Source organism: Anabrus simplex, chromosome 3 (genome assembly GCF_040414725.1).
Source record: "Anabrus simplex isolate iqAnaSimp1 chromosome 3, ASM4041472v1, whole genome shotgun sequence".
Taxonomy (NCBI): Eukaryota; Metazoa; Arthropoda; class Insecta; order Orthoptera; family Tettigoniidae; genus Anabrus; species Anabrus simplex.
In genome coordinates this window covers 493,921,473-494,064,851 of record NC_090267.1, presented here as the reverse complement: position 1 = coordinate 494,064,851, position 143,379 = coordinate 493,921,473, and the positions used below count along the sequence as shown (strand labels likewise).

The following is a 143,379-nucleotide window of genomic DNA, read 5'->3' as shown; positions in this document are numbered from 1 at the left end:
AGTCGCTGTTTGGGTTGGTTTCCTGTAGATATTGTATTCTAAAGAAGGAAGTCTCTTAATTGTAAGGCCTAAAAAGTTAATTGAGTTATTGGACTCGGATTCCAATGTGAATTTTATATTAGAATCTACCTTGTTTAAGTTGTTAAGGGTGGTAGCTGCATTAACCATTCTGTCATCTAGAATAACCCGAGTGTCATCGACATATCTAGACCAGAAGAGAATATTTCAGAAAATGTTATTGGTATTAATTGCAGTGTCTTCTAAGAAATCTATGCAAATCTCAGCCAAAATTCCTGAGGCCGGCGACCCCATAGCCAGTCCATCTTGTTGGTAAATACATTTGTCAAATGTGAAATAGTTATGTATCACGAGTTTTAGGACCTGCATGAAGTCTTGGGTCTCTAGTTTACTTAGCCCACTATATGTTTTTAGGTTATTTTGGATTATGGGAAGGAGTTTTTTGGTGTTGATGCTGGGATACATGTTATTGATATCGAATGAGTGAGGGGTGTGAAATGGTTGTATTTCAAATTTATTCAGTTTTTCGATTAGTTCAGTGGTGTTTTTTACGGATTTTTTCAACTGAAATTTATAGTTTTTACTAAGGAATTTTTGTATGAATTGGGCCAATTTGTATAATCGGCTAGGTCTATAGTTAACGATGGGGCGTATGGGGACGCCGGTCTTATGGATTTTGGGGAGAGCTTTAGCGGTAGGCAGGCCAGGTTTCATATCAATCTCGTTTTTTTCTTGTTCTGTAAAGAGGAATGTGTTTTTTAAAGTTTGTTTCAGGAGACGTTGAATTTGCTGAGTCGTGTCATTTTTGACTATGGAGAAAGAACCGTTATTGAAAAAACTTTGTTTTTTCGATATAATCATTTTTATCCATGATAACCGTTGTAGTGCCCTTATCGGCTTTTGTTATGGTAATGTTGTGATCTTTAATTTTCTTCGCGAGTTTAGTGATGTGTTCTAGTTCTGCGAAGGTTTTTTATGTGAACTACTATTAGTGGGTGTTTTGTTTTTTAGGTTATTGATTTTGTTTAATGTTCGTTTGACGTCCAATCTAACCTCATCTTGTACGTCTAAAGGCATTTTATTTATGGCTGTATCAGATTCTATGACTAGTGTGGTAGCGATATTAACTTTATTTGGATTAGGCCAATTGTGTTTTGGTCCTTTTTTGAGGATCTCGTTTTCCTTATCTGAAAGTGTTATTTTTGTTAAGTTAGCTACTGGGGAATGGAAATGTTCTATTAAAGACTCTAGGTTACGGGTACTTGAAATTTTTGTAGTTTGACTATTTAACCTTGCATTATTTTTAAGGTTATTAAGTTTCTTCTCATGTGTTGCTTGTTTTTGCTCAAGTATAAAGAATAGTTTATCCGCAAGTTTAGTTTGGAATATGTTCCATTGAGCTATGGAAAGTAAATGTGCTGTCTCAAGGTGCGTCTCATATAGTTTGTTATTCAAGAAAGATTTTTTCTTGTATAAGAATCTTATTTCATTCTTAAGCCAGATTTTATTTACTTTGACTTGGGTTTTCGAGTGTTGAGGAGATTTTTGTTGTATTTTTTTCGAGTTGGTTTTAAGAAAGTTCGGGGTTAAATTGTATAATAAAAATTGTTTTAAGAAGCGAATGTCCTTGCCCAGTTTTGCAATCTTTATTCTTAGGCCCATATATTGATGGGCTTTAAATTTTGCTTGGTTAGCTTTGTCATTTATAAGTTAAAAACTTCGTTTTTTGGTGACTAAGGAAATCCTTACAATGTTATAGAGTATGACATAGATATTGATTCCCATAGGGAATCTGAAATATTTGTCCTGAATGAGTAAATTTATAATACCAATATAAATGGTCCGTTATTGGACATTATAAATTTTCCAGCTAACTCATTCTTGGTTGCCAGCGTTTCGCCCTCGTGTGCTAGCGTGGGCTCATCAGTTGGTACCTAGCACACCTACCAATACGCGAAACGCTGGCAACCAAGAATGAGTTAGCTGGAAAATTTATAATGTCCAATAACGGACCATTTATATTGGTATTATGTTATAGAGTTTATATGACGGTGCCATGTGAAATTGTCTGTAGTTGTACGTGACAACTTGAAGATTATGTCCGAAACGCAACGTAAGTCATGGATGTCTGTTATTTTAAAGAGATGTCACATAGCACAGCCCACTGTGTTGCTTATTCAAAAGAAGTTAATTACATCGGCGGAAATACTTCTGGGATGATCCGTCACAAATGCATATCAGTGATGAGGAATCATCGCAGAACACCTCCGGCCCGATCTGAATTACAATAAGCTACCCTGTCGACAACGATTGTAAGGCATCCAGGTAGGTTTACATCCTAATAACAATTAAAAAATTATACAGTTCATTCAGCTAAGAAGTCCACCTGACATAACTCGTGAACAGTTTAAGATACTGGCATTCTGTATTCACTTTCGTTAATGGTATTAAGGAGCTCATAGGTCAACATGCAGTGCTTTCCTAGGCTTTTGACAAAATTTATCGTCACACACGTTTCCATATGAGAACTGCTGATGATAACTTTCAAGTTTACACTTGTAGTTACTAGGACGTCACACAGCTCGCAGCACATGAGAATCGGTCTCGAGAGCGTTGGGCATCACCCCTGCTGAAAGAATTGGAGCAATGTCGGGCGTTTTAGATTACACGTTCCACTCATGTGTAATGGGGGTTGCAAATGTAGCAAAGCACATCTTCCCAGTCTCAGGTTCGAATAATGCACACCTCTAGTATTCAAGTAGGTGTACATCCTATCTACAGTTATTCAGCTAAGATGTCCACCCCAAATAAGTCGTGAACAGTTTAAGATACTGGCATTCTGTATTCACTTTCGTTTATGGTATTAAGAGGTTCATAGTTGAACATGCAGTACTTTTCCTGGCTTTTGACAAAATGTATGGGCTCACACGTTTTCATATGAGAACGTTATTTCATGCAATAGCTGCCAATGATATACTATCAAGTTTACAGTCATAGTCACTGGTGCTTCGCACAGCTTGCACCACAGGAGGATCGGTCTCGAGATTCTCGCAAGAGTCTCAAGATTTGCGACGTCAGTCTCGAGTGAGAGCGTTGCCCATCCCTAGTAGCAGCTGATGGCAGAAAGCTTGCACCTAACATTGTTCTCAAACGAAAAACAGTGCCTAAAGTAAAGTTTCCACGAGTGATCCACGTTCATATTCAAGAAAAAGGGTGGATGGACAAGTCACTCATACAAGATTGGATGCGAACGGTTTGGGGTAATGTAGCAGGGTCCCTCCTTCGATGCCCGGCCCTTCTCGTGTTGGACAGTTTTCTTTTTTTTCCGTATGTCATTCAGGTTGTATTATCAGCTCGTAATGAGAAGAATATTTTCTAGTGGCGGTACTTCAAATCCATGTGTCTAAGCTGATGTACCCTATTTGACTTTTCAGAAAAAATCTCACGCCGGAATTTTACGCCAAATGACAGTAACCGCAAATGAGTTGGACCAATTGTGTTTATATTATATTTGATATATCTTTTAAATGTAAATGAATTGTAAATAATTTGTAAAGATCTGAATTCCTTGAATAATTTACGCATCTGAAGTTTTCGCCTGTATTCTTAATCAAAAAGTGCGTTAATTACGCGAGAAAATACAGTATTACGCATTTTGTTGTTTGTACGTGTGACATAAATATTATTATGTAAGTGTCATAAATGAGAGTGATGAGGTACATTTTCTTGTAACCATTTTTATGTTTTGTTAGTTGAAGGTTTTAATTTTAATGGTCAATTCGCATTGTAACTGTAGATATGTTTGCCTTTTATCCTGACCTTTTTTTTAGGTAGACTGTGGTGAAGTGTATGTGTTCAAATCCAAGAATTTAAAAAAATCTTCCTACTTTTGGTTTCTAATAGTTGGCAGATATGGTCTAATAGTAGTGAAACAAAATATCCAATGCTGAAGTGAGATTGTTTTCTACTCTTTCAAAGCATTCACTCTGAGTAGCCAAGGCCAGATCAGGGTACCGGAATCTTTTAGTATGAAGTAGATGTGGCTGGTCGTTCGTATATATATATTGAAAAATAAGGGAGCTAGCACACTTCCTTGAGGAAGACCATTCTTTTGCATTCTTCATAGACTTCGCTGACCCTGAAAGTCAACAAAGAATCGTTAATTCTTTAAAAGGGCAGCAACAATTCTGGTAAGTTTGAAATCCTTTTTAAGGCTGTAGAGTTTTTGTAACATTTGATGTTGTACGGTGTCGGAGGCACAAGAGAGGTCTACAAATGCTACTCCTGTGATTTTTTTTGGGGTTTGAAAACCATTTTCTATATACTGCGTTAGGTTTACTACTTGTGCAGTGCAGTTCATGCCTGGCCTAAAACCAGCATGCTCTGGGATTAACAAAGGCTCCACAGATGGTGCAAGGCGGTTAAGAAGCATCCTTCCAAAGATCTTGTAGAGGTGACACAAAAAGGAGATCGATCAAATGTTCTTTGGGTTATTAGGGTCCTTGACAGGTTCAAGAATAGCAACTATTCGGGTCTTCCTGGAGATTTTTGGCATGTGACAGCACTCCAAGCAGTGATTGAAGAATTGGAGTATCCATTCTTTGGTAGTATTTTCAAAATGTAGTTAATGGCATCGAGGGATTTAATGCTAGTATTGACTTAGAATTATTAGAAGCTGGAGATGAAGTGTGCACCTTCCGTTGTTAATTTATAAGTAGGCGTTTTTGTATTCCACCGTCAATTTTTCTGCAAGTATGTTTATGTAATGTATAAAATATTAATATATATCAGCTATACTGCATATGTAAAAATGAATAACAGAATTAACAGCCAGTAAATAATCAATGCATAAAGGAACCAAGTGCCAGTTTTTAGTGTATTAAAGTAATTAGTAATCCCACGTGCAAAATATGTATGTAATAAAGTAAAATACATCCCACCATATGTGATAACATTAAATGAAATGGTCTAGAATGTAACAGGAATTTAATATTTAAGGTTAACTTTGATCTTCAATATCTGTTCCACCATGATGGCGTTTGGTTCATTTATGAACTAATTTATAAAATCGTGCTCACAGATGTGTTATTATAAGCATAGAAAATAGAATTAATCTTAAAGACAGAAGGGAAGAGTATGAGATCACACTACTCAATAGTTGTAAACAGATTTATGGAGGAAATTGGTTCATTCATGAATAAAAGAAAGGTACTGCTGACAGGGAAAGAATAGCTTTCGGTGAAGGTTATTTGAGACGCAATCTGCTGGTTTCAATGCTTCTAAATCATGATCATACATTTGTACCTTTGGATCAGAATTATATTTTCACTCCAAAGCTCTCCACTAAACTAAATTCTTAAAAGATTTTAAAATGACTTTGGACAGGATTACACCATGATTTAAAAACATGCTCCTTGGAATCTTTGAGGACTAGGGGAAAGCCCCTTTAACAACCACCTGTGGAAAGACAGGAAAAGTCAATAGATTCGGGTACCTTGGTAAATGGGTCCTCCCCATAACAACTCCTAACATTCTTATTAAAATCTCCGTTAACAATACTACCTGTAATACTCTTACATTTTTGAATTATAAATTCAATACACTTCCACTATGTTTTATCTATAGGAGCAGTATTTGCAATTATGGCTGGATTTATTCAATGATATCCATTATTTACAGGTTTAAATATGAGAGACCATACCAAATCCTGGGAGAATTAAAATATAGACTTCGGGATGACCAAAAAATCAAAATAGGTCTTGATAGAGAATAGGATCGCGGCGGTGAGCGCAGAAGGGTCTAGGCGTGAGCCTGCCTGGAGCCGCCGTCGGTGCAGATCTTGGTGGTAGTAGCAAATACTCCAGCGAGGCCCTGGAGGACTGACGTGGAGAAGGGTTTCGTGTGAATCTCCCCGGTTGAGGTATTTTCGGGTTTCTCACGTTTACCCCCGAACGGTAAGAATTTTTCTTTCCTCTGAGTTTTAGAAGAAAAAAAAAATCTTAATATTGGTTTACAAGACCAGTGTTTTTATTAAAATTAAGTGATAAAGGTAAATAAGCCTTCCATGCTAAATATATTAATTTATCATACCGAAATCGTGGGAGAGTTCCTCGAACGGCTGTTCACACGAAACCCTTCTCCACGTCAGTCCTAATTAAAAGTGAGAGTTTTGTCATGGTGATGATTATTTTATTATTGTTATTATTATTTTATATTATATGCATGAATTACTCGGATTCAATATAGGTATTGAACCCCTGCCGTAACCAATGTTGATGAATGTACCAAGGCTGATACAGGTGTCGGGGCTGCCATAGCCGCTGGTAATCAAGAAGAAAATGGAATTTGAGCTCTCATAGTTATAGCAGCCAATACCACTATAGTACTAATTAGTATTATAATAAAAAAATCCTCACAATACCATTGCAACAAGAAGTGCATTTTGAAGATCTCCAAAAATTTGCCATTACAAAACTGTTGTCAGACCCCAGTTCTTACATGCTGCAGGGACCTTACTGATGAACAGTAAAGGCACCATGGATGACATGGAAAAAACTGAGACGTATCCTCCGGAAAATTCATGGGCCAAGAGTGCTCCTGGATGAAACCTATCTACTGAAAGCAAACTCTGAACTGTACCAACGGTTGGAAATGGTTGACACTAGAATGCAATGTAGGCAGCTGAAGTTTTACGGGCACCTTCTGAGAATGGGCAACAGCAGGCTTACGAAGATCTTCACTCACCAAAAGCTAAAAAACTGGAAACATGTGGCTCAATGAAGTAAAAAAAATAATTTAGCTTCTGCTGGGATTTCTGATACTGATGACTCAGGCCATCCTAAATTTTGTAAATTGGTAAATTCATGGTCTCCTCTACCAAAAGTTGTTCAATCTTGCAAACCTCATTCACAGGAAAGATAGGAACAGTGATTAGTACGACTCGAGGTATGGGAACGTAAGCGAACATTCAAAAAGAACTAGTCATAAACGCTCCCTAGTGGACTTATCATTTCAAGCGGTAATGACTGAATAAATTGTCATAGCCGCATGGCTTCCTAAGTGGCCATGATAGAATATTCCGTTCGTCACACTGTAAATGTTTTTCGGCGATGGGTATGACTACTTATTCCGTCGTAGGATCAGAGATCGCTTTCCTTTGTGCATGGAGGCTTCGAGCTTTGCCTACAGCAGCACTCTCCTAAAACCACGTGACCGGGCAAAATGCTTTCCAACTGGTAGTCAGCCAGTAACAGCCACCAGGCTGCTGAGAGTGGTAGATAGTGCACAATGCCAGGTGCAAGCAGAGTTCGGAAACGTCTGCAAGAAGGACTGTTTGATTTATTACACTGCAACATTTTGGAGAGTGATGTCATCTGACAGTGAGACTAATGTTGAAATGTTAGGAGGTAGCGAGTGCAATGGTGAAAGAGACTCAAGTGAACATGACAGTAGCGCTAGCACTGATATTCAGCTCGGTATATGGACAAAGGTAGGATCTGAACGGCCGGGATTTACCTTTACGGCGCAACGTCAATGTCAATCAATACTGATCTGCATTTAGGGCAGATTCCCTATCTGTTGCTTTCCTAGCCTTTTCCGAAATGATTTCAAAGAATCGAAAGCGACTTTCAACATATTAGGTCATGTTACGTACATTTAGTACGTGATGAAGAGATGTTAATTACAGAACAACAATGGCCAACCAGACACCAGTGGGATCCGAACCCACAACCTCCCGATTTCGCGTCGGTTGCTCTACCAGTTGAGCTATGGTGGCCTAGGCCATCTTTGTTCTGTTGGAAAGGATCTAAGCTACAGGTCTGGTACTACTACCATCACACTGTAGAGTGCGTTCAAGTTGCCCGTTGAGGGCCAAGTCAATGAATATTGAATTTTCACGACCACATTGTAATCGAAAGCGACTTTCAACCTATTAGGTCGTGTTACGTACATTTAGTACGTGATGAAGAGATGTTAAGTACAGAACAAAAATGGCCAACCGGACAACAGTGGGATCCGAACCCACAACCTCCCGATTTCGCGTCGGTTGCTCTACCAATTGAGGTATGGTGGCCTAGGCCATCTTTGTTCTGTTGGAAAGGATCTAAGCTACAGGTCTGGTATTACTACCATCACACTGTAGAGTGCGTTCAAGTTGCCCGTTGAGGGCCAAGTCAATGACTATTGAATTTTCACGACCTAATAGGTTGAAAGTCGCTTTCGATTACAATGTGGTCGTGAAAATTCAATATTCATTGATTTCAAAGAAATTGGAAATTGGTAAGTTATTCCAATCCCTAACTCCCCTTCCTATAAATGAATATTTGCCCCAGTTTGTCCTCTTGAATTCCAACTTTATCTTCATATTGTGATCTTTCCTATTTTTAAAAACACCATTCAAACTTATTCGTCTACTAATGTCATTCCACGCCATCTCTCCGCTGACAGCTCGGAACATACCACTTAGTCGAGCAGCTCGTCTTCTTTCTCCCAATTCTTCCCAGCCCAAACTTCGCAACATTTTTGTAACGCTACTCTTTTGTCGGAAATCACCCAGAACAAATCGAGCTGCTTTTCTTTGGATTTTTTCCAGTTCTTGAATCAGGTAATCCTGGTGATACTGGTGAGGGTCCCATACACTGGAACCATACTCTAGTTGGGGTCTTACCAGAGACTTATATGCCCTCTCCTTTACATCCGTACTACAACCCCTAAACACCCTCATAACCATGTGCAGAGATCGGTACCCTTTATTTACAATCCCATTTATGTGATTACCCCAATGAAGATCTTTCCTTATATTAACACCTAGATACTTACAATGATCCCCAAAAGGAACTTTCACCCCATCAATGCAGTAATTAAAACTGAGAGGACTTTTCCTATTTGTGAAACTCACAACCTGACTTTTAATCCCGTTTATCAACATACCATTGCCTGCTGTCCATCTCACAATATTTTCGAGGTCACGTTGCAGTTGCTCACAATCTTGTAACTTATTTATCACTCTATAGAGAATAACATCATCCGCAAAAAGCCTTACCTTCGATTCCACTCCTTTACTTATAATTTATATATATAAGAAAACATAAAGGTCCGATAATACTGCCCTGAGGAATTCCCCTCTTAATTATTACAGGGTCAGATAAAGCTTCACCTACTCTAATTCTCTGAGATCTATTTTCTAGAAATATAGCAACCCATTCAGTCACTCTTTTGTCTAGTCCAATTGCACTCATTTTTGCCAGTAGTCTCCCATGATCCACCCTATCAAATGCTTTAGACAGGTCAATCGCGATACAGTCCATTTGACCTCCAGAATCCAAGATATCTGGTATATCTTGCTGGAATCCTACAAGTTGAGCTTCAGTGGAATAATCTTTCCTAAAACCGAATTGCCTTCTATCGAACAAGTTATTAATTTCACAAACATGTCTAATATAATCTATCTATTACTTCAGTTTCCCTATAGAGCTCATCTGGTTTTATCAGCACCACATCCAGGATATTTTTCCCTCTGGTTGGTGGTTGGTGGACTAAATGTACAAACTGAAGACGTAAATAATCCACTAGAATATTTTCAATTGTTTATCACTTCTGAATTAGCAGAACTAATAAGTAGGGAAAACAACTGGTATGCTCAACAGCTTTTAGAAAGCACACCAACCTTGAAACTATATAGGAGAGTGAATCAGTGGACTGACACGAATAAAGATGAAATTATGACTTTACTTGCATTCTTTTGCAAGGCATTCATCAGCTATCTGACAACAAGAGCTACTTTTCTTGTAGACAGATATTAGAGATCCCAATATTTTTGGAGCTGTTCTCTGAAAGATGAATTCATCTCCTCAAATTCTTACACTTTGTCGATAACGAAGCATACGATGAAGCCACATGTGGTCCAAAGAAACTCTACAAATTGAAACCTATTCTGGACTACCTGAATAGCAGATTCCGAAGTGTGTACACACCCGAAAGTGACGTCTGTAGATGAGTCTTATGTTATTGTAGGTTTCCTGTTTCTTTCCTCACTGAGTCATTCTTTCCTTGCCCTTGGCACTGTAATCATGTTAGTAGCTTGAAAGTGAGACTTTGTTTTCTTAAACCTGATGAAAGTATCTCGCTGTAAGTTTCCATTGCTTTCCTCACCGAGCCAGACACCTTGCCCTTCGTACTATGATCATTTTTGACAGCTTGATACATATTCGGTACTTTTTGAACCTGATAACAGTGCTATACTACACAGGAATATCTCACTCTGTTACTTCCCAGTACCTTACGGAAAATGTGCCACCGTGTTAGTAGCTACTCAAAAAAATGTACCACGTGAAAGGTAAAATCACTAATAACGAAATGCAAATGCAAGACTCTCATCCAGAATTTTGACATCTTGACAGTTTGCTTCAGATCAGCAACAAACATCTTTCCCACGATAGAAAGTCCATAATTTTTATGTTCGTCAGACTGAAAAGATTAATCAACTTGAAATGGACAATCAATGGCTTCTGCTATGACATAATAGAAAGTTTTGTTATCTTCTGAGAGTCAATGTAATCCTCCACATACAGGCAAACGAACAGAAATGTACAAAGACGATACCAACGCCAGTGCTGTGGTGCAGAGCAGTTGATCCTACGAGTGAACTGGTGGTATAACTGATATGCCACTATCTGCATTAAACTGGTCTCTCGCACTAGAAGTTCAGAAGCATTTGAACACTTGATGTGATTTACTTGAAATTAGATCTGAACTAGTTCATCTTCATTGATTTTATTTTCATTTTTCTGCATTTATTTTATTGATGGAATGCTGCAATCCATACTGGAAAATCCTGGGACACCAGGCAATTTTTTTTAAGTTGTTGAGCGAAGTTGCCATAAACCACCAAATATAGCAGTTAACAGAGACAGGAATGTAATTGAGCAATACATCAGTTGACTTATAAAATGAATTTCTTGTGATACTGTGTAAATGTTCATGATTCATAGATTTCTCGAGACTAGCGCAGCTACTATTTCTCGCGAGAAATTTCGAGAGATCTCGAGGGCATTGTCCCCGCATTGTGCGGCGAGCAGCATGTCGTAGGCCTACAGGTAGTTGGAGCTGAATATTGTTTGTGCCGAGTATGCGAATAGCCAACCACGGGCCTTCTCAATTTCTTAAATACGTGTCAACAAGCGACTAGGGCGTTCATGTCTACAGAGGTCTATTTTGACGCAGTATAACATAATTTTAAAGGATACCGTACACAATCTGGCATTGTAAGCACTGGTAGGTTCACGAATGAGTGATTTACGTACAGAACCTGACGGCTACTGTAGGTACACGTACCTGGATACTAGAGGCGTGCATTATTCGAACGCGGGATGAGGCAAGATGCGCCTTGCTGCATATGCAACCACCGCTACGCACGAGTGGAATGTGTAATCTAAAATGCTCCAGTTTGCTCCAATTCTTTGGACAGTTAGATGTACATCGTCATCAGACCCCACATTCAATAACATATGACCACTGCTTGTGTTTACTGATATTTTGGCGACGAAGAAAATAATTACTTACAATGTCATAGAATATTCGCGTCATAATTAGGTAGGTACTTCGATGTATGACGGTGCAATGTGAAATTGTGTCTAGTTGTACGCGACAACTTGAAGACTATGTCCGAAACCCAACATAAGTCGTGGATGTCGGTTATTTTGAAGGGATGTCACATAGCACAGCTCGCTGTGTTGCTTATTCAAAAGAAGTAAACTACTTCGGCGGAAATACTTTTGAGATGATCCGACACATAAAAACACATAATATAAAGAAGAATGGTCACAGAACACCTCCGGCCCGGTCTGAATCACAAAAAACTACCCGGCCGACAACGATTGTGGAGCATCCAAGTAAGTTTACATCCTAATAATAATTATTAACAAATTATACGGATTATTCAACTAAGAAGTCCACCTGACATAACTCGTGAACAGTTAAAGTTACTGGCATTCTGTATTCACTTTCGTTAATGGTATTTAGGAGCTCATAGTTCAACACGCTGTGCTTTCCTAGGCTTTTGACAAAATTTATCGTCACACACGTTTCCATATGAGAACTGATTATGATAACTATCAAGTTTACACTCGTAGTTAATGGGACGTCGCACAGCTCGCAGCACACGAGAATCGGTCTCGAGAGCGTTGCCCATCACCCATGCTCAAAGAATTGGAGTAAAGTCGGGCATTTTAGATTACACGTTCCACTCATGTGTAATGGGGGTTGCATATGTGGCAATGTAAATCTTCCCCGTCTCAGGTTTGAAGAATGCACGCCTCTAGTATCGAAGTAGGTGTACATCCTATCTACAGTTATTCACAAATTAAGCATGATTATTCAGCTAATATGTCCACCCCAAATAAGTCGTGAACAGTTTACGATACTGACATTCTGTTTTCACTTCCGTTAATGGTATTAAGGGGTTCATTGTTGAACATGCAGTACTTTTCCAGGCTTTTGAAAAAGTGTATTGGCCAATGATATACTATCAAGTTTACAGTGGTAGTTACTGGTACGTCGCCCAGCTTGCACTACAGGAGGATCGGTCTCGAGATCTGCGACGTCAGTCTCGAGCGAGAGCGTTGCCCATCACTAACAAAAACACTTCTATGGAAACCTCTATTGAGCACACTGTACAGTTAATATGATCTTTAATATGAGTTTCTGAAACTTTACTATACTCCTTTTCATATATATTGATTTAAAGTTTTAATTATCACCTTTTAAAAAATTTATAGAAATTTTGCTTTTTGTAGTTCTTCTCTACATAGTGATCATCCAGATTTACATTTTACTGAGAGTTTCTTGAACCTCCGAATACAGTTATTGTAGGAAGTCAGGAGATTGAGTCTTAAAGTACTCTTCCACTTAAAGAATGACATCGTCTATGTTGTCAAATCGGCGACCCTGCATTGGTTTTTTAATTTCTGGGGATAAGAAAAAAAAGTCTCATGTTACAGGAGTGGGAGAATTTTTTTTTCACCAACATGGTGAAGATAATCAATACTGGAAGAATAAGGCGGATTCTGCAAGATTACAAAATCAATTGAAATATTCTATATTGCTTTTGTATACCCCTTGGACTTTGGCTCTGAATGCTTCTTGAGAGTTCCTTATACTGTCGCAAATAAAGAACACTCCACCCTGTTCAGGGTTTCTTTTGTACTGGAGCATATACTTGAGATGGGAGTAGCAACTTTAAACTGGATAGTTTGTGAAGACTGTGTTTAATTTCTTATCATACCTTGATACACATTCTGCGTATTAAATATTTAGCACTCAACTGAAAACTGTGTTCAACATTTTAATGTAAATTTATATGCCTACAATGCCAACAAGGAGATACACTGCTGAGCTACAAAATCCTGCGGTCTTAATTCTCGCAGAACACAGAAAATCAGTGTAACACAACTGATTATAGAAGGCAAGACAGAAAGAAAACAAGGACACGAGCATAGAAGAATATCCTGGGCATGGCATCTCCGTCAGTGGTTCCACATACACAATATGGCAAGCACAAAAAGGGAAAGAAAAAAATTACTTCAAAAGGGTCACCAACCTTCAGTGAAATGACAGCACTATAAGAAGACAATGAAAAACCTAGTTCCTTACAAAGGTGATAGATAGATACATTTGAGGCAATCCTATTTAAATCACTGCTTACCCTAACCAAATCTCATCAATGGCACCACATACAAAGTCTCTTGCAAATTTTATCTGGAAGAAAGGAGTCTTAGAGTGCACCCACCAATCCTTACCAGAAACAAGAATAACTTTTAGACTTGATATGGGCTTTGTCGTGTCAAGAAAGCAAGGTGAAACTCTACGTTTTGCAGAGAACTTTGCTCTGCATCTTCAGAAGAAAATCTTGATTGTTCACGAGGAAGTCTTCTACAATAGTGAGGTTTTGAATTCTAGAATGTTTTACTGTTGGAGCTGTAGTGGTATGCTTGTTCGCCACCAGGTGGCTCACTGCATGCTGATACAGCGCTCCAAGCGAGAGTTGAGGACAACATCAAGCTCCATTTAAGATGTTCTATCACACCATGTGTGCGTAAGGACTAACAGAGAGGACATCAGACGAATGTGCTAGAAGAAATAAATAGAAACTAATAAAATGAAATGCAACGAAAGATACCAGGATACAGTAGAATAGAACAGAGCTGAAGAATGGAAAGAAAGTGTGTGGAGAAAACCAGAGGATGATAATGATGTGAGACGGTGGAGGGCCATAACTGGTGTACACACATAACACATAGCTTGGAAAGAACCAACTGGTGATGACGAACGTATGAATTTGGAAAACACAAAAATGAAATAATATAGAAAGGACAGGGAAAGATCTGCCTACGTAAATCCTTAATGGCTGGCAACCATGTATCACTTAATTGATAGCCGGTGTCTCTGTCAAAATTTTTGCATATTTTAACAGCTTCCCGTATAATCTTAGAGCTGTAGTGTTTAATGTGGGTAAGAGCTCAAACATCTTGGAACAACACATAACCTGAGGATACAACTTGTCTGGCTAATTGAGACTGTATTTCTTTGGTGTTCCTTGATGCGACTCCCAATGGACCGGCATATTTCGTCAATTAATCCCTTGCTGCAAGTACCACCACAGCTCCAACGGTTAAACATTCTTAAATTCAAACCCTCATTATTGTAGAAGTCTTTCCTTGTGAACAGTCGAGATTTTCTTCTGAAGATGCGGAGCAAAGTTCTCTGCGAAACATAAAGGTTTTCACCTCGTTTTCTTGACTCTGCATAAGCCCATATCACGTCTACAAGTACGAGCCGTGAAAGCATCACTTTGCAGTCTAAGGGAGCTGCATTAACTTCTCTAACTCATTTGAACACATGCAGTACTATTATAGAAAGTCTCGGCTACATTACATGGATACACAAATTTATTGCAGGAGGCTGACTAAATCAAGATCAAGACTTTAAAGGTGAATTGAAAAGTATAATTACCAGGGACAAGACATCCGTGGAAAATAAGCACCTTCATGTTATTGCAAAACAAAACAATAGCTCGAATAGCAAAATCTGTAACCCAGGCAGTTATCAAGATGAAGCTCAGTTAGGGTATTCCCACAGGTTCCTCAAACTAGAGACAAAATTCCCTCATCACTGACCTGATAAAAGCAAAAAATAAAATATAAGCAACTTCTTATGTAACATAAAAAAATGAAAAAGCAATTATCACAGTTAAGGTCAATACACTACCACTTAGTTCTCATTTCATAAAACTTGATGTGAAATAATTCAGACGAGACCAGTTTGCTCTACTACTTTTCAGTTTGTAAGATGGAAAAAAATGCGACAAATTCATAGTAAATTAATTGGAGAATGAAGATACAAGGGCAAGGATAAAAACACAAATGGATAAGAAAAATCTCCCCATCTTGATACACTGTCATCTCTCCACATTAGTCCCAAATCTTCAGCATCCATTACTTCTCAGCTCATTTCATCACGGCTAAGAAAACTGTGACATATCTACTTCAAGACGGCAGTGTATGAAGATATGGAGATTGTCCTTGTCTCCTCATTTTATTGTTCCCTCTTTCCACACTGACCTTTCTTTTCATGTCCTTATCCGACCTGATTTGACACTTACTTGTATCCCGTTAGGGTTTTATGTTTGTTCAGTTTTCACCTGCATTTAACTGCAACGCAGTAACTGAGCAAGTGGCTGCATAGCTATCCGCTTGCATTTGAGAGATTGTGTTCGAATCCCACTGTTAGCAACCCTGAAGATGCTTTTCGGTAGTTTCCCATTTTCAAACTAGGCAAATGCTGGGGCTGTATCTTAATGAAGGCCACGGTTGCTACTTTCCCACTCCTAATCCTTTGCTATTCCATCGTCATCATAAGACCTACAATCTGCATCTGGCGAGGAATCGCTGCAGCTTGTTGGTACGGTATGCTCATAGCTACATACATCAGACGTGACAGACAATGCGAGCTCTCTGAATCAGTGCATATTCGTTATGCGGTACAGACAGTAAATGTGTAACTAAAGCATAATTGCTCACCAATTTGAAACCTCACGATAGCACCTCAATTCGCAAGACGCATAGCAGACGGAACAGGTGCTTATTGTCAGGCCTTGAGACTTGAGATGGATGCGTGTGTGGCAAACGTGCTTACACTTTGCACCTGTTACCCCGCATTCACACGACTTCTCGTCAGATGACCATAGTATGTGTGTCGGTGCAACGTAAAGCAAATTGTAAAAAAAAGTAACATATTCAGAGGTGCCAACTATTATGGATTGTCCGTAATTATTACGAATTTTCACTGCACTATGACGGCATTACAGTCAAAGGGGATGTCACAAAAAAATCTCTACTAAAAATATCCAATTCTTTCGAGCAATACTGCTCAACCCTCCTCCTATCATTGCTTGTGAGTTGGTTATTTGGTTGTTACATCCTCCTGCTACCCGTGAGTCTTGTGAAATTCATTGTGAATGAAAGGAATGCTACTTTTCTCTTTTCCAGGTAATGTTGTATTTGCAGTATTGTGTACTTGACAGTAACTCTCCCACATGAAGAATTTTGAGTGTCGACAGAAAAAATCGGACAATTCAAGCCTACATTAGGATGCGTCATGAAAATCAGTTGCTGGTTGCAAAACAAGCTACAAAGAATGTTTTATCACAGAACTAACAAGTAATGATATGCTTTAGAATAGATTGCTGCCACGAAGGACAAAGGTGTCATTGTTGAGAAGGCAGGATGCTATGGATTTGACTCAAAAATTTTCTGAGAGAGTTGGGGGAGATTACTGATAATAACCCACTTATGCATGTTTCTTCCATTTTTCTGTAATTATCCAGCTTTCTTCTTATCCTACACTTCCCGCACCAAGACTGAAGACCCGTCAAGGTGGCCCTTCAATGAGTGTCGATTAAGATGGGAAGCAGACACAAGCTCGTTGGAGGCTGAGAAGAACTGGGTTTGACAAGACAGCCTAGTTATTAGAAAGATGGTGATGCATGTAGTTAAGAAATAGGAAATTATCTAGGAACTGGATATTGAGAATGTGAGGAACTTCATGTAAAAAGGAATACAAAGAAAGTCTATACAGGTTATGCATAAGATGTATTAATGCCCCCTACTGACATATGGAGGAGAGACCTGGACATTGATGAAAATCAGGACAGTAAAATAGACGGGCTGAGTGGCTCAGATTGTTGGGGTGCTGGTCTTCTGACCCCAACTTGGCAGATTCGATACTGTCTCAGTCCGGTGGTATTTGAATGTGCTCAAATACGTCAGCCTCATGTCAGTAGATTTACTGGCGCGTAAAGAACTCCTGTGGGACTAAATGCCGGCACCTCGGCATCTTCGAAAACCGCACAAGTAGTTACCGAGACGTTAAGTCATTATTAATGAAAGCGAGATAAACATTTTCAAGATGTATGCAAGGAAAGACACAAAAGGACAGAGTAAGAAATGAGGATGTCAGAAAGGAAATTGGTAGAAGAGGCTTTTCAACAGAATGGAGAGAAACTGGGATGAATTCGACATATTAATGAGGATGGAAAAGGCACCAAACTGTCTGAAAGTGACTGAAGGAAAGAAGAACATGAGGTAGACCCTGGTAGGACTTGATCAAGAAGGAACTTGAATTGAAGCACAGTTTAGGATCAGCAATGGTGGTTGGATTGTGGAAGATGGAAAGATGTCATTGTCCCAACCTGGCTAGAGATAGAAAAGGCAAATTCTTGAAAAGAAAAGAAAACGGTTGTAGATAATCTACACGACTACTAAACTAAAATGTTTTCATTCTCCCCTGAAGAGGAAGGCAGGCCTCTTAGACAGTATTGACATCCCTCAGGCTGGGAGATTTGTTATGGTGAAGTAGATGCTTAGTTATTCGCTTTAGTGCAGGAGAATGGAAAAATACGGAAAACCATTCTCAGGACAACCGACGGTTGGTGCCAGCCCTGTCCCATCTCCCACCCCTCCTCTGCGGGTTGGCTGGTTAGAGTGCAGAGCTATTGGAGCATGGAGCAGCCGTGGTCACTTGTGGGCCGAGATCCACTCTGCATCCACCGACACAAATCTACAACCAATTTTTAGAGGAAATGATGTCAAGGTTGCTTATCACAATGATAAATTTGGGTCATCCATAAGATTGCCCTTAGCAACTTGGATGGGTTTCTCACCTCATTCACTCCATACAAATATGAATGAAAACCTACAACCTGTTTCCTTGTCAATGACCGGGTCAGGGATGAAATGAAAGAAGCCCCTATCTTGCGGCGAGGATAGGAACTGTGCTGGCTGCCGAAGCCTGTCGCACTCCCCTGGGGCAATGATTAATGACTGACAGATGAAATGAAATGATGGTGGAGAGTGTTGTGGAATTAAAGAGGACAGGGAAAACCGGAGTACGCGGAGAAAAACCTGTCCCACCTCCGCTTTGTCGAGCACAAATCTCACATGGAGTGACCGGAATTTGAACCACGGAACCCAGCGGTGAGAGGCCAACGTGCTGCTGTCTGAGCCACAGAGGCACCCCACTCCATACAAGTACCTAGTAACAATGTTATACAGCTTCATTTATCATGTTGATAGATCTTAGACGAGGAGACCAGCCTCAGTGCTGATGTTCAGTTCATTACTGGAGAATCTGCCTGTCCTCTGTCACATACTGTAGTGCTCCTTAGATTGAGAAGGTGCAGGTGTTTCGTATCCATGGCGATTCAGCTGATTTCCAGAGATTACAGTGTGCCAACTGAGTGCTTCTGTAAGAGTTCACAAGAACAGCAACTTTTATTTAATACCGAACACTCTCCCCAAAGCATTTTGATCTATCACAGACAACCTGGGTTTCCTAAACAGAATCCAAATCAATCATGGACGCTGCAGCACTTTACTTCATAAATGGGATTTTCCCTATGTGTGATCGTGGCAACATGAATCAGAGAATCCAGCATATTGTTCGGGATTGTCTGAACAGGGCTTTTTCTGAATCTACAGAGGATTATACTGAATTCAATTTCCTAGTAAGCTCCTTTAATCTCTCCTTACTCCTGCAACAATTCCTAACTCTATTTCTTCCTAATCTTCCTTCCCACTCCTAGCCCTTTCATATCTCACCGTCACCATAACAGGCTAAACAGGAGCTGTACAATGTAGATGTTATATAACAACTCCCCCAGTTCTTTGCTGACTGTCAGTTTATGACATATCTGTACATTTAGACATATATAAATGCCATCATCATCATATACTAAAGGGAAAGCCTTATTGCTGCAGCCATTCTCCTCTGTTCACTTCCTTAAGGTCCCTGAACTTCATTATGTTCTTCAAGTCTTCGAAGCATGATTTTCTGGGTCTTCCTCTGCCTCTTTTTTCACAGTACTTTTTCTTCAAAAGTGTTTTTTACACCATACCACACAGATAAGTATTATGGCAACGAAGGGATATCAAATGGTTAGGAGTAGGAAGGACGATTAGGAAGAAATCCAGTTGGGAATTGTGGGGGAGTATGGAGAGACTGAAGGAGCTTACAAGGAAATAGAATTCAGTGAAAAAATCAGCTAAGGATAACATGACGGCAAACATACTTGAGAACCCCATGAATTTTAGGGAGCAATGAAAGGACATTCCTGGCATCATTAATGAACAAGGGGTGTGTATACGCAAGGACTTACAAAAGAATTCAGTCAGCAATATGTAAAGGTAGTTGGATATAACGATAATGTCCTGATAGAGGCGGCGACTAATAATAACAGTAATGTAATGGCGTGTGGCCTCCGGAGAGGCCTGGTGCAGGTCTTTGGATTTGACGCCCGTAGGCGACCTGCACGTCGTGATGAGGATGAAATGATGATCAAGACGGCATATAAACCCAGTCCCCGTGCCAGGGGAATTAACCAATTATGGTTAAATTCCCGACCATGCCGGGAATCGAACCCGGGACCCCTGTGACCAAAGGACAGCATGCTAACCATTTAGCCATGGAACTGGACATAATAATGGTGAAATACTGACATTTACGTATGATAATGAACATTTATAAACAGATACAAAAGTTGAAAGCTAGAAAGGCAGCTGGGGTTGACAAGAATTCAGGGGATATATGGGTTAGGTTGGGATATAGTGTCATATCTGAAATCGAATACTTATTCGATTACTGTTTGCATGAAGGAGCTATACCAAATGAATGGAGATTTGCAATAGTAACCACAGTGTATAAGGGAAAGGATGACAAACATAAAGCAGAAAATTATACACGCTTGCAAAATCACAAACTGGTTTGATAGAAGACAATTCGAGTTTAATTTAGTTTAGTTTATTGCCTTTCTTATATGGCAGGGCTCAGGCTATGAAGCCTGCTATTATGCCAAACCATATTATACAACAGCTTTATACAATTTACAGAATAATGTACATAAAATCATTTTTTACACATATTTCTAAAAATAACTAAAATTAATTTACTTAAACTCTATAATTTTGTATCCTTATTGATCATTAAGAGCTAATTATTAAATTTTTATGTTAGTGAAATCTACTTTTTACATATATGAGTGCCACATTAAACATTTCCTTTTAAATAGCCTCAGATTGCCAATGCCTCTAATTTCAGCTGGGATTGAGTTCCCGGAACGTATGGTAGCAGGTATGAATGAGTTGTTGTAAGAGTTACTGTGGTGAATGGTAATGGACAAGAGGGAACATGTGGATGACCTTGAGGGAGCTCTATCGGAAGGGGAGAGGTATTTAAAGTCTGTTCTAAGATAGTCTGGTTTGCTTGTTTGCAGAAAACTGTAGAGAAGGGAAACAGCGTGGTATTTACGTCGTTCAGTCAATCTTAGCCATGACAGCTGAGAGAGGAAAGGGCTAATATGAGTTTGGATTGGGATATTTAATACGAATTGAGCACAAGCATTGTAGGCTCGCTGTCGTCGACATGAAAGTGTTTTGCTCATACTATTATAAACTACATCTCCGTAATCAAATATTGGAAATATTAGACTCTGTACTAATAATTTTCTTGTGTTTCTTGGAAGGAAGTCCCTCATCCTTTTTGCAGAATGTAATGAGTAGAATACTCTTTGACAAATTTTTGTGACATGTTCCGACCAACTTAAATATTTATCAAATACTACTCCAAGGTTCTTTACATGATTGCTAAATGTTACTGGTATTCAACTGAGCATAACACTGGGTATAGATGTATTTTGTATTTTAGCATGAGATTTATACGTGCCAATTATGATGGCCTGTGATTTTGATGGGTTCACTTTCAGGCATTGTCTGCTACTCCAGTCATTAACATTTGCTACGTCTTCGTTTAACTTAGTGATTGAATTGTTTAAGTCATTAGTTTTTGTGTGAATATATAATTGAATATCATCTGCATACAGATGATATTTACAATTGGTCAGCGTCTCAGATAAGTCGTTCATGTACAATGAGAACAGAAGTGGTGACAATACTCCTCCCTGAGCCACGCCCATCTTAGTGGTTTGCCACGAAGATGTATCGTTTCCCACTGATACACGCTGCTAACGATCACTAAGATAGGATTGTACCCAGGTTAAAGTGCTGTAAGAAAATTTCAGCGCCTTAAGTTTAGCGAGTAATATGTCTCTATCTACACAGTCGAAGGCTTTGCTTAAGTCCAAGAGAACAAGTAAGTTATAGTCATTTGTCCTTTATGTATCGCTAGTTTCATGTCATTTGTCACTTTAACTAATGCAGTGGCAGTACTGTGGTTTTGTCTGAATCCCGATTGATATTTGTCAAGTAAGTTGTACTGTATAAGATATTCAGTCATTTGCTTATGTACTATTTTCTCCAACAATTTTCCTAATATAGGAAGGATACTTACAGGACGATAATCTTCGGGACTGTTGAGGTGGTTGTTTTTAGGGAAAGGTCGGATGATTGCATGTTTCCAATTCAAAGGAAAGACTCCAGTCATGAGAGAGTTATTAATGATATGCGTGACCGTTGAAAGTATGATGTCTATGATTCTTTTTAAAAGAGACAGGTTGATTCCATCATGGCCAGTCGATCCTGACTTTATTTCACTGAAGACTTCCCTAACGTCACTGGGGGTCACATGAGAAAAGTAGAACTGCTCGCCATTATGTCTTGTTTTTGAGGATATTCTGTTAATTACTGCTGCTTTGGTCTGTTCGTCAATCTGAGAGGATTGTGAGCTAAAATATGAGTTTAGGTCAGCTAGTGATACATCACAGTTGTCATTTGTCTTGTTTTTGCATAATCCCATTTCGCAAAGAGATTTCCAAATCTGACTAGAACTTTGAGTGTTAAAAATATCATAAGAATGACATATTTTAGCATTTCTAATTAACTGTGTTGTTCTGTTTCAGAGTTTTTTTATACTTTCCGAAATTGTCAGATGTAGGATATTTCACGTAATAATTATAGGCTGTGTCTTTTATTTTCATCTGGTCGTGTATTTCTTGGGACAGCCATGGGTTTGAAGGTCTCTTTATCCTAACAGTGCATGTCTGTCTGTTAGGTCATCAGCCCAGAGGCTGGTTGGATCCTCAAATAGCACCACCAAAGGCTATGCAGTTATATGAAAACCGCAAAAACCAATGGCAGTACCAAAATGAGGCGTACTAGGCAAGACAAGGAGTGAGGTAGTTTGCCATTGCTTTCCTCACTGGGCCAGGCAGTGCTATTGCAGCACGACTGTGCCTATGAGCAACACCTTTCATAACACTCAGACGCACCGTTTGTACTCTGAATGCCATTACTCAGCACCACCCATACCCCAACAGCTTCCATATTGTCACAGCCATTGATGAGACCGGGACTTCAGTGGAAGCTATACTTTGCTCTGGCCTGTGCCAAGAGATGGATGCAAAAGTACTGCATCCATCAAGAAATGACAGCAGGCAGCTAACAGTGCATAGTGGTGCATATCTGTCATACAGAGTCAGAAGTAGTTCGTTAAAATGATTTACTTTTCCGTCAGTGTCATTTATGAAGTGAATGTTTTGCCATGGTGTAATAAGAGCATCTTCAAAAAATGCATCTTCATTAAAGTGTTTTAAATCTCTATATGTAATTAATTTTGGCTTGAATTTAGGGCACTTCAAGGAATATGCAGCATAAACCATGTCATGTCGGGAGAGACCGGGAACGGGCATTTGTCCATGAGTTAGGATTCGGTTGGTTTTATTAGTAATCATTACTGTAGATCGAGGAGCGTACATGAGTTGGCAACATGTCGTGTAGGGTTTAGGGATAGTATTGTCAAATTAATGGATGAAAACATCTCAGTCAATCGTTTTGTTTCAGTAGATTTGTTTGTCAAGTCTGTATTAAAGTCTCCCATTAAAATCAAATGCTCATACCTGGGTGTTAGATCATGTAGGGCTTCCTCTAGATTTGTGATGTTACCAGTCTTCGGTGGACGATACACCACACCAAGCAAGCACTTCGTACCGTGAACTATGAGCTCAACGAACAAGAATTCAGGGCTATTGGAGAACTCACTGGGGGATTTTAATATCACCTTATACTTCACATCATTCCGTATATACATACTGACTCCTCCACCGAGCTTACCGCACCTGTCATTCCTAACTAATGAATAACCATTCATACTAACAAGAGATGAAGGGATAGATTGACGCAACCACGACTCGGAGAATAGTATGGCATGCAGGTTGCAGATTGAGAATATTACAGAGAATTCTGGGAAATGTGGGAGAATGCTCTGAGCGTTTACATGAGCCATTTGTAAGGAGGTAGGGTAAGGCAAAAGAATGTCTTGAAGGTGATTAGCGGTATTTAGGGCGGGGGCTGGGGGATACAGGCAGTGACCTGCTTGGGACTGTGGGTTGGAGAGGCTGAAACAAGAGGCATTTGTTTCCTGGTTGCTTGTTGCTGCCAACTTAAAATTTAACTGTAGATATAAAAGGAAAAACTACACTAGACAAAATTAAGAAAATAAAAATTGAAATTTGAAAAGTTGAAATTCTGATTAAAGTTCTATACAGCGGTATTTAGTTTACAGAATGTCGGCTCATGGTTAGCGAATACGATCAAGATCTTCGCGGTTTGACACAGGTATTTTACGAGTTCCCTGCTTAACATAAATTATGCCATCCTTCGAACACACGTTCCGCACACTGAACTTACTTACAGCGTCCTGCAGAAGCCGCAGTCTCTCTGGCGTTAGGTCCTCTCTAATTATTTTATTTGTCCCCTTGAGTTTCTTTTTGTTTATAAACATCGCATTTCTTTTCCAGCACGAAACAAACTTCACAATTATGGGTCTTGGACAGCCAGTTTGACTTTTCCCAACCCTATGCGATCTGTCTATTTTGTCCACTGAAAGTTCCACCCCAATTTCACGAGCAATATCAATGACAATATTGTCCGTGTTTTCTCCTGCAGTTTCTTCCACACCAAAACACGCAAGCACTGTCTTCTTTGGTACTGCTCTAAACCGTCTGTTTTAATTTGCAGCTCCCTTTTTAATTCCCTTATGGTCGTGTGTCTTTCTTCCAGCGTACGCTTTAGTTCCTCGATCACACTCGTATCGAAATTTATGGTTTCTTTCAGTTGTTCTACAACTGTCTTTGTCACCTGATCTTGGATGAGGTTGGGAAGCATGTTGAGAGTTTCCTTACTGCTCAGCGCTTCCTGCACTGCTTGCTTCACAATGCCTTCCATTGGCACCTCTTTAACTTTGGGGGGCATGGTTGTTTTTGTAGATATTTCGCTTCAGGTTTCACTGAACACTTCACGAACACTCTGATGTGAATAACTGTAAAGTTAGAGTAATGTATCACACTTACGACTGTCAAACTGCTAAAATTCACCTCCTAACGCCGCACAAACCACGAGCCTCATATTTCGTGACTATACACTATCCGCCATTAGGGGAAAGGATATTACAGTGAAGCTCAACTTGTAGGATTCCAGTGAGTTATAGCAGGTATTTTAGATTCAGGAGGTCAGATGGACTGTATTGCTATTGTCCTGAGAGATTACTGACAAAAATGAGGGCAATTGGACTAGACAAAAGAGTGACCGAATGAATGGCTAAATTTTTAGAAAATAGAACTCAGAGAATTACAGTAGCGTTATCTGATCCTGTAATGATTAAGAGGGGAGTCCCGCAATGCAGGATTATTGGACCTTTATGTTTTCTTATATATATAAATGATATGAGTAAAGAAGTAGAATCGGAGATAAGGATATTTGCGGATGGTGTTATACTGTATAGAGTAGTAAATGAGTTGCAGGTTTGTAAGCGACTGCAGGGGGACTTAAACAACGCAGTGAGATGGACAGCAGACAATGGTATGAATGTAAATGGGATGAAAAGTCAAGTTGTAAGTTACACCAAGAGGAAAAGTCCTCTCAGTTTTAATTATTGTGCTGATGGGGTGACAGCACCTCATGGGGAACAATGTAAGTACCTCCGTGTTAAAATAAGGAATGATCTTCACTGAGGTAATCATATTAACGAGGTAGTTAAGAAAGGTACAGATCTCTTCACATGGTTATGAGGGTATTTAGGGGTTGGAGTAAGGATGTAAAGGATGTACAGTCCAAATGAAGGCCTATGCAAAAGCCTCCCTCATGTGCCTACTATTTAAAATGTCTTTCTTAGTTTGGAAAGTTTGTTTAGCCAGTACTATCCCTTTCTTTCTTTCTTTCTTTCTTTCTTTCAGAAGCATATAATTTATCTTCAGTAAAAATGCTTCCCATCTATTTTAGATGTTCCTAACTTTATATTTGCAGTAATTCTCTGATTATAATTGATCTCTATTAAAATGTTTTTCAACAATGATCAATATACAATACAATCAATACAATCAATACTAATCTGCATTTAGGGCAGTTGCCCAGGTGGCAGATTCCCTATCTGTTGCTTTCCTAGCCTTTTCCTAAATGATTTCAAAGAAATTGGAAATTTATTGAACATCTCCCTTGGTAAGTTATTGCAGTCCCTAACTCCCCTTCCTATAAATGAATATTTGCCCCAGTTTGTCCTCTTGAATTCCAACTTTATCTTCATATTGTGATCTTTCCTACTTTTATAAACGCCATTCAAACTTATTCGTCTACTAATGTCATTCCACGCCATCTCTCCGCTGACAGCTCGGAACATACCACTGAGTCGAGCAACTCTTCTTCTTTCTCTCAATTCTTCCCAACCCAAACATTGCAACATTTTTGTAACGCTACTCTTTTGTCGGAAATCACCCAGAACAAATCGAGCTGCTTTTCTTTGGATTTTTTCCAGTTCTTGAATCAGGTAATCCTGGTGATACTGGTGAGGGTCCCATACACTGGAACCATACTCTAGTTGGGGTCTTACCAGAGACTTATATGCCCTCTCCTTTACATCCGTACTACAACCCCTAAACACCCTCATAACCATGTGCAGAGATCTGTACCCTTTATTTACAATCCCATTTATGTGATTACCCCAATGAAGATCTTTCCTTATATTAACACCTAGATACTTACAATGATCCCCAAAAGGAACTTTCACACCATCAACGCAGTAATTAAAACTGAGAGGACTTTTCCTATTTGTGAAACTCACAACCTGACTTTTAATCCCGTTTATCAACATACCATTGCCTGCTGTCCATCTCACAACATTTTCGAGGTCACGTTGCAGTTGCTCACAATCTTGTAACTTATTTATCACTCTATAGAGAATAATATCATCCGCAAAAAGCCTTACCTTCGATTCCACTCCTTTACTTATAATTTATATATATAAGAAAACATAAAGGTCCGATAATACTGCCTTGAGGAATTCCCCTCTTAATTATTACAGGGTCAGATAAAGCTTCACCTACTCTAATTCTCTGAGATCTATTTTCTAGAAATATAGCAACCCATTCAGTCACTCTTTTGTCTAGTCCAATTGCACTCATTTTTGCCAGTAGTCTCCCATGATCCACCCTATCAAATGCTTTAGACAGGTCAATCGCGATACAGTCCATTTGACCTCCAGAATCCAAGATATCTGCTATATCTTGCTGGAATCCTACAAGTTGAGCTTCAGTGGAATAACCTTTCCTAAAACCAAATTGCCTTCTATCGAACCAGTTATTAATTTCACAAACATGTCTAATATAATCAGAAAGAATGCCTTCCCAAAGCTTACATACAATGCATGTCAAACTTACTGGCTTGTAATTTTCAGCTTTATGTCTATCACCCTTTCCTTTATACACAGGGGCTACTATAACAACTCTCCATTCATCTGGTATAGCTCCTCCGACCAAACAATAATCAAATAAGTACTTCAGATATGGCACTATATCCCAACCCATTGTCTTTAGTATATCCCCAGAAATCTGATCAATTCCAGCCGCTTTTCTAGTTTTCAACTTTTGTATCTTATTGTAAATGTCATTATCATCATATGTAAATTTTATTACTTCTTTGGCCTTAGTCTCCTCCTCTATCTGGACATTATCCTTGTAACCAACAATCTTTACATACTGCTGACTGAATACTTCTGCCTTTTGAAGATCCTCACATACACACTCCCCTTGTTCATTAATTATTCCTGGAATGTCCTTCTTGGAACCTGTTTCTGCCTTAAAATACCTATACATACCCTTCCATTTTTCACTAAAATTCGTATGACTGCCAATTATGCTTGCCATCATGTAGCTGCCTTCTTTGCTAGATTCAATTTTCTAGTAAGTTCCTTCAATTTCTCCTTACTTCCATAGCCATTTCTAACTCTATTTCTTTCCAGTCTGCACCTCCTTCTTAGTCTCTTTATTTCTCTATTATAATAAGGTGGGTCTTTACCATTCCTTACCACCCTTAAAGGTACAAACCTGTTTTCGCACTCCTCAACAATTTCTTTAAACCCATCCCAGAGTCTGTTTACATTTTTATTTACCGTTTTCCACCGATCATAGTTACTTTTTAGAAACTGCCTCATGCCTGCTTTATCAGCCATATGGTACTGCCCAACAGTCCTACTTTTAAGACCTTCCTTTCTATCACATCTATTTTTAACCACCACAAAAACAGCTTCATGATCACTAATACCATCTATTACTTCAGTTTCCCTATAGAGCTCATCTGGTTTTACCAGCACGACATCCAGGATATTTTTCCCTCTGGTTGGTTCCATCACTTTCGAATCAGCTGTCCTTCCCATATTAACTTATTTGCCATTTGTTGGTCATGCTTCCTGTTGTTCGCATTTCCTTCCCAATTGACATCTGGCAAATTCAGATCTCCCGCTACAATCACATTTCTTTCCATGTCGTTTCCCACATAGCTGACTATCCTATCAAATAATTCCGAATCCGCATCAGTGCTACCCTTTCCCGATCTGTACACTCCAAATATATCAAGTTTCCTATTATCTTTAGAAATGAGCCTTACACCTAGAATTTCATGTGTCTCATCTTTAACTTTTTCGTAGCTTACAAATTCTTCTTTCACCAGAATGAACACTTCCCCTCCCACCCTTCCTATCCTGTCTCTACGATACACACTCCAGTGCCGTGAGAAAATTTCTGCATCCATTATATCATTTCTCAGCCATGATTCAACTCCTATTACAATATCTGGTAAATATATATCTATTAAATTACTTAATTCTATTCCTTTCCTTACAATACTTCTACAGTTCAACACTAACAATTTTATGTCATCCCTACTTGATTTCCAGTTCCCTGTTTCCTTATCACTGCTCCCTAGGCCATCCCATTTCCCTGAATGTACCTCCCTATTACCCTTCCAAACAAATTTCCTAACTTATACGTACCACTTTGGTTTAAATGAAGGCCATCCGAGCGCAGATCGCTATCTCCTACCCACCCATTAGGATCTAGAAATTTCACTCCCAGTTTCCCACATACCCACTCCATAGTCTCATTTAAATCCCCAATCACCCTCCAGTCAGTATCCCTTCTACACAGTATTCCACTAATAACAATCTCCGCTTTCTTAAACTCCACCCGTGCTGCATTTACCAGATCCCACACATCTCCAACTATGTTGGTACTTATATCAGCTTGCCTTACGTTGTTGGTACCAACGTGAAACACTACTACCTTCTCCTTCCCCTCCTCCCTCTCTTCTACTTTCCTCAACATCTGCCTCAACCTAATTCCTGGATAACACTCTACCCTGGTACCCTTTCCTCCACACACTTTCCCCACGTGTCTAATGATGGAATCTCCCATGACCAGAGCCTCAACCCTACCCACATCGTTTGATCCCCTCCCCTCCTGGTCAGCCCTATCTTTCCTAATAGCTGCAGAAGCTACTTCCTCCTCCCTTTTGTCCTTCCCATGACCCTGTTCCACCTGTCTTTTCCTATCCTCTACTCTACATTTTCCTTTCCTACTTTTTCCCTTCCTCCTACTTCCACACATCTCAGCAACAGTGCCCTGTCCCTCATCTTCCCTCTGTTGTTCTACCTGGAGTGACTCGTACCGATTTCGCACAGACACCTGTCCTGATCTTTAGTTGTACTGTCTGAATGCAGCTGCTAACACTTCCAATGTATGTCCTTTACTGAATCTGTGATCAGTGCAATGTCAATGTTGTAAATGTATAACTGTACAGCTTCTGGATCCACAGAGGATTTTGTGAGAGCTTCTGAGGAGGCTAAATAGGTCTTGCTAGTGTCGCACTAACACATCAAAGGTTTCTAGTGACACAGGGATGGGACGTACCAGACATGGCCTTAATTAAGGTACAGCGCCACCATTTGCTTGGTGTGAAAATGGGAAAAACCATGGAAAATCATCTTCAGGGCAGCCGAAGGCAGGATTTGAACCCATCCACTGGTGCGCGACCTTAACCCCACAGGCAACTCACTCCGTAAGCTAAAGAGTGGCTGGACTATATAAATGTTATACTATTTACTCACCCCCAGTGCCCTTGAGGGGGTAAGTTCTCTAACAGCTTGGTAGGATCTGCAGTCTCGGGTTAAAAAAAGGTGGGGTTTCTTCGTATTTCGATCAGAATAGTTTGAATGTAGTATATATACACCTTATTGGCTGGATCCTTGTACATACTGTACAAAAGTTCTGCAATAAAGCAATGCGCCTTGTAGTAGGTCACTTCAAAATTTAATGTTAGTTCTGGATACTGTTCAATGGAAATCCAGTCAGTAATACATAGTTCTGGAATGTTTTGTGGACCACGTTCACCTTCCTCAGAATGAACTGTGTTGTATATATGCCTATATTCAAAGTAGCATAGAGAAGAACACGAAAATCATTTATGTCAATATTTCTGAATAGTTTCCTCTGTAGCATGAGAAAATGCAAGCTGTAGTGAATGACAGATGCAATGGATCAGAGCAACTGAATTGTTTTCAAATTCTTCTTTCATCAGAATATATACTCCATTGTTTACACCTCACATCACACTGGCATTGTCTGTTGTTCTGGGCCTCTGTATGTATGTTTTTTTTTTGGATCAAGCTTCAAATCAAGGAAAAGATGTTTTATTCCTAAAGGTATAGAAGCAGCATCACACATCTCTCTTTGGATCATCGAACAGACTGGACAGCTTTGGTTTTGTTCATTGGAACGCTGCCGTAAAACAAGACTAAGCCCATACAAAGTGCTGATCCCTGGTAACTGGGAAAAGGCAGAAAGAAGAGGAGAGAGTAGTTGTTAAGCATTCCTCCCGGAGGCTGTGTGGATCCTCAAACGAACACTGCTTTTAATTTTTTAGAACATAGCGAGAGGCTAGTATGATGCTTGTTAGGGCGTTTCCATATTTTAAAATTTCATTCTTAATTATCGTGATTGTTTACCACTACTACTACTACTACTCAATGTATTCATTTCGTCCATGAAGGGGGTGGCGGGCCTCCTATATGGTAACGCTGACCATACGTCCGTGTGCTCTTCCCCCATTCAATTCAGGGCGAGTTCATTGTAACCAGTACGGTACCTGTGTACTGAAAGTTGGTCTGAGTCTCATGTCATGCCACACGAACAATTCCATTTGTCTACTTCAGTCGTCGAGGTGGTATTCGGCGCAGTTTGCAAGGTAGTTAAACTGACTGATGCTATCTCGTAATGAACGGAGTGAAGTATTATTTGTTATTTAAATGAATAATGTCAAAAAGGAAATCAGATGTATGGCTGTTTTTTTAGAGGGACGAGAGCAGAAAACAGGCAAAATGTACGGTGTGTGGGCAGTCGTATTCCACTAGTGGAGGAACATCAAATATTCTTGATCACATAAGAGGATTTCATATGAACAGCGATATCCAGATGTTCGCAAAGGGAAGTGCTGACAAAAAGAAAATCGATGGCTATTTGTTAAAATTTATAGTCGATGATATGCAACCATTTGTTACTGTGGAAAATGAGTCATTTAAAGCCTTCGTGACGTCCCTTAATCCTAGATACTTGTTTCTGGGACGCAAGTTGCCGTCAAAGGTAAACAAAACTGTACTTAGTTATAAACTATGAATATTTGGTTATGAACATGAATATTTTAATTAGTTCTTCCATTTGTTACCATAGGAAATGCTGGAAGGAAGTTACGCTGCAGTGAAAGGATCATCGGGTGAATACCTTGCAAGAACGACATCTGTTGTGTTAACAACAGATGCAGTATGTGGACATCAAACAGACAAGACCCACATCTGGCTGTAAACGCCCACTTCATAAAAGGCAATGTTGCCCTCTAAGAGATCATCACACAGCACAACATATTACAGATAAGTTGAAAGAGGTAATGGATAAATGGAAGATTACGGGCAGAGAAACTGCCATTATTACTGATAACGCTACAAACATGGTAGCAGCAGTGAAGAAACTTTCCGTTCAACATGTCCTGTGTGTGGCACACACTATAGACCTAGTGCTATCAGATGAGGTTAAGAACACAGCGTCATTAGCAAGTTTACTTGACCACTGTTCAAGGATTATAGCATTTTTCAAGTGAGTACTGTAATATATTGTACGTGTTGCACTATGTTCCAAGGCACCCTCATGCAAAATGCCGTATGTCTAATACTGCCAATATTTATTTGCTATAGGCAAAGCAATGTTGCTTGTGAAAGATTGAGAGAGTTCCAGACGGGTGCTCACAAACCTACCTTATGGCTAGTACAGCTTGTAACGACGAGGTGGAACAGCCACTTTGCGATGGTTTTGCATTTGCTGGATGTTAAAGAGGAACTTGTACTTCCCAAGTCACATTTGAGCAATGCACTGCGGACACTAACAGGTAAGATGTTAACCTACATTTTAGTTTGAAGTACCAAATCAACGGTTTATTCAGCTATTAATGTATTAATTCGTTCCTGTTACTTTTAGGGGGAGAATGACAAATTTACAAGAATTTGTTGAGATAAGCACCCCTTTACAGACCTTGATAACCGTTTTATCGGGCGAGAAGTATGTGACATCCTCACAAATGATTTCTCTTGTCCATGGGTTGTGCTTGGAACTAAACAAAATGAAAGAAAAGGTAGTGATCGACGTGGGGAAGCAGTATTTAACGACAACTGTAGACTCTGTGGCAAAACGACTGTTTCATTATGAAGTACATTCAGTTACCAGAGCAGCAAGCTTCTTGGATCCGCGATTTTAAAAAAGTGGCATTCGGATCACCCGAAAGAGCAGATCAACATCATGATCCTAAACTATCTCCAGTTTCCCGGGTGAGGTATATGAGCCTCCTCCATCTCTTCCTGTCCTTGTACCATTCTTCCTCCACCAACTTGTCCCAATCATGACCTCTCAGCAGTACATCGTTCTTAACTAAATCTACCCATTTCTTTCGTGGCCTTCCCACAGGTTGTCTTCCTTCTACTTTTCTGTCAAATTCCTTCCTTGCAGTTCTGTTTACTGGCATCCTCTTCATGTAACCAAACCACTTCAGTCTTGATATCTGAATCTTATTGAGGAGAGAATTATCTATTCCTACTTCTTCTCTAATTTTCTTATTCCTAATCTTGTCTTCCCTGGTTTTCTAGATCATAGTGCATAGGAATTTCATTTCAGCTGTCTGAAGCTTGGAATTATCTCTACTGGTCAGTGTTGTGGTTTCGAGACTGTATGTAAGAATGGGTGTATAATAGGACTTGTACAATGTCATTTTTGTTTTCATGGGTATTTGCTCATCCCACAGCAGATATTTAACCTGGTGGTAAAATTGTGTTGCCTTATTGATTCAATTGTTCACCTCATGTTTTGCTAGGTTGTCATTTCATATAACGCTACCCAAGTATTTGAAAACTGGAACGCTGTCCAGTTGGGCTTCATTTAACATGACTATTGGTTCTGCTCCTTCCCCATACACTTTCATCACCACCGTTTTGGTCTTGCTGGTGTTTAAACTATATTTCATAAACTCCTCATTCCAGCTTTGCATTCTCTCTCCCAATTTCTCTTCTGAGTCACTCCAGATCGCAACATCATCTGCAAATGTGAAGGCTTTGATATCTCCATGTTCTTTCCTTTTAATAGATTTCATTACTACATCCATTACAATAATAAATAGAAGTGGTGACAATGAGCTGCCCTGCTGCACTCCTCTCTTTGTTTCAAACCAGTCCGACAAACCACATCCTACTTGAATACAGCTTCTATTCCCACTATACAACATTTTTACTTTGTCTATGAGGCTGTCTCGCACTTGAAGTTCTTTCATGCATTGCCAAATTCTTTCCCTTGGTACACTGTCGTATGCTTTCTCAATGTCCAAAAATATTAGAAATAAAGGCTTGTTCTTCTCCCAGTATTTTTCCATTAGCATCCTAATTGCAAATATAAGGTCTGTAGTTGACCTTCCTGGATTGAAACCATATAGCTCTTCTTCCAAAATTGGTTCAACAATATCTCTGATTCTGGTCTCTATTATTTTTTCCAATATTTTCAGGACATAAGACAGTAGTGTGATACCACGGTAATAAATATATTTTCGTCGGCCTCCTTTCTTAAACAGAGGTACAATGATGCCCATCTTCCAGTCCTCAGGAATAGTATTTTCCTCCCATATCTTGTTGAGCAGTCTGTAGAGCCATTGGATTCCTGGAATTCCTGCTGCTTTCAGCATATCTGCACTTAGCTCATCTATGCCCACTGCCTTTCCTTTCTTTATGCTCTTGAGCGCATTTTCAACCTCAAGCCATGTAATTGGTGGTTCAGTTGTGGTTCCTCAACTTGGCTCTCCTCTATCCGTTGTTATGTTTTCTGTATCTCCATTCAGCAGCTTTTCGAAATAGATCTCGAGTTCTGGTTTAATTTCTCCCTCTTCTTGTGCCAGAGTTTCATCATCATGTTCTATTGCTTTTATGGTCTCTTGATCCCTTTGCTTGTTTTTCACTACTCTGTATAGCAATTTCATATTTCCTCTACTGTCTTCTTCCAGTTTGTCTGCAAACTCATTCCATCTCTTCTCCTTTTTTTCTCTTACAATGTTCTTTACAGCAAGTTTCTTGTTCCTGTATACTCCTTGAAGTCTTTGTTTTCTTGTTCATTTCATTCTTGTCCCTGTTTTTATTTTTCTTTGTCCAGTGCAGATGATAAAGAAAAAAAAAAACCAGGCTGAATATGAAAAAACAGGTTTCTTCAAGAAAGAAGAGGGAAAGAACGCTACTATTCAGCAGCCTTTGCAGTCTAATTTGGCTGTCTGTTTGCTCAAGATTGGTCGTCTAAGTTTCCTCACTAAGTATGTATGTACGTGAGCAACACAGGTCAACGACAGCAATGACTGCATGCGTCACTACGTTGAAAAACCTGCAGAACCTCACTCAACTGACATACTAATATACTGGAATCAGGACAACAGAACTAATGGACTGAGTGATGTCGCCTTGTGGTATCTATGTGTACCAGCAACGTCATTACCAGCGGAGCGACTATTATCTAAAGCTCGACAGATTATAATCAATAGGAGGAATGCTCTTTCTTCTGAAATGGTCCAGAAGTTAATTTTTCTACGTGGCAGGAAGCATTATATGGCACAGTTCCCTGATGGTTTACAGGACGTATGAGTGTTATCTGTAACAGGAAGATTGGATTGCTGCTGTGTTCATGAAGTTTAGATTTTTTACAGATCCAATCTTCTTTGTGTATCAAATGGACATGCAGCCCTTTTCTTGTTGTTCGAATAATTACTGTATGTGTTTATTGGAGAAGACTGTTGAAGGGCTACCTATACCCACGACTTAAAGAGGCCACATCATTTTAATGATTGAAATGGCTGATTGTATATATATGTAATATTTACGTAGGTGGTGCGAAAAGTTCTCGGAATGTACTAGAATTAAGTATCGTACCTCGGTGGAACTGCTTTTATTTTTCAACATAGTCTCCCTGTAGACTACTGTATTTGGTCCAGCGATGTTCCAATGCCTTGATCCCATCTCGAAAATGAGATTCCTCCAGGCCTGCAAAATAATTCTCCAATTTGGCTGTTAGTTCTTCCCTTGTAGAAAATCTCCGTCCACCGAGGAAAATTTTCAGCTTGGGGAATAGATGAAAGTCTGATGGTGCCAAATCAGGTGAATAAGGTGGATGTGACAATTCGTACCCCAGTTCATAAAGTTTTGCCATGGCAATAACACTTGTATGCGGCGGAGCGTTGTCCTGATGAAAGATGATCTTTTTCCTTGCCAAACCAGGCCTTGTTTCACGTATCTTTTCCTGTAGTTGGTCTAGGAGGTTTTCATAGTATTGCCCCGTAATTGTTTGGCCAGTAGGAAGATAATCTATCAGGAGAATACCTTTTGCATCCCAGAAAACTGAGGCCATGACCTTTCCGGCCGAACGCACTGCCTTTGCTTTCTTTGGTGGTGGTGAATCGGCATGTTTCCACTGCTTTGACTGCTGTTTTGTCTCTGGGGTATAGTAGTGGACCCAAGTTTCATCTGTAGTCACAAACCGGTGCAAAAAATCTTGTTGGTTGCACTGAAAACGGGCCAGACTTTGTTCGGACATTTCCAATCTGGTGCGTTTATTGTCCAATGTCAAGAGCCATCTTGCGGAAATTTTTTCATACCCAATTCTTTGGTTAAAATATAATATACCCATTCAGAAGACATCCCTACAGCTTCAGCAATCTCCTGCACTTTCAGTCGACGATCCTCCATGACCATTTTATGCACTTTTGCGATAAATTCTGGGGTCGTAACACTTTTTGGCCGTCCACTACGCGGATCATCATCCAAGCTCTCCCGACCAAATTTAAACTCGCTGGTCCACTTGGCAACAGTTGAAAATGAAGGAGCAGAGTCCCCCAGTGTGTTCTGAAAGTCGGCATGAATTTCCTTTGCTTTCATACCTTTCTTTACAAAGTATTTAATCACTGCTCGAATCTCAGTTTTTTCCCTTGTCACAAATCGCTATGCGGGAACAACAACAAAGAGTCGTCACTACCACACTCCTGCAGCTAGAGCACTGACATCTGGCGGTGATTCCGAGAACTTTTCAAACCGTCCTTGTATATTAATAAACTCTCTACTAAAACGGACGTACTTCTAAGGTATGTTGTGTTGACTGGACTGACCGGGTTCATAATCACCAAATTAAGTGTATAAGAACATCCGTTCTGAACTACGAAAACTTTGTTCCAAGGGTGTACCTGTCTTCTGTGTTGTTAACTGTAGTATATTGTCAAGTATACGTTAATAAACAACAGCCCTGAAATAATTAATTTGAAGTAAAACTTTGTCAATTCCTATTGATTCATGACGTCATAAAGCATACTAGACAGAAAATTAAACGGTAATATGCATTTATTACTTTTAATATTTATCTAAGGAATGCATAGTTCCATTAGATAGGAACCTGCATATATTCCATTTATAATTGACATTTGCTTTCTGAGATGTACTGTATGTTACAAACACAGAATTGGTAATGAAAACAAGCAAGATTGAGAGCAATGAGCGGACAAAGGAATTTGTCCAGTTTGTAATTGCCGCGCCGTAAACCAATTGTCAATTGAATCGGAGGCTCCGATTGAAAGCGCGCTAAACCTCCTCTCCGTTCACAGCACTAGGATGGAGTAAATTAGAGGTGGGGTTGTATTAAACTATTATTTTATCCCAGTAACACGTGTCAGAACTAACAAAGCATTGTTACTGAACAACGTTTTTGCTACGGCGCCAGATATCTTGATGGGTGAGTCGAACCAAATACCTCTATTCTATACTCTGCCAAATACTGGTCAGACTGCTTAATCTGTCGAAGGGGCGTGATTTCTGGATAATCATTCATGTGCAGTCTATCGCCATGCGCCTCTGACCACACAACCACGTGTACTGCAGTACACACTAATATACTAATAATGGTCGGAGGCGCCTCCACTGATAGCTGGGACGTGATGGTTTCGATTACTTACTACCGGTACAGAAAAAAAGCAAATCGTACACAAATTGGGCAAAACTGAACCTAGGAAGCATTCAGTCGCACCTCGTGACAACATTTATGTGTAATATAGATAAGTTTCATTAGTTTCTTGATTAATGACAACATTGTCAGGTGGTTCACGATGACTCGACCCTCGTATGTTTAATAATTGTAATTATCACTCTGGGTCCTAGAAAGTAACTGTCTCGCAGGTTCGTTTTATATCGCTAATGAAGAAAATGTTTTGTTAAGAAGTGTGTTGACTCAGTTAAATGTAACTTAAAAGCTTTTTGGTACGTTGAACACACAAGTTAGGGTATAAATATCACAATATAAAATGCCTGAAAAAAAAAAAACCACACTCTTAAACAAGGAATAAAAATATGCACTATTAAACAAAGAATGACATGTTTCATCACCATCATCATATTCTATCAAGTCACACTCAGTATTTGGAAATATTTATGTTTATTTCTGTCCAAACATCTAGGAACTTGAAATTCGGGTCTTATCTTAATAAAGTCCTGCTTGGTCTCCACTCCAGTGATAGTATGAGTGTAGGCCTGGTACTGGTGGTGATTATTGCTTAATCTGCTATATGACACTAATCAGGGGCTAAAAAATGGAAGGGATCAGACACCTAAAAAAAAAAAAAAAGGTATCAGCCAAAGAAAGGCAAGGGTGTAAAGGGTGTAAAAATGAAAGGCTCCCTAGGTCTACGTACATAATACCGTCAGGGTCGGAAAAGAACTAGAATTGACCAAGGGAGGTCGTAAAGGATAGATGAAGGTGAGGAGCCTGGCACAAGTAAATGGAAGCAATGCCAAGACTCAGCTAAGGGCCCCATGGCCACCAATCTACGCTCCCAAGTTAAGAAACTCTGGAGTCCCTTTTAGTCACCTCTTGGTTTGGGTTACTGTGGGTGTTATTCTACCGTCTCCACCCACAGGGCAATGTAGTACCCAAGGTATATGTAACGTTCCAGACGTCACAGTGTAATTATGTTAATTTTATTATGTGTAATTAATTCAGGAATTTAACGTCATGATATTTATCTTGGTATGTAATTTTATTATAATTCATGTTTAATCATTTGCTCACTATCATTTCATTACTTTGTAACTACGACTTATAAACGAGGGCTGAATATCCTAATATTAACTTAGAGTCTTGCGACATTCGTTTAAATTTAACTTGCAGTAGATTTTCCTCTATCTTGCCACATCACCGAGGAAGAAGGAAGGACAAATTTAGACATCAAATTCTGGGAAAAGCGAGCACGTGTTCAAACGTTGTAACGACAGCTACTGTATTTCGACCAGAATAATTCAAACTGATCACCGCCTATATTTTCAAAGGAGCGTCATGTTGCCATGGATACTGAGTGAAAGGGCTAATAGAAGAACAGTTGATATCATTGTTGGGACCCATCAACTTTAATATCTGGAGTGGGGAGAGACGTGTCAACTGATTGGACCACGTGTAGCGACCTGTAATTAGAGCCAGAAAAGGTTATAAAAGGGGGTGTTGGAGCTCTTGGCATGATTCTGGATTCTTGATTCTTCTGGATTCTTCTTGATTATTCTTCTATCTTGTATTTTGCTTTAGGTTGTTGTACCATAGTGGACTAGTGTGATAGTTTATCACTTCTACATTCATTACTTCGTTACCACGACGTGGTACTTAGGAATTTCTGAATGATGGGTGTATAGCCACTCTCATCAGGAAGTACGAACAGCTCTGTATTACACCAGTTTATACCAGTCTAAGACAATAGGTAGTATTAAACTAGATAGAAATGAAACTTCAGTGCACATTTTCCCAAGGAGGTTTTTCTAACTATGACTTAGGGCTCATCTCCAATATATGGGATAGAGCATAACAGGGAGTGATAGTTTCAAAGCCATCATCCAATTAGTGGTTGATGCAATCTGCAAGGCAGGAATGGTACTTAGCTGCAGATGAAGATATCTCAAAGACGACCGGTGATGTCCCAGCTACAAGGATGGAAGCTTTCCAAGAACCAGCAGAACAAGACTACATGGTGGGCAAGCGAGTTAAAAATATTGCAAGTTTTCGCGAAGTAGAGTCATTCAACATTTTGTTAAATTCATTTCCTATTTTAAATTCAGTTCTCGTTAAACCGTTGTCATTTATATTCAATATAATAAATTGTCCGGTCCCAAGTCCGGAATGAGAAAGGAGGAGGGTTTGCTGGTCTGGCACCCAGCTGTAAAATTGCCAACGCCGAGTGTTGGGCGGCGGGAAATAACCTGACTCCCTAAGGGGGCCAACGGCTTCGGGCCCACAGTGGAGAAAATGCCACTGGAATCCATTATGCAGCGTCTGTTCTCCAGGTTAGGGGCGGCTGCACAAGGCGTCTGTACTCCAGAGGAGCGGCCTCATTATCACCTCACTGGATCACATCCAGAGTTGTAATTCGGGACCTAGTCCCACACAGGTGACACCTTGACAGTCAACCATGGAAGGTCTTTTAAGGAATACTCCACCGGCTGAACCAAGAGTTCAGAGAAGGCAGCATTCGGATACGGTGGGCTGCCACCTGAAAGATACCATGAAGTCGGAGGCACGGAAATACCCCAGTACTACATACACGAATGAGACAAAATCAAGAATCAAACCAAAGCAGATAACATACTTCTCTACACACAACATAAACTCACTCATGCAAACCGGTAAACTAAAAGTGATCACCGACATAATGGACCAACACAAAATTCTTATCATGGAATTACAGGAAATTAGAAACACTGACCAGGATGCCTTGGAATCTCAAGGGTACAGACTTTATAAAGGTATACCCGGGAAGAGAGTGATGAAGAATGTCCCACAATTTGGAACAGGATTTTTGGTCAGCCTTAAAATAATAAACTCAGTTCAAGAATTTAGATCACAGTCTCCACAACTCTCAACGCTCACCTTAAAGGCATCTAATAAAATCTATACTATAATAAATGCCCATGCTCCCACTAATGATAAAAACAACTCCTCAAAAGACCAGGAGGAAACAGGAGAATTTTGGGACCTATTGGACCAGACCATAGATAACATCCCCAAACACCATATAAAATTATTAATAGGCGACTTCAACGCTCAACTAGGCAGAGAAAGAAAATACCGTGACATCATCGGAAAATGGCCAGCACACAAGAAAACAAATAAAAATGGAGAGTGACTAGTTGACCTCTGTAGAAACCATAATTTAATCTCAAAATCTACATGTTTTAAGAGGAAACCTCAAAAACTCAAAACATGGAAACACCCTGACTACACTAAAGGAGAATGGCAACTGGACCACGTCTGCATGGACAAATACCACCACAAAGAGATCTATAACGTCAAAGTCCTCCGAGGAATAGACACAGGTTCAGATCACTACGTAGTTAAAATTAAACTCACTCCCCAGAGGAGACAACAAAAGCAAGCCCTTAAAACTAAAAGAAAAATAGATCCTACCCAGCTAATCAACAACAAAAATTACCAGAAAGCAACTGAAAAAATAAAAATCACAGACAAACTTGAAGACTTAGTACACAACCTTAAACAAATTGCAGAAGACCTAGCTCCAATTAAACCACGTAAAAAACACCAATGGTGGAACAGTGAATGTGATGAAACAGTGGAGAAAAGACATCAGGCATGGCTATTACATCAGTCCCAAAAGACAGAAATATCCTATCAAAAGCTAGTAAAACAGAGAAAAGAAACTACCCAAGTCTTAAGAAGAATAAAAAGACAACATCATAAGGACACCCTGCAGTTAATTGAAGAACAGTTCAGTAAAACTAAATCAAGGGACTACTACAAAACCTTCAGAAAGCAGCTCCAAAAATATGAACCCCCGACCCTACTGATGAAGGATGAAGATGGTAAGCTGGCCCATAACAATAAAGACAATGCAGAAATTCTGGCTAAACATTTCAACAAGCTTTTAAATTGTGAGGAACCTACAGAACTCCTTCATTTGGACACCAACACCCCGATAAAAACATCACCAGAAAACATCAATCCCCCCACAATAAAGGAAGTCTACCAAGCTCTGAATAAATTAAAAAACTACAAAGCGCCAGGAGAAGATCAGACCTTTGCGGAAATCTGGAAATATGCAGGAACCTCAGCAAAAGTTGCCCTCCATCAACAACTTGTCTCTATCTGGATTAAAGAAGAACTACCAGAACACTGGACAACAGCCCTCATTCATCCTCTGCACAAAAAAGGGGACAAAACCGACCCTAATAACTACAGGGGAATCTCGCTCCTAGACATAACATACAAAATATTTTCAATAATCATCCTTAATAGGATAAGTTTACAACTTGAGAAAGAACTAGGAGAATATCAAGGAGGTTTCAGACCCTGGAGGAGCTGTCCTGATCAGATCATGAGTCTTAAGTTGATAATGGACTATAACAGGAGAAGAAACAGAGATATGGTGATAACATTTGTAGATTTCAAGAAAGCTTATGATTGCATCCATAGAGAATCTCTGTTTAAAATTTTAAGACACCTTGGACTACACCCCAAATTAATAAACATGATAAAATTGACTCTCACCAATACCAAGTCAAAAGTGAAGTTTAGGGGGGAAACATCAGAGACATTTGAAATTAAAACTGGACTACGGCAGGGAGATGGGCTCTCACCACTTTTATTTAACTGTGCTCTAGAAATGGTAATGAGGGAATGGTTTAGAAAATGTCCCCCCAAAATAAAGATTGGCCGAAAAATCAAAACAAATTGCCTGGGTTTTGCTGACGATTTAGCATTACTAGCAGTGGACATAAAAGAAGCAAAAACCCAGATATCAGAACTTCAAAACATTGCAAATAAAATTGGCCTCAAAATATCATTTGAAAAAACAGAAATTATGCCCCAAAAACCAACACAGCTAAAAGAAGTCACCATAAATGGTAATAAAATCAAAATAGTAACTCAGTTTAAATATCCTGGAGAAGTAATAACACATAACTTAAATGAAAAAATCTCAATCCAAGTAAGAACAAATAGATTAGCTAAAGCACAAAAATTAACATGGGATATCTACAAAAAGAAATGTCTATCAATAAATACAAAAATAAAACACTACAACACAGTTATAAAACCGGAAGCTACATATGCAGCAGAAACACTCTTTTACCTGAATAAACAATCAAAGACTGACAGACTTCAGAAAATTGAAAGGAGGATTGGAAGAACCTGTATCAACAAAAAAATATCAGAAAGATGGACAGTGGCGGTTAATACCTAACAAAGTCGTGTACAAAGAGCTAGAACCCATTACAGATACTATGCGTAAGAGGAGACTGGGATTCTTTGGACATATCATGAGGATGCAGGACTCGAGACTTCTGAAACAACTAGTACAACACAATCTCGTCTCAAAAAATACCACAACAGGATGTAAATGGATCAGAGAAGTAAGAGAGGATCTGAAGGAAATAGGCCTTACAACAGAAGACACCAAAAATAAGATAAAATTGAATACAAAACTCAAGAATACAAACCTCCGCTTTACCCTTACACAAAACAAACCAACAACACGCACATTTTCAACTGAGGAAAGGGCACGAAGATCGGAGCGTCTGAAGAAGTACTGGGAGGACCGCAAAGCCCGAACAATCCCTTCAAAGAGACCTGAACGACGGACTGACTAAAGTGATCCTATGTGGTCATAAAAGAAGAAGGAGAAGAAGAAGAAGAAATAGTATTTTCCTAGTTTACTTTAATCAATCTGCCTTAATTAGCCTTTTGATTTCTAATTCTCTGATAAGAGTCCGTCCAAGCTTGATTATAAATTTTTATCTTTAAGTCATCAACTTAAAGATTGGCGCCCTTAGCTTGCATGGTTGCATTTCTCGTTCAATGATTGTTCTCAAAGAAGGGAAGTCACATATAGTATTACTTGCTTGCAGTAAGTGTAGAAAGACCGACTATACTAAGGATAATCGCTGTCAGTCACGGTACACGAGCCTTGGACTTTTGGATGGTCAACTTCCCATTTGTAATGAAGAGCGGACTTCTCGGCTACAAAGGTATCCCCTTGAATGAATTTAGTGATGTCCAATTAATGGTCAATTACGTTTAAAAAATGCAATTCATAGAAGTAAAAATGTCCACTTTTGTTGCAGAGAATTTCAACGAGAAACATTCGAGTCTTTCATCATGGAATGGCTGACCAAACCGAACTCCACTGGACTGCTTGCGATAAGTTACAGATCACAGTATATTAAAATTTTTTCAAGGTCCACCTATTCAATACAATGACGTTTTATTGTGATTCAGTTACATGTCAAATGGTACTAGTTTTGGCATCTATGTGCCATCATCAGCCTTAAGTACAAATTCAACAACATACATACATACATACATACATACATACATACATACATACATACATACATACATACATACATACATACATACATTATCATTATAGACTGTTATGCCTTTCAGCGTTCAGTCTGCAAGCCTCTGTGAATTTACTAAACGTTGCAACAATCCTCGATTTGCAACTAGTGTTTTGGCCTCATTTATTTCTATACCTCTTACCTTTAAATTGTTAGAAACCGAGTCTAACCATCGTCGTCTTGGTCTACCTCTACTTCTCTTACCCTCCATAACAGAGTCCATTATTCTCCTAGGTAACCTATCCTCCTCCATTCGCCTCACATGACCCCACCACCGAAGCCGGTTTATGCGTACAGTTCATCCATTGAGTTCAATCCTAAATTAGCCTTTATCTCCTCATTCCGAGTACCCTCCTGCCATTGTTCCCACCAGTCTGTACCAGCAATCATTCTTGCTACTTTCATGTCTGTTACTTCTAACTTATGAATAAGATATCCTGAGTCCACCCAGCTTTCGCTCCCGTAAAGCAAAGTTGGTCTGAAAACAGACCGATGTAAAGATAGTTTCGTCTGGGAGCTGACTTCCTTCTTATAGAATACTGTTGATCGCAACTGCGAGCTTACTGCATTAGCTTTACGACACCTTGATTCAATCTCACTTACTATATTACCATCCTGGGAGAACACACAACCCAAATACTTGAAATTATCGACCTGTTCTAGCTTTGTATCACCAATCTGACATTCACTTCTCTTGGATTTCTTACCTACTGACATCAATTAGTCTTCGAAACACTAATTTTCATACATACTCATTGCATTTTCAAGTTCCAAGATATTAGACTGCAGGCTTTCGGCACAATCTGCCATTAAGACCAAGTCGTCAGCATAGGCCAGACTGCTTACTACATTTCTACCTAACTGAATCCCTCCCTGCCATTTTATATCTTTCAGCAGATGATCCATGAAAACTACGAACAGCAAAGGTGAAAGATTGCAGCCTTGTCTAACCCCTGTAAGTACCCTGAACCAAGAACTCATTCTACCATCAATTCTCACTGAAGCCAATTGCCAACATAAATGCCTTTGATTGATTTTAATAATCTACCTTTAATTCCATAGTCCCCCAGTATAGCGAACATCTTTTCCCTCGGTACCCTGTCATATGCTTTCTCTAGATTTACGAAACATAAACACAACTGCCTATTCCTCTCGTAGCATTTTTCAATTACCTGGCGCATACTGAAAATCTGATCCTGACAGCCTCTCTGTGGTCTGAAACCACACTGGTTTTCATCCAGCTTCCTCTCAACGACTGATCGCACCCTCCCTTCCAAGATGCCAGTGAATACTTTACCTGGTATACTAATCAATGAGATACTCGATAGTTGTTGCAATCCTTCCTGTTCCCTTGCTTATAGATAGGTGCAATTACTGCTTTTGTCCAATCTGAAGGTACCTTACCAACACTCCAGGCTAATTTTACTACCCCCCTCTATTAAGCCATTTCACCCCTGCATTCCCACTATATTTCACCATTTCAGGTCTAATTTCATCTATTCCTGTTGCCTTATGACAATGGAGTTTATTTACCATCCTTTCCACTTCCTCAAGCATAATTTCACCAACATAATTTTCCTCCTCCCCATGAGCTTGGCTGTTCGCAACACCACCAGGATGATTTCCTTTTACATTGAGAAGATGTTCAAAATATTCCCTCCACCTATCCAGTGATTCCCTGGGATCTATTATGGGTTCACCTGAATTACTCAAAACACTGTTCATTTCCTCTTTCCCTCCCTTCCTAAGATTCTTTATTACTGTCCAGAAAGGTTTCCCTGCTGCTTGACCTAGCCTTTTCAAGTTGTTACCAAAATCTTCCCATGACTTCTTTTTGGATTCAACAACTATTTGTTTCGCTCTGTTTCTTTCATCTATATACAAATCCCTGTCTGCCTCGGCCCTTGTTTGGAGCCATTTCTGATAAGCCTTTTTTTTACGTTTACAAGCTGCTCTCACTTCATCATTCCACCAAGATGTTCGCCTTTTCCCATCTTTACACACGGTTGTTCCTAGGCATTCCCTTGCTGTTTCTATTACAGCATCCCTGTATGCCACCCATTCACTTTCTATATCCTGAACCTGCTTACTGTCCACTGTTCGAAATTTCTCACTAATCATATCCATGTACTTCTGTCTAATTTCCTCGTCCTGGAGACTTTCTACCCTTATTCGTTTGCAGACAGATTTCACTTTCTCTACCCTAGGCCTAGAGAGAGTTAGTTCACTACAGATCAGATAGTGGTCTGTAAGATCGAAAAATCCCCGGAAAACTCGTACATTCCTAATAGATTTCCTGAATTCAAAGTCGGTTAAGATGTAGTCTATTATGGATCTGGTACCCCTAGCCTCCCATGTGTAGCCTTATGCTTGAAGAATGTATTCGTAACAGCTAAACCCATACTAGCACAGAAGTCCAGCAAACGCTTCCCATTCCCATTAGCTTCCATATCTTCCCCACATTTACCAATCACCCTTTCGTATCCTTTAGTTCTATTCCCAACTCTTGCATTGAAATTGCCCATTAGCACTATTCTATCCTTGCTGTTGACCCTGACCACGATGTCACTCAATGCTTCATAAAACTTGTCAACTTCATCCTCATCTGCACCCTCACATGGTGAATACACGGAAACAATTCTAGTCCTAATTCCTCCAATTGCCAAATCTACCCATTCGCTCATTTACGTGCCTAACAGAAACTATGTTGCGTGCAATGGTATTCCTGATAAAGAGCCCTACCCCAGACTCTGCCCTTCCCTTTTTAACACCCGTCGAGTACACTTTATAATCTCCTATCTCTTCCTCGTTATCTCCCCTTACCCGAATATCACTTACTCCTAGCACATCCAGATGCATCCTCTTTGCTGACTTAACCAGGTCTACTATCTTTCTTCCATAAGCCCCATTAATATTGATAGCTCCCCATCAAATTCCATTTCGTTCGCCATGTTGTTTCCAAGGAGTCCCTCGCCTGTCAAATGGGAGTGGGACTCCGTTACTCCCATAGGTCCGAGGCTTGCTTAAAATGTTCTGAGCTTGGTAAATTCATGAAGCAGGATGCTACCCTACTTGCACATAGTCCAAGTGAGGATCTCTCCTCTAACGGGTTATGGACCACCGATGAATTGTATAGCCCTAGCCGCCTGAGCACAAGGAGGGCCATGACTCAGAATATGTCCGAGATGCCCACTCCCATTCCATAGCAACTGGTATCCCGACTCTCAGGACTACTTACTAGGCCACTCAACCATTGTCCATGGTTCACGAACTAGGATGTGACTACAGTAACCCACACCATAAACCATCAAATTCAACAATTATATACATATTCCTAAAACATCTAAAACACATTTTAACACATTATAAAATATATTACTGTAATGATACATGAGATAAGTTAAAATTATGTTACAATTGATTGCTGTAATATAAAATTCTTAAAATTCCGGCAGTTCGTTATATAGTCCAGTCTGTGTACATCCGGAATAAGTGAATTTGTGCTGTTTTATGCTGTCTATGTGAGTGACACTTATTCACTTGATATTAGGTGCTTCCGGGGAAGTTTACTTTGATCATGTAAGATCATGATATAAATTAAGATGAATTCCCACTTCATTTTAAACCTAAAGGAGAAATCAGCCAAGTTAGAAGTTGGAAGCAATGTATGGAAGTTACTAGAATCATTAGAATCATTGAATGATGATGGAGTCACATTGAGCAGCATGTTGAACGTGTTCGTTACACAGACGGAGCTGGACAATGTGTGTGCGCAGCGGTAAAGGAGGCTAGGGGAAGAAAAGAGGCGGAGCACCTGCGGGGGAATGGAACTAAGGTGGGGCGGAAGGATGGGGTAGTGTGGGTAAATGACGGGAGTGTGTATTGTGGATTACTTGGAAAATCGAACTGTTTTTTCGATAGTTTGGTATTTTTAAGCCAATTGATTAAAACATCGACAAGGATATTGGGTTTCTCATAAATTTTGTTTAAATTATAATTAGGGTTGAAGTATTGATCGGAGTTAATGTAACAACTTTCAATAATATTCATGATGGGTCCCTTATTTGCTGTTTGAAGAACTTCCATATCTTGTTCAATGTCAGTATATTTGTGATTAGTGTCGTGTATATGTAGACCCATGGCGGAGAACTTATTGTGCCTCATCGCGTTGACATGTTCTGAATATCTAATCATAAAGTTACGTCCTGTTTGACCCACGTAAGAGCTGCTCCATTCATTACATTTTAGTCTATATATTCCAGATTTGGAGTAGATATTGGGGGTATTGATTGATGCAGAGTTGTGTACAATTTTGGAGGTTCTATTGTTAGTTTTGAATAAAATTCTTACACTGTGTCTCTGAAAAAGGTGGGTGATTTTGTGGATGTCGTTATTGTAAGTGAAGGTGGTTGAAATAGGAGTTTTTTCTTTTTCTTTTATGAGTTTGGTTTTAGAATGAATTGGGATCATTATGGATGAATCAATTAATCAAGTCTCTTCAAGACTTGAATAGTATTGACCCATACATTAAATGCACACTAGAGTCAGAAATCAATAAAGCAATCAATTTTCTAGATATCAATAAAGCAATCAATTTTCTAGATATAACCATTATTAGAAATATCTCTGGTCTGTCTTACAAAATATTCAGGAAACATACACACCCCGCTAACACAATTCACAAAGATTCCATACATCCCCAAACTTTGCAGCATACAATACATGGTATATAGAGCTTTTGCCATACCCATGACAAAGAAGGATCTTAATAATGAACTTAACACCATAAGGGAAAGTGCCAAGTTCAATGGGTACAGCAGGCCGTTTATAGAACAAACAATAAACAAATATAGGTACCGATTCCATACAATCTTACATGATCAAAGTAAACTGCCCCAGAACCACCTAATATGAAGTGAATAAGTGTCACTCACATAGACAGCATAAAAGAGCACAAATTCACTTATCCCGGATGTACACAGACTGGACTATATAACGAACTGCCGGAATTTTAAGAATTTTATATTACAGCAATCAATTATAACATAATTTTAACTTATCTCATGTATCATTACTAGAGACGGGAATTTGCCTATTTGCCTATTTTATTCCTGTGTTCAGAAACGTAGGCTTTTGAGATACAGATCTGTTTTAGGGTCTTTTTAGCTGTATTTCGTTGGTTTTATTGTGCCTATATATGCCTATTTCAGGGGTTTGTGCCTATTTGGAGTATAGGTGCCTATCTGATGCCTTTTGACTGTATTTTAAAACAGCAGATTTTCTTCCAGTGCATTATATTGTAGCTAGTGTGCTCGACAGAATTCTCTTTTCTCAATATCTGTTTACCCCATGAACAAAAATGGGAATTCTCAGAAGTCACCAGAAATAGTTCTAAGGAAATGTCCATCAGGAGAAACAAGGAACAATTTGACCTCGAAGCCTTCAACTCCTCTAACCTCCTACAACATATGTGAGAACCAGTCAACGTCGAATTATGTTGCAACACCCATATGCCCATATGCCCTGTAACTCCCTTTTGATGCAAACTGTTGTACATGTATGCTTTATGTTCAGAACATGTGATTTATTGTGAAGTGGGAGAAGAAGAAGTGTGTTTGCGGCAATGCCCAAAGAAAACTCGCCGAAGTCCTCCTGGCTGAAGCATTGGATTTCAAGGGATCCCAATTTCACTACAGATTTTTCAAGCTTGCTGTAAGGAGGTAAGTTTGTATGTTCCTTTTATCTTTTTTGTGATTGAGAACTATGATCACATTTAATTATAGCATATATATAAGCCTATTAATTTATGTATTATGGCAAGTTGTTTTATTGCAATAATGTATTAGTCATGAACCTTCAATAATTTATATTGCTAAAATGTAAATAATCATGAATTAATAAATTACTGAACAAAGAGTTGGAACGCCGGTGGTCTCTTGTCGTGGAATGGATGAAAATGAAATCGGTATTTTGAACTGTGATTCATTTCCTGTGAAAAGAGAGATTTAAAACTGAAATACAATTTTTAAAACTCCCTTTAAAATTCATGAATTCTATTACACTTTCGCTAAGCTTTCGCAAAACACAGGTTACAGATCCAACGTAGCCCGGCTAGGATGATCCCACAACGTGTTTTACGAGGTTGCCAAGATTATCTTTACAAGATAGGGCCAGTGAAAAGACCGTTGGTCTGGATTGGTGAGGTCCGGTAAGTAACCGTTGTGCTTGCAGGGGGGGGGACCAAAGAGAGTCTGAGGAGCGTAAGCTCGCAGGTTAACAAAACTCTGTCCGGCTACATGGATAAATGGTTAGCGTGCTGGCCTTTGGTCACGGGGTCCTGAGTTCAATTCCCGGCAGGGTCGGAAATTTTAACCATCATTTGTTAATTTCGCTGGCACGGGGGCTGGGTGTATGTGTTGTCTCCATCATTTCATGCTAAATTGTGACAAAAAATAAGGTTATGGGTGCATGTTGCCACAGTTTCAATTACACGGTTTTTAATTTTCAACGAGGGTGGCGGCCTTGTGGGCACACATGATGCAGGATCTTAGTCTTCATGACAGCAGACCCGGCTGACCAAAGTCAGCGAATAGAAACAAATAAAATGTTCACAAATCTGAGATTTATAGTGCCTCCGTTTTCATTCTTCTATATAAGTAAGAATACTGCTAGGGCCGGCTTGGTGGGTCCTTGGCAACCAAAAAGAACAGATCTCTCCTTTACGCTACTACGGTATAGTTACACATCTTTTTATTATATTTTTCACCCGGTGAACTCGACACGGTACTGTCAAATTATAACTGAAAATCCTTGAGGACATATTTCCTTGTAAATTACAAATTCCCTTGTTCCTACTTTAAAGTTTTGTACTTCTAGAAACATCATCTCTAATAGTCTTTTTTTTATGAAACAAATGCAGTATATATACTAAGCATTATTGCCAATTAGCCCAACTATAGAAATTTAAGATATAGGGACAATATAATTTAAATCAATTTTATTATTTTTCAGATCAAATATGAGAAAAATACCACATAGATCAACTTAGAAATACTGCGATGCATCTGATACGAGTACAGAAATCTGTATCAACGCAGCCTTTCTACCAATCTACTTTGGGCAGCGACCAACAACCTTCTTCTGACCTATGCACTGCCATGTTGGGAGCTAATATGCCCCTGCATAAATCTTCATATTTCAACAAGCTGCCGGGAGCAATCACCAAGTTGGAGAAGTGTGGCATGCCCGCGGTGGAGTCATTTAGGATTGTGGAAGAAGTCAGAGGAAGTTTTGACCGAACCTCTGGGAAGTCAGCCGCTGTCAGCGAAATAAAACCAGATGAAATGAAATGACGTATGGCTTTTAGTGCCGGGAGTGTCCGAGGACATGTTCGGCTCGACAGATGCAGGTCTTTCGACTTGACTCCCGTAGGTGACCTGCGCGTCACGATGAGGATGAAATGATGATGAAGAGGACACATACACCCAGCCCCCGTGACAGAGAAATTAACCAAGGGTGGTTAAAATTCCCGACCCTGCCGGGAATTGAACCTGGGACCCATGTGACCAAAGGCCAGCTCGCTAACCATTTAGCCATGGAGCCGGACATAAAACCAGATGAAGTGACTTCACTGAAGTTTTGTCCAATCACTTCATGTGATTTTGAGAGAACTTTCTCTCAGTACGAAAACATTATGCATGAGAGGAGAACAAGATTGTTACCGGAAAACATTGTAACATTGCTTGTAAATTCCTTTTATAGTAATTGAGTGTGTTAGTAAATTATAAGTAATCTTTTCATGCCTATTTTACACATTAGTGCCTATTTAAATGCCTATTTTGGCTAATTTAAGATCCTATATACCTGCCTATTTTAACAGTTTTTAATGCCTATAATTCTCGTCTCTAATTATTACAGTAATGTATTTTATAATGTGTTAAAGTGTGTTTTAGGTGTTTTAGGAATATGTATATAATTGTTGAATTTGTACTTAAGGCTGATGATGGCACATAGATGCTGAAACTTGTACCATTTGACATGTGATTGAATCACAATAAAACGTCATTGTATTGAATAGGTGGACCTTGAAAGAATTTTAATTTACTGTAATCCCCCTTCAATATGGAACCCAATGAAATTCATAACTATAAATTTACAGATCACTCTCGAGATCGCAGTAGCGGAAACAGCAAAAACCGCTAGCGCCTCGAATGGTAAGAGAAGCATCTCAAATAAATGTTGTTGTTTTTTCTTGGATTTTAATTTATGTGAAATTAAACAGTATTTTCATGCTAATTTTCTAATTTCAGGAATGCTGAAAAGCAGTTTGTTGCAGAAGTGGATGAAATTGAACCAGGTACAGAGTGGGAGAGAATTGCCAAACTCTGCAATTTCAATCCCAGGTCCAGTAAAACTAGTAGGGATGTATCTCGCATGAGGTCCATCATTCTACAGCTGAAGCAAACTCCTCCTCCTGCTAAACAAGGTTGAATTCTCAGTGGTCTGCAATGTATAGAGCATGAACTGAATAATTGTGAAACTTCCATGAAAGTGAAATGACATAAGTTATTAAAATAGGTCTTTATTTACATTATAACTACATAACAAATATAAGAAATTATTGTATTAAACATTTTTTCCTTAATAAATAGTCCATGTTAATTGCTTGACCTTAGATTTCCTCAGAAGTTCCTCAAGTGCTTGCCAGGATGCATCTGAAAGAAAATCCAAAACTATGTAGACAGTTTGAAGGACTCAAATGTTTTTCCATACAAATATTTATGAACTAATTTATAAAATAATTCTAACAGCTGGGTGTTAATTATAAGCATACAAAATAGTAGAATTAATCCTCAAGAAGGAAGAGAAGAGTATGAGACCACACTACTCAGTAGTTGTAAACAGATTTATGGAGGAAATTGGTTCATTCATGGCTGAAGGAAAAGTCCTGCTGCCAGATGCCAGATAATTTAATAATGTGCTTCTTGGAATCTTAGAGGAATAGGTATATGGAAATGCAAATGGAAGGCCTGCATCCAGAATTTTGACATCTGACAGTTTGTTTCAGATCAGCAATGAACATTTTTCCGCATTATAGAAAGTCCATAATTGTTAGGTTCGTGAGACTGATATAACCTAACAGAGATTAATCAAGTCGAAACTGATAAATGGCGCCCACTATAACATAATGGAAAGCTTTGCCAGATATCTTTTGAGAGTCAATGTAATCCTCCACATACAAACGAGTAGAAATGTGCAAAGACGATACCAAGGCCAGTGCTGTGATGCAGAGCAGCTGATCCTACGAGTGAACTGGCGGTATGACTGAAATGCCACTATCTGTTTTAAACTGTTCTCTTCGCACTAGAGCCTGGCAATTGAGCGAAGATGCAGTAAACCACCAAATACAGCGGTTAATAGAGACAGGAATGCACTTGAATAATCCATCATTTCACTTGTAAAATGAATTTCATGTGATACTGTAAACGTTAATGATTCCTAGATTTCACACAGCAAGATAGTGGAGTAAAACCTCTATAACGGATACTTTTGGGACCAAAGAAATGTCTATTACACAGGGATATCCATTTGAGATGAAACATGAAACAAATACCATTATAAATAAATAGGAATGCAATAACTCATGTATTGTTTATGACAAAACCTCTTGAAAATTAATGAACAAAATGCTCTACTATATATCTGCAATGTGCTGTACTCGCATGAGAAAGCTGTAGATGCACTGTTGCAGCTGCAATGTATAGAAACACTTCTATGGATACCTCTATTGAGCACACTGTACAGTAATACAATCTTAAATTTGAGTTTCTGAAACTTTGCTATACTCCTTTTTGTATGTTGTTTGAGTTATCAGTCCTTAGACTGGTTTGATGCAGCTCTCCATGCCACCCTATACTGTGCTAACCTTTTCATTTCTACATGACTGCTGCATCCTACATCTCCTCTAATCTGCCTGTCATATTCATTCCTTGGTCTACCCCTACCGTTCTTACCACCTACACTTCCCACAAAATCAATTGCACAAGTCCTGGGTGTCTTAAGATGTGTCCTATCATTCTATCTCTTCTTCTGGTCAAATTTAGCCAAATCAATCTCCTCTCACCAATTCGATTCAGCATCTCTTCTTTTGTGATCTGATCTATCCATCTCGCCTTCAGCATTCATCTCTAACACCATGTTTTACTTCCATACAATGCCACACTCCAGACGAAAGTCTTCAAAAACATCTTTTTAATTCCTATATCAATGTTTGAAGTGAGCAAATTTCTTTTCTTAAGAAAGGCCTTCCCTGCTTGTGCTAGCCTGTATTTTATGTCCTCCTTACTTCTGCTGTCGCCAGTTATTTTACTACCCAAGTAACAATATTCATCTACTTCCCTTAAGACTTCATTTCCTAATCTAATGTTTCCTGCATCACCTGACTTCGTTCGACTGCACTCCATCAATTTCATTTTGGACGTATTTATTTTCATCTTGTACTCCTTACCCAAGACTCTGTCCATACCATTCAGCAATTTCTCCAGATCTTCTGCAGTCTCGGATAAAATAACAATATCATCAGCAAATCTCAGAATTTTGATTTCCTCTCCTTGGATTGTGATCCCTTCCCACATTCGTCTTTGATTTCCTTTTCTGCCTGTTCCATATAAACACTGAAATGGAGGGTGGGGGACAAACTGCAGCCTTGCCTCACTCCTTTCTGGATTGCTGCTTCTTTTTCAAAGCCCTCGATTCTTATCAATGCAGACTGACTTTTATAAAGATTGTAGATAATTCTTCATTTCAGTATCTGATATCGATCACCTTCAGAATCTCAAATAGCTTGGGCCAATCAACATTATTAAATGCCTTTTCCATATCTACGTATGCCAAGTACATGGGCTTGTATTTCTTTATTCAATCCTCTAAGATCAGGCGTAAAATCAGGATTGCTTCATGTGTCCCTAAATTTCTATTGAAGCTAAACTGATCTTCTCCCAACTCAGTTTCAACTTGTCTTTCCATTCTTCTGTAAATAATATATGTTAAAATTTTGCAGGCATGAGATACTAAACTAATGGTGCAGTAGTTTTCACACTTGGCAGCACCGGCTTTCTTGGGAATAGGTATAATGACATTCTGCCGAAAATCGGATGGTACTTCTCCTGTCTCATACATCTTACACACTAAATGAAAGAACCTCACCATGCTGGTTTCTTCCAAGGCGGTCAGTAATTCAGAGGGAATGTTATCAATTCCAAGTGCCTTGTTTCTGTTTAGGTCTCTTAAAGCTCTGTCGAATTCTGACCTCAAAACTGGGTCTCCCATTTCATCAGCATCAACAGCCTCTTCTTGTTCTAGAGCCATATCATCTACGTCATTACACTGATACAACTATTGTATATGTTCCTGCCATCTTTTGGCCTTGTCTTCTATCCCTAGAAGTGGTTTCCCATCTGAGCTCTTAAGATTCATACACATCGATTTCCTTTCTTTTCGTATACATTGATTTAAAGTTTTAATTACCACCTTAAATTTTTTTAAATAGAAATTTTATTTTGTAGTTCTTCTCTAAATAGTCATCATACAGACTTACATTTTTCCCAGTCTTTCTTGTCCCTCCAAATAGTTATTATAAGAAGTCAGCAGATTGAGCCTTAAACTACTTGTCCACATCAAGAATGACATCATCTGTGTTGTAAAATCGGCAACCCTACAATGGATTTTTCATTTTTTGGGGACAAGAAAAAGTCACCTGATATGGGACTGGGAAAATAAGGCGAATTCTGCAAGAATACAAGACCACATAAAATATTCTACATTTCTTTTGTATACCTCTTGGATTTTGGCTCTGAATGCTTCTTGAGAGTTCCTTATACTGTCACAAATAAAACCCACTCCATCCTGTTTGGGGTTTCTTTTGTACTGGAGTATATGTTTGAGATGGGAGTAGCAACTTTAAACTGGATAGTTTGTGAAGACTGTGTCTAATTTCTTATCATACCTCGATACACATTCTGCTTAATAAATATTTAGCACTCATCAACTGAAAACTTGTGTTCAACATTTTAATGTAAATTTATATGCCTACAGTGCCAACAAGGAGGTACACTGCTGAGCTACAAAATCCTGTGGTTTTAGTCCTCGCAGAACACAGAAAAGCAGCCTATCTTGGTCACAATTTGTGAAATAACAAGTACAGTGAAATACAACTGATTATAGAAGACAAGACAGAAATGAAATAAGGACACGAGCATAGAAGAATATCCTGGGCATGGCATCTCCGTCAGTGGTTTCACATCCACAATATCGCAAGCACAAAAGAGGGAGGAAAAAAAAACACCTCACAAGGGTTATAAACCTTCAGTGAAACGACAAACGACAGCACCATAATCAGACAACAGTGAAAAAAAAAAATAAAAAAAAAAAATAAATAAATATAGATACATTTGAGGTAATCCTATTTTAAATCACTGCTTACCGTAAATAAATTTCATCAATGCCACCGCATACAAGGTCTCTTGCTAATTTTATCTGGAAGAAAGGCGTCTAGAGTGTACCCACCAATCCTTACCAGAAACAAGAATAAGTTTTAGACATGCTTGGCTTTGCCGTATCAAGAAAGCAAGGTGAAACTCTTTACGCGTCGCAGAGAATTTTGCTCTGCGTCTTCAGAAGAAAATCTCGACTTTTCATGAGGAAGTCATCTACAATAATGTGGGTTTGAATTTAAGAATGTTTTACCGCTGGAGCTGTAGTAGTAAGCTCGTTCGTCACTAGGTGGCTCGCTGTATGCTGGCACAGTGCTCCAAGTGGGCCCTGATGACAACCTTAAGCTCCATTTAAGATGTCCTATCACACCATGTGTGCGTGAGAAGTAACAGAGAGGACATCAGCCGAATCAGTGACGGATGTGGTAGAAGAAATAAACAGAAACTAATAAAATAAAATTCAAAGAAAGACACCAGGATAGAATAGAACAGAGCTGAAGAATGGAAAGAAAGTGTGTGGAGAAAACCAGAGGATAATGTTATGAAATGGTGTGAGAGGAGGGGTGGGGGCCATAACTAGTTAACGTATTCACAAAGACGCACACGAGGTGCTGTCAGTTGGTACAATTATTTTATTCAGATCTATTTACAAATTAAACACACAGTTTAACCTTAATGACTGCTGTCACAAACAAAACACTCACATCACAAGCCGCCATTTTGAAAACAACTGCCAATCACTGCACATGAACAGACAACTATCAACTGCCTATCTTGGTATGTTAGGTACCACGTGTTCACCACTGAAACTCTTACTACACCATAACTCTCTAACCAATAACTCTTTTACCAATCACTCTCTCACCGTCAAGATCGTCTCCTTATATCTGTGCCTGGCCAGGCTTCCAGAAAGATACGTTACAAGGAATACCTTCTCAAAAACTCTAGAGTGCTCAATACATAGAAATAGTGTACAGAATATTCTCAATCATTCTCGTCTACCTATTACTATTCTGGCAATTACAGTGTGCTTCACAATTATGGATTACAAATTATATATACAGGTAAGAATAAACTATATACAGGTTCTTACATTAATTGAACCTATATAAATGTCTATGTACAGCACATGTTTCATGACATAATCTCACATACAATACAATCATTCGACTATGTAAATAATAATGATAATAATAATAATAATAATAATAATAATAATAATAATAATAATAATAATAATAATAATAATAATAATAATAATAATAATAACAACTCGAGCTCGATATTTGCATTAGTAACCCATGGGTGAGAGAATACAGTTTTCAAGTTATATCAGTTTATAGCACTTGCGCCATGGCGTACACACGTTATAAAAGTATGACATTAACACGTAGATTGGAATGAACCAACTGGTGATGACGAATGTACGAATTTGCAAAACACCAAAACGAAATAATATAGAAAGGGCAGAGAAAAGAACTACCTATGTAAATCTTTAATGGCTGGCAACCACGTGTGTCTGTTGAAAATGTTACGGTTTTTACGTACTTCCACGGCTTCCCGTATAATCCCAGACCTGTAATGTTTAGTGTGGGTAAGAGATTGAACATCTAGGAACACAACATCATGACCCGACGATACAACTTGTCGGGCTGATTGAGACGGATATTTCTTTCGTGTTCCTTGATGCGACTCCCAATGGACCGGCATATTTGGCCAATTAATACGTTGCCGCAAGTACCACCACAGCTCCAATGGTAAAACATTCTTAAATTCAAGCCCTCATTATTGTACAAGATTTCCTCGTAAACACGAGATTTTCTTCGGAAGACATGGAGCAAAGCTCTTTGGGAAACTTAAAGAGTTTCACCTTGTTTTCTTTACACGGTATAAGCCCATATCATGTCTACAAGTACGGGCCGTGAAAGCATCACTGTTAACATAGGAATAACTTTGCGGCCTAAGGGAGCTGCATTAACCCCTCTATCTCACTTGAACATATCCAGTACTATTATAGAAAGTCTCAGCTAAATTACATGGATACACAAATTTATTACAGGAGACTGACTAAATCAAGATCAAGTCTTTAAAGGTGAATTGAAAAGTATAATTACCAGTGACAGGACATCCGTGGAAAATAAGCACCTTCATGTTATTGCAAAACAAGACAATAGCTTGAATAGCAAAATCTGTAACACCCAGGCAGTTATCAAGATGAAGCTCAGTTAGGGTATTCCCACAGGTTCCTCGAACTAGAGACAAAATTCCCTCATCACTGACCTGATAAAAGCAAAAAAATAAAAAATAAGTAGACTGCTCCCGTAACACTATAAAAAAAAATAATTAAAAAGCAATATTCACAGTAAAATCAAAACACTACCACTTAGTTCTCATTTTAAATGGTAAAACAAAGAATTTTTCATAAAACTTGATGTGAAATAATTCAGATGGAAACCAGTTTGATTTCATGTTTAGATTTAAAATGGTCACTGGTCCTAAAAATATGCTTTTCAGAACCTTCATTGCTCAAAGAACAGACATGCCAATATTATGAAGCACCACTATTTTCAGTTTGTAAGGTGGACAAAAATGTGACATATTCATAGTAAACTAATTGGAGAATGAAGATGCAAAGGCAAGGATAAAAACACAAATGGATAAGAAAAATCTCCCCATCTCGATACACAGTCATCTCTCCACATTAGTCCCAAATCTTCAGCATTCATTACTTCTCAGCTCATTTCATCATGGCTAAGAAAACTGCGATGTATCTACTTCAAGACGGCAGTGTATGAAGATATAGAGATTGTCCTTGTCTCTTCGTTTTATTGTTCCCTCTTTCCACGCTGACCTTCCTTTTCATGTCCCTATCTGACACTTGTATGTTTCTTTCCATTAAGTTTATCTGGCTTACTTCTTATCCTCCACTTCCCGCACCTACACTGAAGACCTGAGTGTTGATGCCCACCTTCCTGATTAAGCTGGGACTGACAAGACAGCCTAGATCTTTGAAGATGGCAATGTATGAAGTTAAGAAATAGCAAATTATCTAGGAACTGGATATTGAGAATGTGAGGAACTTCATCTAAAAAGGAATACAAAGAAAGACTATACAGGTTATGCATAAGATGTATCATTGCGCCCTACTGATATATGCAGGAGAGACCTGGACACTGATGAAAAATAAGACAGTAAAACACCCAGGCTGAGTGGCTCAGAGGTTGAGGTGTTGGCCTTCTGACCTCAACTTCCCAGATTCGATCCTGGCTCAGTCCGGTTGACATGCCCCCTCCACAACTGATATTAAAATGGCGTCCGGCTAGTGACACCATGGGGTAAGCGTATCACGACAAGGAGGCAAAAAACTCAAAATGTAACCAAAACACCAAAATAAAATTAAATAAATGTGGAAGAGTGAATATTTAGCACAAGGGACCCATTTCCCAAGGAACAAAGGGCGGGATCAACAAGGGGAACCAGAACAAGTATCTACAAGAAATTTTGTACACCCATTTCAAAAAAACAATACTATAATTAATTCAAACATACTACAAACTATTACAAGCTTTAGCACCAAAAAAACTGGATGAAAAGAATAAAATTTGCCTAGTTAAAAAAAAAAATCTTAAGTTTCAAGTGAATGAAAATAAATACATAGGGCTAAGTCATCTCCACAATTCTTTTTTTTTTTCTTTTAAATAATTTTGGTAAATTTTTGCTTTGTAAATAAGAAAAATATAATTTATAAATACTAAGGTGAGGTTTTTAACAATAAATATATTATCTCTTAATATGAATAAATAAGGAAATAAATAAATAATTTAAGTAAATAGTACCAAATCTATGAAAACATGAAATATACTAGAATGAAATACTAACCCAAGCGACCTAACAGATAAAGGAGCTCCTTAAATAAACCTAAAATATATCATTTTACCTGATATCTACATTAAAAATAAATTAATTTTCTGAGGACCATTATTAGTGGAAGGTTCACAACACCGAATGCATAGTAGAAAATGCAAAATGCAAAACGCGTCGCCCGAATCAATCACAAAGACATCCCTGACGAAAAATCTCAGTCACATAGCATATCCCAGAAATAGAACAAAATAACCTAGTAAAATTTAGCATCACCAACATAAAACCACAAACCGAAGGAAACGAAAAGTCATCGTTCATCTGCCGTACACTTCAAGAGAGAACCGGTCAGGAAATCAAAATATTAGTAATCACATACTCAAATACACACACTCGAAAGAGAGCAATAACAATAGGTCCTAACAAACGACATTCAGAAGCAGACTCCCATGGCGATAAGATAATAATAACAATAATACAATGGTTACGTAACGACTGGGCAAAGATAAGAACAGATAACCAACAATGACAACAGACATGGATTGAGGAGATAAGGCGACACAACAAAGCAAGAATGATGAACGAATTAAGCCTTCCATTAACAATGTCCTTACATACTGTAGAAACTCTACTCGTAAAATGAATAATAAGGAAATTAGTGTCACCAAATAGCCCAAAATATACTTATCTACCTTAACTTACACTATAATAATAATTATTATTATTAGGGAAAATTAGTGGCAATAGCGCTTGCTCGGTACAAAATTCAAAAATATTCCCTTACAGAGGAGAAACGAACCCGTAATAACATAATGAAAATAAATAGAACAAAAAGTCACAAAAAACATAACGTCGCATACCAGCCGAATTTACAAGCACATGCAGCACAAATTCGAATGAAAACACTAGCATGAAGGGAACGTCACTAGAATCACACAAAATTTAGCAGAAATAAAATAAATATGAAAAATAAAATGGAAAAGACCAAAACACACACACAGTTTAACGGACGTCACAAGGCAATACGATGCCTCCAAAATACCAGAGCACAAGACGAAAAAGAAAGGATAAAATTACGCCTCGGAAAAATAAGTACTTCCAACTACGAGGCGCCTACAAAACTTAGTAAAAACATATCCACAAAATAAAGAGAGGTGGTACTTACATAAATGAAGAAACTTACATACCAAATAATCCATAATGAATTGAGCAACCGAACAAACACTATCAACCACCAGACAACACTACAATTTAAAACAAATACCTCACCATATTCATCTTATACACTAATTCTATATACATTATTTACAATTCCCCATCCCTGAAAGGGATACAGAATGTTTTTCACCCAATGTCCGAACTAGTCATGTTCAATACGCCAGCTGGCCAAATAGACCCAGCTCTCCTCGTCATGCTCTTGCGAGTTCGAAATGCAGACTGACGTTTCCAAGCCCCCAGCACACACCACAGTTTAGCGAGTTACGCGCTATCTGTCTAACAGCGTTCAACTCACCACGAGTCCCACAGCGCGCCGATAGGTAGCGTTAACGTACACTTCAGGCAGTTGAATGCACTATGTTACCAACCTAGGAATGTTAAATGTGCCGTGCCAGTGGTCCAACAACACATACAAACAGTCCAAATATATTATACAGGATTACGAAGACGTACACCGAGATTTCAAGTTTATTTTATTACGTCAGCCTAATGTCAGTAGATTTACCGGTGCCGCGTCTCCGAAAAACGTAAAAATAGCTAGTGGGATGTAATGTCATTATTATTGAAAGTAAAATACAGGCCAGCGAGATAAACATATTCAAGATGTATGCAAGGAAAGACACAAAAGGGCAGAGTAAGAAATGAAGATGTCAGAAAGCAAATTGGTAGAAGAGGCTTTTCAACAGAATGGGGAGAAACTGAGATGAATTGGACACATTAAAGGGGATGGAAAGGATACCAAAGTGGATGATGAAGGCCAAGACTGATGGAAAGAAGAACATGATGTAGACCCTGGCAGGACTTGAAGAAGAAGAAGAAGAAGAAGAAGAAGAAGAAGAAGAAGAAGAAGAAGAAAACTGAATTGAAGCACAGTTAAGGAGCAGCAATGGTGGTTGGATTGTAGAAAATGGAAAGATGTCCCAACATGGCTGGAGCTAGAAAAGGGAAATTGTTGAAAACGAAAGAAAATGGAAATTGTTGAAAACGAAAGAAAATGGTAGTAGATAATCTACACTACTACTAAACTAAGAAGTTTTCCTTCCTCCCCTGAAAGGGGAGGCAGGCCTCTTAGACGGCATGACATTTGTCCTCAATGTTTTCGAAAACAAAAGATTAGTGACCTAAACCCTTATACATTAGTTCCTGTTGCGTATTGAAATTGGTTGGAAGCTAGGTCTGGTCTCTCACTGTGAACCAGAATCGAACCTGCCAAGCTGGAGTCAGAAGGCCAGCACCTGAACCCTCTGAGTCACTCAGCCCGGCTTACATTGGTTTAATCAGACACGTTTAGGGCCATTTTCTCCAAATGAGTTTAAACTAGGTTTATTTTAATCCAGTTTAAGTCTGAGTTTAAACTAACGTCTATCACATTGGTTTAAACTTTGTTCAAAGTTAAACATTCTATAGTGTAGGTTTAAACTACTGTTTACATTAAACCTTCTTAACATTATATTAATGCATCTGTAATTCTCTTAGTAGAAGGGTTAGTTTAGTTTTATTTGCTTTACGTCCCACTAACTACTTTTACAGTTTTCGGAGACGCTGAGGTGCTAGAATTTAGTCGCGCAGGAGTTCTGTTACATGCCAGTAAATCTACCGACACGTGGCTGATGTATTTGAACACCTTCAGATACCACCGGACTGAGCCAGGATCGAACCTGCCAGGTTAGGGTCAGAGTGGGTCTCAGCCCATAAGTCGCTACGGCTGGTCCGTGGTTCAGCTCTGCTCTGACCGGCTAACCGAGCAGAGGAGGAGTGACCATTGCTGTACCGTGGCTCTACGCCTCTGCATTCGGGAGACGGGACAGGGCTGGACCTCATGGCTGGCCCCAACCGCCGGGTGTCCTGAAAATTGTTTTTCACGGTTTTCCATTCTCCTGCACTAAGGCGAATGTCGGGACAGTTCCTAGTGTAGGCCATGGCCACCAACCCCCTCTCCTCCTCCGAACATCTCCTTCACCAAACAAATCTCCCAGCCTGAGAGACGGCATCACCATCTAAGAGGCCCGCCTCCCCCTTCAGGAGAGAAATGAAAACATTTTTAGTAGGAGTAGTTGCTTCTGGTGAAATAGCATTATTTCGTGCAGTTGGCGTTTTATTTGATGCAAGACAATCCTTGCAGTTCACTTATGAATTATAAATCCATCAAAAAAACCCTGTTACATCCGATTTTCCAAAATGATAAACTTTGTTGTAACGTGTCTTTACACATCAAAATTATATCCTATTTAACCAAAGACTTCAATAAATTCTTCCATTTTTCTAGTGCTAATACTACATTCTAATTTTAGTAAGTTTTCTAGTAAATACAGCCCTTGCCGGGCAGAGTGGCTCAGATGGTTGTGGCACTGGCTTTCTGACCCCAGATCTTGGCTCAGTCCGGTGGTATTTGAAGGTGCTCAAATACGTCAGCCTCGTGTCGGTAGATTTACTGGCACGTAAACGAACTCCAGCAGGACTAAATTCAGGCACTGCGGCGTCTCCAAAAACCGTAAAAAGAGTAGCGGGATGTAAAGCCAATATTATTATTATTATTATTATTATTATTATTATTATTATTATTATTATTATTATTATTACTACGACTGCTACTGAAATCTTTTCATTCTGTACCCTGGTGGCTGATAAATTTTTCCATAAGAAAATTTATAACGTAAAAGTATTAAGAGGAATAGGTACTGGTTCTGATCATTACATTGTAAAAATTTAACTTAAATTCATCCCACTAAAGAATAACATAAAAACTAATAAAGTAAAGACGAATTATGACTCACACCAGTTAATAAAAAATATAAGGAAGTCATCTAAAGAAAACCAAAAATTTAGCTCCATTTAATCCTCGTAAAAAAAATATGCCTGGTGGAGAACAAAGGGTGACAAAATTCATAAGGAGAGACATCCGGTATAGTTAAAGCTTCAAACCCATTAAACAGAAGAAAATGCTATCAACCTAAGAAATACCAGGAAGAAATTCTTCCAAAATACTGTACGGATTAAGAGAGAATTTCATAAAGATATAATAACAATAATTTCTTTACAAGTCACATAACGTCGCACCAACCATGTTACTAGAATATTTCCACATCTCTACAAAACTTAGTGCACCAGCTGGTACCGTCCTCTGAGCTGGTACGAGTACAAGACAAGGTAAATAAATACATAAAGATGAAATTAATCACTGGGCACATACCCACACCAAATAATTACCAAAGTAAAGAAAACTTACCTTTAGATAACAAAAGGTTCCTGTGGATACTTCAGATTAAACTGGTACAGTATTAACCAGTACAACTAATTGAAAGAAGGACCAACCAGGTATGTAGTTTAAAAGGATTTAATTTTAAAATATTGAAGAATGTTTAACAACTGGGGAAAACAATGCAATTAAATTAGGCTCAAAGAGCTGCAACGTAATGAAGTTAATTAATTAATAAATTAAACTTAGATAACTAGGAAAAGAAAAAATTAACTGTTAACTCACAAATTCAAAGACGGCCATCAATTGAATTAAATTAAAGGAAAACAATCTGGTATCTTAAGTAGGCCTACGGCAGGAGTTAAGTTACCTATCTGCAATCTCAATGAATTTCCACCAAAATTCGCAATTACTTTTAAGGTTTCAGAAAACACTGGGCCAGATTCAATTTTATTGCCATGAGCTTTCACAAGCGTCAAGATTTTAAAAGGTTTCAATACAATAACGAACCCGAAATAGGCCCAAAAAACCACAACAGAAAATCGGACGAAAATAAACAGAGATTACCCGAAAGAGTAATTAAAACATCAATCAAGAAACCAAGTACACCCGAAAAATAGCGCAGAATATAGAATTCATGCTCCAAAGGAAAAATCCACCCACAACAGCACCCATACACTTAAAGAAAAGAGTTCCTTCTTTCAACAACTCTCCCGCCGTAGTTAACTTGACGAACACAAGCTTCTCAGAAAAAGAAATGGAACTTTTAGGTAAAGGTTTAAAACACAATTGGCCTAGTACACAAAAAGAAAACAATGTTATCACCACCATAGCAGAAGTCGAGACGAATATTTCAAAACTTCCTCTTGAATTACAAAATGACACTAGATACGAGATAAAAAAGAAACTTCCAACACTAATTGAAGGTTTAAATAAAGACGCTATTCTCAATCATTCAAAAAAGAGGTAAAAAACAAAGTAAAAGATAACAACATAATAGTAACTAAAGCCGATAAAGGAGGGACTACTGTTTTAATAGATAAGAAAGATTACATTGAAAAAACAGAAGAATTTTTCACAAATGAAACTTACACAATAGTCAATAAAGACCCCATAATAAGAATCCAACAAAATTTAAAAACACTATTAAAGAATTCCACATTTTTACTAAATGAACAAGAACAGCAAAAACTAATCCTTATGAACCCTAAAACCCCCACAGCCAGAACATTGCCTAAATTACATAAGAAAAACACACCCATACGCCCAATCATCAACTGTAGAAGTAGTCCAACATATAAAACCTCAAAATATATCCACTATTTTCTAAAAAGACATTACAGGTTCAACAATAAATCCCCCTTAAAAAATTCAATAGACTTCTGCGAAATTTTATAAAAATTCACCTTACTACCAAATCACATTATGTGCACTTTTGACATTACTAATATGTATTCTAATGTACCAACAAAGGAAACTGTAAATATTATCAAAGACAACCTCGCAAAACACAGCAACCTCAGCAAGCTTGAGTTAGAAGAACTCATAAAAATCCTAAATTTTGTGCTAAAAAACAACTATTTCACCTTTAATGGTAAAATTTACCACCAAGATGGCCTAGCTATGGGTGATCCCTTATCAGGCATCTTAGCTGACATCTATTTAGATTCTTTAGAACATCATAAAATAATAAATAAAATAAAAGGCCTTAGCTTATGGCTTAGGAATGTAGACGACACATTCGTAATAATCAATAAAGATCTCAATAACAGTACCGATATTTTAAATTATTTAAACAACCTAGACCAAAATATTAAATTCACCAAGGAAGATGAAGTCAGTGGATCCTTAAATTTCCTAGATCTCACAGTAACTCATATTAATGGCAACTTCGATTTCAAAATTTACAGAAAACCTACTCACACCCCATTAACAATCAAAAATACCTCTTTACATCCTAACTCCCATAAATTGGCCACATTTCACAGTTTAATTTACAGAGCTTTAAAAATCCCTCTAACACCCAAGAACCTTTATATAAAGGATTTAGCAAAAATCAATGGATATAAACCTGAAATGATTAACCGTTTAATAAATAAGGTCAAATTCAAATTAACAACAAACCTCATCCCTGACAAACCCAAAAAATCCAAATTCGTTACCTTCACCTACAACAATCCAAACGTTCACCAGATCTTGAACCCAATAAAAAACAAAAATACCAGTATAGCTTTTAGAACAACAAACACTAGCCAAAAATTATTTTTTAATCACAACACAGTCAATTCAAGCAAAAACATTTACTCAGAATCGGGCATATACAGGCTCACATGCATGCAATGCAACGCCTCTTATATTGGTCAAACAGGCCGGAGTTTTCAAACTAGGTACTTAGAACACTATAATGCCATTAAGCACAATAAATTTTCAGCAATGAGCTCCCATATGAAAGAAACAGGACATCACTTCACAACAATAGAAAGAGACCTCATAATTATTAAAAGAGTAGACAAAGGAAAGTTGATGAATGAACTTGAAACCATGTATATATTTTTGGACCAACACTACAACAAAAATCTAAACCTCAATGATTTAACTGAAGTCAAGAATCCATTATACGAAAGTTTACCCAAATTATTGCAAAGTCTAAATTCAAAACATAACTACATTCTTAAAAATCTTAAGTTAACATCTTCTAGAACCTCCACTACTTTAACTAACTTGACTCCCTTCATGCCCGCCCCCACAATTCTCCCGCAACCCAACACGACTCCCTCCCTGTCCGACCATGTAAATCTCTCACAACCAACAACACATAAACTTAACGCTCCGCCTACCCCCTCCCCTCAACCACACCCTCCTCTGCCAATCTCACATCGATACAATACCAGAAGTACAAGTGTCAGTCATTCAACGCTACCATAGCAACTGCATTAACAGTCAAAGAAATAAATGAACCTACACATAACGTTATTTTTCTTCAACTAACCTTTCCATAACTGATTTACATCTTCACAGACAAAAGGGTAAGTGTTTTTATACATTTTCCATGTTTTACCTTTCTTTAAACCCACATTCTCTTCAAAAATACCTTCCTAAGCATTCACTCTCCTCTTGTTACAGACTTCACACCAAAGAGCTCTATCAACGTCGATAAACCTTCGACTTTCGTCCTTCAAATAAGATAAATACATCTACAGACAACCGAATGCTTTTTCCTTGCTCCCACAATTACGTAAGGAAGACTGTTATCTTATCATAACACATTCGACTTTCACTCCTTCAGCCAGTTAAATAGACTATAGGCAGCTGAACAGCCATTTAAGAAATCTGTTGTCTTATCACAACATACGATATTGACATCTGTAACAGTGTATCAGCTTTGCTTTTTCTTATCATCTTTAAGGAGGCACATTTCTGTTTCATTATAAAGATTGAGCTGTTTACTGCCCTACCCCAACAAGTTTTTCAACGCTCCGGAAAGTATATTCATGTGAACTTATGACATGCAGCTTGATACTGCAATTTTAGCCAAGGACATTCTAATATTTTGTATGTTTAGACTGACACCTATAATGATATCCTCTTTTTATGGCTTGTAAGAGCAATCATGATCCTGATTTTTCACCATACAGGTTTGAATTTGAGGCTGATGATGCCCTTAATATGGGCGAAACATGTCCCTTAACATTTTATAATAATATTTAATTTCTAAAAAGATCTCTTTGTATTGAATAGGTGGATATATAAATAAACACTTGTAACATACTTTGTATTTACGTACATTTCAATTCGGACCTAACATGAGAATTATAACATGTAACTCCAATTTCTTCCCGGATTTTCACATTCCTTATTTTGTCTCTTCTACTCTTCTGTATCATACTCCTCAAGAACTTCATTTCGGCTGCCTGTAGCAGGTAGGGACCCTCTTCAGAGGCAGCCCTACCCAGGGAGTGGCGCCCCTGCCTATGTGAGTCCCAGAGCACACTGACCCGGTGTGTAACATCTGGTATGGATCCCAGCTCAGGGTTACAAGTGAAGACCTCAACGGCATCTACGGCGGAGAAGGTGGACTTCGGTACGGCGGAGATGGTGGAAGGGGCATACCCGTAGCGTATCTACTCCAGAGGAGCGGCTACGAAAGGCGTCTGTCTCTATGTTAGGGGCTGCCTAATTTTGAACCTGGCAGTAGGTATAAAATGCCTTTGGGTGTGGCGAGCCCATCGTAACAATAGCCTATATGGACAAAGCAGATATGGTGCCTCGGAAAAGGTTAGGGCGTCCCCTGCTAAAAGCGACGCGCAGCTCTTCAGGTGCTGGGGGAACTGTGAAAAATGGGCAACCAGCACCAAACTACATCAAAATTGCAACAGTAAATGTACTGACACTGACGGGAAAGACAGAAGAACTGGTTGACTTCATGATAGAAAAAAGATATAGCCATACTTGGACTCTGCGAGACCAAGAAGAGGGGTACAGGGGAGATCCCTCTGAGAGAAGGATACAGGCTGTATTACAGCGGAGGACCTGAAGCAAAAAATGGAGTGGCCATCATACTTAGAAGAGAAATCCAAGAATATGTGGAATATACAAAGTACGTCAGCGATAGGATGATATTTTGTCCTATGGCTGAAAAATGTCTGTGTTTTATTGCATTAGTATGCTCATTGTAACGTATCTGGAAGTTCCTCCCAGTACGTCCAATGTAACTGGCTTCACAGTCATTGCATTTCATGCGATAAGACTCCTGAGGGGCTATATTGATTTTTATTGTTAATGGATTTGGAATTATGTAGGATGCTGGCATTACTGTATGTAGTTTTATAAGCTATTTTTAGGCCTCATTTCTTGAAGATGTTCCTTATGGGGTATATATGGGTGTTGTTGTAGGTGAAAAGTACGTAATCTTTCTTGGTTTTTTCAGTTCTGATTAATTTGGATTTGCGTTGATTTTTTCTTTTGTATATGATTTTGTTGATCATTTCTTTTTTATATCCGTTCTGTCTGGCTATTTCATGGATCAAGTTGAGTTCTTTATTTAGTTCTTCTTTTGTTAGTGGTATATTGAAGGCTCTATATATCATACTATAGTATGCTGCTTTCTTGTGTGCGTTAGGGTGGGTGGAGTCTATTTTTATTGTGTTGGATGTATGTGTGGGCTTTCTGTACATTTATATGGTAAATGATTATCATGCCTGGTTATAGATATGTCTAGGTAGTTTATGGTGTGATTGTTTTCTGTTTCCATGGTGAATTTTATATGCGGGTCTATTTCATTTAATTGTTCTAAAATTCTGGTTTCATTTGCGTGTCTATTATCTTCTTCTTCTTCTTCTTCTTTTATGACCACATAGGATCACTTTAGTCAGTCCGTCGTTCAGGTCTCTTTGAAGGGATTGTTCGGGCTTTGCGGTCCTCCCAGTACTTCTTCAGACGCTCCGATCTTCGTGCCCTTTCCTCAGTTGAAAATGTGCGTGTTGTTGGTTTGTTTTGTGTAAGGGTAAAGCGGAGGTTTGTATTCTTGAGTTTTGTATTCAATTTTATCTTATTTTTGGTGTCTTCTGTTGTAAGGCCTATTTCCTTCAGATCCTCTCTTACTTCTCTGATCCATTTACATCCTGTTGTGGTATTTTTTGAGACGAGATTGTGTTGTACTAGTTGTTTCAGAAGTCTCGAGTCCTGCATCCTCATGATATGTCCAAAGAATCCCAGTCTCCTCTTACGCATAGTATCTGTAATGGGTTCTAGCTCTTTGTACACGACTTTGTTAGGTATTAACCGCCACTGTCCATCTTTCTGATATTTTTTGTTGATACAGGTTCTTCCAATCCTCCTTTCAATTTTCTGAAGTCTGTCAGTCTTTGATTGTTTATTCAGGTAAAAGAGTGTTTCTGCTGCATATGTAGCTTCCGGTTTTATAACTGTGTTGTAGTGTTTTATTTTTGTATTTATTGATAGACATTTCTTTTTGTAGATATCCCATGTTAATTTTTGTGCTTTAGCTAATCTATTTGTTCTTACTTGGATTGAGATTTTTTCATTTAAGTTATGTGTTATTACTTCTCCAAGATATTTAAACTGAGTTACTATTTTGATTTTATTACCATTTATGGTGTCTATTATCTATTATGACAAATAAAATCATCAACAAATCTACACCAGAAAAGAATATTGTCTATTTTTTGGATTTCTTGATGTTCATTTAAAATAGTTGTTATTGATAGCAAAATGGAGTAATTTTATGTACTCTTCTATTTCTAGGGTACTGAGTTTGCTGTGGTTTTTGAGATTAGATTCTATTATTTTTATGGTTTTTTGTGTGGGTATGTTCGGGTACATGTTTATTATGTCATATAATGCTAGTCTATGGTGTTGTTCTATTTTTATTTCTTTTGTAGTGTTGCAAAATTCTATTGAATTTCGTATTTTTTTGGCTAAAAATACGTTGTGTTTTTTGAGGAATGTTTGGATAAATTGTGACAGTTTGTAAGTTGGACTCGGTCTGTAGTTTATTATAGGTCTCATTGGGACGTTGTCCTTATGAATTTTCGGATATGCTCTAGCGGTTGGTAGTCCTGGGTTCATTGTAATGAGTTTTGCAGTTTCTTGTTCGTTTAGAAGAAAATGGGTGTTTTTTAGTAATGTTTTTAGATTTCTTTGGATGCTGTTAGTAGGGTCTTTGTTTTTGATTTGAAAAGTTTCATCTTGGAAACAGATTTTGGTTTTGGCTATGTACTCATCTTTGTCCATGATGACAGTTGTGTTGCCTTTATCTGCTTTAGTTATTAGTAAATTGTTCTGTTTGATTTTGGTTTTGAGTTTTTTAATATGTATATTGTTCTTGGTACCTTGGTTGCCGTTCTCTTTACTGATTTCATTAATATACTGTGGTAATCTTTTCCTAATTTCGTATCTAATTTCATCGCGTTTTTTATGGGGTATTTTATTTACGGCGTTTTCAGTTTCTGTAATGATTGTAGTGATATTTTGAAAGACTGAATTGTTTCCCCAATTATGTTTGGGTCCCTTACTCAGTATAATGAATTCTGTTTCATCGAATGTCGTATTTGTTAGATTTTTCACTGGTGGATGAAATGTGTTGATTGCTATCGTTAGGTCTGGTCAAATGGTGTCTATTGGGGGCATTACTCTGCATATCTTGGCTATGTGATTGTTTCAATGCATTTAACTTCCTATTTAATGTGTTCTGTTTTTGGATGGCTATGTTTGTTAGTTTTTCATTAGTTATTTGTTGGAAATTGTCCCAGTAACTGTCTGGTAGGTCATGGGAAGCTTTCAGGTGTGTTTCGTAAAGTTGTGTATTGAGGTGTTGTTTTTTCCTATATAAGAATTTTATTTCTTCTTTTAGCCAAATTTGGTTTGTCTTTTTCTGTGTATAACGGGTTTGGTTAGTGTTTCTGTGTTTGTTGTTGTATTTTTGGAGAAATTTAGGCGTTAGTCCATTTGATAGGCATTCTTTTAGAAAGGTGATGCTTTTGACTACATTCGTTATTTTTATTTTTAAATTTTGATATTTATACGCCATTCGCTTTGCCTGGTTGGCTGTTTTATCATAATCTATAAGTTTCATTTCCGTATTGATTGTAGCTACAACATAAGATTGATACTGAAGCCTCCACCTTATCAATACATTTATTTACATACTATCATTCACAGTACCGGTTTCGACCCTTCAAGGGTCATCGTCAGCTGACAATTACAAATATGGTTCTTAAAACATCACAATAGAAAATATTGTACAATCGTGACAATTGTCCAATTCAACAGACCGTCTAAAACAAATGATACAATTAAAATAGTAAAATAAGTCCTCTCTTCTTGGATTGTAAAAGGGTTACGTAGTATAAAAGGACATGTCATTTGCAAATGTTTTTGTTGTTTTGATCCGCGTAAAAATGGAAACTTGCAATGCTATGTGTGCACTGATAGTAGTATTCTTGAAGTGTCCACTATTTTGCGTTAAAAATTATGGCTAATTGATTAAAACATTTCGAGGTTTTATTCTTGTAATAACTATATTGTTTGTTCCTTTGCTAGTAGTATGAACGTCTTGAAGTGACTTAGACATTGTTTTTGAAGAATTGGGCAGTTGTCTAGTGTTCAATTCGAGGCATATTCAATATATATGTTCAAGACTCATAATATATACTAATGCTGAGTTGATAGTAAAATGCATTTTATAAGAATAAAAATTTGTTTTAGCGACGTGCTCATTAATTTGGTGTTGTATAATCTTATCAAGTGTCAATTTGTTTTACAATACTTGATATCTTGATTTTGAAAGATAGTGTGAAGGCTTTTTCCTTTTATGTTGTAGGCCGTATTTATCTGTAAGTAGAAACGAAGTGTGTGAGAAATTGCGTCTACTAGGTTTTTTGTTAGAGGTAAAAGAGTGTGTGTTGTACTTACTCTAAATGTTGACACTATTGTGCATTACACGGCAGCACGTCGAGTACTGTTGCGTGTTTGTCTAGAGCTGCTGCTTGTGGCTGCGGAGGGGAAGTTTGAAGGGGTAGAGGGAGCGGCTACTGGGGGAGTGAGACTGGAGTGGGGGGTGTCTCTGGGTGGCTCTTTTATGTGTATCGGATGTTGCTTCTTAACTCTATTTAGGTAATTGTTTTTTAGAAGGGGGATGACGGCATCAAAAAGAATGTTGGTTTTTTCTGTAATTTCATTCAAATTAAAATTTGGGTTGACATACTGATCTAGGTTTATATGATAGTATGTAAATAAATGTATTGATAAGGTGGAGGCTTCAGTATCACCAAGAGTTATACGGAAAGAGAACAAGTTGCTAGATGACTGGAGAAAAGGAATTATAATACCACTGATCAAAAAAAAAGAAGTAGAAGGAAGTGCACCAATTATAGAGGCATCACCCTTTCATCACATTGCCTTCAGATAATGGAGAAGATTGTAAAACAGAGACTGAGAGAAATAATGGAAGACAAATTTAAAGAAGAACAATATGGATTTAAAAGAAATAGAGGAACCACAGACCTAATTTTTTTCACTCAGGCAGCTAATGGAAAAGTTTTGGGATAAAGGGAAAGACTTGATAATAGTGATTTGGGATTTGGGAAAAGCATATGAGAGGGTGGAGCGAGGAAAAATATGGGAATGTTTAGAAAAACATAATATCCCAGAAGCACTAATTTAAAAGTTCAGATGTTGTATGATGGTTGTGAAAGTTGTGTGTAAGTAGGAGATGGAAGATCTCAGTGGTTTAAAACAAGAAGAGGTGTCCAAGAAGGGAATTCTCTTTCCCCATTGCTCTTCATTTCACTCATGGATACTATTATAAAGGAACTCAAAGATATAGATAAGGAAGATCTTAATGCAATAAATAAATATATATATATGCGAACTGGATTAAAGCTACTTATATATATATATATTTAACTAAGCCAAGCTTTCTGCCAAATTTCATTGGCCTTCATTAGGGCATGTGAAGGTTAGCGTCCCGACAGTGAGCAAAGAAATTCTTCAAAGGAGCATGGAAGTCACAACCATACTATCCACAGCTCCCCTACTAACTAGATCAGCTGTACAGGAAACAAGGAAGGACAGAATTAGGAACGATCAGATACAAAGAGACCTGCAGGTCAACTTGACCATGGAAGAAAGGTTGGGTGTTGCAAGGCTGAAGTGGTCAAGACACATTAAGCAGATGCAAATGACTCAAACACCAAGGAAGTATTTTGAAAAGATTGTTCCAGGATGAAGACCAATTGGACACCCTACAAAAAGGTGGTTAGAACAGATAAGATAATTTCTTTATTTTATTACAATAAGGCACGAAAACCTATGTTCATTAAAATTTTAATGCATTTGTTTTTGCTGATGATATTGTTATTTGGGGAGAAACTGAGAGAGATGTTCAGAGGAGATTGGATCTTTGGAAGACTAAGTTTAAAGAATATAAGTTAACTGTGAGCAAGAGCAAAACAGTGTAATGAAAGTTAGCAGAACAAATAACACTGTAACCTCACCCTCGAGGGAGAGAAGACTGAATGTGCGAATATCTTGAAATATCTGGGGCGTACAATATCAAATGATGGAAGTACCAAGAATGAAGTGTTGTACAAGGTGCAAAAAGAATCGGACTTCTTCCATAAAGTACGGAACATAGTATGGGAAACGGGAGTTCCTCAAAGGGCTAAACAGACCCTGTTTAAGACTTATCTCCTGCCCATTATCAAGTATAGTCTGGGAAGTTGTGTCATACACAAAAGAGAAGTAAGTTAACTGCAAGCTGTTGAAATAAAGTTCCTTAGATCAGCTGTACAGAAAACAAGGACAGAATTAGGAATGATTAGATACGAAGAGACCTGCAGGTCAACCTGACCACGGAAGACAGGCTGAGTGTTGCAAGGTTGAAGTGGCTAGGACACGTTAAGCAGATGCTTCTTTCACATTTATTTTTAACTACAACAAAAACAGCTTCGTGATCACTAATACCATCTATTACTTAGGTTTCCATATAGAGCTCATCTGGTTTTATCTGCACCATATCCAAAAATATTCTTCCCTCTAGTTGGATGCATCCATGGAAGTATTTTGAAAAGATTGTTCCCGGACGAAGACCAATTGGACGGCCAACAACCTTTGCATACTGCTGACTAAATACTTCTGCCTTTTGAAGATCCTCGCATACACACTCCCCTTGTTCATTAATGATTCCTGGAATGTCCTTCTTTGAACCTGTTTCTGCCTTAAAGTACCGATACATACCCTTCCATTTTTCACTAAAATTTATATGACCACCAATTATGCTTGCCATCATGTTATCCTTAGCTGAGTTCTTTGCTAGAATCAATTTCCTAGTAAGTTCCTTCAATTTCTCTTTACTTCCAAAACCATTTCTAACTCTATTTCATTCCAACCTGCACCTCCTTCTTAGTCTCTATACTTCTCTGTTATAATATAGTGGATCTTTACCATTCCTTACCACCTTTAAAGGTACAAACCTATTTTCACATTCCTCAACAATTGCTTTAAACCCATCCCAGAGTCTGTTTACATTTTAATTTACCATTTTCCAGTGATCATAGTTACTTTTTAAAAACTCTCTCATGCCTGTTTTATCAGCCATATTGTGCTGCCTAATAGTCCTAATACCTTCCTTTCTTTCACATTTATTTTTAACTACGACAAAAACAGCTTCGTGATCACTAATACCATCTATAGAGCTCATCTGGTTTTATCTGCACCATATCCAAAAATATTCTTCCCTCTAGTTGGATGCATCCCTTTCTGAATCAGCTGCCCTTCCCATATTAACTTATTTGCCATTTGTTGTTCATGCTTCCTGTCATTCGCATTACCTTCCCAATTGACATTTGGTAAATTGAGATCACCTGCTACTATCACATTCCTTTTCCATATCAGTTCCAACATAGCTGATTGTCTTATCAAATAATTCTGAACCAGCATCAGCGCTACCATTTGCTGGTCTGTACACTCCAACGAGATCAAGTTGCCTATTATCTTTAGAAATGAGACTTATACCCAGACTTTCATGTTTTTCATCCTTAACTTTTCGTAGCTTACAAATTCTTCTTTCACCAGAATGAATACTCCCCCTCCTACCATTCCTATCCTATGTCTATGATACACACTCCAGTTCTGTGAGAATATTTCTGCATATCATTTCTCAGCCACGATTCAACTCCTATTACAATATCTGGTAAGTATATATCTATTAAATTACTTAATTCGATTCTTTTGTTTACAATGCTTCTACAGTTGAGCACTAATATTTTTATGTCATCCCTACTTGATTTCCAGTTCCCTGTTCCCTTAAGACCGCTCCCTAGGCCACCCCGTTTCCCTGAATGTACCTGCCTACAACCTTTCTAAACAAGTTTCCTAACTTACATATACCACTGTGGTTTAAGTGAAGGTCATTTGAGTGCAGATCCCTGTCTTCTACCCACCCACTAGGATCTAGAAATCTCACTCCTAGTTTCCCACATACCCACTCCATAGTCTCATTTAAATCCCCAATCAACTTCCAGTCAGTATCCCTCCTACACAGTATTCCACTGATAACAATCTCCGCTTCCTTAAACTTCATCCGTGCTGCATTTACCAGATCCCACACATCCCCAACTATGTTGGTACTTATACCTGCTAGCCTTATGTTGTTATTACCAATGTGAAACACTAACACCTTCTCCTTTCCCTCTTCCTTCTCTTCTACTTTCCTCAACATCTGCCTCAACCTAATTCCTGGATAACACTCTAACCTGGTTCCCTTTCCTCCACACACTTTCCCCACATGTCTAACGATGGAATCCCCCATGACCAGAGCCTCAACCCTACCACCCTCATTTGATCCCCTCCCCTCCTGGTCTGCCCTATCTTCTCTCACTGCTGCAGAAGCTACTTTCTCCTCCCTTTTCTCCCTCCCATGACCCTGTTCCTCCTGTCTTTTCCTTTCCACTACACTACATTTCCCTTTCCTACCTTTTCCCTTCCTCCTACGTCCACACATCTCAGCAACAGTTCCCTGTTCTTCATCTTCCCTCGGTTGTTCTACCTGCAGTGACTCGTACCGATTTCTTACAGACACCTAACCTGAATTCTGATCCTGAACAGAGCCCTTAGCCTGCAATCTCCTTCCGCTTAAAACATTAGACCACCTCTCTTCTACAATTCCCCCATTTCCTTCCCATCCCTCCTTTACACCTACTGTATCCTGTTCATTATCTGAGGGAGACCTACTTTCCTTCCTGTCCTCTGAGAGAATCCTAATTATCTCCCTCAAACTCTCCAACTCCTCCCTCATACTCCTTAATGCCTGGCCACACCCACAGTTCCTACACTTGCACTCCTTAGCCATTATTTACGGAATAATGGGAAGAAAAGGAAAAATAAAATAACTTATTCTGTGCAAAATAAAAATCAAAGGAAAGAAATATTGCCTAGAAAAATGAAAGGAAAGAAATATTGTCTAGGATAGTTCACAAAGATCACACAACAATAAGGTAATTAATATAAGCTAGTACTACACTACAATACTACTTAGTTGTACGAATTTTTTTCTACAACACCCTAACAGAATGAAAATTGCTGTTAATTACTGAAAACCGAAAGTAATACACAAGAATTAGGTCTACACAATTCTAAATTGCAGTGGAGTCTAACCTAATTACTGCAACAGAATTCTAGTAAGAGAGTTAATACAGATACCACAGATACTATAGATATTACAGATACTATAGTACACAAATATTTTACAGTAATAGAATAAACACACTAATTTATAATAAGATACGTACTATAATACATTACAATGATTTTAAACTACGTTGAGACGTATCCTAATTATAATATAACAGGTTATTACTAAGCACAACTGAAACGGAAATTACAATTAAAGTTTGAAATACGCAAGACTACTCAAAATAACAGAATAAGCACTCTAGTTTCTAATATCACTACAATACACTACAACAGTTTTTAAACTACGTTCAGACGTATCCTAATTACAATACGTTATTATTAAGCACAAATAGAAATGAAAATTGCAATTAGGCCTAAAGTTCGAAATTCGCAAGAACTACCGTACTCAAGGATTACCAACAAAGTTAAATGTGTAGACAGAAGATTATTTCTTTAGTACTAATTTATACTACTATGCTCTAATAGAAATGAAACCTTGCGTTTGGTTAAATGCTTAAATATCGAAAGGATTGCCGTACACGAAAAAAAACACGAATATAACAGGCAAGATACTATCTAATATATTATACCTTATCTTCACTACAATTCTCAACAGAAATGTGGTTATGTGATTATTACAGCTGGTGGATTACTATTATTTTCCCTACTCCACAAGACGGAAAAGTGTCCTTAATTAGGCCTACTGAAAAATACGAGGTTGTCTACAATAATTTCTCAAAAATATTTCTGTCAAAACTACTCCTACTACTCCAGGGACTTGAATTGCAATTACTGGGATATATAAACTTTATTATTATTATTAGCTAACCGCTCATAAATACTGAAAGATCGAGGGAGCGAAATATAAATTATGGATACTTTAACTACCTACTCAGAACTACAAATGATTGGAATACAAGATCAGCTGATTTTTATTTATATTTACTTGACTACGCCACACCCTTTGTTCACGACTGTAGCCAACAATGCAATATTTGAATATGAAGAGCGACGATAATCAATAACAATACGATGACTTTTAACTATTACCGTGTAATCTCTCTAACTTCTTTTTAAATGGAAGTTTACAGGCGTATCGTGTTTTTTAATGTAGTAAATTATTACCTTCGCGATAGTTTGAACGGATATCTATACGAAATAGCGGAGAAGTTTCGGCGGAAGTTACGGTACTATTCCGTATGATAATCTGCCTTTATAAGTATTATACCAATGAACCTACAGATATTTACAAATATTTTTAAAGTTAATATTATTACCTAAAGTATTTCCTAAACCTAAATTCGAAACAAGGTACACCTAGCTAGCCTACTTAATCTAGAAAACGTAGTTTACTGAAGACCAACTGAATTAGTTGTTATAAAATTTAAATAAATATCACTACTCCCAATTTCTAACAACAAGCATTAAACACCACTATATAAATAGCACTAAATGAATCACAAATACACAAAATTAGGCTATTTCAATAGGTTTTAACTACTTAATCACTACAATAATGCAAGAGCTCTTTCAACAGCCAACTGTTCTCAAGCGCATCCAACAATGGACCTAGAAATTCATCCCCCGACCCTTGGTCTTCAGTCCAGTGCTGATACAGAGTGAGGTTGGAGGGTCGTCCAATGGGTTCCCAGTATTCCGCTAGGAAACTCCGTTTTATTTTCTACTACATTGGGTGAGCATTCAGTTTACATGAGTGTTTCTTTTTAACAAAATAATGGCATCGAAATAATGAACAGACTCAAGAGGTTGGTTTTTTTTTTTGCTAGTTGCTTTACATCGCACTGACACAGATAGGTCTTACGGCGACGATGGGATAGGGAAGGCCTAGGAGTGGGAAGGAAGCGGCCGTGGCCTTAATTACGGTATAGCCCCAGCATTTGCCTGGTGTGAAAATGGGAAACCACGGAAAACCATCTTCAGGGCTGCCAACAGTGGGATTCGAACCCACTAACTACCGGATGCAAGCTCACAGCCGCGCGACTCTAACCGCACGGCCAACTCGCCCGGACTGAAGAGGTCTGAATGACTGAATATGAGGCCTGAATTTTCAGCAACCCTACTATGAACTGACTTTGTACTCTGCATCTTAACGTGCTTGGGTGACTCCCACAGTCGTGATCCCGTCCTCGTCCCTCCCCATTGCCCTCCTTTTCTTCTTGTTTATTTCCAAACTGTATTCATTTATCTCGTTCTGCTGGAGCCTGTAGTTTGCTATGCCCTTTTGAATGGCCTCAACTAATATAACATTTTGTAAATGGTCTAGGGGTTACTTGTAAATACATTATTTCTATTCAAAACCTTGTTCTTATACTGTACCATGTTATGGAATGTTGAGTTTTGTTCTGATTCTCTTTCTACTTGAAAGAATATATAGTCTTGGTTAAACTTTATTATTATTATTCTTATTCCTTCCACTGACCTCTCATTGGTCCCAGCCTGCTTCTTATCGGATAGCTTGCCAATATATCTTTAAATAATTATTATATAACATGGATTGGTACCTTCTATGAATTGCTGCATATTGAAACATGTTTGATTTCATGAACACCCATAATCGTAACAATCCACATCCACGAATGGTTATCCGTGGATATTGTAAATATCTAACTACAGTATATTACACCCAAGGTATTGAAATGGATAGATCTGTTAACATAACACAATAGGCCTGAACCTGGCACCAGAACCCGTACAGTCACAGGTTTATGAGGGATTTTCTCTTGCGACAATTACCGACGTACTGATCTCTGTTCCTTCCATTAATTGCGGGCAGGAGCCAGTTAGGCTTAGGTCAGATTTACGGTTTTATGGTTTCAAGGCTCTTTATATATATATTCTCCCATTCCATTGTCAAGGGTCGCCAGACCACAAGCAAAAATAAGAGTATACCTGAGTAAAAATCATTAAACGTTATTATTTAGAAATTATCAGCAAAATTATCCGCACTGCCATACAGTTTATATCTGCCAAGACACAAACTTGGCGGATATACACGGATTCAGCATCCATGCAGGGGTCTACCTATCGGACCAAAGGCAAGCATTCTATGCATTTTGCCACAAAACTGGACTTTAATTTGCTAAACCTTAGGCTACCATCTCCACTGATCAGGAGTTGATTATTGACAGTAGCAGAGGCCAGAGCAGTAGGTTGTGAAACAGCCTTGATAACACAACAGGCTTCTCAGTTGGCTATTAGCTGCAGGTCAGAATGCTCACGGCTTGACATTCACTAAACCAAATATCGAAAAGGGGTAACCTAAGTCTAATGATAGCCCACGTCTTGATCCCAGCATACACCACTGGTTTTGATCGAATTTCTTGTAAATTAGTAAAATTAAGAAATCAGCAGTTCATGGGTTAAACATAAAACTTTTTATGGGTGATTATGGTGCAGCAGTGGAATCATAATGATAGGGAAAACTTAACTTTGTCTATCACATATATGACATGGTTCTACTGAGTTTAAAACTGCAGTGAAGTGGTGAAAAACCACCTTTCGAGTGTAGACATTCATTACTCGAGCAATGCATTGTTGTACAAAGCATAGCAAAAAAGTATGTGCTATCCATGCAATGGATCTTCACAAGACTAGTTTTTAATTCTGGATAAGCAGTGCAAGTGGGTCACTAACTCAGTAATAGTCATACAGGGAAAATTTTGGTGCCAGACATGCATTACAGATCACATGGCCAATGTCCACAGAGATCTTGACAGCTCTGGAAAGTGTGCTATAAACTATACATTAAGAGATTAAATGATGGTACCTTTAACACTGTAGCATCATTCAGCACGTCTGCAGTAAAGCACCAAATATTAGTGCTGGATGCAGGAATAGTGTCATGTTCTCTTTGGTGTCACATAGGTGCTATGACCATAGGACCCTTTCAATACCATATGTCAAATGGCTTTCTGTAACACAACAACAAATGTTTATATACAACAGTCGCACCACAAAAGACACCACTATGCACCTTGGCATGTTAGGTCCCTAGGCTTAACACTAGGCTTTGGATAATTATGCATGTAGTGCATACTTGGGATAGTTTTCTGTTAATTCTCTGGTGTATATTTGTTTTTCTACACTACATGGCACAATTATATCTTTCTCCTTTTGTATACTAAAAAAAACCCTACTGTTATGAGTTTACTGTGTCAAATGGTTCAAAATTACAACCACCATAATTCTGGCATCAAATTATTTGTTGTTCTTTCATAGCCCCTTCCTTCACACAACATGAAATTTAACTGATAATTGGCAAACTTAATATTTTATGAACAATAATTTTGGTTCCCTTTAATTTTGACTGAAAAATTAATTACACCTGTCCTCGAAAGTTGTGATGGGCAAGCAAAGACAGAGCGGAATGGAGGGGAACTGTGCTGGCGAGTGATTCCGTATCACACATTGTGCAGACCCCAGTGCCCTCTGGGGAATTCTGGACACTACTGATGTAGGGGGTGATGTCAGTCATGCAAGAACTTTGGAGAGGAAATTGCCAAATATTTCCAAACTGACTTAATTTTCATCATCATCTTACAGTTCCAGTTTCCCAAGTACTGTTGGTGAGCCTCTTCCACTCTGTCTTATTGAGGTATGTTCTGTTCTTAATGACGTCCTCCAGTGTCCTTCTCCGCTCTGCAAGATCCATCTTTACGAAGCCCATACAGTGGGTTCTTGGTCTTCCCACCATATGTTTTCGTGCTACATGCCTCCCCAAGTTAATATAAGCCATCCTTGTTAGTTCCATCCTTATTAAATGCCTGAATCACCTCAATCTGGGCATGCTGACCCGATCTAACAATGATGTCTCAATTACCGTTTCCTTTCTAACCATTTCATTCCATAACTTGTCCAATTTTGTGTTTTGAATTGTGAACCCAGGAACTTCATCTCAGATGCCTGCAGCGTTGACGAGTCCTTCTTAGTGAGGATGCCAGTTCTGATACCATATGTTAGGAGCGGTATGAAATATTGATTGAACGTCACCAGTTTTGATTTTGTTGGTCCAATTCTTGAACGTCCTGAAAAGAACTGCACATCTCCTCATTCATTCTTTGACTGAGAGGTGTTTCTTGACAGTTCGGTCTCATCTTACCTCTGTTGCTTTCTTAGCACCACCCGGGGGACACGTGTAGGGCAATTGAAAGTTATACCTATGGACGTACAGCAACGTAGACAAGATGTGGATATCTGCTAAACAAATAGAGATGGCTACCTCTGCAAATTGTGACTGTGGTGCAGACTGTCCACCACATTGTCGCTGACTGCCCTCTTCATGCTTTCAGAGGAATGACAACAGACATCCATCATACATCAGTTGAAGCAATAGAATGGGTCAGAGAACTAGACCTAGAATTGTATGATTGTACGAGCATGTGACTGTGCACATTTGTCCACAAACTTCGTATCAAAATGTATATGTAGATAACTTTGATTCATCATACAATAAATAATTGTGTTGGTACTTTGGGATCCCAGAGGAGTGTTTTTACTTGCTGGTAAGAGTGAGAGCTCCTCTGTACTCTATTCGTCACCTCCTTTGTAGCTAGTATGACTCGAGAAATTACACTGCCGAGGTATGTAAAGTTTTCCACAGTTTCCAGTGGATGGTTTCCTAGCATGATGTTTGCTGGTCGTTCCTCTCTGTTCATTGCTATCACTACTTCACTCATCATCATTTTCCTGTTCCAGTTTCCCGGGTGTGGTGTACAAGCGCTCGCCACTTCTTCCACTTCTCCTACTTAACATTCCTCTTGCTGACCTCCAATTTCACTGTGTCTGTCCATCCATTCCTTGGCCTCCCTACTAGCCTCACTCCTTTCACTTCTCTGTCAAAGTAATTCCTTGCTGTTCTTGTTCTCTCCCTCCTCATAACATGTCCAAACCAAGCTTGGTAACAGGTATTTTGATGGCAGCTTCCTTCCTGTTTACTTCATTTCTAATCTAATCTTTCCTGGTCTTTTGGTTCATTGTTCTGGTGAATTTCATTTCTGTTGACTTTATTTTCCAAGACATTAATAACAGTTTCTTGGTCTGTCTGCATGTGAATAATTTATGGCATATTTTAATTTATTTCAGACAATATCGGAAAATAAGGCATTTATTTGATGTGTATCATGGCAACTTGTGCGTTAATCATGTCATGTTCAGGAAGATCGACTGGCCTGGTTAATGTAATGTTAATTCTCTTAGAATAATTTACAGATAAAAATTGCATCCCACCTCTGGACTTGGAAAGTACTGATTCCTGGAATTTGCTTATAACACTTTGCAAATACAGTTACCAATGAAAGATAAGATCCTGTAATTGAACCTGAGATGGTGGTGATTATTGTTTTAAGAGGAAGTACAACTAGGCAACCATCCTCTATATAACAGTAATCGGAGAGAAAAAGTGGAAGGGGTCCGACACTTCAAAAAATGAAGGTATCGGCCAAAGGAAGACAAGGGCCGTGAATGGCATGAAAACTAAAGACTCCATAGGCCTCCATATGTAATACCGTCGGGGTCAGAAAAGAACAAGAGTTGACCAAGTGAGGTCAGATAGGATAGGATAGATGAAAGTGAGGAGCCTGGCACAAGTAAGTAAGCAAAGCCAGGACTCGGCTAAGGGCCCCGTGGTTGACATCCCATGCTCCAAAGCTCAGAGCCCCTGGGGCCCCTTTTAGTCGCCTCTTACAACAGGCAGGGGATACCGTGGGTGTTATTCTAGCGCCCCCACCCACAAGGGTTAATTGAATCTGGGACCTCCTGGACCAAAGGCCAGCATGCTAACCATTTAGCCATGGAGCTGACGTTTTGGAGACCAACGACTGAGTGTCGAACGTGTTGGTATCACTTCTACTATTTGTTGGCTCAGCACCGAGCAGCAGCGTATGGAACGAGATTGCTGTAGCTCTTAATTAAATTGGTGATAGCTGCAAGATGTGTTAGTGTTATGTGTTTGGTCGCAATTCTAATCCTGGAAAAACAAAAATCTCTGTTTTCACACAAACGATTTTGATCCTGGTAAATTAAAATAGCTAAAAAGAACTTTTGAACCTTCTAAAACAAGTATAGTGTGTGCAAAACACTTGATAATGAATGACTTTGAGACTTCATAAAGCAAAGTGCAATGGAAGACTGTAAGGTTGAGGCTGAACTGAAAAGAACAGCAGTGCCGATACATATTTTAATCAAGTTGTTTCTTTTTCAGGTATACCTTTATGCATAAGCTTTTTCCAGTTTTTGTGGTAAAGAAAACATATCATTTTCAAGGGAAATTAACTTTTTGTTTATTCAAAATACTGGCCATCGGCTTCTACACACTTCACCCATCTTTGAGGTAAGTTAAGACTATCATGCCAGAAAAACTGCTTGTCTTTTGCGGCAAACCATTCGTCAAGCTTTTCCAACTTCCTTGAAATTGCTGAAGTGCTGCTCTGCGAGTGTGTGCCTCATTGATGCGAAGAGGTGATAGATGGCGCCAGGTCAGGGCAGTATGGCGGGTGTGGAAGGATGTCCCATCCAAGCGATTTCAATGTGTCTTTCACTGGTTTTGCTGCATGAGATAGTCCATTGTTGTGTAACAAAACCACTTTGTCATGTCTTCTGACCCATTCCGGTCGTCTTTCAATCAATGCATGATTTAATAATTTGTTGGTGATAGCGTTGTGCATTAATGATTTCGCTGGCCTTCAAGAGTTCATAATGCACAATACCTGTCTGGTCCCACCAGACACAAAGCATGGTCTTCTTGCCAAAGTGATTAGTCAAAACCACGTCTCACACATTCTAATCGATGTAGCACATTCACCACATGTTTCTATCAGCAAACGCCGACTTTTCACAGCCCTTTTCTTTTGATTAAATAAGAAAAGCAATGTGTGCTGCAAATGTTCTTTTTCAGGCACAAACGTCGACATGATCACTGAATGATACAACACAGACGCTAGTGTTTGGCGGAATCAACTTGTGTGTGTTGGTAGGTTAATGTCAGACAAACAAACTGACGTATGTGAGAAATTCATAAACTGCGTAATGTCGCTGGCACCATCTCTCAGAAGAGACTTATGCATACATCTGGTAATTCTGTTGCCTAATATTTTCTTTTTCATGTAGTTCATAAATTTATTCAAAAATTAGTTTTGGTAGACTGAAGAACGTAAGAGTTACTTTAAGGCAGTCATAATGACAAGTAATTTTAGACTGGACTGATTCTTTCAACTTACAATACCTAAGGGGACGCAAGTGAAGTACTGAGTGTGTATATTCAAAACTTGAAAGAATTTTCAGCAGATGGATGTCCTTTGTTTTGCATATAACGCAAAGATAAACACAACTAAAATTGTTGTTGATATGACAGATACTGGTATATTGTTACACTAACTGTGATAGGTTTTCAGCAGCAACAGGACGAGAGGGCTGGGAGTGGGAGGAAGCGGCCGTGGCCTTAATTAAGGTACAGCCCAGCGTTTGTCTGGTGTGTCTGTTAAGTCTTCAACCTGGATCCTAAAATACACCACCAAAAGTTACGTAGAAGGCCGTACCCAGGGGGAGAGGTTGGGGGGTTCAAACCCCCTCTGAAATAAAAGTGAACTTAAATTTAAACAGTGTAAATGGGTTCCAAAATAGCCTACAATAAATTAGAAATATTATAAAAACAAGCACTTGAAAAATAAATAATTGAATTTAACCTATAAAATCTGTGCCATTTTTAAACATTTCTCTATGAATACAGTTAACAAATTTACTGAAAACATAACTGGAAACTGTAATTTTGGTGAGATATATGGATTCTGCACCTTTTATGCTCTTAGTACATTTTTCACAATTAAAATCAATTTCAATAAACATATAGAAATAATTTTATGTCATCGAGCCACTTGACAATTTTTAAAACAATGAATCAAACATCTAACAGGATACTGGCCGCACTTAAATGACTGCAGCTATCGAGCTCAGTTTACACATTTTTACCATACCGGCTATGATAACAGAGATATTCATGAATTTGGATTTTTGTTGCTAAGTCCATGTCTGCGCCGAGTCATGACAAAATGGGTAAACAGATTTGATGAAAATCAGTATGTAAAGTCTGGGAATAAGGAACTACAGTCTACGCTACAAATAATTTTTTTTTTTGCTAGGGGCTTTACGTCTCACCGACACAGATAGGTCTTATGGCGACAATGGGATAGGAAGGGCCTAGGAGTTGGAAGGAAGCGGCTGTGGCCTTAATTAAGGCACAGCCCCAGCATTTGCCTGGTGTGAAAATGGTAAACCACGGAAAACCATCTTCAGGGCTGCTGATAGTGGGATTCGAACCTACTATCTCCCGGGTGCAAGCTCACAGCCGCGCGCCTCTATGCGCACGGCCAACTCGCCCGGTACAAATAATTTTATAAGATGCCCTAATATCACAGAGTTGGAATAAAACTAAATGTGAAGGCCTAAAATATAGAAAACTCATAAAATTGATCAACAATAACACTACATTGACTATTGCTTTTTGTGATGTTCTCACTTCTGCTGCCACTCATCTCCAATAGATGGGATTACTGCTGCGTACTGAGTATAACAGCCTACCTGAATATTGCCAGGAAGTAGCTGGGGAGAGCTGGAGAGAGCTGGGGAGAGCTGGGAAGTTAGATATCTCTCCTCTTTAGCATGCCATTCCTTTCCTCTGGTTCATAAATTTTCTGATACTACTGCTACTGTACTGTTCATCGTAGTATTCCAGCTATTCAATCCCTACTCTGAGGCACTGATTAGAATGAGCAGTGTGCACATTTAACAGAATAATGGCAGAGGAGCGTCCACGGCTGTCTGTGGCCTGGTCGTTCCAGCACTGGAACTTTTGATTGTTAGATCAGCAGCGTAGTACTGTTTGTTAAAAGTGAGAAATTGTGCGTATTTTCATTTCATCGAGTATTTTATATGATAACATTGCTTTTAATTGCTACATTCCTACAGACGTCATTGTAATGATATATGATGACTTCAGTAGGAAAAAGCACGAAGATAGTCTTTCTGAGAATTCTGTAGTGAAGCATGGGTTCATCAGCTAGTTGAAAATAAACTTATCAAATGTAAAGTCAGCTGGTTCAATGACATCACTTTTATCACTGGGCAGTCCAAGATCAGAAAAACACTGGTAAACCATCTTTTCTGTCTTACCAAAAGCAAAGGTCTTGGCAATAACATTGACAAGTATTTTACCTTTTGAGTTTACGAGGAAACCAAGTTGCATCCAGCGTTTCATGAGGTTGGTGGTGACACAGGTGTTGTTGCTCTTGTTGTTGTGGGTGACGGTACATAAGCCCACTTTCCATGTCTTTGCTACTTCAGCGTCAGGACATATGATGTGCTGGTAGTTGATGTTTATTTAATCTGTACCACTACACATGGTAAGTGATCTGTCTTCCAAGCCATCTACAGCATCTTTGGCACTGATCTGATTCATCAGCTTTTGGTCCTTGGGTAAACCACCAGCACAATAGCCACTCACTTGGCACAGTTCAAGGACATCACCATCATTGTTTTCACTTTTCCAGTAAATGAAGAAACTGTACTCGCCTACCTTGAAAATGAGGGCTACTGGACTAGACAAAATAGTGATTGAATGGGTTGCTATACTTCTAGAAAACAGATCTCACAGAATTGGAGTAGGTGAAGCTTTATCTGACCCTGTAATAATTAAAAGGGGAATTCCTCAATGCAGTATTATTGGATCTTTATGTTTTCTTATATAAATGATCTAAGTAAAGAAGTGGAATCAGAGATAAGGCTTTTTGCGGATGATGTTATTTTGTTACAAAATTTTGAACAACTGCAAAATGACCTCAACAATGTTCTGAGATTGACAGCGGGCAATGGTATGACGATAAACGGGGTTAAAAGTCAGGTTATAAGTTTCACAAATAGGAAAAGTCCTCTCAGTTTTAATTACTGCATTGATGGGGTGAAATTTCCTTACGGGAAGAGGATGGTTTGCTTACAAAATATGCTTACAATATTGTGATTTTTTATATCCCACCTTTTCAATACAATTGGTTTTATGTTGTTAGATCATAATGCTACAACATTGTTTTATAGGGACATGTTTCGCTTGAATTTCAAGCATCCTCAACCTATATAATCATCTCTAGGTTAAGACCTGTCGTATTTGATTAGTTTTGACAAATTTGTGCTTAATTATAATTCTAACAATAAAGTAATAAAATATATAAACATAGGAATTTATGAACACATTAATAGTTTAACAATATGAATGACTATACTAAAATTGGAATAACCATTAATTCTAAAGATACTGACATCCAAAATACAGTGTCTTCAAATGTTGAAAATTTGGCTAAAATTGTTTTCTCAAAGTTCTAGTTTATTAAAAACAATTGTAAATTGACTTCTATGTTAAAACTTGAGTCGTAATTATAGTTAAAACTTATTGGTGTCTTAAGATTAAAATCTTGGATCTGTTTGGATTTCAGCTTGTTTTAATTTTGAGGCTTGCTATTGTAATTTAATAGTTTTGGAGTTCAATTCAACAGTATACCAATGAAAAACTTCCCAGCATCTTAGACAGAAAGCAAAAAACTCTGAAAAACAAATTAGAACACCTAAAAGAAGCTCAAAAAAGTCAACAACACACGTAAATAGAGAAAAAGACCCGATTTCTTTAATGAAAAACCCCCCCGCGACAATTAATTTATCAGACACCAACTTTTCTGAAAATGAAATGAATATACTTAATAAAGGAGCTAAATTCAATTGGTCCAATCTGCAAAAAACGGAAGATCTAACAACCACAATAGCGGAATCAGAAGTAAATATAGGGAAATTGCCAGTAGACATATAAAATTATATTAAATTCGAAGTAAAAAAGAAACTCCCAAGTTTAGTAAATGAAATGAAAACAAACTCAAACCAGAACCTCCTAAAACAAATAAAGGAATTAAAAACATTATTGTAACCAAGGCGGATAAAAGCGAATACATTACAAATACCGAAGAGTTCTTTTCTAATAAATCTTACACTATAGTAAATAAAGACCCAGTTTCTAGAATTCAACAAAATCTAAAAACAATCCTTAAAAATTCAACTGGTTTATTTACTGAGCAAGAACAACAACACTCGTATGGACAACATGAACCCGACAATACCTAAGGCAAAGGCACTACCCAAGATACAAAAAAAAAAAAAAAAAAACCCACCCCCATTCGACCAATCATAAACAGCAGGAATAGCCCAACATACAAAATGTCAACATTTATACATCAGTTTCTTAAAAAGCATTATAAGTTCTATAATACTTCCTCAATTAAAAATTCAATTGAATTTTTCAAAAAACTAAAGAACTTCAACTTACAACCCCACCATAGGATGAGCTCGTTTGACATTACTAATATGTATTCAAACATCCCTATTAAAGAAACTGTGGAAATTATTAACCCTTTATTGCATGAATTATTTTTCGTTTTCATTTGGTGAAGAAAATTTCCAAGCTTCAATGTTCAACTTACGTTCAGTGTTTTAGATTTACCAGCAATTCTTAACTGGGGCTAATAGCTTAACACTCGTATGTGATGTGGATTGCCATATACAATTTTTCACGATTTCACGTTCAAAGACCGAACATTACTGCCTACTGGCCATGGGTACGTATTGCAGGGCGCAAGTATACTTGCATGACCGTAGGTCGGTAATGTCTTTGAGGTTGAGCCAGAGGTACTCCTGAAGCCTATGGTAATGTGATGGGGAGGGCCCACGTAAAATAAACGGTGGTTGGTACGGGTGGATGCTGACGGGGTGGAAGGAGTACCTTTGGTTGTAGGGCTGTTTTGTCTTATGTTATGTAAAAAAAAACAAGGCATCACTGGTGTATGTCTTTAAATGACTGTACAGTTATAGGTGTGCCGGAAAACTACCTCTGTCCACAATCTGTATCCATTTATACAGGTGAAAAGTTGTACGTTGCCTGAGGGCAACAGTATGCAAACCTCTCCAAACATAGCAACCTAAGTAACCTCGAAATAGATGAATTTATTAGATTACTTAAATTCGTATTAAATAATAACTATTTCACTTTTAACAACAAAATTTACCACCAGTCGAGTTTAGCTATGGGTGACCCCCGCTCAGGGATATTAGCAGATATTTATATGGACAACATGGAACATAGAATAATTAAACTGAATATGGACGGACTCTGCCTTTGGTTAAGATTCGTAATAATAGATAACCGGAAAAATAATAGCGAAAAAATCTTAGATTTCTTAAATAATATTGACAGTTACATAAAATTTACTAAAGAAGACGAAAAAGACAATTCATTAAATTTCCTGGACGTTACCGTAACACGCTTAAATTCTAAATTCGATTTTCAAATATTCAGAAAGCCGACACACACTTCAATAACAATAAGAAATTATTCACTCCACCCGAAATCCCACAAACAGGCAACCTTTTTTAGTATGGTCTACAGAGCTCACAAAATACCCTTATCACCCACGAATTTCACGAAGGAAATAAATTTTATAAAAGAACTAGCACTAGTCAATGGATACAAAATAGAAATGGTAAATCGAATCATCAATAAAGTAAAACTCAAATTAGCCACAAATCTCACACCGGAAAAGACTAAAAAAAATCAAATTACGCAACTTTTACTTACACCAGTCCAATGATTCATCAAATAGCAAACCCACTGAAAAAACGGGATATGCAAATAGCCTTCAAAACACACAACACCAATAAAAACTTATTCTTTAATCATAACTACTACTAGATACATGGAACATTTTAATGCCTTAAAACATAATAAATATTCCGCAATGAGTAACCATATGAAAGAAACCGGCCATCAATATACCTCAATAGACAAAGACCTCACAATAATCAAAAGGATTGAAAAGGGGAAGCTAATGACGGAGTCTTCTCCCCTATCCCCACCCCAACAACAGATAAGGACTCCTCACAACATGATACGCCAATGTCTAATGCCCCACCTAATATTGCTTCCCCTAAATCCCCTACCCGTCCTCCACAACAGCTTTTCCATACGTATAACACAAGGAATAGAACCACAACAGATAACAGTCACCGTAATGTAACGAAGTCCACAAGGTTTCGTAGTAGCAGTCAAAGGGGCAAGTGAATACATACCATTGGATCACTGTAAAAGCACAATAACACACAACATTATTCACGTAAATTTCCTTTGTTACAGACGCACCATCATTCAAATTTTATGAAAGAAACAAATCAACTCCTCAAGATTTTGGATTGACGTCCCTTTTGACTAAATACCTCATAAATACAAACTACTACCAACGGAAAATCTGATCGTAAAAACAAGCCTAGTTCGATGAAACTAACTAATTCAACATTTTACTGCCCAAAACTATTAAATTACAGTAGCAAGCCTCAAAATTAAAACAAGAAGCTGAATTCCAAACAAATCCAAGATTTTAATCTTAAGACACCAATAAGTTTGAACTATAATTACGACTCAAGTTTTAACATAGAAGTCAAATTACAATTGTTTTTAATAAACTAGAACTTTGAGAAAACAATTTTAGCCAAATTTTCAACATTTGAAGACACTGTATTTTGGATGTCAATATCTTTAGAATTAATGGTTATTCCAATTTTAGTATAGTCATTCATATTGTTAAACTATTAATGTGTTCATAAATTCCTATGTTTATATATTTTATTACTTTATTGTTAGAATTATAATTAAGCACAAATTTGTCAAAACTAATCAAATACGACAGGTCTTAACCTAGAGATGATTACATAGGCTGAGGATGCTTGAAATTTAAGCGAAACATGTCCCTATAAAACAATGTTGTAGCATTATGATCTAACAACATAAAACCAATTGTATTGAAAAGGTGGGATATAAAAAATCACAATATTGTAAGCATATTATAGCAAATTCAATACGGGTCTAATCATGAGATTGGTTACATGTAATAAAATAAAGAGGATGGTTGCCAAGTTGTACTTCCTCGTAAAACAATAATCACCACCACCACTCTTTACGGGAATCACTGTAAGTACCTAGGTGTTAATATAAGAAAAGACCTTGCTTGGAGTAATCACATAAATGGGATTCTAAATAAAGGGCACAGATCTCTGCACATGATTATGAGGATATTTAGCAGATATAGTAAGCATGTACAGGAGAGGGCATATAAGTCTCTGATAAGACCCCATCTAGTGTATGGTTCCAGTGTATGGGACCCTCACCAGGATTACTTGATTCAAGAACTGGAAAAATCCAAACAAAAGCAACTCATTTTGTTCTGGGTGATTTCCGACAAAAGAGTAGCGTAGAGACTTACAATAATTGAAAATTTTCCACCTTTTTGATACTTTTTATTTGCTTTTTTAGCAAATTAATTAATTATAAACAGTACATGTTTCATTCTTATTTGAGAACATCTTCAGCTGTGTATAGCTTAGGTGAATCACTGAGTTTTTGAGTACATTATTTTCAGGTACCTTGTTCCTCTTAAGGGTATACGGAAAGCCCTATCTTCACAATGTTAATTTACATCACCTTTAAGGAACATTTTCTCAGAAACTGTTTGACGCAGACTCTTGAAAATTTTATATATTATAAACAGGCATATTAGCTGTGTACTGATGCTAAGATCATTAAAATAAAGATCATTTTTTGGAAAAAATATATATTTTTAATAATGCAAAAATTTTTGCTAATATTCTCCTGAATTTTTTCCAGCCTACCTCAGAAATTTTGCAATATGTTTGTTTATATTGCTTCAGAATATATGGCATACTCTTACAAAGGAGTACTGAAAATTTCATAGTGATATCTGTAATAGTTTTTGAGATAATGTTCCTTTTGCAGGAAAAAAGTAACTTTGTGGGAAATCGCTTCCAAAGTTTCAACATCAATGCATGCCTGGTGCATTGCTGAGATAATCAGTATCCTCTTGCAATTCATCAAGAAGCTTTTTCTTGGTTGCTCTCCTGTTTCTTCCACAGTTCATGATGTACTTGGTAGCATTTTCAGATGATCTTAGTCTCTCCATGTCTATAGAATGCATAGCATTTACTGTTCGGGAGCCCACCTGCTGCTCTGCCCTTCCCTAATGACCGAGTGCCATAAACTAATCTAATATTTATAGTGTAAAGGCTCTTGTCTTGTTGTAAACTATTTATAGCTGAGGAATTGAAAAACTTGACACTGTATTAACAACAAGCACAGAAAAGTTCTAAGTCAGTAGCAAGGCCAATATGTCTCTTTGTTTTCAAGGAAATTCCATACTTTCCACACTCTTTGCAACATAATTTATGCTTTAATATATCAGATAAAATCGATATATCTATCACTTCGTTAATTTGAGGTCCAGTACGAAAGTTATCGTATTTCTGTTGGACATCATTCAGTTTTCTATTAGATGAGCACTCAGTCCCAGCATCCGTCTTATCAGACGGGGTTTCAGAAATATTTTCACTCACGTTTATTAGGTTAGGTGTATTCGGCCCTGCTTCACATCGTGGATGTTCTAAACAATGGGTTTTGGCAGAGTTGAAGAAGGACATTTCATCTTTCGCCACACGTTTCCTGAACATTTTGTTCGAAAATCGAGGCATAACTTCCACAAACTTTACATAAACTCACAGAAAGATCTTGCGAAAAAACGTGGCCCAACCTGTTGCTAAACAGCAAACAAAGGACTATCAATAATGTAAGCTGTTACAATATGACTAACATACAATAATCTAAGACAACGCTACTTTCAAACAAAGAAATAATTCCTAGATCAGCACGATATGCACAAAAATAATGAAACGTCAAAATGTTGACAATAAGTCATCCGCCATGCCATGGCAGAATACTCACCGTGCGTAAGACAATAAATTTTTAAAAAATCATTTAAAATGCTTCTATACATTATTTGTTCAAGATTTATATGTCATTTTAAAGAGGAAATTCCAAAGTTTAATAACAACCAAAAAACCTTTTTTTGATTTTCCCCTATTTGAATATAAATTGAATTAAAATGAAATTAAAACAATGTGGTGGTTAATGGGTTGGTGAAATTAGACGGGATGAATACATAGTTAGCCTACTTAAAAAAACTATATCTATTTATTTGAATAGTTGTTGTTAAAAGTTTCAAACTCTGTTACACTAAAAAATATCTGTTTGTCTTCCAGTTAAAAGGTACAGCCAGACATCAGTTCACAACTATAGAGCAGGATTTAACTATATTACATAAAATAAACAAAGGGGCTCTTCTAAATACATTAGAAAATCTACACTGACTGACAGAGCAAATGCAACACCAAGAAGGAATGGTTCGAAAGGGATGAAAGTTGGGGAAAAAACAGAGACGGCACGGACGAATAATTGATGTTTATTTCAAACCGATATGCAGGTTACACAATGCGCACGGCATCGACTCAGTAGGATGTAGGACCACCGCGAGCGGCGATGCACGCAGAAACACGTATAGGTACAGAGTCAATAAGAGTGCGGATGGTGTCCTGAGGGATGGTTCTCCATTCTCTGTCAACCATTTGCCACAGTTGGTCGTCCGTACGAGGCTGGGGCAGAGTTTGCAAACGGCGTCCAATGAGATCCCACATGTGTTCGATTGGTGAGAGATCCGGAGAGTACGCTGGCCACGGAAGCATCTGTACACCTCGTAGAGCCTGTTGGGAGATGCGAGCAGTGTGTGGGCGGGCATTATCCTGCTGAAACAGAGCATTGGGCAGCCCCTGAAGGTACGGGAGTGCCACCGACCGCAGCACATGCTGCACGTAGCGGTGGGCATTTAACGTGCCTTGAATACCCACTAGAGGTGACGTGGAATCATACGCAATAGCGCCCCAAACCATGATGCCGCGTTGTCTAGCGGTAGGGCGCTCCACAGTTACTGCCGGATTTGACCTTTCTCCACGCCGACGCCACACTCGTCTGCGGTGACTATCACTGACAGAACAGAAGCGTGACTCATCGGAGAACACGACGTTCCGCCATTCCCTCATCCAAGTCGCTCTAGCCCGGCACCATGCCAGGCGTGCACGTCTATGCTGTGGAGTCAATGGTAGTCTTCTGAGCGGACGCCGGGAGTGCAGGCCTCCTTCAACCAATCGACGGGAAATTGTTCTGGTCGATATTGGAACAGCCAGGGTGTCTTGCACATGCTGAAGAATGGCGGTTAACGTGGCGTGCGGGGCTGCCACCGCTTGGCGGCGGATGCGCCGATCCTCGTGTGCTGACGTCACTCGGGCTGCGCCTGGACCCCTCGCACGTGCCACATGTCCCTGCGCAAACCATCTTCGCCACAGGCGCTGCACCGTGGACACATCCCTATGGGTATCGGCTGCGATTTGACGAAGCGACCAACCTGCCCTTCTCAGCCCGATCACCATACCCCTCGTAAAGTCGTCTGTCTGCTGGAAATGCCCCCGTTGACGGCGGCCTGGCATTCTTAGCTATACACGTGTCCTGTGGCACACGACAACACGTTCTACAATGACTGTCGGCTGAGAAATCACGGTACGAAGTGGGCCATTCGCCAACGCCGTGTCCCATTTATCGTTCGCTACGTGCGCAGCACAGCGGCACATTTCACATCATGAGCATACCTCAGTGACGTCAGTCTACCCTTCAATTGGCATAAAGTTCTGACCACTCCTTCTTGGTGTTGCATTTGCTCTGTCAGTCAGTGTATATATTTATTTAGAACAAAAAAGTAATCAGGACAATAACCTGAATGATAAATTGACAATAGGAATCCTATATTTGAAGGGATATTATCAAATCTTGAAACTTTAGGCAAAATAAACAACACAGACAATAAAAGGATGAATAAGAACAAGCTTCCGCCATTTCGTACATCCACTCCCCCCACCCCTTCTAAAGCCAAAGCCGTGACAGTAAGCAACACGCCTCCTACCCTCTCTACAGCCTTGCCTCCCCGGAAGGTGGAGCAAACATCGGAACACACACATCATTATTATACAAGACGTAAAGCAGCTTCAAACGTAGCTCCTCCAGTCACAGTAGAATTGGAGTTTAACAACAGTAAGGTATGGAACTATTTTATACACTACGTTACTTTTTTTTTTGGCTATTTGCTTTACGTCGCACCGACACAGATATGTCTTATGGCGACGACGGTATAGGAAAGGCCTAGGAATGGGAAGGAAGCGGCCATGGCCTTAATTAAGGTACAGCCCCGGCATTTGCCTGGTGTGAAAATGGGAAACCACAGAAAACCATCTTCAGGGCTGCCGACAGTGGGGCTCGAACCCACTATCTCCCGATTACTGGATACTGGCCGCACTTAAGCGACTGCAGCTATCGAGCTCGGTACGTTACTTTGTAAAGACACATGTTTTCATTATAAAAGCAAATCCCTATTTTCCTCATTTCATTTCAGAAATTGAGACAAAGCTTCCTTCTCAATTAGTGAACGGCAATCAGCTTCAAAGTTCCGCATTAAACTCAATTTAAGATACATTAAGTAAGCTCAAAATAAATAACAGCCAACTTGGAAGGAGTGAAAGAAGTGAACATTCAACAATATTTAGAACAGTGTCAAGGAGTCATACATTTTAAAAAACCTTTTAACTGGAAGACAAAAAGATATTTTTTAGTGTAACAGAGTTTGAAACTGTTAACAACAACTATTCAAATAAATAGATATAGTTTTTTTAAGTAAGCTAACTATGTATTCATCCCATCTCATTTCACCAACCCATTAACCACCACATTGTTTTAATTTCATTTTAATTCAATTTATTCAAATAGTTTTTAAGAGGAACAAGGTACCTGAAAATAATGTACTCAAAAACTCAGTGATTCACCCAAGCTATACACAGCTGAAGATGATCTCAAATAAGAACGAAACATGTACTGTTTATCATTAATTAATTTGCTAAAAAGCAAATGAAACAAAAAGGTGGAAGATTTTCAATTATTGTAAGTCTCTGTGATTAGAATTCGATACGGAAAATGAAGCTGATTACTTGCAAAAGAGTAGTGTTATGAAAATGTTGCAAAGTTTGGGCTGGGAAGACTTGGGAGTTAGGAGATAAGCTTTTCGACTAAGTGGTATGTAATACCAATATAGTTGGTCTGTTATTGGACATTATAAATTTTCCAGCTGGTGGTTTTCCAGCTATATTGGTATTACGAAGGTAATCCCAAAAATAAGGTCTCCTATATTTTAATAAATACAGAACTCTGTTCGTGTGGCTGTTGGTCATAATATTGTGAAGAGTGTTTCCTGTGCTCGCATATACACATGCGCATGCCGCACTGAGGCACTCAGTCTTGGCTTGGCGACCGTTGAGAATGGAGTTCCCGTTTGATGTTACCGCCAAGTGTGAAGTGCATGCAGTTATTCGGTTTTTGAATGCAAAGGTACTGAACTGACTGAAATCCATCATCAATTGACGGAAGTGTATGTTGAGTCATGCATGGATGTCAAAAATGTTGTAAGTGGTGTAGACAGTTTGCAGCCGGTTGGACTGAAATTCACGACGAACGAAGGAGCGGGAGACCGTCAATTTCCGTAGAGACAGTCGTGAAGGTTGAGCAAATCATGCGTGAAGATCGGCGGATCACCCTGGATGATCTCTGCACTTTGGTTCCTGAGGTTTCCCGAAGCACTGCTCACAGAATTTTAACGTAAAGTTGTGCGCAAGATGGAATGTTGAGCAAGGGCGTAAACATTCTCCATGACAACGCTCGCCCACACGTCGCCCGGCAAACCGTTGCTCTCCTGCAAAAGTTTCAGTGGAACATCATCACCCACCCTATAGTCCCGACTTGGCACCCAGTGACTATCACTTGTTCCCTAAGTTGAAAGAACATTTGGCTGGAAAGCAATTAAGCACCGACGACGAGGTGAAAGATGAGGTTCACAACTTCCTGAGCAGCATGGCGGCAAGCTGGTATGACATGGGCATACAAAAACTGTCACAGTGTCTACAAAAGTACATCGACCAAAATGGTGATTATGTAGAAAAATAAAAAAAATAGTTCAAGCTATAAAATGATGTAAACCATTGTAGAAATAAACAGGTCTATGAATTTATAAAAAAATAGGAGACCTTATTTTTGGGATTACCTTCGTATACATTTACTCATTCAGGACAAATATTTCAGGTTCCCTATGGGAATCAACATCTGTATCATAAGTGGTATGTTCCGAGCTGTCAGTGGAGAGAGAGCGTGGAATGACATTAGTAGACAAATACGTTTGAGTGGTATTTTTAAAAGAAGGAAAGATCACAATATGAAGAGAAAGCTGGAATTCAAGAGAACAAATTAGGGAAAATGTTCATTTGTAGGAAGGGGAGTTAGGGATTGGAATAACTTACCAAGGGAGATGTTCAAACAATTTCCAAATTCTTTGCAATCATTTAAGAACAGGCTAGGAAAACAACAGATAGGGAATCTTCCACCTGGGTGACTGCCCTAAATGCAGATCATTGTTGACTGACTGATTGATTGATTGAAGAGGCAATTCTACTCAAAGCTGTTGGAGTCCTTGTCTTCATTCCACTGATCAAATACACAATGCTGCACAGGGGTGTACCAGTTGAACCTAAAGTGCTTTGTCATTCTGTAAGGTTACGAATGGGACCCAGGACAAATGCTGTGTCATGCTTGAAAACTCCGAGGCAGCCACTACATTTTCAAATCTTTCATTCCACTAAGCGCCGCAGCAACAACTTAATATCGTCGGCAAGTTACAGAGACAGACAGCTGGTCACTTCGATCCAGGTCTTGTTCATGTTCATTTGTAGTCCCACTTGAGTACTGACATTTTTGACACAAGAACTGAGCTCTGCCATTTCCTTCTCATCATTAGGGCTAGAAAGTTTAGGTGCAAAATTTTGGTTAAAAAGTTGCAAATAAAGGTGCTTTAATTTAGTCAAAAAGGTGAAAAAAGGTGCAAATTTTAAATGTAATTATTCATAAAAACATCACCAAAACCAATTTTATATCATAAATATGGAAACAAAGCTGAGTCCTAGCTTCCACTTACTTGTGCCAGGCTCCTCACTTTCACCTATCTTATCCGATCTCCCTTGGTCAACTCTTATTCTTTTCCAACCCCGGCGGTATTAGAGCACTCGAGGCCTAGGGAGTCTTTCATATTCATGCCCTTTGTGGCCCTTGCCTTTCTTTGGCTGGTACCTTCATTTTCTAGGTGTCCGATCCCTTCCATTTTTTTTTCTCTCTGATTAGTGTTATATAGAGGATGGTTGCCTAGTTGTACTTCCTCTTAAAACAATAATCACCACCACTACCATCTCAGGTCGCTAAGTCAATAGAAATAAATGTTCAACATGAACAGACACAAGTGGTACATATTTTGTTTGCGGTCTATATTAAATGCCTGTTTGTTACAACATCCTTAACGTCAGGGTTTTTGGTTAAGCTCTGTTGTAGTATCTGCTTTGCAATATCTTCATGTCCATCGCAACGGCCCATTTCTGAAATGTCATATTGCCTTAAAGTGGTTAGAGATAAACACTGCAGCCTTGTCCGGCTCCAGGGCTAAATGGTTAGTGTGCTGGCCTATGATCCAAGGGGTCCCGGGTTTGATTCCTGGTCGGACAGGGGATTTGAACTTTCATTAGTTAATTTCTACAGCTCGGAGCTGAGTGTTTGTGACATCTTCATCTCAGGTTAGGTCCCATCTTCACAGATGCACGGGTCACTAATACGGTGTCAATTCGAAAGACTTACAGCTTTACAGACGAAACATTCGGTCCTTCTCGTTTAATTTCTTTAGGAATAAAATGCAGCAAAAGAGCCAAACCAAAAGTATTAAGCAAGTGGGGAAAGGTGCTAACGTTAAGAAAAGGTGCAAAAAGGTGCTTGCAATGAGAAAATGTGCAAAAAAGGCAACTAAAACACAGTGAGGGGAGTTCATGTTTTCTTTGCAAGACACACTTATTTGGGCATTTTAACAGCGAAAAAGAATTAATGTGCAGCACCTAAAATTCTTAGCTCTGTTCATTACTAGTAACGAGTACAGTATCGCCTGCATACTGGAGCTGGATATTTTCTTACCATCGCCATCCCATTTCTCAAGTGCAGCTCTCATTACGTACTCGCCAGATACACTATATTGAAGAGCACGGGTGGTGATGATACACAGCCCTGCCAGATCTTGAAAGTCCCAGACAGTTGGCATTTATTTTAACCATAGCTGAGTTGGAATCATACAAATTTGTTATCAGCCAAACCAGATGTGCGGGAACACCCATTTCCAACAAAACTTGCCACCTTTTCTCCCACTGAACACAGTCAAAGGCCTTCTGGTAGTCTAAAAAAGCAGATGATGAGAGAAAGTTGAAATTCTCTGTTCTTTTCAATCAAATGGCAGATGTTTAATATTTGTGTACATATGATTTGAAAATATAGAAATTACACTGTCAGTACAAGGTTTCATCTTTTGCATAATGAGAAAAAGGTAGTGTTCTTCGTACGCAGTCAGGCACACAGTATAGTGTACATTGTGAGCCGCAGAATTCACAGTCACTGGATACCTGGTGAGTCTTTCTTATTACAAACTAGCTGATGTACCCGTGCTTCGCTACGGGATTCTCAGAAAGACCGACTTTGTGTGGCTTTCCTAACTGAAATCAACATAGATCATTACAAAAACGACAGTAGGAATGTAGCGATTAAAAGCAACATTATCATATAAAATACTCGATCAAATGAAAAACCTCACATTTTGTCACTTTTAACGAACAGTACTACGGTGCCGATGTAACAGTCCAGAGTTTCACAGCTGGAATAACCAGGATGAACCAGTGTGTTACGTACCAGTAGTATCAGAAAATGTATGTATCAGAGGAATGGCACACTAAAGAAGAAAGTTATCCAACTCCAGAGTTACTTCCCGCTGATATTCAGGCATGCTGTTACACTCGGTATGCCCGGGCGAGTTGGCCGTGTAGTTAGGGGCTCACAGCTGTGAGCTTGCATCCGGGAGATAATAGATTTGAACCCCACTGTCAGCAGCCCTGAAGATGGTATTCCATGGTTTCCCATTTTCACACCAGGCAAATGCTGTCATGTACCTTAAGTAAGGCCAAGGCCGCATCCTTCACACTCCTAGCCCTTCCCTATCCCATCGTCGCCGTAAGACCTATCTGTGTCGGTTCAATGTAAAGCAAAATTTTAAAAATACTGGTTACGCATCAGTAATCCTATCTATCATAGATGAGTGGTAACAGAAGACACAAAGCACATCACAACAAACAATGGTCAATGTAATGTTATTGTTGATCAGTTTTATGAGCATTCCATATTGTAGGCTTTCACATTTTGTTTTCTTTCGACTCTGTGATATTAGGGCGTCTTATAAAATTATTTATAGCATAGACTGTAGTTCCTTATTCTTCGACTTTACATACTGATTTTCATTAAATTCTGTTTACCCATTTTCTCGTGACTCGGCGGTAGTACGGACTCAGTAACAAAAATCCAAATCCTTGAATATCTCTGTGGTCTTAGCCTGTACGGTAACAATGCATAAGACACAAATGATCAGAAATTTAATGCTATGTAAATTTAGTTATGTAGTATTTATCAGTACGACCACTAATAACAAAAAAATGTGAGAATTAAATTTTAGGCCTTCCCCTAAACTACCATTTGTCTCTGAGTGAATACAATCATTTAAGTCCAGATTGTAGTGACTTATTTCGTGACTTTCCCTACCAGTTTTCATTAAAATACGACCAGTGATAAGACAAATATCTTAGAGTTAAATTTTTGGCTTACCCCTAAACTACCATTTCACTCAGCGTGAATACAATTATTTATGGTTCATGTTTGTGGGTTACTGTAGTCACGTCCTAGTTCGCGAACCATGGGCAACGGCTGAGTGGCCTAGTAAGTGGTCCTGAGAGTCGGGATACCAGTTGCTATGGAATGGGAGTGGGCATCTCAGACATATTCTGAGTCGTGGCCCTCCTTGTGCTCAGGCGGCTAGGACTATACAATTCACCGGTGGTCCATAACCCGTTAGAGGAGAGATCCTCACTTGGACTATGTGCAAGTAGGGCAGCATCCTGCTTCATGAATTTACCGAGCTCGGAACACTTTAAGCAAGCCTCGGACCTATGGGAGTAATGGAGTCCCACTCCCATTTGACAGGCGAGGGACTCCTTGGAAACAACTTGGCGAACGAAATGGAATTCGATGGGGAGCTATCAATATTAATGGGGCTTATGGAAGAAAGAAGGTAGAACTGGCTGAGTCAGCAAAGAGGATGCATTTGGATGTGCTAGGAGTAAGTGATATTCGGGTAAAGGGAGATAATGAGGAAGAGATAGGAGATTATAAAGTGTACTTGACAGGTGTTAGAAAGGGAAGGGCAGAGTCTGGGGTAGGGCTCTTATCAGGAATACCATTGCACGCAACATAGTTTCTGTTAGGCACGTAAATGAGCGAATGATGTGGGTAGATTTGTCAGTGGGAGGAATTAGGACAAGAATTGTGTCCATGTATTCACCATGTGAGGGTGCAGATGAGGATGAAGTTGACAAGTTTTATGAAGCATTGAGTGACATCGTGGTCAGGGTCAACAGCAAGGATAGAATAGTGCTAATGGGCGATTTCAATGCGAGAGTTGGAAATAGAACTGAAGGATACGAAAGGGTGATTGGTAAATGTGGGGAAGATATGGAAGCTAATGGGAATGGGAAGCGTTTGCTGGACTTCTGTGCTAGTATGGGTTTAGCTGTTACGAATACATTCTTCAAGCATAAGGCTATTCACCGCTACACATGGGAGGCTAGGGGTACCAGATCCATAATAGACTATATCTTAACAGACTTTGAATTCAGGAAATCTGTTAGGAATGTACGAGTTTTTCGGGGATTTTTCGATGATACAGACCACTATCTGATCTGTAGTGAACTAAATATCTCTAGGCCTAGGGTAGAGAAAGTGAAATCTGTCTGCAAACGAATAAGGGTAGAAAATCTCCAGGACGAGGAAATTAGACAGAAGTACATGGATATGATTAGTGAGAAGTTTCGAACAGTAGACAGTAAGCAGGTTCAGGATATAGAAAGTGAATGGGTGGCATACAGGGATGCTGTAGTAGAAACAGCAAGGGAATGCCTAGGAACAACTGTGAGTAAAGATAGGAAAAGGCGAACATCTTGGTAGAATGATGAAGTGAGAACAGCCTGTAAACGTAAAAAGAAGGCTTATCAGAAATGGCTCCAAACAAGGGCCGAGGCAGACAGGGATTTGTACGTAGATGAAAGAAACAGAGCGAAACAAATAGTTGTTGAATCCAAAAAGAAGTCATGGGAAGATTTTGGTAATAACCTGGAGAGGCTAGGTCAAGCAGCAGGGAAACCTTTCTGGACAGTAATAAAGAATCTTAGGAAGGGAGGGAAAAAGGAAATGAACAGTGTTTTGAGTAATTCAGGTGAACTCATAATAGATCCCAGGGAATCACTGGAGAGGTGGAGGGAATATTTTGAACATCTTCTCAATGTAAAAGGAAATCATCCTGGTGGTGTTGCAAACAGCCAAGCTCATGGGGAGGAGGAAAATTATGTTGGTGAAATTATGCTTGAGGAAGTAGAAAGGATAGTATATAAACTCCATTGTCATAAGGCAGCAGGAATAGATGAAATTAGACCTGAAATGGTGAAGTATAGTGGGAAGGCAGGGATGTAATAGCTTCATAGAGTAGTAAAATTAGCGTGGAGTGTTGGTAAGGTACCTTCAGATTGGACAAAAGCAGTAATTGCACCTATCTATAAGCAAGGGAACTGGAAGGATTGCAACAACTATCGAGGTATCTCATTGATTAGTATACCAGGCAAGGTATTCAATGGCATCTTGGAAGGGAGGGTGCGATCAGTCGTTGAGAGGAAGTTGGATGAAAACCAGTGTGGTTTCAGACCACAGAGAGGCTGTCAGGATCAGATTTTCAGTATGCGCCAGGTAATTGAAAAATGCTACGAGAGGAATAGGCAGTTGTGTTTATGTTTCGTAGATCTAGAAAAAGCATATGACAGGGTACCGAGGGAAAAGATGTTCGCCATACTGGGGGACTATGGATTTAAAGGTAGATTATTAAAATCAATCAAAGGCATTTATGTTGACAATTGGGCTTCAGTGAGAATTGATGGTAGAATGAGTTCTTGGTTCAGGGAACTTACAGGAGTTAGACAAGGCTGTAATCTTTCACCTTTGCTGTTTGTAGTTTACATGGATCATATGCTGAAAGGTATAAAATGGCAGGGAGGGATTCAGTTAAGTGGAAATGTAGTAAGCAGTTTGGCCTATGCTGACGACTTGGTCTTAATGGCAGACTGTGCCGAAAGCCTGCAGTCTAATATCTTGGAACTTGAAAATAGGTGCAATGAGTATGGTATGAAAATTAGCCTCTCGAAGACTAAATTGATGTCAGTAGGTAAGAAATTCAACAGAATTGAATGTCAGATTGGTGATACAAAGCTAGAACAGGTCGATAATTTCAAGTATTTAGGTTGTGTGTTCTCCCAGGATGGTAATATAGTAAGTGAGATTGAATCAAGATGTAGTAAAGCTAATGCAGTGAGCTCGCAGTTGTGATCAGCAGTATTCTGTAAGAAGGAAGTCAGCTCCCAGACGAAACTATCTTTACATCGGTCTGTTTTCAGACCAACTTTGCTTTACGGGAGCGAAAGCTGGGTGGACTCAGGATATCTCATTCATAAGTTAGAAGTAACAGACATGAAAGTAGCAAGAATGATTGCTGGTACAAACAGGTGGGAACAATGGCAGGAGGGTACTTGGAATGAGGAGATAAAGGCTAATTTACGAATGAACTAGATGGAGGAAGCTGTACGCATAAACCGGCTTAGGTGGGGTCATGTGAAGCGAATGGAGGAGGTTAGGTTACCTAGGAGAATAATGGACTCTGTTATGGAGGGTAAGAGAAGTAGAGGGAGACCAAGACGACGATGGTTAGACTCGGTTTCTAACGATTTAAAGATAAGAGGTATAAAACTAAATGAGGCCACAACACTAGTTGTAAATCGAGGATTGTGGCGACGTTTAGTAAATTCTCAGAGGCTTGCAGACTGAACGCTGAAAGGCATAACAGTCTATAATGATAATGTATGTATGTAGATTATATCGACTTATTACACCGACTTTGCATACCGATTTTCATTAACATAGACCAATAATAACAGACATATTTGAAAATTAAACTTTAGGCCTTCCCCTAAACTACCATTTCACTCAGCGTGAATAAAATTATTTATGGCCTAGATTATAGCGACTTATTCCCCGACTTTGCATACCGATTTTCATCAAATTCTCTTCAGCCGTTTTCTTGTGATGCGTGTACAGACAGACAGACAGACAGACGGACGGACGGACAGACAGACAGACAGAAATTACGGAAAAGTAAAAATTGCATTTCCTTGTTACTGTACACATGACCGATACAGAAATACCATTCTTTTCAAATTCTGAGCAATGTACAGACAAAACTCTTATTTTATATATATAGATACAGCGATGAAAGCCGTGAATTGCTCCTCTCGCGTAGATGTGACATAGCTCAAAATTCTGTGCGACTATAGTTAATACAATGTTAATAGCCATATGCAGGGGTGTACAGGGGGGGTCTGGGGGTTAGGATCCCCATGGAAATTTTACAAAATAAAATAAACACAAACTAGCAATAAACCAAATAAACATTCAGAGACATAACTGTAGAACCAAAAGATCTGTTGAATATATTTTTTAAGAAGCCCCGAAAGTTGGATGTTAGATTGTAAACTGAACATAACTTATCATTCATTGTAAAACTGTTGACCTTGATCGTATTGTTCTTGTTCTGTATTTTAATGTACGATTTTGTAGTGTACTGCAATCTGAATATCAACCTAATTCACTTTTCTCCAGGTAGTTACATAGCGTTGGAGGTGATTTTACACATCAGGAATCAAAAAGTTGGTTGACCGTTCTGAGAAATGTTTACAGTCTCTTGGGGACTATGTGGAAAAGTGAACTTACATTGTATGTTCTCATGGTCATGTTGCCTTGTGTATGGGTTTTTATAAATGGCCATAACTTGCAGGTGTAAATTACTTTTTGATTTGTCCTCGTACATTAAGTAACACACAACATTAGGTTTAAAAGTTAGAACATAAGGTACTTACTGTATAATCTCGAATACCAGCCACACTGTTTTTAAAAAAATATTGCTTCCAAAATTGGGTGTGGGTCTTATTTAAAATTTTGGGAAATTTATCTTTCCGAATGTGCGTAAATCGGGCATCACTGCCGGTGCGGCTTGGCAACAATGCTCTCTCCGCTCTCAGTATACGCTACTTCCACGCCTGGCGTCAGTCTCGCACACGTTCTCGGAGTATCAACATGAATTCCACAAAGCTTTTGCGATCTTTTACTGTGAGTGAGAAACTGAAAGTAGTTCAGGAAGCCGCAATTATTGGCAATCATACTGCCGGTAGGAAATACGATATTGACAAGTCGTGTATTCACGATTGGAGAAAGAAGAAAAATGTGCTATTAACATGTAGTGGTGATTGTAGACCTTTTCGTGGACTGAGTGTACAGTTTCCAGAAATTGAAAAAAACTTTATAAATATGTGACAGAAAGGCGGGAATTGGGATATGGTGTGTGAACCGAAATGTGTCAGCTAAAGGCATTAGAGATCACAAAGGAACTTTCATCGGAAGGGTTTAAGGCAAGCCGAGGATGGGTTTGTGATTTTTATAAAAGAAATGGGTTGAGCGTACGAAGGCATACCTCAATTTCACAGCGTCTTCCTGGTACTTACGATGAGAAGATATTGTCATTTCAGCGTCACATAATTCGGTTGTGGAAGGAAAATGCATATTTGCTTTCCCACTGGCAATGCAGATCCGACGCCAGTCTACTTTGAAATGCCACTGGACAGGACTGTGAATCTTAAGGGTGCGGAAAGTGTTACCGTTAGAACAGGTGGTAATGAAAAACAACGGTGTACGGTAATGTTGTGTATTCTCGCCGATGGAACCAAATTGCTGCCGTACATTGTTCTCAAGTGAAAGATGCTTCCTTAAAATCTACCCACTGGTGTTATCGTCAAATCTCAGAACTCCGGCTGGATGGACAGTTCACTTGTGGAAGACTGGGTAAAGTGTGTCTGGCAACGTCGCCCTGGTGGATTATTGGGACAAAAGAGCTTGCTTGTTCTCGACAGTTACCACGGCCATACAACAGATGCTGTGAAGAAACATATCAACGATGAGAAAACCGACCTAGCAGTCATTCCAGGCGGGATGATGTCTATGCTACAGCCGCTGGATGTCTGCATGAACTGTCCATTTAAAGCAGCCTTGAAACAGCTCTATACAGAATTGATGGTGGCTGAAAATCACACACTGACGCCAACTGGTCGTATTCAGCGCCCAGAAGTTCAGCTGCTGTGTTCGTGGATTTTGACGGCATGGAATCGTATCCCTGGAGACCTCATATGGAAGAGCTTCAGGAAATGTAGCATTTCTAATGCTATGGATGGCAGCGATGACAACATTTTGAGGAAAGGTGATGGTGATGAAAGTTCCGAAGTTGGTACTGATGATGATGATGATGATGATGATGATGATGATGAATGAACTCGTTGGATATCGTTCTGGAAATGTTTGTTTATTTTCTAACATTTGATGTGTGTTAGTAAAGTAAATCATTTTGACTTCAATACTTTTTTTAAAAATTTTGTTCTTTCAAAATAAGGGTGCGGGTCTTATTCGGTGGCAGGTGGTATTCGAGATTATACGGTAATTAAACAGGAATACAACACAAACTTCTAGAATCAGAAATCTTATTCTTTACAATATTTTACAATGCAGATACATTTCATCCAAGATTATGACTCTAAATATGCTTTCCAATGAAGTAATGTTATTGATTTTTACATTTTATTAGTTATGTATCAATATCATATCATGTTAATACCCGGAGACAATAGTGTTTTTAAACCATATTTTGTGGTACTGGTAAATTGGACATGGAAAATTTGAGCCTGCCTGGTAGTAAGGTTATATTTAGAGACAGAATAATATTTGAGTGACACAATCTGAGTTTTACCTTCTGGAGGAAAATTGCTATAGAGAATTTAATGCCATCTGAGACTGGTAATACATCAGCTGTTTGATGAATAATTCTTGAGGTAAACAGAATAGTAGGTCAAATATATTGCAAAGTGCTCTTTTTTGTAGAACCTGTAACCAATTTAAATTTTCGTTGGTCCAAAATCCCCATAATATGTTCATGCAGCATAAGTGTGGGTGTATTAGAGAATAATAAACGGATTTTCTTCAGGACGGGTGTCAATTTTTGTGATTAAGTCTGAAAAGTGCACCCAGCGCTAGTGTGATTTCTGTAGTTATATTTTCGATATGCTTCGATCAGTTTAAGTTGCAGTCAATAGTTAAACCCAAGTACCTGTAATGGTCAATGACCGTACCTCCAACTTGGATTGTACTCTGTGTGGGAATAAATGATTTGTTTTTGTGGAACACCATGTACTTAGTTTCTGAAATGTTTAATGTAAATTTGTATTCAGCCATTGGGATAGAGTTTTAATACCATTTTGAATGAAGTTAATTCCACTTCAGTTGCTGCTTCATAGAATACATCAAAATCATTCATGAAAAGGTAAATTTTCTGTTAAGTTCTAAATTTACAATGGCGTTAAGAAAAATAAGGAACAGAAGTAGTTCTACACACAATACTCTAATTCTATAGGTAGTCTACCACAGTGAGATTGGACTTCAAAAGTTACCAAATTCCAGAAGATAAGGCACTTGGAATATCATGTAGTTTTACTAAAAAATTAACCTTAGAATAATATTCAGTTACATATTATAACTCACCTGAGAACATGAAACATTCAGTGACGATAACTGTTTGAGATCCTTCAAGACGTTTAACGACTCATCACTGATGGTAGTACAGCCTCCAACATCAAGCTCCTTCAGTAGAGGGCAACAACTGACAACAGTTCTAATAACTTCATCCGTAACAGCAGGGCAACGACGCATGTACAATACAGATAGGTAGGGGAGACATGGCATCAATGCCATCAGAGCTGAATAAAAAAAATAAAAAAAGAAGTCAACTTAATGCACATAAAGAAGAATGGACTGGAATAGAGGACTGATAGAAGAAGAGACAACGGTGGAGAGATGCCATCAACACTCCGACCCGGTAGGAGCTGGAAAAGGGAAAATGAAAACGATGATGATAATAATAATAATAATAATAATAATAATAATAATAATAATAATAATAATAATGAGCACAGTGTTTATATACACCAGAAACCATGACAAGAGTAATGGACCCAGTCCGTGAAAAAAGAGAAAGGAGATTCCTTAGGAAAATCTCAGGTCCAAAGAAGTCAGATCCCATGTTCCGACTGAGATCGAATTGAGAACTTTAGGAAAAAGCTGAGAAGATAACAACTACTGTTGGGAAAAGAAGACTTTCATTTTATGGGCACATTAAGAGGATGAATCCAAAGAGACTGGCACACGGGATACTTTTTTTCTTTTACAACTGGCTTTACTGAGGTTAAGATATATATTATTTGCTTTTGCCTGGTTGGCGGTTACATTACAAGTAATAAATCTCACTGTAGACCGTAGACTTGTAATGTAACCGCCAACTGGCTTTACGTCGCACTGACACAGATATGTCTTATGGTGACGATGGGATAGGAAAGGCCTAGGAGTTTTTGTTGGTTTCTTTTTTTGCTGGGGGCTTTACGTTGCACCGACACAGATAGGTCTTATGGCGATGATGGGATAGGCCTAGGAGTGGGAAGGAAGCGGCTATGGACTTAATTAAGGTACAGCCCCCGCATTTGCCAGGTGTGAAAATGGGAAAACCACGGAAAACCATCTTCAGGGTTGGCGACAATGGGGTTCAAACCCACTATATCCCGGATGCAAGCTCACAGCCAACTCGCCCGGTGTTACTTAGTCTACAAGAAAAGTGGAAGCACAACCTTTATGGCTTAAGGAGGTACACAAGGACTTGGAAGAAGTTGGGATCTGGGAAGAACAATCTTTAGGAAGAAAATTGCAGGAATGAGGGATGCAATGGAGAAACTGGTTAAGTCACGCAACATCTCAGTTGAAGAACAACAAAGGAGAAATCGAAGACTTAAGAACATCAGGAAGGAGTGCAAAGGAAAGGGAAAATGAAAAACTACAACCTGTTTTCCAGTCATTGACCAGGTCAGGGATGGAATGAATGAATCATATATAGGCTGTTATTACGATGGGGTTGCCACTCCCAAAGTGATGTATATATATTAATGACTGATAGATGCTACGAAATGATAATGGAGAGTGTTGCTGGAATGAAAGATGACAAGGAAAACCGGAATACCCGGAGAAAACCCTGTCCCGCCTCTGCTTTGTCCAGCACAAATCTCACATGGAATGACCGGGATTTGAACCACGGTATCCAGTGGTGAGAGGCCGACGCGCTGCCATCAAAGAAAAGGGAATAAATCTAAAATATAGAAGATCTAGTGGATTGTGTATTTTTTTTTTTTGCAAGTTGCTTTATGTCGCACCGACACAGACAGGTATTATGGTGACAATGGGACAGGAAAGGGCTAGAAGTGGGAAGGAAGCGGCTGTGGCCTTATTTAAGGTACAACCCCAGCATTTGCCTGGTGTGAAAATGGGAAACCACGGAAAACCATCTTCAGGGCTGCCGACAGTGGGGCTAGAACCTACTATCTTCCAAATACTGGATACTGGCCGCACTTAAGCAATTGCTGCTATCAAGCTTGGTTTGTGTAAATGTGGTTCATGGATGACCCATATAATAATAATAATAATAATAATAATAACACAAATAATTTTTTTCCTGACAAATCACTTGTATTGAATTTTGTTGATATCAAGAAGGCCTATGACTCAATTGACTGATCCAGTCTTCTTGTTATCCTCAAGGAGAAGGGTGTCGAAAATAATACGCATTCCATCATCAAACAAACTCTGACCAACACCTAACCAGAAGTGAAATTCATGGGGGAAGTGTCTAGATCCTTTGTTATTAAGATTGGTGTTTGTCAACGTGTTGGCTCACCCATTCATTTTAACAGTATACAGCACTGAACTCCTCAACAAGGAATAAGTGAAAATTATGTGTCACATGCCTATCGATCCATTATAAAAACTTAAGTTGAATTCAACATGGCAGCCGGAGTGGTCATAAGTGTCCTTGGGTTTGCCCCACCTGATAAACATCATATGAAGCCAATGTGGACTTCCAATACACAATGCTGTCACCTGACTTTTGACTCACTTTGTAGAAGAAGAGGGAGTAATAAAAAGAGAAGACGAGGACAAATGAAGAGCCTGGTGCAAGAACTGTTCTGTTCTGCTGATTTGGTGCGTAGTAGGAGTGTAAATGGAGCTGTTAGGGTTGTTTTAACTGTTTCTGCCAACGCATGAAGCCAGACAGCTCCTGAAGCTGTCAATGTTCGACCACTGCGGCCGGACCTTTGGTTTAATCGAGAAGGAAAAACGAAAGTGAGAGAGAATATATTTGCCACAAGATGATCGTACCCTGGTATAAAACGCGAGTCGCAACTTCATTGTTCACGATGTAACACAGACGATGTTTTTGGACTATATAACTCACTTCAAAACCTTCTTTAAAACAAAGGTCAATCCTTGTAAAAGTGAATCGTTCACAGTGTCAAAATATAGATAGGTTGAATACAAGAGCAATGAACTGTCATGCAGTGTCAATGCGAGTACCATGGTGAGGCACGTTTTTGTTTTGGAGAAGGCAGCAGCTACTCTTTACTTACCAGACGCATCAAGTGTTCTACATTGCAGTGTCTTAAAAGTCAATGCAAATAAGGCATTAAAGATATATCTTTGAAATATGTTCCACCTGACTGTTTGTGGTTCTACAAATACGGTAGTTTCAACTTGGAGTAATGATCCACCCAGTAATGATGTTGGTGCTGAATAATGAATCTCATTTCCTTGGTATATACAATCTTGTAATGATATACTGGTTATTGCATTCCCCATAGTAAACATAGTTTACCGGGGCATGAAACAAGACAGCTCCAGCGGTTGTGTGAATAAAATGAAAGGAGTCCAGGAACATAACCCACATCATTTCCACTTCAATATGTATGTTACTACTGCTTCTAGCTAGTGCACGTAGATAACCGTTACTTTTTCAACATATAATTATTTTATGAAGTTTTTTTGTGTCTCCTGAATAGTTTTATATTTCGGAGCTGTCTGGTTCTTGCACCGGGCTCTTCAAATATGAAAACATGAAAGGCCACGGCCAAAGCTGTTATGCAATGTGGACACAATGGTCTTCAAACACACAACTAGACGGTGTCCATATGGCTAAGGGTTATGGGTATAATGTACACCAGTACACTGAAGAGATCCGGGTGGATTATATAATGTTATCTGCACTGTTAGTCAAAAGAAATTTGAAGCTTATACATGATAACACCAGACAACAAACTACATGTTGTGCGAGTGGCTTCTCTGGTGCGGTAGGGATACAAATCTTGGACTGGCTGACCTGCAGTCATAATTATCCCAAAGAGCATAAATGAAGTATGCTAGCACAAATTACCCTTCATAATATAAACTCCCTGAAACAGTACGGAGATTTTTTGAGTGAAGGGTGTGAAGTCATTCCTCAGAATTTAATTGGGACCTAATGTGCAGAATACCCCATATCTTCAAGCTGTCACAGAATCCCAATGATGCAACACACATTTCGAGTGTTTGTGAAAGTGTACTTCTAATTTGAAACATAATAAAATGTGTCTATGAACAAACAAAAACAATGAAGTTATTTCTAAAATTGTTAAAACTGTACACAAACAGTTACCATTATTGAAATAAATAAAACACATCTTTTCTTCCTCTCGTAAACAAAGCTTTGTTAACAACAAATTAACAATCTGTCATTAAAACTTGTTCATTGCACAAAGGACTAAATTAGAATTTATACCAATGCATAAGAAATACAGGTTATCAACTGGTTAGATAACAATAAAGTGTAAATTACCTGATGAACTAATCTGACGACTCTGATTTCGTCCAGGATTGATATCTAGCTTCTGCAAATACCTGCATTCTGATACAATTCCCAAAGTGTCGTCTGAAACTTGATTTTCACTCAAGTCCAGAACACGTACGCCAGGATGCAATAAACTCTGCAAGACATTATTTTCAATACTCCGTTTTGTAGCAAAAGACAGCAGAATGTTCTTTAAATGAGGAGGTAAGATCTTTAAGGTAGTAATATTTGATCCAAGACATGTTGTCACTGCATCCACACTCCTGAAATACAGCAAGCAGGAAATAATATTAAAATTCATTGTATTTAATATTTTATGCTTGCTTGCTTGTTGTTTTAAGGGGCCTAACATCGAAGGTCATCGGCCCTTAATATTTTATAAAGAACATATTCACTATCCTTTGCTAAAAGACTATTGTGTTGTTTTTTAAACTCTTTTTATCAAAGTTATATGCTATTGGTATCCTCACTTTTGATGGTGATTTATTTATTTTTATTTATATATATAACTAGCTGATGTACCCGTGCTTTGCTACAGAATTCTACATTGTATATAGAATTCTAGGTTAGGTAGTGTACACGTTGTGAGCAAGATTGTATTAAATTGCATAGCACTTAACGTTACCCTAGAAACGCGACAGGGAAGTCACCAAACGTCTTTTCTCATATGAAGACTGGGTTAGGGAATTTTCATTGTAATGGTAGACCAACTTGCCTACCGTCAGTCACAATCAGGTTGGGGAGTTTTCATTATAATGGCAGACACTCACTCTCCCCCTGCCTTTATAGATTATCAGAAAGACTCTCTTAGTGGTTTCCCCAACTGAAATGAACATGGGTCATTACAATGATGTCAGTAGGAATGGCGCAATTAAAAGCAATGCTTTCATATGAAATACTCGATCAAATGAAAAACCACACATTTTCTCACTTTTAACGAACAGTACTACTTCTTTGCCTAACTAACAGTCCACAGTTCCAGAGCTGGAATGACCAGGCCACAGACAGCCGTGATCCGTGAACAATCTTCGTCCTTTTCTCGGCGGGGGTTTCGAATAGTGGATAGTCCCAGGGCAAAAACTATGCCTGTTTAATCTGTTTCCTGGGAATACCCGATGAGTCGGAAAATCTCAATTCACTACACCGGCGGGGGAAAAAAGTATCTGACGTGGAGGCAATTTTTCCTCCAAGCCAGAGAAGAAACCACACCTTCACTGCTAATTTGGAATAAAATAAGTGTAGATTTAATAAAAGTGAAGAGGAAGAAGCTTAAGAAACGGCTCTTTTTAAGGTTAAATGTTGAGTTATTTAGTGAATTGTGGTACTATAATTTGGAATAGGCCTAAATTGTAATTCTAGACCAGTTTATACTACTACTCCTACTACTAACTGAGCATCTGATTTAAGTGCGCACGCTGCTCATTCAAAACAGCACGTCAAAGTACAGATCGAATAGCTGGAATACTATGATGAACCAGTGTGTTATGTACCAGCAGTATCAGACAATGTATGAACCAAAGGAATGTCATGCTAAAGAAAAAAGTTTTCTAACACCCCAGCTATTTCCCGCCAATATTCAGTCAGGCTGTTATACTCGGTATGCAACAGTAATCCCATCTATCGGAGTTGAGAGCACCATAAGAGGCAAAAAACATCACAACAGACAATGTTCAGTGTAATGTTATTGTAGCGCTTTCGACATTGTAGACCTTCATATTTAATTTTCTTCCAACTCTGAAATACTACTCTTATCATAGTCGGTACGGTAAAACTGAATAAAACAAATGATCGGAAGCTGTATTCTCTATAACTTTTGTTATGTAGTACTTTTCGATGGGACCAATAACATAGGTTATTAAATTCAATTTTAGGCGCCTACCCCTAAACTACCATTTCATCCAGGGTCAGTAACATTTTTTATAGCTTAGACTATAGTTTCTTTTTCCCCAACTCTGTATACCTATTTTCATTAAATTCTGTTGAACCATTTTCTCGTGGCTCGGCGTTGATGTGGACTTAGCAACAAAAATTGAAATTCATAAATATCTGTGTTATCATAGCCGGTACAGTAAAAATGTATAAGACATAAATGATCGGAAATTTAATTCTTTAGTTATATAGTATTTATTGATACGACCACTAATAATATAAATATTTGAGAATTGAATTTTAGGCCTTCCCCTAAACTACCATTTCACTCAGCATGAATAAAATGATTTATAGCCTAGATTGTAGTGGCTCAAACCCCCCCCCCCCCAACTTTACATACCAATTTTTATTAAATTCTCTTCAGCCGTTTTCTCGTGATGCGTATACATACATACAGGCAGACAGAAATTATGTAAAAGTAAAAACTGCATGATACAGAAATACCATTCTTTTCAAACTCTGAACAATGTACGGATAAAACTCTTATTTTATATATATAGATTTATTTATATATTTTTATTTTTTTTATGCTGACATTGGAGCACTTAAATCAAACCAAATACATCAAAGTCTTCAAAGAATTCACTGGGAATTTAGCTTTCATCATCTTCCTCTTTTCTCAAAACCTCTTCAACCTTTCTGATCTGGCTGCACTTTCTTCATCAGATATATCATATTGTTTTCGTTGCAAAGTTTAATACTTATATGTTTGTTCTTCAGAATTCTTCTCTCTTCTGTGTATTTTGTTTATTTATTTATTAACAACATCAGATTATTTCCTTTTCTTTGTTATTCTTTTCATATCAACTTTGAAATAACCAGTAATGCTGATGTTCTAACTAAAATGTAAAGAACTCTAACAGAATACATCTTCAGCCCAGAAAATAAACCCCATATGGATTTCTTGTCAAAACTAAATATGCATAGCAGCTGACCCGGAGAATGTCACTTCTGATTTCACACGACAGCAAGTGCCTGCGCTGTCTTCCACTCACTTCACTTGTGGACAAGATACATCTTGTTTCATATTGCTTATCACACTTCAAACAGGCCCATTTTAAAATGTGTTTAACATTCTTAAATGAATTTGCAATGCATTTTTTTAATGTTACCTTGGCTCATATTCTAAAAAAAAAAAAAAAAAAAAAAAAAAAAGACGATGCATTGATCATTATAAGTCACCTTTTGATTTTGGTCCAGAAATTATGTTTATTCTTTTGAGGACAAGAAAGCGACTACTGTGGTGAGGAGGTGAATATGTTGATTTTGAATATGTATTATGTTAAATGTTTAACCACTGTTATATACAACAAGGTGAAATGAGGGTGTCATAATGAATGATAGGGTTATCTCTGAAAGAAAGAAATGAAGATATTCAATGAACAGGTGTTGTGTTTGTCATCACAGAAAAGATAAAGGAAAGTCAGCTGAGGCAGTGTGGGCATGTTGTAAGAGGTTGTGTAGAGAGTATGGGATAAACTGGTGACAGGAGAGATCAAAAGGAAGACAGAAGATGAGGTGCAAGGTAGGATCATAAATGACCAAAAGGAGAAAGGACTTCAAGAAGAGGATGCAAGAGGCAGTCAGAAAGGAAGGAAACTCACTATTGAGCTGACCCCTGAACTGGAAAAAGATGGAGAAGGAATGTTTCACACAGGATGCATATTATATGAAGGCAGATCAAATATAAATGGGAATTTGACTGTACCCCTGTTGTTAGTAATAAATCTGAGGTGGGACTCTGCCTGGATGTTGGTAGGGCTGTCTGGAGAAGGAGTTTGCGCGCACAAATGACAGTCGAGAGCTGGACTGCTTCAGGACACCACGAGTGAGCAAGAGGTGCATACGTCTGTTGTGCAATGCATCATTATCAAATTTCCCGAAATTTTGAGATGGCTCCGCACACAGTTTGGGGAAGAAACACTTCTGCAGACTCAAGTGTATGAGTGGGCTAATAAATTCGTGGCAGGAAGAGAAGCTGTGGAAAATGAACCTCATGAAAGGAGATCGCGGACAAGCAACGTTGCAGATAACATTGTTGCCATTCATGATATTATTGGTGAAGATCAACAAATAAAAATTTTGTAAATTGTTTTAGCCATAGGAACAAGTTACAGAAGTGTTCAAACCATCATCCAAGATGAACTCCATTTCAGAAAATTGTCTGCCAAGTGGATTCCTCTCTCCTCCACCAGGAAAAAAAAAAAACTTCACGCCAAGAAGTTTGTCAGAACTTCTGTACACCATTACACCCCAGAGTCAAAGCAAGCAAGCTTGGAGTGGCAGTGAAGAGACGAAGCAGGTCCAGTCAAGGCCAAAACACGCCCATCTGCTGGAAAGGTGCTTGCAACCGTTTTCTGGGACTCTGCAGAAGTTTTGCTGGTGGATTTTCTTCATGAACAAAGGACAATTAATGCAGCCTATTACTGTTGACTTTAAGATGAAACAAAAGCTGCATATTGCGACAAGAAAGCCGGCAACCGATCCGAAATGTCATTCTTCTCCACGACAATGTAAGGCCGCATACTGTCGCTTTAATGCAGGAAAAACTTGAGCAAATTCACTGAACATCTTTGAAACACAAGTGTGAGCGATGTCTTTAAAAGTAGGAAGGATCACAATATGAAGATAAAGCTGGAATTCAAGAGGACAAATTGGGGCAAATATTCGTTTATAGGAAGCGGAGTTAGGGATTGGAATAACATACTAAGGGAGATGTTTAATAAATTTTCAATTTCTTTGCAATCATTTAAGAAAAGGCTAGGAAAACAACAGACAGGGAATCTGCCACCTGGGTGACTGTCCTAAATGCAGATCAGTAGTGATTAATTGATCCACAGTTCTAGCCCTTCAAGCAAGCAACTCAATGTTGATAACACCCTAGGGATATGACCTACGGATTTTAGGTAAATTAAATGTAATAAAGTATGAGAATATATTCTTTATTTATTCATAAAGATGACAATCCTTTTCTTAATCACTGTTATCCAGTCGATTAGATTAGCAGTTTGCCTTTTTCTACCATTAAGAGCGCTAATGTGAGTCAATGCAATGTTTCATTTAAGCACCACTACGAGTGCTAATATGAGTCAGTGCAGAGTTTCACTTAAGCCCTTATAACTACATTCGATGCAGACATTTTTCAATAAATCAAAAAGTACCTGGGGGTATTGAATCAAGGAACACATTACAGAAAGAATTATGTAAATGGGTTAATTTGGCTAGGATTTGAATAAAAAAGAAAACAAGTCATTTTAGGCTTCTTTTTTTTTTCGGAACAGGATTTAGGCCGAAATGATTTTTGAATTTTTTTTGTTTGATAGAGCTCTCCAAGACTCCATTTGAAACATTTCCAGGCTCTTTAGCCCTTCAACATTTGGCACAATTGAGGAAATTGCTTAATTTTATGTTTTTCTTAGTATGGGGACCCCTACATTGTCTGCTAAGAAATGTTTTCAACACTAAAAACTAGCCTCTTTCTTATTTCTGATGATATAATTTCCTGCCCCAGCATGGTACTTACTCATTTTAGATTATGGTAAAAGTTGACCTATGTTGAATAACTTCTTTGGCAGTCTTAGTTTTCAGTCTCTTGTATTTTTCAGGTCTGTTGTTCACCTTGGAAAATTTTCTTTAATTATTTAACCTCACTTACGCCCAACAACTTTTCTTGAGGTAGATGGTGGCTGACTATAGTCAATCTCTGTTTCATTGGATGTAATAATAATGTTATTTGCTTTATGTCCCATTAACTACTTTTATTGTTTTTGGAGACGCTGAGGTGCCGGAATTTAGTCCTGCAGGAGTTCCTTTGTGTGCCAATAAATCTACCAACACGAGGCTGATATATTTGGGCACTTTCAAATACCATGGACTATCCAGGATCGAACCTGCCAAGTTGGGGTCAAAAGGCCAGCGCCTCAACCATCTGAGCCACTCAGCCTGGCTTCATTGGATGTACCAGGAAGTGGAGTAGGTGGAGGTGAATTATCTGTATTTATATAAAAGCGAAAACCCACTGACTCCCTGACCGATCAAATGTAGGAAGTTCAAATTTTGCAAGACGGTTGCTCACTAAGAAAAGGTTTGAAAAAGTTCCGTTCATAAGGGGTTGAAATGGTGGGGGGTTAAAGTCTGAAAAAGAAAATATAATTCCTCCAATACCATTCACTATACGAAGTTGAAATTCTACATGACAGTCACTTCTATGTCCTAGATGTTCAATACAACAATGTATGAAAAAATTTCACTCTGCAGGTAATTAAGTCCCGGAAAAAAAAAAGTTTGACACATGAAGTCGAAATTTCATATGAAGTTTGTTCTTTACGTTGTAGATATCAATATTATTATTTGCTTTACGTCGCACCGACACAGATAGGTTTTATGGCGACGATTGGACAGGGAGGGCCTAGGAGTGGGAAGGAAGCGGCCGTGGCCTTGATTAAGGTACAGCCCCAGCATTTGCCTGGTGTGAAAATGGGAAACCACAGAAAACCACCTTCAGGGCTGCTGACAGAGGGGCTCGAACCCACTGTCTCCCGAATACTGGATACTGGCCACACTTAAGCGACTGCAGCTATCGAGCTCGGTATTGAAAGATGTTAGGAATGTGTCAATGCAGGAGGACACCACTTTCAACATAGCCGGTGACAAGGTTAGAGTACTCGTTACAGTGCATGCTATTATTACCCAAACATAATAAATCCCTGCGCTATTGTTGTGTTTCGGTCCTGACCCACACCCTGTGCTTACATGTGATTGCCTAGCCAGAACTGAAAACAAATGTAGTGTAGATGGATTAGAATGCTGATAGCAGGCATTTTAACATGTGCATCTGTCATTTTTTATTTGCCAATTTGAACAGTATGGAGAATTATCGATTAGTCTGCTGCAAAAATCCACCAATCTTAGCCAGAATCATACCTACAATCTTGGAAACAACGAGAGGCCAGCTCAGTAACCATTCAACCACAAGTACTGCCTGTCTCATCCCTATTGCTTTAATGTTAGAAATGTCCAACAGGGCTGTGCAGTTAGAGGTGGTGGTGGTGGTGATTATTGTTTTAAGAGGAAGTACAACAGGGCAACCATCCTCTATATAACACTAATCAGAGAGAAAAAACGGAAGGAATCCAAAACTTTGAAAAATGAAGGTATCAGCCAAAGAAAGACAAGGGCCATGAAGGGCGTGAAAATGAAAGACTCCCTAGGCCTCGACTGGTCTAATAGCGTTGGGGCCGGAAAAGAACAAGAGTTGACCAAGGAAGGTCGGATAGGATAGATGAAAGTGAAGAGCCTAGCACAAGTAAGTGGAAGCAATGCCATGACCCAGCTAATGGCCCCGTGGTCGCCAACCCACGCTCCAAAGTTTAGACCTCCCCTGGGGTCCCCTTTAGTCACCTCTTACAACAGGAAGGGAATACCGTGGGGGTTATTCTAGTGCTCCCACCCAAAGAGGAATCCCTAATGCAGGCTCTCAGCCACATAACCAAAACTGTTCAGCCAATTTACTCGGCTGTTAGTGGTTTAATGTAGCACCAACTCAGACATGTTTTCAGAAACGATGGGACAGAAAATGCTATGACTGGGAAGGAAGTGGCCGTAGCCTTAATTAAGGTGCAGCACCAGCAATTTTCTGGTATGATAATGGAGAATGACAGATAACTGTCTTCATGGCTGCTGTCGGTGGGCTTCAAAACCACCATCTCCCAAACACAAGCTTATAGCTACAAGAAGCGTAATATGCAGCTAATTCACTCAGTCAACTAATCAAGTCTTAATAAATGAATATTGAATTTTCACGACCGCATTGTAATCAAAAATGACTTTCAACCTGTTAGGTCGTGTTACGTACATTTAGTACGTGTTGAAGAGATGTTAAGTACAGAACAAAAATGGCCAACCGGACACCAGTGGGATCCGAACCAACAACCTCCTGATTTCGCATTGGTTGCTCTACCAATTGAGCTATGGTGCTGGCCTAGGTCATCTTTGTTCTGTTGGAAAGGATCTAAGCTACAGGTCTGGCACTACTGCCATCACACTGTAGAGTGTGTTTAAGTCGCCCGTTGAGGGACAAGTCAATGAATATTGAATTTTCACGACCGCATTGTAATTGAAACCGACTTTCAACCTATTAGGTCGTGTACGTACATTTAGTACGTGTTGAAAAGATGTTAAGTACAGAAAAAAAATGGCCAACTGGACACCAGTGGGATCCGAACCCACAACCTCCCGATTTCCAGTCGGTGGCACAGGGACTGGGTGTATGTGCTGTCTTCATCGTCATTTCATTCTCATCACGATGCGCAGGTCGCCTATGGGTGTCAAATAAAAAGACCTGCACCAGGCCTCTCCAGAGGCCACACGCCATTATTTTTTTAGTTCCATTTGGGCCTGCTATGGACCACGTGGTTCTTATCTCTAGCAGCTTTATTCTTTGACCAGTACTCCTTCATCCTTGCACTGTGAAAATCTTTTCGCTCCTGGGTCCATTTCACACCTCCTCCCGGACGTACTGTTTTTCCACACGCCATTATTATTATATTATTTTTTAATATTTTTATATTATTTTACATACCACCCACACACCAATAGCAGAGCCCAAAAGAGGCGTACTAGGTAAGATGAGGAGTGAGGTAGTTTGTTATTGCTTTCCTAACTGGACCAGAAGGTGCTATTGCAGCATGACTGATCCTATGAGCAATACTCAGACACACTGGTTGTGCTCCAGCACCACCCAAACACCAATGGCAGAGCCAAAAATGAGGCGTACTAGGCAAGATAAGGAGTGAGGTAGTTTGCCATTGCTTTCCTCACTGGACCAGAAGGTGCCACTGCAGCACGACTGATCCTATGAGCAACACTCAGACAGTAGTTGTGATCCAAATGTCATTACTCAGCACCACCCACACCCCAGCAGCTTCCATATTGTCACAGCCATGGATGAGACTGGGACTTTAGTGGAAGCTACACTTGGCTCTGGCCTGTGCCAAGAGATGGATACAAAAATACTGCATCCATCAAGAAATGGCAACAGGCAGTGACTTTTATTTGTTTCAATTTCAGGGCATGAGAACAACAAGAAATTAGCTACAACAATACATTGTGTAATATACAGTGCATAATATTATCTTTAAATATTTGAAGTAAATTAATTAAAGCAACAACGATGAGTTTGTCACAAAATATGGAGGTATTTCAACCAATTTTATTGTCTTATATCATAACCGTAAGTCATAATCAAAGAAATACATGAACATTCTAGTAAATTTAGCGCATTAATACTATTACATATTTTATTAATATTACACATTTCACTGACATTTGCTACATTTTTCTGTACATATTACATTAAAATCCGGGCCCCACTTATAACATTTTTGTTTTAACACAAAAGTTTTTATGCACAACAAAGGAAACATTTGCATCATCTGTCAAGAAGCAATACTGATTAACTGTGATGACAGTGACATCCAATCAGGAACTTACAAAGAGAGCAAACTTCTTACAGAATTCCATTGGTCATCAGACTGCATTCCAGAACCTATAGGAAAACAAGCAAAATTACAGAGAGAACACCTATGCCTTATTAAAATATATTATGAAAACATTTTCATTTCATGATCTGAGATCTCATGACACTGATCCTGTGTATGAAATGGAATCATCAGTAGCGTTCTAGGACACAGGCACCAGCATGTAACACATTATTTGATGTAATGAAATATATGAATGTTATCTAGAAATGCTAGTAGAGCAGAGGTGTCTTCATCACCAATGCTAGATTCCCACCCATCAGTCACTTTTGGGGTGATGACCTAGATATTAGGCCCCTTTAAACAATAAGCATCATCATCAAGGAAACTTTCTTTTATAACCAAACACAGAGAAATATTTCAAATTACCCACAACCCTCTGCTGAACAATTGCTTAATTGGATGCAATTCATGAATCTCCCATAATTCAATGCAGTTAAATGTATCAGCCAAATCCTAACAGAAGAGTTATAGCCTCAAATGTGCCAACAATGTAGGCCAATGGCTGGCATGAATAAAGAGCCCCTGCTTCCCTTCGACAGGTTTTCTGCTAAAATCCCCTGAAATGTTAGACCAATGTTTTTGTGTCACTAGCCAGGACGTGCACACACCAATAGGTGTCAGCCATCTCCCACAACAAACGTACATTTCCTTCAATAGTTCCTATCACCAAACGATGCTACTATCGACACTCTCCTCAAACAACAACAAACTGGGGCCCCTGTTATGGGATTGAACTCCACCTTCCTGCTAATGCAACCACAATTACAATCCTGATTTATTCTACAATATTTCCTAAACCATCCCCGTCTGATTCACATTTCATGTAACACTGTAGGTCTTGTGGCTTATGATCACATACTTCAAAACTATGCAAATCTGTATATCTTATTTGTTTATCCGCCTTGAATTTTTATTATAATTATTATTATTTTTTAAAATTTGCTTTATATCGTACCAACACAGATAGGTCTTACAGCGACAATAGGATAGGAAAGGAAGCAACAGTGGCCATAATTAGAGTACAGCCCCAGCATTTCAATGGTGTAAAAATGGGAAACCACAGAAAGCCACCTTCAGAGCTGCCAACGTGGAGTTCGAAACCACTATCTCCAGAATACAAGCTGAAAACTACATGATTCAAACCATGCAACCACTTGCCCTTGAATGATGTGTCTGAAAATAAATGAACAGGGCCAAGAATTGGCAATGACGTTTGGTGATAAATGGAGAAAACAAAATAGCTTTACCGTCGGAGAAATGATCCTAACTGAGGTGGTGGTGATTATTGTTTTAAGAGGAAGTACAATTAAGTAACCATTCTCTTCTTCTTCATTTCGAATCACCCATCTTTGGGGTAGGCCTACATCAGATCAATCACTTCTTAGATGCTTGTGCTCTCTTCTTCTCCCAATAGTTCTTCATTCTAACTGATCTCCTCCTCCTTTCCTCCTCTGATATCTGAATCGGTTTTCTGGTGTTGTTCTTAACTTGGAACCTCTTAGTTTTGTCTTTGGTCACGGTTTTGGCTGTACCATTCTTTAACATGAGTTCGGTAATCTTAAGATCTCTCAGATCCTTTTCAACTTCCTTAAACCCACGAACCTACTACGCTGGCGTAGCAGGGGGAGAGGTGATACTCTCACGTGGCGCGCCAGGTGGTGGATAGGGGAGTCCTAACCGGCTTGCCGGCAGACTTGAGGGAAATAAAATACCTCTCGCAGACCAAACACACTAACCCCTGCGGGGTGGGGGACGCACATGTAGAATACACCCGTGGTATCCCCTGTCTGTCGTAAGAGACGACTAACAGGGGCCCAAGGGGCTCTCAACTTAGGGAGTGTGGATTGGCGACCATGGGGCCCTTAGCTGAGCCTTGGCATTGCTTCCACTTACTTGTGCCAGGCTCCTCAATTTCGTCTATCCTATCCGACCTCCCTTGGTCAACTCTTGTTCTTTTCCGACCCCGACGGTATTAGAGCATTCGAGGCCTAGGAGATCTTTCATTTTCACGCCCTTCGTGGCTCTTGCCTTTCATCGTCCGTTACTTCATTTTTCGGAGTGACGGATCCCTTCTTTCTTCTTCTTTTTTTCTCTCTCTTTACCCGCTGTGGGTGGGGGACGCAGACGAAAAATACACCCACGGTATCCCCTGCCTGTCGTGAGAGGCAACTAAAAGGGGCGACCAAGGGATGATTGAATTAGAACCATGAAACTACTTTTGATTCGTACCATCACGTGGGAACACCATGGGTTGCCTGTACTTGCGAGTAGTACCACTATATTAGGTACAAAACAGATTTGTGATTAGTTTTTTTTTTTTTTTTTTTTTTGCTAGTTGCTTTACGTCGCACCGACACAGATAGGTCTTATGGCGACGATGGGACAGGAAAGGGCTAGGAGTGGGAAGGAAACGGCCGTGGCCTTAATTAAGGTACAGCCCCAGCATTTGCCTGGTGTGAAAATGGGAAACCACGGAAAACCATTTTCAGGGCTGCCGACAGTGGGGTACGAACCTAGATTTGTGATTAGTAGCAGAAGAGGGGGTTCTCCTGTAGGTTTCCAGTACCCATGCGTCGTACCCACGTGAGCAACACCGCGGGTCTGAGCGTTGCCTGTGAGTTGTACCACTATATGAGCGACACCGTGGGTCTGCGTTGCCTGTGATTAGTACCCACTATGTGAGGAACACCACGGGATAGTACGAGTCCCTGTGGTTAGTATACCTAAGTGAGGAACTTCATCGGTTTGCGTTGGCTATAAGTGGCGCCATTGTGTGAGAAACACCATAGGTCTGCGTTACCTGTACGAAGTACAATACTTGTGAGTAGTACCATCTTGTGTGGAACACCATGAGTCTTCGCTACTTTTGATTAGTACCCCAACATGACAAATACCATGGTTCTACTTTACTCGCGACATGTACCATTCTGTGGGGCCTTAGACGTGGATTTTGCATCCCTTTAGACATCAAACATCATTGTGCTTTATAAGTGGTCCCTTGGTCAGTAATACTATTATTTACAATCCTTTTCTGAGTCTGATCCACTGTTGTTTTTTTTGTTGGGTTCATGTCCATCCATTTTATTTTGGTCAGTGGATGAATTTGAACTTTTTATTTCATTTCGTACCATTAGGGGGCAATGACCTCGATGTTAGGCCCCTTTAAACAACAAACATCATCATCACTTCCTTAAACCAACTGGGTTTAGCCTTTTCTTTCTTTTTCTTTTTTTGTAAAAGAAGTCAAAGATCTGTTTAGTTAATCTGTCAGGATTCATTCGGCATATGTGTCCAAAGAAATCAATCCTCCTTTTACTCATGGTATCTGAGAAATGAGGTGGGTAGGTTGAGGATCTGGTCATGGGGGATTCCATCATTAGACACATGGGGAAAGTGTGTGGAGGAAAAGGAACCAGGGTAGAATGTTATCCAGGAATTAGGTTGAGGCAGATGTTGAGGAAAGTAGAAGAGAGGGAGGAGGGCAAGGAGAAGGTGGTAGTGTTTCACGTTGGTACCAACAACGTAAGGCAAGCTGATATAAGTACCAACATAGTTGGAGATGTGTGGGATCTGGTAAATGCAGCACGGATGAAGTTTAAGGAAGCGGAGATTGTTATCAGTGGAATACTGTGTAGGAGGGATACTGACTGGAAGTTGATTGGGGATTTAAATGAGACTATGGAGTGGGTATGTGGGAAACTAGGAGTGAGATTTCTAGATCCTAGTGGGTGGGTAGGAGACAGGGATCTGCACTCAAATGGCCTTCACTTAAACCACAGTGGTATATGTGTTAGGAAACTTGTTTAGAAAGGTTGTAGGCAGGTACATTCAGGGAAACGGGGTGGCCTAGGGAGCGGTCTTAAGGGAACAGGGAACTGGAAATCAAGTAGGGATGACATTAAAATATTAGTGCTCAACTGTAGAAGCATTGTAAACAAAGGAATCAAATTAAGTAATTTAATAGATATATACTTACCAGATATTGTAATAGGAGTTGAATCGTGGCTGAGAAATGATATAATGGATGCAGAAATATTCTCACAGAACTGGAGTGTGTATCGTAGACATAGGATAGGAATGGTAGGAGGGGGAGTATTCATTCTGGTGAAAGAAGAATTTGTAAGCTACGAAAAAGTTAAAGATGAGACACATGAAATTCTAGGTGTAAGCCTCATTTCTAAAGATAATAGGCAACTTGATATATTCAGAGTGTACAGACCGGGAAATGGTTGCACTGACACGGATTCAGAATTATTTGATAATATAATCAGCTATGTAGGAAACGACAAGGAAAGAAATGTGATTGTAGCGGGAGATCTGAATTTACCAGATGTAAATTGGGAAGGTAATGCGAATGACAGGAAGCATGACCAACAAATGGCAATTAAGTTAATATGGGAAGGACAGCTGATTCAGAAAGTGATGGAACCAACCAGAGGGAAAAATATCCTGGATGTGGTGCTGATAAAACCAGATGAGCTCTATAGAGAAACTGAAGTAATAGATGGTATTAGTGAGCATGAAGCTGTTTTTTTTCGTAGTTAAAAAGTAATGTGATAGAAAGAAAGGTCTTAAAAGTAGGACTATTAGGCAGTACCATTAGGCTGATAAAGCAGGCATGAGGCAGTTTCTAAAAAGTAAATACGATCGGTGGAAAACGGTAAATAAGAAAGTAAACAGACTCTGGGATGGGTTTAAAGAAATTGTTGAGGAATGCGAAAAAAGGTTTGTACCTTTAAGGGAGGTAAGGAATGGTAAAGACCCACCTTATTATAATAGAAAAATAAAGAGACTTAAGAAGGAGGTGCAGACTGGAAAGAAAGAGAGTTAGAAATGGCTGTGGAAGTAAGGAGAAATTGAAGGAACTTACTAGAAAATTGAATCTAGCAAAGAAGGCAGCTAAGGATAACATGATGGCAAGCATAATTGGCAGTCATACAAATTTTAGTGAAAAATGGAAGGGTATGTATAGGTATTTTAAGGTAATAACAGGTTCCAAGAAGGACATTCTAGGAATAATTAATGAACAAGGGGAGCGTATATGTGAGGATCTTCAAAAGACAGAAGTATTCAGTCAGCAGTATGTAAAGATTGTTGGTTATAAGGATAATGTCCAGAAAATTTACTTATGATAACAATGACATTTACAATAAGATACAAAAGTAGAAAACTAGAAAAGCGGCTGGAATTGATAAGATTTCTGGGGATATACTAAAGACAATGGGTTGGGATATAGTACCATATCTGAAGTATTTATTTGAATATTTTTTGGTCGGAAGAGCTATACCAGATGAATGGAGAGTTGCTATAGTAGCCCCTGTGTATAAAGGAAAGGGTGATAGACATAAAGCTGAAAATTACAGGCCAGTAAGTTTGACATGCATTGTAATCTTTGTAAGCTTTGGGAAGGCATTCTTTCTGATTACATTAGACATGTTTGTGAAACTAATAACTGGTTCGATAGAAGGCAGTTTGGTTTTTGGAAAGGTTATTCCACTGAAACCCAACTTGTAGGATTCCAGCAAGATATAGCAGATATCTTGGATTCAGGAGGTCAAATGGACTGTATCGCTATTGACCTGTCTAAAGCATTCGATAGGGTGGATCATGGGAGACTACTGGCAAAAATGAGTGCAATTGGACTAGACAAAAGAGTGACTGAATGGGTTGCTATATTTCTAGAAAATAGATCTCAGAGAATTAGAGTAGGTGAAGTTTTATCTGACCCTGTAATAATTGGGAATTTCTCAAGGCAGTATTATCAGACCTTTATGTTTTCTTATATATATAAATGATATGAGTAAAGGAGGTAAGGCTTTTTTCGGATGATGTTATTCTCTATAAAGTAATAAATAAGTTACAGTATTGTGAGCAACTGCAACGTGACCTCGAAAATGTTGTGAGATGGACAACAGGCAATGGTATGTTGATAAACGGGGTTAAAAGTCAGGTTGTGAGTTTCACAAATAGGAAAAGTCCTCTCAGTTTTAATTACTGCGTTGATGGGGTGAAAGTTCCTTTTGGGGATCATTGTAGGCACCTAGGTGTTAAAATAAGGAAAGATCTTCATTGGGGTAATCACATAAATGGTATTGTATATAAAGGATACAAATCTTTGCACATGGTTATGAGGGTGTTTAGGGGTTGTAGTAAGGATGTAACGGAGAGGGCCCAACTAGAGTATGGTTCCAGTGTATGAGACCCACACCAGGATTACCTGATTCAAGAACTGGAAAAATCCAAAGAAAAGCAGCTCGATTTGTTCTGGGTGTTTTCTGACAAAAGAGTAGCGTTACAAAAATGTTGCAAAGTTTGGGCTGGGAAGAATTGAGAGAAAGAAGGAGAGCTGCTCAACTAAGTGGTATGTGTATGGAAATTCTAAATTCCCTTGGAGGGAAAAATATCTAATTCCCTCCATGCGAACTTAGAATTTCCATTCAGAATTGCTAGGTGGGCATTAATTCCATTGTGGAGTTTTATCTCCCGTATGCAGTTATCAGACTGTGCCTCTTAAATAAGCTTCTGATAAGTTCACCTGCATACACCCCAGCATCAGTGGGTAGGGTCTGACACATCCCACTCTGATAAGTCTAGTGTCAGACCTAAGACGAAACGCTGGTTAATAGAGTAAATGCCTGAAAAGCCATACATCTAATTTTTTATCTGATTAAGTGGTATGTTCCGAGCTGTCAGCGGAGAGATGGCGTGGAATGACATTAGTAGACGAATAAGTTTGAGTGGCGTTTATAAAAGTAGGAAAGATAACAATATGAAGATAAAGTTGGAATTCAAGAGGACAAACAGGGGCAAATAGGAAGGGGAGTTAGGGATTGGAATAATTTACCACGGGAGATGTTCAATAAATTTCCAATTTCTTTGAAATCATTTAGAAAAAGGCTAGGAAAACAACAGATAGGGAATCTGCCACCTGGGCGACTGCCCTAAATGCAGATCAGTATTGATTGATTGAAACTCCCTAGGCCTCGCAACCTCGTACTGTCATGGTCCGAAAAGAACAAGGGATGATCAAGGAAGCATAAACGGGATAAATGAAAGTGAGGAGCCTGGCACAAGTAAGAGGAAACAAGGCCAGAACTCGGCTAAATGCCCCATCGTCACCAACCGGCGCGCCCAAGTTAAGAGCCCCTGAGGCCGATCCCAATTAATCTTTTAATTTTGTTATTAGCATTTGCTTTACATCGCGCTGACACAAATAGGACTTATGGCGACGATGGGATAGGAAAGAATTAGCAGCGGGAAGGAAGCGACCATGGCCTTAAATAAGGTGCCTGGTGTGGAAACGGGAAGCCATGGAATAGCATTGTTGTGGCTGCCAACAGTGGGGGTTCAAACTATCTCCCGAATGTAAACTAATAACTACGTGACCCAAGCCGCGTGGCAATTTGCTCAGTCCGATCCCAATTAAAGCACTCTGCAAATGTTTATTCACTATAGTCACCAATTCACTTGTGCAACTATCGTCTCCTCACATGAATGAGAGGAAATATTGCAAGATGTCAGAGTGTCTATATAACGCTAATCAGAGAGAAAAAATCAAGGGGATCCATCACTTTGAATGAAGTTATCGGCCAAAAAAAGACAAGTGCCACGAAGGGTGTGAAAATAAAAGACTCTCTAGGCCTCGAATGCTCTAATACCGTTGGGGTCGGAAAACAACAAGAGTTGACCAAGGGAGGTCGGACAGGAAAGATGAAAGTGAGGAACCTGGCACAAGTAGGTGGAAGCAATGCCACAACTCAGCTGAGTGCCCCGTGGTCGCGAACCCACGCTCCCAAGTTAAGAGCCCTTGGGACCCCTTTTAGTCGCCTCTTACGACAGGCAGGGGATACCATGGATGTTATTCTACCGCCCCCACCCTCAGGGGGTTCAAGATGTCAGATCGTTCAAAGAATGAGTGTATTGGCAAAGGAAAGGGAAGGGGCACGAAGGGTGTGAAATAGGCATTGCAAACCTAATACCATCTGGGTCAGAAGAGGACAAAATGTGACCATGGGAGGTTTGATAGGAAAGATTAAAGTGAGGAGTCTGGCACTGCAAGCAACTTGAAGCAATGTAAAACTCAACTAGGAGACCCATGGTCAATAACCCATGCGCCAAATTTGAATCCTCACAGGAGGTTCTTTCGGTTGCCTCTCACAACAGCCAGATTACACCATGGATGTAATCTACTACCCATACCTCAGCAAGGAAGCTTGCAATTTTACATGACAAGTAATATCGTGATCATGGCTGCAAGATTTCCAGTTTCACATGGAATCCAAACCCCAAGGGCAAAACACTTATTTTCAAAAATTTTACATGCACTGGCTAGGAGGTCGTTGTGGTGATTATTGTTTTAAGAGGAAGTTAAACTGGGCAACCATCCTCTATGCATTGGCTAGGAGGCAAACGATGGCCTCCTTGAGAACACAGCATAAGGCTACACTACTGGAAATCCAAATTGTATATTATCATGTTTCTTTATAAATGACATTGCACAGCTCCCCAAGACAGCTAGCTATGTTGGGAATACAGATAAATTTCATAATATGAAGAGTTCAGAATCAAAATAATAGAATGCATTCACCATTAGTTCTGGAATTTTGGCATCCATTCCATAGTTGTGGTGATGATGATGATGATGATGATAATGATGATGATGATGATAAACAATCACACATATATAATATAAATAGTCAGTCCCCACATTCATGACAACGAAAGATCTAACAAGGTAACATATTCATCTAAGAAGTTTTAGGGAAGCCTGAACTGATTGCTTACATTAATTTTAATTATTAATTCTGCCTTGTGCATGATAATATAGTTAATTTGCCTCTGAAAACTGCAATCACAATAAATTAAGCTTGGGATTGGTTAAGTATGCCCGACTTGAAATAAGACAGTATCATATAAGGATTACGTTCAACATATAAAAATGTAAAAACAATATTTATGATGAATAAATATTAGCAGGAAAAATTTTACACGATATAATATTGGAAAGTGGGTGGTATTTCAGTTCACACTTCGCGGGTGAAAATTGGGATAAAAAGGATTGTATACAAATTAACATACGTTGGAACAAAAGCAGAATGAATCATTTCATAAACCGTGCAATAAAAGAGATTCCTTATACATACTCCCTTATTAATTTAAAGTAAGAATTTCTCCCACCAACACGATTACAAAATGTTCAAGGAGTTAAATGTCATTAAACTTTACAGCATAAAACAACTTGTCTCATCTCCATAGCAACCCTTCTTCTTCTTCTCCTTCTACTTCTTCTTCTTCTTCTAGTTGTGCGCTGCACCGTTGCCTACGCTATAATAGAAGGCCTGGACAAGCCGACACATTTCTGGGCGAACGATGTAGTTCAGGCAATGGCCGCTTGGATCGCGTTTATGTTCTGTTGTTCTCATGTTCTGTCTATATCTTTATATTGAAGATTCATACAATAACGCGAAATAATACATTTTTATTATCATTATGTCCGGTGTGAATGAGATATAAATATACAAAACAACTTAGAACACACTACACTTCATAGAGTTCTTTCATTTTGCACTATTTATCACAAAGGAATAAAAAATAGGGAAATAGGCCTAAATAGAAGTACTGACCCGATTTTTCCCTAATTCTATAATTTCAACACTTTTCTGCTCAGAGGCTTGCTCTTGAATTTGTTTAATAAATCACAGTCATTAGTCACTTTCTTTGCATTATTATCAAGAACAGGCCTGAAAAATGTAAGTATAACGTATGTGATGTGTGCTTGATCACAGTCGCGGCACTGAAACGTCCCTTTAAACTTTGGAGCGGTAAGGAATTTTAGCTTTCGGACAAGTTTACATTTTCCTAGATATCCTAACGGCCGCGTTGTAAATATTCATACATTTTTAATAAGATGAATTTGCATCGGTACTTTGTCGGGGAGGCAGAATTCCCCTCACAGTACTTACAGTGTAATCTGATTCGACAAAGTGCAAGTTACATGTTCTGGAGTTATCATTAGGAGCCGGAAGAGATACTTTTCTGCTGCCCTGTTCAGAAATAGCAGGCCTCCATTTCTCCCGTAAACTCGGATCTTTAGGAAAAAGATGCAAATTTATATTTGTGTATATTTCTTCGCTGTGTCAGCTGTGCAGTTAGGCACGCAAAATTAACCATCATAATAATGTTAATAATAAATAATGTTATTGGCTTTACGTCCAACTAACTACTTTTTCGGTTTTCGGAGACGCCGAGGTGCCGGAATTTTGTCCCGCAGGAGTTCTTTTACGTGCCAGTAAATTTACCGGCAGGAGGTTGACGTATTTGAGCACCTTCAAATACCACCGGATTGAGCCAGGATCGAACCTGCCAAGTTGGGGTCGGAAGGCCAGCGCCTCAACTGTCTGACTCACTCAGCCCGGCAATAAACCATCTTAACCTACAGAATGGAAAGAGAAACTTACGGTAATTGGCTCCAGGGGCTCTGAAATTTTGAACGTGTGTTGACAACCACGGGGCCCTTAACTGAGTCCTGGCATTTCTTCCACTTACTTGTGCCAGGCTCCTGACTTTCATCTATCCTATCAGACCTTCCTTGGTCAACTCTAGTTCTTTGCCGACCCCTACGCTATTAGGTTTCCGAGGGCTAGGCAGTCTTTTATTTTCACGCCCTTCGTGGCCCTTGTCTTCCTTTGGCCCATACTTTCATTTTTCGAACTGTCGGACCCCTTCCAGTTTTTCTCTCTGATTAGTGTTATATAGAGGATGGTTGCCTAGTTGTACTTCTTCTTAAAACAATAATCACCACCATCACCTTGACGATAATTTGGAAGGACATAACTAAACAAATGTTACTGTAAATGCATCTCAGCAACCATCCATATATTGCAAATCGTGAGACCAAATAAATTAAAAAACGACAAAACTCTTCATATTTCACGTTAGATAAGACCTTACCGTATAAAATAAAGTTTAATATATTATTTCTTCTCATAAAACATGTTGCAGTAACACACATCATCATAGAATTCACGCCAAACAACAGAACATAAACGCGAACCTAGCGGTGGAAAAGAGAAAAACTATTACCCCGCTTTTAATGCAAGAAATTGGCTTTCTGTCCAGGCCTTCTAGTATCTAGTAGGCTTTGGCTGCACACACGCAATTTACCAACGAGCTAGAAAGTCACCAAATGTATACTCGCTTGAACACTGTAGTCTCTATTTTTGAATGTTACATGTATGCGTATAGAACGATTGGTCATTATTATCAGAAGAATGTATGTTGAAATTACGAAGAACTACATACATCACATTGAGTAATTTAATTGTGTGAGAGTATTCAAAGACAAATGTTACATTGATTTAAGTAGTCCGTGATGGCCAGCACAATTTCCGGTGTGAGATTGGATACTACTACTACTATACATTCTCTTTGGGATACTAGGCAAGAGACACAGGCAACCTGTTGTTCTAATAATCGTTGAAAGAGAATGTTTCGTTGTGAGTTAAATGTTTTACATTATAGAATAATGTGATTAGCATCCCCGATAACGTTACCACAATTACATAGCGGTGAGTCATTTAACTTAAATCGAAATTTATAGGCTGGTGTGAGTGCATGGTTAAAACGAAGACGAATGATGGTGGTAACATGCCGACGTGTGTATTTCCCTTTAGCAAACCATGGCCGTAAACAGATAGAAGGTTGCACACTAAAATAAAAACCACCTTTTAAAGTCGCAGATCCTTTCCAATCGTTCTGCAATTCCTGACAAAGTGCATGTTTTATGAGAGGTTGAGTATCGGTAGCGGGAATAGCGATATTACAGTTGAACCCATTTCCTAAAGCAGCGTCTTTGGCAAGTAAATCAGCTTTAAGATTGCCATTAATATTAGAATGGCCTGGAATCCAGACCAACGTTATATCCTGATGGTTTTGGTCTAGGTTAAATAATAGTTTTTTAATATTGAGGACATACCACGAACTTGGACTTTGAGTTGATTGTATGCATTTTAGAACACTGTGAATCAGAAAATATGATGGCTTTTGGTATAGCATGAAGTTTGACATATAATAGGGCCTGCCGAATGGCGAATGCTTCAGCAGTGAAGATAGAAGCATGTTTTGGTAATGTGAATTTACCGGAGGTTTTAGATGAAGGTACCGGGCGAGTTGGCCGTGCGCGTAGAGGCGCGCGGCTGTGAGCTTGCATCCGGGAGATAGTAGGTTCGAATCCCACTATCGGCAGCCCTGAAGATGGTTTTCCGTGGTTTCCCATTTTCACACCAGGCAAATGCTGGGGCTGTACCTTAATTAAGGCCACGGCCGCTTCCTTCCAACTCCTAGGCCTTTCCTATCCCATCGTCGCCATAAGACCTATCTGTGTCGCTGCGACGTAAAGCCCCTAGCAAAAAAAAATTAGATGAAGGTATATAGTAGGCTGCTCCGAGACCTTGGTCATTTCGAGAACCATCCGTGTAAATACTTAATGTATCCTGATGAGGAGATAGGCATACTGGGAATGGAAAAGAAATAATATGAGAAGATTGTATGCTTTGTTTGGTATTGAATCCGAATTAGGATATAATAAGTTTGGTTTATACAATGATACAGAGTATGGGAAGGAATAATGAGGTAGAGAGGGACATTTAATGACTTGATTGTTATAATCTCTAATGTTTTCAAAGGCTGTTAAGAGGTCAGGCGGTTTTAATTTAATATTAGGGTATTTTTGAAAATATTCCGAGAGAAGTTGTAATTTAGGAAATAACAAATAGGAGGTAAGCGAGATTTTTCTTAGTAAGAACTTGTTTGCTAGAAACTTTCTCCGTAAGGACAACGGCATTTCTCCAGTTTCAACCAGCAACGCATTAGTGGGGGTTGATTTCAATGCACCAATGCATAGTCGTATCGCTTTGTATTGAATAACGTCTAATTTATGGACAAGGGTGGCAAATGTCATGTTAAAAAAGAAGCATCCGTAATCTAACCTTGGTCGTATGGTATTCTTATAGATTGTTAACGCCATGACTGGGTCCGCCCCCCAGTTCCTCCTTACGATAGCTTTGAGAATATTTGAAATGTTATTTCTTTTATAGTGTAGGGATTCAAAATGATATTTCCAGGTTAACTTATTATCTAAATATATACCTAAATATTTATAGGTTGTACGAATCGGAATGATTAAAGTACTACTTTGTATTGGTGATTGATCATAACTTCGTTTATTGGTGAATACCATGGCAGCACACTTATTCTGCGAAACTTCGAATCCATGGTCATTGAACAAATTATTTGCGTTGTTTAGTACTTGCGAGATGGTTTGTCTGGCTTCCAGTACTGTACTTTTAGTAACGTATATTAGGACATCGTCTGCGTACGTAATTATGCGAGCATCACGAGTAATGAGTGTTTCTAGATCCTTGAAGTATAATGCAAATAATATACCACTTACTACGTCACCTTGGGGTAAGCCCTTGGAACTATAACGAATGTTAGGAGGCTGCCATGATGATTTAACATGTAGGCATCGATAGTATAAAAGTTGCCCTATGATAGTGATAAAATTGGGAGGAAAATATCCGTTAATTTTTGGAGTAATACATGAATATTAACATTATCATATGCCTGTTTGATGTCTATGAAAATGGCAAGAGTATCTTGTTTTCGAAATCTAGCTAAAGTAAGATCCATTAAGAAAATGTTTATAGCGTCAAAAGTACTTCTTCCCTTGATAAAAGCAAATTGGTATTTTGGCAATAAATTATAATATTCCAAGCACCATAGTAGGCGACTGAGCAGTATACGTAGAAAAACCTTCCTAATACCGGATCCCAAGGTTATGCCTCGGTACCGTGGATATACATGTCCTTCAGTTGGTGGTTTTTCTAATGGTACAAGGAGAAATTGATTCCAATCCTGTGGAGTTGTGGCGGACGTTAAAACCGAATTTAAGTACGTGATTAAAATTTTTTTAGCTCTGTGTGGAAGATGTTGTATCATTTTATAAGTAATGTAATCCGGACCCGGGGAAGTGGAAGTCTTACCTTCAACAGCGGTGAGGAATTCTATTAGGTCAATGGGTTGCATAAGTGTGCCAATTGGACATTATGTACGGACGAAGACAGCGGAAATTGGGGTATCACGAAATCTGGACTTAGTTCATTATAAAATGTCTGTAGATTATCAGGATGAATGGTAACAGTATTGTGTCGTCGTTGAATGCAACCTAGGGATCGAATAGCAGACCAAATAATTTGTGGCTTAGTATTTCTATGAATAGTAGAGATGAATTTTTTCCAGGATTCCTTTCGTTTATGATTAAAGGTGCGTTTCATAAGTGCAGTATACTTCTGGTAAAGGATATATTGATATGTAAAGTTAGTTCGAAGTTGTCGGAAAATCATTTTGCGGCGTTTGACCATTGCATCACATTGTTTATCAGACCATCTTATTACAATTTGTTCAGGCTTGGACGTGAATGTTTTGGGGTGAATAGGATGATACATATTGAGATATTCGGTAATTGCAGTAAGAAATGATGAATATTGCATGATAGGGGAAGAACTGAGTTTGAGCTTGGCATGTAAATAGCTATGAAACATATCAAAATCAAAATCATGGAGTGACCTGTCGAGCCGGTGTTGGTTATTTGTAGAAGAATCGAAATTTATAGAGCCGATATTCGCACTAAGTGAAAGAAATATGGGGAAATGGTCACTGAGATGGGTATCCTTAATTGTTTGTCAAAAACTACGGTGACCCAATGAGATACTACAAATAGAAAGATCGACAGCGCTTTTAGCTTGCCCCGGTGCTGTGAGTCGTGTAGGAGATCCATCATTTAATATTAGTAGGTCTAGGGTCTGCGTTACATTAAGAATTTTCCTACCCTTAGCAGAAATGTGCTGAGATCCCCATGCGGTGTGATGGGCATTCATATTGCCGGCAATTATAAAATGTGGATAAGGAGTAAACTGAGAGAAAAAATTATACCACTGTGTAGCTGTACCCTGTATAATAAAGATTCACAATGACCAGTTCATTAATTTTCACTGCTCCAAAAAAGGTGCCTGTTATATGATGGGCAACCTCCAACCGTTGATATGTTATTCCAGTGGCAATAAGAGTTAGTACGCCGCCATATCCACCACCATCCATTCGTTCCGCTTTATAACCCGCAAATCGAAAAGTATACATGGGTTTCAACCAGGATTCTTGAATTAATATTATATGGGGATGATATTCATTAATAAGTTTAACTAAATCATGTCTCTTACCTAGTATGCTTTTACAATTCTACTGGAGAATCGAAACTGCCATGTTCGATGAGACTATTGACTTTGTCATTTATACTCTTAACCAAGTGACTCCATTGTGGGTTACCCCCTAATAATTCCATGAGTATTAAAAACTCAGCACGTAGTGCCGACTGTAGTTTACTTGGGTTAAAGGATAATGAATTATCCTTCTGGAAACTACTTCCTGGTTCATTATTAGAGGATGACACTGTAGACCGAATCCCTGAACCACTCGGCGCGTGGGTAGTATTAGTTAATGGAAGATGAACGATGTTCTGTTCTGGTGGGTCCAAGTATTTGAAGGTAACCGTCCCTAACATAACCAGGGGGAGGTGTGACCCGAGGTTCACGATAGATAACTTCCGTAAATTTTCTTTTTTTTGGAAGCTCGACTGTTTGGTTTGATTCGGAAGAGTGTAATGGGGGGAAATTGCTGCGTTACTGAAAGTGGGTTATATGCCTTTGGCTGTACTTGATTTTGTGCCTCTTTGAAAGATATATTTTGAATGCACATAATTTTTTTAATAGTAAATTGTTTGTTATGAACTTCGCATAAATGTGATCCCACTGAATGATTAAGATTGCAGTGTAGACATTTTAACATTGTTTGCTGACATTCCCGTGTTGAATGGGATAGAGAACATCTCCCACAACGAGAATTGCTGGCCCTAAAATTTTTAGCAATGTGTCCATTTCGCTGACAAATTTGACATATAATAGGATTATAAATGAATACTTCAACCTCTAAGAGCACATTCAAAATAGATACATGATCCGGTAGGTTTTGAGATCGGAAGGTTACTTTCACGGAACCAGTAGGCACGTAATCTATTTTATCACCAACACTAATCCTTCTGTTCATTCGCTGCACTTGTTTAATGGGTTCGGGAGTCAATGAATTGCATTATGTCTTCGTTGGATAAATTTTTATCCACACCACGAATAATTCCGATACGATAAATACTGGATGATGGAATGTAAGCTTTTAGATTCTTTTCTGGTAAGATTGGATGGTGCAAAAAACTATTGGCGTGTTGACCAGACTTAAATGCAATTTGAATCCGGCGAGCACCTTTGCGACTAACAGTTTTTATGCCACTGATTTTATTGTCATAAAAAAGTCGACCTAAGGCCATAGGATGCAAATTGCCTGTATTATTATTACCCACAGGTTCAACATTAATCAAATAAGGACCCCTATGAGTACGTGGATACAATTCTGTAGGTGATGAGCTATTGTTGCTTTTTGAGAGATTTTTGTCAGCCGGAGGCCTTTCATCGTTAGAGTTCACTGCTACCTGTTCATTCTTTGCGGGAATTTCTTCCTCGTGGTCGACCTCCAAATCCATGTCCAGATTCGGGGGACGGTTGGTGCCACCGCCTCCAACTGCTTTCTCCATTTAACACACTCACTCCCTACTAACTATACTACACTAAAGCACACGTCAGCTGAGGAACGATGTTCACTGCACCGCAGGTACTGACGAACTGTGCCATAGCAACCATAACAGAAAAAAAACAACGCACTTATGCACATATCCAAAAACGCCGACTGACCAGAAGTCAGAATTTACCTAATTTACCCACCATTGTCTCTATCACAGACAGGCAGCGCAATAAATTGTAATATTTATATATTGGAAGTGCGCACAAATGTGCATTGTTTAACAAAAGAAATAATTTAAATATTATTTCTATTACTTAGTTTTGCGTATTCACTTATGGTTTTTGTTCGCTTTGTACACAGTTTGATGTGGTAACGATCGCACGTTTTTACGCCTTGCTAGCTCGTTGCCGTGCACAGACAGTTTCGTTAGTACATGTCTCATCTCGAAGTTTGCTGACGTCCAGGTCCTATCGATCATCGCACTCGTGCTGTAGAATTCTGGCCAAATTTCTAAGCGGCGGTCCCTTAAACTTTGTAATTCTCGTTCTGCTGTTATGATAGATGGGAGCACGCAGGTTGTTTTCAAATCCTCTAACAGAAATGAACCTCTAGCTATAGAGCATCCATCGTTAAGAAAAGACTACAGGCCTTATGGGCTTTTACTTCTGTTGGTGTTACCCACTTTAGTTCTACATGTATATAAACATTATAATGAATTCCTATCAAAATGTATACTTTTTCTTATGAAACAAGGATTGGTTGTGCCATACAATACTAAATAAGACTTAAAATCATTTTGATATCTTTGAGTTTATCCTTTTAAATATCGTATATGCGGTTCAGTACACGGAACAGCCGGCCATGCTTGTCGCATTGCGCGCCACATTTCAGCGTGTAGTGCGGAAGTGTGTACAGTAGACAACACGTGTAATAACTCAGCTTAACCACTGCGAATCATCATTGGTGAGGTCAGTGCGGCATGTTTCCCTTTTTGTGTGTGTCACTCATTACAATGATTGGGAGATATTCGGCAGAGTGAAGTGATCGTCTTCCTGGGGCGCATAGTGTTTTGTTATAAATACAGTATAATTTATTGTGTTTCATTTTTCGTGTATTGCATTGCTTTTGGTTGTGTGTATCGTGTATAGTTTTTGTCTGTTTAGTATTTTTTATATAATCAGTCAGCGAGTAATACATTTAAATTATAGCTGAACATGTGAAAAGGATAAGTAGTGAAGTTGTCAGGAGAAAGGAACGGCAAATGGTGCTTAATTCATTTTCATATTTGAAAACAAAGCATCCAGTACGAAGTGTAAACTGGGTAGTAGATAAAGCCGCAAAGTTTTTAGGAATTTCGAAGACTTCTGTCTTCAAAATAAGGAAGGAAGCCAGCGAAGGGCACTCCAGAGTCCCAGCAAGAAGCGGGAAAGGAAACAGTTAATTCGCAGTAATTCCAGACTCATTAAATACCATGATTTTGTCAGAAGTGGAATACGGCGCACTGTTCATGAATTCTATTTTAGAGATGAACCGCCAACTCTGAACACAATCCTCACTTCCGAAAAACAGCAACTCCGAACTACCTGATTTTAAGAAATCATACGAATAGGTCAATCAGCATTCCGTATTTTATGTTGCGGAAGAATATTTAAGTTATCGTATTTTGTGATAAACATGAAGCATCTGAAATGAGCTGAAGGATACATCACCGAGACAGAGATATCTCGCCGTCAGCTTCCTGTGTTGTAACCACACAGTATATGCCTTAATAATGAAATGTTTCTGGGGGCTAATAGACTCAGCACTGCGCTCCCTTAAAGCAACAACGATCATGAAACTTTCTCAAATATAAGAAACAAGACAATCATTTCGGTTTCTGGATATGCATATTATTATTATTATTATTATTATTATTATTATTATTATTATTATTATTATTATTATTATTATTATTATTATTATTATTATTATTATTATTATTATTATTATTTAGTTCGCATCCCTGCATGTTCAAACTCTTCCTCTATTTCGAATGATACAGTCAGTGGGCTATTATCCTTAGAAACGTTATGGCAAAACGAAATTTCATTAATGACTGGAGATAATCTGGCATTTATATTATTATTAGTCTTGCAACAGCTGTACCAAGCGTTGTATAATTTTATGTCATGACTGTATTTCGCAAGCAGTGTTCGAGCCGCGCTGAGTGAGCGAGTATGGCAACAGTGGAAGGCAGCAGGCCCATAAGGCCTGTAGTCTTTTCTTAACTCTGGATGCTCTATAGTACATATGTTGTGCTAGTGAAGCCGCAAGCTTGCGGCCGCAGCCATCGTACGTCACTACAGATCCACCGTAAACTTACCTATAACTTAATTACGTGCAGGCTCCTTATATGTTCTTTTTATGCGCATTTCACATTAATTCTTCGGAAAACTACTGTGTGGCAGAATGAATACCAGCGTAGTGTTTGGATATGGTTTTTACCTATTCACAAAGAAAGAGGAAGGAAGGAACAGGAATTTCAATTCACCAATAAGTGGCTTAAATGTGCTCATGTACACTTGCCTAGTTAGTAATAGAATTTAATTTACCATTAAAGATACCTAACTATAAAGGAAATAGAGATCACTCCCTCCCTATTTTTATTTTACATAAAAATAATAATTGTATCGGGAGGTAAACCTCTACGCCCCACATTTAAATCTTGCGCCAATTAAAACATCCTCTACAGGAGAAGCACTGAACTTGAAACAAGACCTACTTAAACTTTTACTCCCCCGGAACACGCTTCAACGCAACGCATAATTTTTTCTTCGGCCGGGTGACTGCTCACCTTTACTAATCACCCCGCCGAGACAACAAAGCATATAGGCTGGCACCACGTAGGATGTCGGCCTTCCCACAATGCTCTACACCTCCCTTGCCCGCAACGTTCCTCTCGTCTTCTCAGACCAAGATGTCCTCACTGCTCTCCGTCCGGCGGGTGCCTATGGTGCCTGCCGGCTAGTCGACGACGCGGCTCAACCACTATCCGATGTACTTCTCTATTTATCCACTCCAGCTGACGTCTCTACCATCATCAAGAATGGCGCAGGCATCCACGACCATCTCTATGCAGTTGAACCTACTCCAGAGGATCTTTTGGCTGAGCTACCGGACACCGACGACCCTCCGCCTGGAACCATCGATCTGCCCGCTGCGACCACACCACCTCCCTACTGCTCACACCCGCCCCCTTTGTTCTTCACTCGTTACCTCTGTCACTGCTCTAA

At 38.9% G+C, this 143,379-nt stretch overlaps 1 protein-coding gene across 1 annotated transcript; it reads right to left on the bottom strand.

Annotated features, from left to right (window-relative positions):
• Positions 1-52,152: 52,152 nt before the first annotated feature.
• LOC136866880 (protein AMN1 homolog) lies at positions 52,153-127,465 on the bottom strand. Its single transcript, XM_068227102.1, has 6 exons — positions 127,401-127,465; positions 123,375-123,429; positions 113,943-114,217; positions 109,739-109,953; positions 58,445-58,610; positions 52,153-52,553 (listed from the first exon to the last, which is right to left on the bottom strand). Exons 2-6 carry the CDS (start codon positions 123,419-123,421, stop codon positions 52,480-52,482), a joined length of 777 nt encoding a protein of 258 aa, XP_068083203.1. The 5' UTR covers positions 123,422-123,429; positions 127,401-127,465; the 3' UTR covers positions 52,153-52,479.
• Between the last annotated feature and the right edge of the window lie 15,914 nt (positions 127,466-143,379).

Excerpts from the sequence above, each read along its gene's own strand:
- LOC136866880 (XM_068227102.1), bottom strand. The coding sequence starts at position 123,421 with ATGCAGTCTGATGACCAATGGAATTCTGTAAGAAGTTTGCTCTCTTT. Across the intron at positions 114,218-123,374 it reads GTAAGAAGTTTGCTCTCTTT|GAGTGTGGATGCAGTGACAA; the intron begins GTAAGTTCCTGA and ends GCTGTATTTCAG. Across the intron at positions 52,554-58,444 it reads CCACGGATGTCCTGTCACTG|ATGCATCCTGGCAAGCACTT; the intron begins GTAATTATACTT and ends ATTTTCTTTCAG.